The sequence below is a fragment of the Neofelis nebulosa genome, chromosome 7 (genome assembly GCF_028018385.1).
Source record: "Neofelis nebulosa isolate mNeoNeb1 chromosome 7, mNeoNeb1.pri, whole genome shotgun sequence".
Classification (NCBI taxonomy): domain Eukaryota; kingdom Metazoa; phylum Chordata; class Mammalia; order Carnivora; family Felidae; genus Neofelis; species Neofelis nebulosa.
Genome location: NC_080788.1, coordinates 117,258,004 through 117,379,899, shown reverse-complemented (window position 1 = coordinate 117,379,899; position 121,896 = coordinate 117,258,004). Strand labels below are relative to the sequence as shown.

Genomic DNA, 121,896 nt, shown 5'->3' with positions numbered 1-121,896 from the left:
CTCCTGGCCAAATCAAGCTTGTAGTTTTCTTTCCTTAGTTCTTTCTCTTTAAAAATTATTTATTTATTTATTTATTTATTTTTGAGAGAGAGAGTGAATGAGCAGGGAAGGGGCAGAGAGAGAGGGGGACAGAGGATCTAAAGCAGGCTCTGCGCTGACAGCTGAGAGCCTGATGCGGGGCTAGAACTCATGAGCCATGAGGTCATGACCTGAGACTAAGTCAGATGCTTAACCGACTGAGCCACCTAGGTGCCCCCTCTGTCCTTGGTTCTAAGTCTACCGTGTAATTGAGTCACTTGGAGGAGTTAAAATACATACATACGTACATACCAGGTAACTTACTTTGTTTACATTATACTTAAGAGTTGGACGTGTTCAGATCGTGCTGTTTGGATTCTATATCCTTAGTGACATAATTTGCATAATTTATAGGTCTCACATAGTAGTGGAGGCGAACACTTCAGGGTTTCTGTATCCAGATTCTTTGTCAATTATTTATTACCCAAAGAAATATTTATATAGAGAGATTAAGAAAATACTTATTCTTAAAGAAAAGGAATTGTACCATGGAAGGAGGCATCAAGTAGTGAAAAGGATCTGTACCACTCTGTAAGACCTGAGTTCTTTCTTAGATCTGCTGTTGGTTAGCACCATGTTATTGGAGCATGCCATTTACTTTCCCTGTTTCTGAGTTTCCCAGTCTGTAAAATAAAGGAGTTGGGTTAATGGTCAATTAGGGATTCTATGAGTCTTACTTTGGAAGACAACTTTTGTGAGATAAGGAATGCATTTTCATGAGGGATCTATGTTGACTAACGAGAATACAGAATGTCCAATAAGAACATTTACGACAGGGCACCTGGCTTGCTCAGTGGAAAGAGCATGCGACTCTTGATCTGGGGGTCGTGAATTCAAGCCTCACATTGGGTGTGGAGATTATTAACTAAATAAACAAACTAAAAAAAAAAAAAAAGAACATTTATGACAAAAAACACAGGCCTGTTTCTTCAAGCATCACTGGTAACCTGCTCTGGAATCTGGGTCCTGATCCTTATTCTTTGCTTTGGAAATGAGCACTAGGAGGCTTGGCAGAATGGAAAACAGGTGTGGAAGGAGCTAACAGGGGTTTTGGAGAAATGACAGACTTGCTTTCCTGAAATAAGCTTGAGCCTTCAGCCAAATGACATGTGTAGATTTCCATAAATAAAAAAAAAACCTCATGGTAAATATAGATTCATTAAACAGTCTTAAAAATAGGATCTAGGCTTGGGCTGTAGCCTTGGGTATGGGATACAATGCAACGTTCCTCTCTCACCTTCCCTTTCCTTGTCTTTTTTTCACTCATCCATGAGCTTTTATCTTAAAAGGAAATGTGCCAAGACTCTGGTTATAAATAACTGATTGGCTAATTTAGTTCAAAAGATATGTTCTGAGTGAAGGATACTGGAGTGGCTAGAGCTTTAAAGGAACACACTGAACAACTGAGTTCAGGGAGTGAGCTTCCTGAGCCCAGCAAGGTACCTGGGGATCTGTCCTATGGAATACCATTGTGAATGACCCTCTGGATTTGTCCCAGCTCAAAATTCAGATTTCCCGGGAAGGGATTCTGATTGCCCAGCTTTGGTCCTATGTCTACCCTATGATCAAGGGATGGGTCCTGTGATTAACAACTGTGTGGTAGGAGTGGGGTCTAGTGGATGCTACCAGAAGGGGGAGGGGAGGGGCAGACAAATATCATAGTGTCCAAGGCTCCAAAACTCAGGGATATCTGCAAGTGACAGCAAGTTCAGGCAACACTACATGTTCCCAGGGCACAACTGGATAATTTCAGGAGCTCTGAGGGCTGGCTGACACCCAGTGGTAGTTTATATCATAGAGGATACAGACAACTCTTTCTTCTTCCTCCTCTTCTCCTCCTCCTCCCCCTCCCCCTTCCTTCTCCTTCGTTAAAGTTTATTTATTTTGAGAGAAAAAGAGAGAGAGAGAGAGAGACAGAGAGCAGGGGAGGGGCAGAGAGGGAACGAAAGAGAATCCAAAGCAGGCTCCACATTGTCAGCACAGAGCCTGATGTGGGGCTTGAACTCAACAAACTGTGAGATCATGACTTGAGAAGAAATCAGAAGTCAGACATTTAACCAGCTGAGCCACCCAGGTGCCCCTCTTTCTTCTCATTATGAGGCTTGTTATAGTTGACATTCAATCATATTCATTAACTGACTGAATAAATGAATGATACAACTCTTACACAGGCTAAGGGGGGACTTCTATTCAACATTAGCTGAGTTGAATTCATTTAGAAACTGCTTAATTATGTATCTTTCCATTGCAAGTGACTAAAGCCCATCAGAGTTATCTTCAGCAAAAGATGGTCCTTGCTGGGGTATCATTTCGGGTAGGCAGGGTCAGAGATGAACCTAGGTCCTGAATATCAGGAAGCCCCCAGCCCTGTCTTCGCCCCTCTCTAAGCCTCTGCTCCCCTCTTCCAGAAGTTTGGCATTCTTTAATTTTCAGTCTACCTTGCCAGTAAATAGCTCTCCATGCCTCCAGGATTTGTATCTTTTCCTCTCAAAGCCCAGGGTGACAGAAACGTGACTTTCATTTCCATTCCAAACCCAGAGCAGGGACTGACTCTACGTGGCCCAGATTGGGCCAGGGGTCTGCCCCTGACTCAACCAAGATGGCCAATGATTCTTGGTGGAGGTGGGGTGGGGGGAGGGAGTACCATTACATGATGAATTTGGCTATGAGAGCAGTTCTTGGAAAGGAAGGGGGATGTGAGCAGACAACCCAACTGGTGTCTCATACAGAAGCCGAATAGTGTAATATTTGCTTATTATTTCTAGAGCGCTTTAAGAATACTTGAAGAATACTTAATTCTTGGCCTAACTGTATGAGGTAGGCATAATCAGGTAAGAGTATTTCTTTCATATCTACTTTTTTTGACTCTGCCATGGTATCTGTTTTTCAATTCTTGCCTTTCCCACTTGACTTTATATTTATTGAAGGCAGAGACCATATTCTCTTTATCTTTGCATCTATATCTGTAATGCCTAGCTCTGGGCTCCGTACATGGTGGCATCTAATTGATGCTCAACCAGTTGAATGTCTATTTTTACAGATAAGAAAATTGAGGTGCAGAGTATTATAATGCAGATGAGCCCTCAAGAGTCCCCAGTTATGCTGTGGCTTACACTAGGTTGCCAACTGGGCAAGAGGGTCATGTAGCAGCTTAGAAAGATCATACCTTAAGGCAAAGGGCCAAGACTCTGACGTTAGAGGCCTCCAGAACAGCCTCAGCTCTCCAGAAAGGGTCTTTGTCAGAGGAGGTAGACAAACAAGAAAAGAAGGAAGGTTATTAAAACTATCATTTCCTTGGGACTTGACTCGGCTATTTTATTTTATTTTTAAAGTTTATTTCTTTATTTTGAAAGAGAGAGAAAGAACACGAGAGGGGCAGAGAGGGGGGTGGGGAGAGAGAGAGAATCCCAAGCAGGCTCCGCACTGTCTGCGCAGAGCCCAGTGTGGGGCTTGATCTCATGAACTATGAGATCATGATTTGAGTGGAAACCAAGAGTCGGTCGCTTACCTGACTGAGCCACCCAGGTGCCCCTTGACTCAGCTATTTTAGCTGTCTGACATTTGAACTTGAACTTGATGGGAGAAAAAGGAGAAAGAAGCTGAGGAGGACAGTACCATGTTGGGAAGCTTTCTACTACATGACAGGAAGCAGTAAGGGATACCTACGAGGGTTTTATGGTCTCCGAACTGGGTTGGATCTTCCTGTTATGCCAATTATCCAACTGACCTGGGCAAGTCACTTCACCCCTTTGTGCCCGTCGTCCCACCTCTTTATAGATGGGAGATAGTTATATAAGCACTATTATCTCTCTCCCTTCAAGGAAGACATATAAAGAACTGTGCCCACAAAGATGAAGAGGCCAAGTCCTTTCTCTCAAAGACCTGATGGTCCAGGATGGGGAGCGGATGGCAGTGCAAAGTGCTGGGGGCTCTGAGTGTGGGTCAGTCCTACGGGTCAGTCCTTCCCAGAGAGGAAGCCACCTGTGTGTCTTTAGGATAGTCAGGAAAGGGTTCCCAGTGTGCAGAGCTTTGGAGCTAGGTCTTAAAGGAATTCTCTAGGCAGGGGAAGCGATGTCTACAGGAAGCAGTGGAATTATAACAGGTTAATTATGAGGTGATTGAATTACAAAAGGGCCTGAGGATGATATTAGTATTGTCAGATACTGTCAGGGCCTCATATTCATGCTGCACAGGCCACACTTGGCAGTCTGGTTTCAGGGGCACCAACCACAAAGGCTCTTGGAAATCACAGGCTCTGGATTCCTTTTCCCCAGCTTGCTGGTAGCAGCCATTCCTCTGTTAAGCTCTGTTTCTCCCGAGCTGGAAGAGATCTTGAGAAACAATCTGGTGTCGTCCTCTGCACCAAGGTAGGTATGGATTGGCATCCCCGTTTTATGGAAGGGGAAGCTGTGGGCAAGAGAGGGCCAGTTGGTAACTAAGGAGATAGAACCCAGGACAGTTTCTCCTAGAGTTCTTTTTTATTTTTATTTTTTATTTTTAGGGAGAGAGGGCAAGTGCAAAGGGCAGAGGGAGAAAGAGAGGGGATCTTAAGCAAGCTCCATGCGCAGCGCAGAGCCTGACGCAAGGCTCGATCCCACAACCCGGGGATCATGACCTGAGCTGAAATCAAGAGCTGGACACTCAACTGACTGAGCCACCCAGGTGCCCCTCTCCTAGAGTTCTTGTTTTCCTCCATCAAGATGCTTCTTTTGGTTCCTCTTAAGTTTCAAATCCCCATTTCAGGTAATACTTGTGGAACTATTTATTTATACCTCAAGTTTCAAGTTCTTTTTTGGCAACAGGTTATAAAAAGGAGAGAAGCCGACAGGAGGGAGCAAACAGAATGGGGGCGCTGGAGACTTCACAGACAAAAAGAGAAACTTCCGTGGCTTTTAGTGGATTCAGCACCTGTGGCAATCCTACCCAGTGGAAAGGCTCCTTATCCAAACCACAGACCTTGGGAACTCTGAGAACCAGGACCACTGTTGTCCCAGCTAATGATGGGAAGGAGCCCAGGGGTATAAGTTTAAGGGTTTCAAGATTTATTGGAATAAATCGATATTATTTTATTTTCCTCTTTCCTTCTCACCTACCCCTATTAGTGACTTAGTGTCATGGCTCCGAAGAGAGAAAGGGAGATATACTGAACGGCCGGCCACACGGCAGGCCCAGCTACAGCTCACGAGGTACCCGGATGGCTCAGCCGGTGCATGTTGAGCTGTGGGGCAGGGGGGAGGCAGGGAAGACAGGGGGGTCACGGTTGCAGTAATTGGAGTAACAGGAGACAAGTGTGCTGACTGTGGGTTATTAATAGGCACTAAGACCTATATTTACAACCAGTGGCTTAAATTAGGAGCAGACCAGTCACACCTAGCCAAATCCACGCCCTAAACCAAAGACACCTGAAGTGTGCAAAGTGCTCTTTGGGAACCTCGCTCGCCCAGTTTAGCAAGGAGGCTGCTTCAGGTAGGAGTAGCAAGATCTTCAGTGCTTGCTCAAGCGGTCTGTTGCAATTCTGCCCCTGGCGCACCTGCAGCCCAGCACGGAGAGCACCATTCTCTTTAAAGGGAGGAAGGGAGGGAGCCGGGGAAGAGGGAAGGAAGAGGGGACGGAGGGGAGACAGGGAGGAATGTAAGTAGGTTGGAAGAAAGGGAGGATGGAGAAAGGGAGGGGACAAAAAGACACCAGGCTCCTCACATCAAAACCAAAGCTCAGGCCAAGCCCTCAGAGGTTGTCTTTTTTTTTTTTTTTTTTTTAATTTTTTTTTCAACGTTTTTTATTTATTTTTGGATAGAGAGAGACAGAGCATGAACGGGGGAGGGGCAGAGAGAGAGGGAGACACAGAATCGGAAACAGGCTCCAGGCTCCGAGCCATCAGCCCAGAGCCTGACGCGGGGCTCGAACTCACGGACCGCGAGATCGTGACCTGGCTGAAGTCGGACGCTTAACCGACTGCGCCACCCAGGCGCCCCCTCAGAGGTTGTCTTTTGAGAAAGTGCAAGCGGAGGAGGGGCACACAGAGGGGGACAGAGGCTCTGAAGCTGGCTTTGTGCTGACAGCAGAGAGCCCGATGCGGGGCTCAAACTCACCAACCGTGAGATCAAGTGGGACACCGACTGAACCACCCTGGTGTCCTCTTCAGAGGTTTTCTGTTCTTCCACATCCAGCCTGCATATGAATGGGGAAATGGTTCCATTTCAGCATGAGAGAAAACTTCTACTCATAACATGCCAGAGGCCCAGAAGTGGAGCATGGGAACTTCCGTGTCAAGAGGCAAGAGGTAACTGCAGACGCCTAACCCTTAGGCAGGTGGCTGGGGGGGCTGGAGAGAGGGCTGCAAGTGCCCCGTCAGAAATGGTAACAGGGCATGGGATTAAGTCCACACTGGGTCAGAACTGGGAATTCTCTGAGGGAGAGGCAACGTTGCCTCTGAGGTGGAGGGGGGAGGTGGTCAACCTGGCCCCAGCCCTCTGTGTTTGGGAGGAAGAAAGAGAAGCAGCGATGAAGGCTGAGTGGGCTGCCCCAGGGGTCAACGTTGGGCACGTCCCATCTGCCTCCCCACCCCAGTCCCTTCTGAGTCCTAAAAGGGAGTCTCTCCAGTGCAGTGAATTTTGCACGGAGATAAACTCCTGATGGAAGGCTTCCTGTGGGTAAACCTGGGCAGATCTTGGGTTCTGCTCCAACTGCTACCGCTCCTGTCACTTAATGGCTGTGGGGCCCACTTTTTATACAAAGGGGTTATTGAAAGTACGCAGGGTATGGTTTTTTGGTGAAGATGAAGCGGAAAATGCCCAAGAAGTGCTTGGCACAGGCCTGACAGGCTGATGGGCCTGAGAAGGTGAGTTCATTTTGCCATCACCCCCCTGCAACCCCCGTGTGTCCTTTCACAAGGACAAAGCCGGTGGACACCAGGAGATGTGGTGGGAAAGTTTGGTTTGTGTAACCCAGAACCAACACTCTTGGAGGAATCGATTCCGAGTGGGGAAAAAGCCTGGGAATCGAAGGGGGTCCAGTGCTGCTCCTTACTACCGCATTATCACATTGAATAGCCTCTTGAGCCTTGGCTAAAAAGACTTTCCAACTGACAGGAAGTTTTTGAGGGCCCAAAGAGGTAATCATTTCCACCTTAATTGAGGGATCATTATGTTCCAGGCATTGTTTTTAGTGCTACCCGTGTATCACCTCACTTAATCCTTGAAACCACTTTAGGCCTCGGATGTTTGCATGTATCTGAAATCATAAAACTGTACACATTGAGGGGCACCTGGGTGGCTCAGTCGGTGGAGCATCCGACTTCGGCTCAGGTCATGATCTCACGGTTTGTGAGTTCGAGCCCCCCGTCGGGCTCTGTGCTCTCAGTTCAGAGCCTGGAGCCTGCTTTGGATTCTGTGTCTCCCTCTGTCTCTGTTCCTCCCCCACTCATGCTCTGTCTCTCTCTGCCTCTCAAAAAATGAATAAACATTTAAAAAAATTTTTTTAAACTGTACACATTGAATGTGTGTAGTACTTTTTGTATTGATTATACCTCAGCGAAGCTCTTAAGAAAACACTTTAAGGGGGCACCTGGGTGGCTCAGTTGGTTAAGCATCCGACCCTATATCTTGGCTCAGGTTATGATCTCACAGTTTGTGGAATCGAGCCCCACGTCAGGCTCTGTGCTCACAGTGCAAAGCCTGCTTCAGATTCTTTCTCTCCCTCTCTCTGTCCCTCCTCCCCTCAAAATAAATAAACTTAAAAAAAAAAACACTTTAAGAAATAGGTATGATTTTTTTAATCCCCATTTTGCAGTTGAAGAAAGAGGCTTAACAGAGAATTTAAGTAAATTGTCCCAGACCACACAGCGAGTCATAGCAGAAGTGGGATTCAGACAGAGCACAAGTGGGGGAAGGGCAGAGAGAGAGAGAGACAAAATCCGAAGCAGGCTCCAGGCTCTGAGCTGTCAGCACAGAGCCTGACGCGGGGCTCGAACTCACGAACCATGAGCTCATGACTGATGCTCACCGACTGAGCCACCCAGGCGCCTCCATAGAAGTGTCTTTGGAACTGCAAACCACTGTTTGAAGGTCAGTTGTTATCACAATCAGTGGCACATCTGGTCTTTGTATACTCAGTGAGGGCATGTGGATCAGCTCCTAAACTACTGCCTGGTACTCAAGAAGCGCTCAGTCACTCTGCCACCCTTGCCCTTGTCTCCAAGAGAGGAGACGATGCAAAATAAGGAATGTCAGTCCTCCCATGTACAGAGCTATCGTGGGCGTGTCAAGGGCAGGTAATACAATAGCAAAGAAACAGACCACACAGCTGCAAGCAACCGCACCTGACCGGTGCACAACGAAATCCAAGGAAGCAAAGGAAGGGATCTGGGATCCCTCTACCTTTAGTAAAACAGGAAGCACAGGATAGCTTTCCTCATGTTTCACAGGCCTGGCGGGGCCACCCTCTGGGGCTCCTGCTGACCTCACGCAGGCTTCATCCCTTAACCCAGGAAACACACAACCATCCTCCTAAAGGCCTAACAGGTGTCAGGAGACTCATGTCTCATGTCTGTGAGCAAAACGTTAACAGCTGTCAACTACGCAAAGCAGAGCCATTTTAAGAAGTTTCTTTGGGTAGAGATCTGGAAAGCCCAATGCTAAAATAGGAAGTATTGTATAACTTGGGCCTGGAGGTTTTCTAGTCATTATGGTACCCTTATTTTGTTTTGTTTTATTTATTCTATTCTATTCTATTCTATTCAGAGAGCATGCAAGGGAGAGAGGCAGAAAGACAGGGAGAGAGAATCTCAAGCAGGCTGCATTCTCAGTGCAGAGCCCTGACATAGGGCTCGATCCCAAGACCCTGAGATCATAACATGAGTCAAAATCAAGAGTTAGACATTTAACCGACTGAGCCACCCAGGCGCCCCGTTTTTTGTTTTTTTTTTCCCTAGTCACCTTATGGAAGTGATGTTTTTATTGAGTGACTGTTACCATTTAATGATCCTTGGTTGAATTCCAGACATATGTAATGGACTGCCCACCTGACCTATCCCCTGGGGTATGGAGGAGTGACCTCACACTCGGTAGGTCTAACAGCACACTGCTGAGGTGCTGCTCCCAATCTCCAGTAATGACAATGCTATGCTCCTATCTGCTCAGGCCAAAGACCCCTTGGTGTCATCCTTGATTCCTCTTTCATACCCGTTCTGACCCATCAGCAAAGCTAGATTGATTTTAAAATTGGGGCCACCTTCTTTTTTTTTTTCCTTTGAGTTTTTTTTTTTAATTTTTCCACGTTTATTCATTTTTGAGAGACAGAGACAGAGAATGAGCTGGGGCAGGGCAGAGAGAGGGAGAGACACAGAATCGAAAGCAGGCTCCAGGCTCTGTCCGAGCTGTCAGCACAGAGCCTGACATGGGGCTTGAATGCACAAACTGCGAGATCATGACCTGAGCTGAAGTTGGACACTTAATCGACTGAGCCACCCAGGCACCCCTCCTTTGAGCTTTTTAATAAAATAATCTCATATGGCAGGAAAAGGAGAGGGTCAGGGGTTGGGGACGCTGCCTCTTTGGTTAGTGTGGGGCCACCTTTTACCATACCACTGTCACCTCCCTTGTCCCAACCTGCCGTAATCACTTGCCAGGATCACTGAAGAGCCTCCTTGTCTGTCTCTGCCCTTGTTTTCTGCAGCCCACTGTGAGCCTGGAAGCCCTGGTGCTTCTGTCCTGAGTCAGACCACACCACTCCTCTGCTGAAAACCCCCAAGTGGCTCCCATGTCACTCCAAGTAAAAGCCCAGGTCCTTCTTTGACCTGAAAGTCCCACATGATCTGGCTCCCCCATGACCTCTATCTCCTACCTCCTCCTAGCCTGAAATTCTCCCTCCTGCTAGGTTGTTTCCTCTGCCTGAATGTTCTCCTCCCATATCAGTATGGCTGATTTTCTCAGTTCCTTCAGATCTTTATTTCAAAAGGCACCTTGTGAAAGCGACCTAGTCTGGTCACTCTGAAATGTGACCCCTCTCCCCCCACTCCCCACCCCACCTTTTCTTCTTCTTAGCATTGATTCCTCTTTAATACTATATATTAAGTATTTTGCTTGTTTATCTTGTTTGTCTGTTTCCCCCGTTAGAAGATAAGATGTATGAAGGGATTTTTGTCTATTTTGCTCACTATCGTATCTCCAGTGCCTTGAACAGCACCTGACACATAGTAGGCACATGTCTAAATATTTGGTGAGTAAATGAGTGAATGGAATAATAAACAAGGGACACAACATTAGCTGTGGATCCTTTAGCAAGTCATTTAGCCTCTCTAGGCTTCGGTTTCCTTGGATGTAAGACTGAGTCGGCACTAGATGGCTCTGAACTTCCCCGAAGTTGACATGAAGACATCCTTGGGTGAACATCTAGAGCTGGAAGTAGCTGTTTGGCAACAAAGGGTCTGAAGATTTGGGTTCAAGCCTTCAAGCCCAGGTGGAGAACACTTGTCTGGGTCTTAGTTTCCACAACAAATAGAGAGAGCTCCACCCAGTGGCCAGTAAGGTTACTTTCCGCACTTAAAGTGTAAAAGTATTAAAGTCATTAAAAAAAAGAAAAAGAAAAAATTTGCCTCCATACCCCTCAATACCACACGGTGGCACAGTTGTCTACCACCGTCTCTAAGAGGGTGTTGCTGTGCCAAGCCTGTGACTAAATAGCCCGCCTGTCGTAAAATACATTTTTCATGGACAATTGTGAGAGCTGCTCATTCATCACGTCTCTCTGGTTTGTTTCAATAACAAATAACAGAAATCATTAAATGGATTTTTTTTTTTTTAGATAAGACGGCATAAATCTCAAAAGCAAAACGAAGAGTGGAAATTTCAGCCAAATCTTTGTCACCAGTGTGATTTAAAGAACAAGCTGAAAAGCTGTAAAACAAAAGAAGTCTTTGCCAGTGTTAGGTGAGGCCATAGCTATCCTAAATTAGTTCTAAAAGTAAGTAGCCACGTACCTGTCTGCACATAACCAAGAATGTTCCCTCCAGGAGGTAGGAAGGCTAGGGAAGTACTGGACTGTTTATATTCTAGGACCTTTTTGTTTGCTTGAAACAGCCGTTAAAGACTCTGACAAATAAAACAGATTGTGAACAGTGCATGGCGCACAGTCAGCCCTAAATTCATAGTAGCCATTGTCACTGTTGCTATTAACATCATTATTACAGTCATCCTTGGGTTCTAGTTTTTCCCCTCCTCTACCCTCTCTCCAACTAACAATAGTGCTTTTGGCTTGAAATTTACTTCAGATTACAAAAAAAAAAAAAAAAGATTTTGTGGGTCTTTATTCTAATTACAAAAGTGTTACATGGTTATTTTGGCTGCCTGGAAAATAAAGAAAAGCAAAGTGAAGGCAATACAAGTTACCCACATCCCACCACGCAGCTCAGAAATAACTAAGAAGATGTTGATACTATGCAAATGCACGCGCGCACACACATTTGTGATCCCGTTGTATTGTTAAAAAACAAAATTCAACCCGAGTAGGTTTTACAGATCTTATTGGCTTTATCCAACGATTCACGAATTGGGTAGCATCCCACCTCGCAGACAGAAAGGAGCTCTCGGGAGCTGTGCAAAACGGAAGACTTTTACAGGTGGAAGAAGCAGAAACAAGGAAGTTAATTGGACAACAAGTGGATTGGTTATAGCAAAATCACTTTCCTTTAGGGCATGGCCAGTGTCTATCAGGCAGAAGACCTCACGAGTGCTGACTGGGTGATTCGCATTGACCAGATTAAGACTCCATTTCTGGGAGAGGCCAAAACTGTAAATAAGTCTCAACTTGGTGACACAGGGCTTAGCATAAGTGACTCCATTTGGGGTCTGCTGTCATGTTTTTAACAGTATAAAGGGTTTTTTTTTTTCACTCATTTTTCATTTATCATTATATTAAGCACATTTCCACATCATTAAATGTTTTCATAATCATTTATAATAACATACTTCTTTGATCAGCAAATAAGTACATCTTATATTTTTTAATTTTTTTTTTTTTTTTTTTTTTTTTGAGAGAGAAGAGAGTGCGGGTGGAGGGGCAGAAAGAGAGAGGAAGAGAGAGAATCCCAAGCAGGCTCTGCGCTGTCACCACAGACAGCACAGATTGTGGGGCTCAGTCCCACAAACTGTGAAATCATGACCTGAGCTGAAATCAAGAGTCAGACGCTCAATGTATAGAGCCACCCAGGTACCCCGAGAGAAGTATTATCATCCCCACTTTCCTAAAGAGGGATCTGCGACACTGGGAGATTAACTTGCCTAATGGCAAACAGTGAGTATGGATTCTGATTCTGTCAGAGTCCAAGGCCCCAGACTTAACCATCAGTCTGCTTTTTTTCCCCTTCTGTTTACTCCCTACCTCCATCCCTCCTCCCTTCCTTCTTTTCTCCCATCCTTCCTCCCTTCTCTCTTCTCCTTCCTTTTGCCTCCCTTCTCTTTTTTAGACGGAAAAACCATAGTTGAACTCCCAGTCAGGAAGCCTCTGCAGTTTCCTTGGGTGTGATGAAAGGCTGTTTCTGAGGGTGATGAGTGGAGCAAAGAAGGAAGTCAACGTGCTGAATATTTAGTGGGCGCTAAGCAGCATGCTGAGAGCTTTTGTATGACTGGTCTCATTTAATCCTATAAGCTTCTAGAAAAAGGAGTTTCTATTGTTATACCTATTTAACAATGAGGAAACTGAGGCTCAGACAGGCACCTTGCCCAAAGTCGCACAGTTTTTAATGAACAGAGCCAGGATAAATCATGATCTGACAGAAGTCTGGTGCCAACTTGCATCGCTGATCGCTATTATTCTCTCCCCGCTTTATGCTATACTTTTCAGTATGGTGGAGAAAATGGTCCTTTTCTGGGTGATATTTGTCAACCTCTCCTCAAGAACTTAACAATGGTAAAATCTTGGTAATTCCACCCGGCTTTCAAAGTCTTTTGCCATCTGCCCGTTTTTTAGTTGGTCAATTTCACTTCCCACAGCCCCTTTCTGCACTCTCTCCTCTTTGCAGGCTGGTATTTTGTGCCACTGCTGTCTGTTACATTGATTTCCTCGTCCACGCTTTCTAGTCTCCGTTATCAAGCTGCATACATCCTTCAGTGCCCACCTTAAGCGCCTCCTTACGCATTCCTCATCTCTTGGTCCTAGGTGACAGAGACATTTCATCACCTCACAGCTCTGTGCAAAAGCTTTCAGTGATAGCCTTTTAATTGCTAAACAGAAGCCAGCCTTCTTAGCTTGGTATTCAAGGTAGCCATTCAGTCACAAATAGGTACTGAGAGCCAGTTATGTGCTAGGCACTCTTGAGGTGCTGGGCGAACTGTAGAGAACCAGACAGACGGGTTTCTATCCTGATGGTGAACAAACTGGACATTAAATAATTACAAATAATCAACTAAATAATTATTAGTATGATTCAAGCAATTACAAGGTTCTCTAGAATCTGCTCTCAACCTATTTTCAGTTCCTTCTCATCCTTTATTCCATTCAGACGAGCCTACTCATTCCATTCCCGCCTCTGTGGCTGTGCCCTTACTCTCCTGTTTTTCCTAGGTGTGAGTTCTTCCCTGCTCCACCCTCTACCCCTCCAGGACTGGCTTTAGTTCCACGTCTTCCATGAAACCCTGCTCCGCAACTTTAACCCAAAGGATCTTCCCTCATTTGAATTTCTAGCACTTATCCATTGGACAAATATTTACTGAATGACTTCTTGAAATGTTTGATGAATGACTCTTCATGAAGTCCTAAACACATGCTACGTATTAAAGATTTAAATTATATAAGGAGTTAGACTCTTCCTACTGAGAGGGATCAAGGATCTTTTTTTTTTCCTCTTCTCTGGGTGGGGGTGGGGGAGAAGAGTGGAGATCAAAAAAGCTACAGTAAAACATATAAAATTACCAATCAACAAAATGACAATAAAAATTGCCCAATCACTCATAATGATGTAGGAAACAGGCAAATGAAAAATTAAATTCCCTTACGGCCTACAGCCCATTGACAAGTCCTTGAGACAGGCAGAGTGATCTCCCTCTAGGAGCTCAGCTGCCTCGATGATGACACTTTGCTAAAGGCAAAAGGGAATCTTAGCTTAACGTGATCCTGATCCCCCAGAATCCTGTAAGTCTACTTTGACATATAAAAATTCCTTTGGAAACTTCCTTTATCTTTACTGCCGCCCTCAAGATATATGTTGGCAATCATCCTCCAAGCATATGCCTCACTGATATATATCTTAAGGGTCTCATGACTAAAGTTTTATTAGACAATAATAAATAACATTTTCCTAACAACAGCTAGCCCCCTCAAAGTCCTGGAAACCTTGCATCCAAAATTCCTTAGACTTTCAATATCCCCAACCCCCTCCCAGCCTGAAGGTATATAATCAGTCACCCATCAAAACCCCAGTGCAGCTCTTTCTGCCCACGGGTCCTGTCCCTGTGCTTTAATAAAATCACCTTTTTGCACCAAAGATGTCTCAAGAATTCTTTCTTGGCCGTCAGCTCCGGATGCCCACGACTCTAAAACCACGTCAAAAATCCTACTGCTTGAAAGAGATCTACCACTGACAGCTTTCTATCTTCCTAGTTGTTTCTGTTTCTATTTCTCTGTGTGTGTGTCTAGGAAAAATTTATTTTCCCTCCAAGATTATCAAGAAAAATCTTTTTTCTTATGGTCTTTTTTTTAAAAAACCGAATACATCTACCCCCCCCCCCCGCCCCCACTTTCCTGCTCTTCTGCTTGAAGGTGGAATAGTTTGTTCGAGGTTGAACAAAACCCAGCAAATTTACTCAAGGACTCATCCATATCTTTTCCAGTCCGATGTTCAGATAAGAATCTGAACATTGTTTTATGGTGTTTCCTCAGAAGTCCTTCCTCAAGACCTACCCTGGATGCTCTTCAGAAGTTCCAAGACTTCCAATGTGTGGGATGCCTAGGTATACTGTGTAGCCATACTTTTATGAAAACCACAGAATGTGGGGCCTACAAGAACACAGATCTTCCAGTTGGTCCCCCTCACTTAAAGGATGAGCAGGCTGAACTACAGTGTTAAGTACTTGCCCACGATCATGCAGCTAGTTGGGACAGGGCTGAAGATGCCGGCCCTGATTACCTTTACAGATTGTCCCACTGTCTCCAGCTCGTCTAACAATCAACCTCCAGCTAAAACTAAACGGAAAATACGCAGTGAAGCACCAACTCTTGCCAAGCAAATTGTATTTACTCGTGCCACTGATCAGGGAAAAGGGTACATGGTTTGGTAGAGATTGAGCTGGACCTTTTAGCGCTGACTTGTTTTGAAATGTCAGAAAACTTTCTCCTTGGAAATCTACATTACTATGATAGGATTACAACAAAGAGGAAGTATTCGGGGCCACTTACCTCACTCTTTCCTAATGTTTGAGAAATGGAGGATAAGAAAAAGATGTAGGAAAAGGTTGGTCCTTGATCATGAACTGTAGCATTGGCCCGTGTGTATATTCTACTTTGGTTCTTAATCTGATTTCTAGAGATCAGCATGATCTGAGGTGCAATTCATTCGAGCAAAAGTAGAAAAACCGAGTCTCTTCAGAGAGGCCAAGCCCTCTCTTCACGGATAGTTTTCAAACTGAGCTTTCCGGCCTCAGTTTGAAGCCCCAGTAAGGTGGTCTCTCATTCATTCTCTCTGAATTCTAAAAAGTGCCAATTCTAAAAAAGATTGGAATCTCTTACAAAGGCGGGAACTGTAGTTTTAAGAGTGCTTCTAAAGAACGTTCCAATGGGCCTAAAGGCCTTATAGAGATTAAAGGTTTCCTGGGTGGGAGTGGGGCTGGGAGCGGAAGCTGATCCACCTGGTTGGACAGGGGCAGACGCACATCCAAGAGCGGGGAGAACCCAACTGCAGGAGGGAGCTAGAGAAGAAAGGGCTCTGGGCGGGGAGGTACAACCCAGCTCTCTTCCTCTGCTCCCTCTCAAAAGCTCACTTTAGGATCAAGAGCACAGGTGCTGGCCAACGGGGCCCCTGCCCTACGCCAGCAAACAAAGGGCGCAGCCTCCTACAGCCTTTTTGGTCTGAACGGAGGCTCGGCCTTACCTTTCTGGGTCCACCCATCCCTCCGCATGCACCCAATGAGGCCGCAGCCTCCTCCAGCCAGGAGGTGTTGAACTCTCGCAAGAAATGGACAGGTAGCGCGGACCAATGGTTGGAGCCGCCGCGGGCCAATGGGAGAGGGAAATGGGTCGACCTGGGGTTGAGAATGAGAGCCCGCAAAAGGGGGCGGGGCCTCGGGGGAGGGACACGTAGGCGCCGGGGGTGGAGAGGGGCGGGCGGGTGGCAGGCGGGAGGAACCTGCGGACGGTCGGCCGCGGCCAATGGGAGGGCGGGCTGGCGTGGGGGGGGTGGGCCCGGTGCCGGGCGGCCCCGCCCCTTCGGGTCCGCAGGGCTGGGGCGGAGCCAGGTCCGCGTCAGGTGGTCCCGGGCGTGCGGGCGGCGCTGGGGGCGGGGCGCGGCGCGGAAAGGGGAGCGGCGGCCAGCGGGCGGCGGCGGGCACCGGCTGCGCGAGCAGGTACCCGCGGCGGAGGTGGCCAGGCCGCCCCGGGGGGGCGAGCGCGAAGGCGGGGGCTCGGGCCCGCCGCGCCCCCATGCCGCGGTGAGCACTCGCGCTCGGCGCACTTGTCGCCGCTCCGCGCCAGCCCCAGCGAGCCGGCTCTCCCAGCCCCGCCAGCCCGGGCCCTACCTGCGGCCGCCGTCGGGGGAGGGGGGTCCCCCCAGCTCTGCGGAGCCGCATGAACAATAGGCGGCGGCGGTTCCTGCGGGCGGCGGCAGCCCCGCACCCTATGGATCGGCCGCTCCATGGAGCCCTCCAGAGCGCTTCTCGGCTGCCTGGCGAGCGCCGCCGCTGCCGCCCCGCCGGGGGAGGATGGAGCGGGGGCCGCGGCCGAGGAGGAGGAGGAAGAGGAGGAGGAGGCGGCGGCGGCCCCCGGGGAGCTGGGTCCCGAAGCACCGCTGCCCTACTGGACGGCGGTGTTCGAGTACGAGGCTGCAGGCGAGGACGAGCTGACCCTGCGGCTGGGCGACGTGGTGGAGGTGCTGTCCAAGGACTCGCAGGTGTCCGGCGACGAGGGCTGGTGGACCGGGCAGCTGAACCAGCGGGTGGGCATCTTCCCCAGCAACTACGTGACCCCGCGCAGCGCCTTCTCCAGTCGTTGCCAGCACGGCGGCGAGGACCCCAGTTGCTACCCGCCCATTCAGTGTAAGGCGAAGGCGGGGCCGCGGGGCCGAGCGGGGAGGGGGGGCTGGAGGCCTAGGGGTGGTCTCGTAACGGGTGGGGAATGATTGACCCGCGGGTGGGTGTGTGCGCGCGCGCTCGCGCTGTAGGGGCTTTGGTGGGTGCGATGGGTAAGGTAGAGATGCCGCAGGCCTTGCCTGGAACCTCAGGCGCTCGGGCTCCTTAACCTTCATCTGACCACCTCAGCGGCAGCGTCTGCTTTCCACATCCTGAAGCCCCAGCGTGAGAATCTCCCCATTTCCCACTCCCCGGTCCCCCCAACTGTGGGAGGATTTCAGGCCAGCTGGTAGTTTCTGTCCTAACCTTAGTCCCTAAATCAGGGACCTTCCTGACCTCTTCTGCCGCCTGTCCCCGCCCCTTCAAGGCATTTGCTAGGGAGCAGATGGGGGTGTCTCCGGCAGGGCTGGCTGGGCCGGCTCTCAAGTCCCGGAAGCCTGTGTGAACTCGGGTCGGAAGTGTCTTTGAAACGTCTTGCCTATTTCTTGGATCGCAATCATGTATCTCAGAAGTTGTACCTTTAGGAGTCTCACTGAGAAGGGTCTAGTGTGTGGAGAAGCAGGTGATGGGGTGAGAAATGATTAGAGAGGGAAAAAGATCTTCCCCCGTGAGAGTGGCTAAATCCCAGTCTCTTGACACCCAGGCTGTTCACATAATACGTTTCTCCTTTCTTCTCATCCTAGATCCTTGCCTATATTTGGTATTTGCCAAATCTCAAGCGGACCATGCCCACGGGTCCCTCCCAGGGCCTTTCTTCCAGTGTCCTGGTTTTCATCAGTTTCCCAGGAGCCCCCTGTTCCACACCCTGCAATAAAATTCCCTTTTTTGTTTTGTTTTGTTTTGTTTTGTTTTGTTTTGTTTTAAAGGAGTTAAATTGCCATTAGAATCCCTTAATCAGTTCTGCTAGGTGGTTTTAGAAGAAAGATGTAAATATCTTCTGTGCAGTTTACACTGTTTTATATTTGAGGGTTCTCATAATTTCTTTCTTGCTAATACAGGTTTTGTTAACACATATTTATTATTGTTTATTCCAGATTTTGTATACTTTGCATTTTAGTCAATTAAAAAAATCATTCCAAGGGCCAACTTCAGGCATCGAATTTTTAAATTTCATTCGTAACATTTATCTTTCTGGTGCTATAACTTATTTTCACCTGAAGAATTGTGTTACTTTATTTAAGATGTTTATAAAATAACATCACTTAATATGAAAGTCACAACCTCTTTCCTTATTTTTCTGTTCTCCTTTTTTATTGGTGTTTTGACTATCATATTGATGTTCAAATCCTTAGTTCCCTTTGTTTTTATCTCCCTCTCATTCAATTTAAAACTTCGTGTTTCTACAATTTGATCTATATAAAGCCTGGAGGGGACAAATGACTTTAAATTGTTTCTAACTGTTAAATCTTTTTGCCTGTAGTACTGGGAAGGTGTAGGCTAAGGGTCCTAGCATACGGGTCTGAAATAGTGTTGAAGGTGAACATGGTCACATATTGGAAGAGATATTGGAAGAATGGCCTGGCATATTAGACACAGTGTAGTTTTAAACAGAAGTCAAATTGTGGGTTTCTTTGTGGGTGACTTCTTGTGATTTTTTTTTTTTTTTTTTTACAGCTAATGTCAGAGTAGGAGAGCTATGTGAGGCTCCTGAGCAGAGACTCAGTTTCTTTAACGTCTGTACTTCCAGCTGTCGAGCAGTCAAGAGTGAATATGACTTGGGCTGGAAGAACTCATCTGCAGAACACCAGATGTGTCCACAGTGTGCTACATTAGCAGCTCCTCCATTAGGTGCCCAGGACTTAATCTTAAAAAAAATTTTTTTTATCCTTTCTTCATTTTTTGATAGAGACAGAGCGTGAGTGGGGGAGGGGCAGAGAGAGAGAGAGAGAGAGAGAGAGACAGAATCCTAAGCAAGCTCCAGGCTCTGAACTGACAGCACAGAGCCAGGACTTAATCTTTAATGTAACAAAAGTTACCTTGGGTAGACTAGATTCCTGTATGTAGAATTCAGATGATGAGAAAGTAGGGAGTACTTTGTGCTTCTTAAAAGAACTGACTTGAAGAACATGATTTTTGAAGGTCCTGGTAACTTATTTAGTCTCACCACGAGTTCTGAACTTGAATGGGATTAATTCTTGATAATTCAGAAAGTTTAATTTCATCCAAAAACCAATTAGAGTGCCTTGTGAAAGATGGATACTGTGTTAAATACCAAGAGATAAAGAAATAATAAGATAAGGAGGTGCTTGTAAGTCATGCCTGAGGGAGATTGGTGATGTAAATACATCATTTCAGTGCAGTGCTTTGGTAAAGTGAACATGGGAAGTTGCTAACAGGTGCTCTGATGGGTCTCCTGCGTCCACCAGTTCAGTTAGTGTCACTCAGAAAATAAAGGTGATTGGCAACCTTGTCTCCAAAGACTTGGAATAAAATTGAGCCACTGAGAGCTTTTCCCCAGTTACCCTTTTGAATTTCTCCTTTGAGGCATGAATTGTGACATTAGATTAAGAACAGCAGACACTCAGTTAAGTCATAATGTTCAGTTTTAATTTCAAATATTGCTTTTCAAACTGAAAATTTTGTTTCAAACTTCATTCAAAACAAAAGAGGGGAAATTACCAAACCTTGTGACAAATTTTAAAAAAATAGTGATAGTAGAAATCATCTAATATTTACATAGTGCAGTTATCCCCACCAATGTAGATATAAAAGTTTAGCTTTCCATGGAGCTGACAAATACAAATAACCTAAGAACTCATTCATCTTTTTTTTTTTTTTTTTTAGCGAAAGAGGAAAAATGTACAGTTCCAAATTTATCATCATGAGAGATAAATAGCCCTAGGTTATTTAAAAAAAAAAAAAACAAAACAGTTTCTTTATAGGAGGATTGTGTCTGTTTTCAAGCAGGGTATAAATTAAGGTTATTACTAATTTATATTTTTTTCTTACATCTACTAGAAACATAAGAACGTATTTTCAGGCATACTTGGGATTTTTAAATGAGTCACGTGTGTACCATTCACTCGCCCAAACTCACCAGAATGTGCCTATACATTTAGTTTCCAAGAATACAATTGAGAGAGAATAACATCTTGACTGCAAAAACGAAAGAAATAAGGTTTTGTTCTTGATATTCCTGAAAATATCCATCCACAGAAACTGAAAAATGTACTGAATGTGACTTGACCTGATTTTTACTTAAAACCAGGTCTTGACTGGAGGGGGAAAGGAGAGCCCCACATTCTCTCAGCTGCAGTGAAGGTCTAGTTCCTACCCAAAGGAATCTTCACAGGGAGGAGAAAAGAAAGTACCCTCCCCCCAGTCCTCACTGTTCTGTCTTCTATCTGCTTGCAAGCTATGTTCTATACTTTTCTTGAAGGCTGGTCATACTATTTCCTTAGCTAGTTAGCAAGAACCTGAGAGTTTATGTTCTACCAGAGAGAGATTATCACTTTCCCTTCCCCACAGAGGTTTTCCGTCTTCTGTGAAATGCCATTTGAGGAGCTGTCCTTTCAGCACCCTGATTCAGAATCCCTTCTTTTAAATCCTTGTACGTTTAAATAAGTACTTAACACGTCCTGTGTGTTTACAACTATGCCTCAGAACAGAGGAAAGAAGGGAGGGTATAAAACAAAATACTGAACAGTTTATTCCCTTAAGGAAAATTCAGATATTCAGTTGAGGAAATAAGATGTGTAAATGCCAACTTGTTGCAGAGACATATCTTTTCATCAGTGTAGAAGCTGTTAGAAAAAGTGAATGTTTGAGGCACCTGGCTGGCTCATTAGAGCCTGCGACTCAATCTCAGGGTCATGAATTCAAGCCCCACATTGGGTGTAGAGATTACTTAAGAATAAAATCTTAAAAAAAAAAAAAAAAAAAAGAAAAGTGAATGTTCCTTCCCTCCATGACCAAGGAGAGTCCTGACATAACTTACATATTTCTCCAAGAGGGTTTCCTTTTTCTTTTTTCTTTTTTTCTTTTATTTGAGATGGAGAGAGAAAGAGAGTGTGTGTATGAGTGAGAACACAAGTCAGGGAGAGGTGCACGGGGGTGGGGTGGGGAAAGAATCTTAAGCAGGCTCCACGCTCAGCATAGAACTCTGTGCAGAGCTCAATCCCATGACCCTAGGATCGTGACCTGAGCCGAAATCAAGAGTCGGACACTCAACCCACAGAGCCACCCAGGCACTCCTTTCCAAGAGTTTCTAACAACCCCTTAATATACCCATGTTTTTCTCATTCATATAAATGAGATAAGACAAGAATTAGTAATCAGGATTCATTTTAGGACCCAGAAACATTTAAGCTATTTTAAGCAGAAAGTGAGTTAGCACAGGAAAATGAGTGCTTACAGAAATGTTGGAAGGGCAGGGAGAAGGGGCTCTTAGCTGGATCTGTGGGAACAACTCTCAGAACATTGCAGACCTGGCCCACCCGGCAAGCCACCACTTCTCTAATTAGAAACGTACAGAATCAGGGGGTGACATTGAAGCTGTCAATCTTAGGAACACCCTCTTGTAGTTACTGTCCAGAGATTAGGCAACCACTTGGCCTTACGACATTCCTGTCTCCATCTGCCCAGAGCTAATGGCTGACATGCAGGAAAATCCTACTTCTCCACAGCCATGCTTGCCAGGAGAAAAGCAGGAATATGGTGTCCATCTCACTTCTACCTTCCCTATCTTGTGCATCTAATTGGCAGAAGCAGAACAGTAGCGGTAAGGGAGTCTGGGAAATGTAGTTCTTAGCTTTCGGGCCTCTGAAAGATCATGTAGAGAATTGTAGATGTTGATTGTTTGTCTGCAGGACCAGCCACACCATTGATTCTTCAAGAAGAGTGCCAGATTGAGATGAAAAGCTCGAACAGCTGAAACTTTTGGGTCAAGATGGGCTATACCTTCTGTATAACTTTTTGTATTCCTTTGTGCAGACTGCCAGTTGCATTGTAAACTACAAATGAATGTTAGCCCTAGATAGGCTAGGAATACTCTAATTCAGGGAGAATAGAGGTTTGAGGACTGCCAACATCTGAGTGGAAGATGGAGGCATCCTGGAGCTGGCTGAGGAAGGAAGAGAACAGCAGTGGGCATTTCCTCTTCTGATCTTGCCAAAAGTTCATCGCTTCTCGGCCTTTTGGCTAAGATCAAGTGTGATCTTGCCAAAAGTTCAGAAATGTATCTTTGTTTTCTTCTTTTTTTTTTTTGTTTTTTTTTTTTTTAAATTTTTTTTCTCAACGTTTTTTATTTATTTTTGGGACAGAGAGAGACAGAGCATGAACGGCGGAGGGGCAGAGAGAGAGGGAGACACAGAATCGGAAACAGGCTCCAGACTCCGAGCCATCAGCCCAGAGCCTGACGCGGGGCTCGAACTCACGGACCGCGAGATCGTGACCTGGCTGAAGTCGGACGCTTAACCGACTGCGCCACCCAGGCGCCCCTTTGTTTTGTTTTTTAGCAACCTTATTTTCTCTATCTGTTTCAGGAGGTCCAATGCTTTTTTTTTTTTTTTTTTTTTTAACTTTTCAGGTCTGTCTGAGTTTGGTTTAGTCCCTACTGAGTTAGATTTTTGCCCCCATTTTACTTGACTATCACTTACCTGCTGAGTGTTCAGCAGGATGAGTACAGTGGTGAGTAAAGCAGACAGAATCTGCCCTTGTGAATCTCACAATCTAGCAGGACAGCAGGCACTGAACAAGTAATTAAACCTTGCTGAGTCTTGCCAAACAGAGACTGTTATGGATATGTTTGATGGGGGCCTGACCTCATTGAGGCAAGGGTTAGGAAAAGTTCCCTTAGGAGATTTTGTTTAAGCTGAGACCTGAGGGTTGAATAGGAGTCAGCCAGGTAAAGACAAACTGAGAAGACACAGCACAGGGTTTTCATGAGAGAAACATAAAATAGCACTTTACTCGTATAGCAACACCTTATCTAGCTCAAGATTTATAATCACTGATAGCTATTATTATCTATCCATGGAAGCCTTTCCAAACAGAGCAGAAGATATAATCAGGTACCCTAGATTCAAACTCTGCATTGGAAAGAAGATGAGTGGTTGGGTGTGGTACTGGGAGAATCAGGGTAGAGCTGTGGAGCAGGTGACTTCTGGAGTAAGATGTCTCCTGGGAGGCTCCTTTCCCACATATCCTAGTCACCAGGTCCTGGTAGAACCGCGTTTTGAAAATATCCTCCCGGTTTACTGCACACTCTCTGTCTTCACTGTTGCTGCTATTCAGACCTTGGTGTTTGCATGCCTGGGTTACTCAGTGGCCTCCTTAGTGGTACCTTTTGCAGTAGGCTCCCCATCCGCCAGGTTATAGTCCCCATGGCTGCCAGAGTCGATGTCCTTTCTAAGTCCCAGTCTAAAAGCACTCCTCTACTTGAAAATGCACTAGTCCTATCATTCACAGTGTGAAGTTCAAGCCTCTCAGAATGACTTTTAAAACATTTCACAGCCTAGGTGACCCCAACAACACTTTGAGCCTCATTTTGTATCCTAATGCATCTAATGCAGCCATACTGGACTCCCTACAGTTCTTAATATGCCATATACTCTCATGCCCCATGTTCTTGCTCGTGACCTTCCCTTTGCTTGGATTGTCCTTCTCCCACCCCTCATCTTCACTGCCTGATGGGATCCCTCCCACTCATTTTTCTAAGATTTTATTTTTAAGTGATCTCTACACCCAGTATGGGGCTCAAACTCATAACCCCGAGGTCAAGGGTTGCATGTTCTACTGACCGAGCCAGCCAGGTGCTCCCCGCTAGCAGACTCATTCTTTAGGGTGCATTCCCAATGTTGCTTTCCCTGGGAATCCTTTCCCACTCACCCTCTTAATCCTTGTCCTGCAGTGGGAGTTGGTGTTTTTCCTGATCTGATTATACTGCTCTAAAGGTTCTTTTCACACCGTGGTTTGGTTGTTGTGTGGCTGCCTTGTCACTGGGTTGTACGCTTCTCCTCATCTAGTACACAGTAAAACGATCTCCTTGTGTGTTCCCTTTAGTTAAAATGGCTTGTCTTGGTATGGCATTCTGTGTGATGTCCCAAATAGAAATTATTACATGAATATTTGTTGAATGCCTGCTATGTGCTAGTCATTAAGAATAATGCAAGAGGTTAACATTTCCTGCCCTTTTGGAGTTTTCCTTACAGTGGGGAGACAAAAAAGCCAAGTGAACAGACAACTTGCTGTTAACCCTCCAGGTAAATGGGTGATTCAAGGGTGTTTTCAGAATGTTTTTGACTTCTTTTTTTCTTTTCTTTCTCAGTGTTAGAGATTGATTTTGCGGAGCTAACCCTGGAAGAGATTATTGGCATCGGGGGCTTTGGGAAGGTCTATCGTGCTTTCTGGATAGGGGATGAGGTTGCCGTGAAAGCAGCTCGCCACGACCCCGATGAGGACATCAGCCAAACCATAGAGAATGTTCGCCAGGAGGCCAAGCTCTTTGCCATGCTGAAGCACCCCAACATCATTGCCCTTCGGGGTGTGTGTCTGAAGGAACCCAACCTCTGCTTGGTCATGGAGTTTGCACGTGGAGGGCCTTTGAATAGAGTGTTATCTGGGAAAAGGATTCCCCCGGACATCCTGGTGAACTGGGCTGTGCAGATTGCCAGAGGGATGAACTACTTACATGATGAGGCAATTGTCCCCATCATCCACCGCGACCTTAAGTCCAGTAACAGTGAGTATGAAGAGGTGGGGCTGGAGGGCTCAAGAACACTTTTTATACTCAGTCCATGGCTTGGTGGGAGTGGATTCCTAATGGAATCTCAGTGGGCAGTGAAATTCCTTGCTTAAAACCATCCCATCCTTGAGTTGAGATGTAGGGGTACAATGAGTGCCAGGAAAAATTGGTATAGGAAAAGAAGAATGAGGCAGCTCAAGGGTATGGGATAATTTTGAGCTCATACTAGCAGGCAAGGTTGGCAGTGTATAATTCTGATATGCTGTGCAAAAATCCACATATGTACATAGATTTATTTTTCCACTTGAGGGAAGTGTGTCTGTAATTACAAAAGGGGTTTTCCCCTTTGGAGGAACAGCAGATAATGCAAATATATATTGCCTGCATGTATTCTGCCTGAGCACCCCAATTTGAGGTACCCCCTAGGGAAGGGGCCATAAGGAAAAAGAAGCATGTTCTTTGAGCTGCGAGGCCGATCCAGATGATAATGTCAACCGGGAGAGCATGACCAGCTGGTAGTATTATGGACTCCTGATAGCCTACGGGTATTATTAATTAATTGTTGTAACTACCTAGTGTTTAATAGCAGGGAACTGAGTAGTAACTGTTTATTAAACATCCAGAATCCATAAACTGGATTGTAAAGCAAGTGTTAGACATAATTACATGGTAAGTTGGTAGAAACCAGTCTCCTTGGCAGAATCAACAGGTGCTGGGACTATGCTGCTTTTGTGTGGTGATTCGTGCTCTCTCTTGCCTGAACTGTGTGGTATAGAGGATAAAATTTGTTAAATGGTATATAAATCACTTTGAGCATCCTGTCCAGAGAGGAGGGAGTTAGGGTTTCGGAGACTGGTGTGGGTCCCCGGAACTTCGCTCTCTGTCTTCTTCAGCATTGAGCCCAGAAATCCTTCAGACTTTGTTCCGAGCTGTTCCAGATGTGGTTTATTTTTCTGTTAATACTACTGTGAATCTGTTTACTTTAAAAAATACTTTTTAAATTTTTTAAAATAATAAGTAAAATTATATAAGTAGCGCATGTTTTTGTTGTACAAAAGTTAGTAAGTGTAGATAAAAAAGAAAGAGAGAGAGAGAGAAAGGTAACCCATAATGTTTTCCTTCAGGAAGCATAAGTATTAAATTTGACATATCCTTCTAAATGTTTTTAAAGTAAATACACACACACACAAATATATATTTTCCAATTTACTTTAAAATAGACTTTCTTACCCTTAAAGTAAATACACACACACACACACACACACACACACACACGCACCCCAATATATATTTTCTAATTTACTTTAAGATAGCCTTTCTTACCCTTATCTCTTCTACCTGAGCCTTCTTCACCCTTAACAATAGAAAAATTCATCCTTGCAAAAGCATGGAACATTAGATATAATGCATGTAAGGGATTTAAGTTCCATAAAATAAAATACGATTATTTTCATCCCTCCTCTCAAATTCTGTTCTGCAAATGTTTAAATAAGCTAAAACTTTTGGTGACCCTTTTCACATTTCTGCCTAGACTTTGCTTTGGATGATGGGGTAAGAATAAGCAGATGAGTTGGTAGAAAATGTAATGTAGAAAGTGAACTTTATTTTTTCTTATCATGCTGGGAGAAGTAGGCAAAGTGCTCTAATCTTAAAAACTTGGGCTAGGATGATGGAACTGTAAAAGTCAATCATTTCCTCCAAGAAGTTTCAAACTTGGGTATAATTTAAGCTAAACACAAGGATTTACCTTTTGTGAGATTATGTATGGAAGTCTAGGTTCTTGTGAAGGAAAAGTTTACTTGTTGCAGGAGATGGCAAGAGACCTCAATGCCATTCTGTCATCTGAGAGACAAAACCCTGGTCTTTCTTTGTCTTTAGGGGGCTTTAGGATTGCCAAGGTGGAGCCCTCAGGTGTACTATGTCGTGACGAGAGTTGGACTTACATGGGGCAGTATGACCCTTGACCTCCTCACGGTAACAGATGCCCAGAAACGTGCATAGTCCATTGGGCTGTGTGGTTGGTGCTGATATTGATGTCTGCTGTGTATCTCTCATGGGAGCTGGGGTAGCTTCTTGAAATTTGTCTGTGGTGGCTGTTTGCCGGGACTGTCTGAATCCAATATGAGCCTTGATGGCGTTGTTGTTTTTACTCCATTGCTCTGTGGGCGTAACTTGAAAATCATTGTAATCATTTAAAATAATGTTGTGCTAGTTTTTACCCGCCAGTTGGAGAGTCAGAACTTAGTGTTTTTGCAGACCTGGGTACACTGGCCTGCTTTTTTCTTGGTTCCAGAGAGCTGGATTTTGGTCGCTGTCATGTGAGGGCAGAATGCTATGAATCCTACGTGTTAGTTGACTTAGAACCACTAGAGAAAAGAGAATGTATATATTGGGGCTGTCTTTGTGGAAAAAAGAAAGTAGTTGGTGATAAACATATGTTACAAAAGATTCAGTAAAAAGGTGATTTATTAAAATGCTTTATTATCCTAGTCACCTACTTTTAAAAGTCACGTGCTGTTAACTGGCAATGGAACATGTGTAGCATCCTATATTGGTCCATAATCCTCAATAAGTTTAGGGTTGGCTGCGCATCACCTAAAAACCAAAATATCAGTGGCTAAAATAAAGTATACATTCATTTGTCTTTGAAAAGAGGTCTGCAGGGTTAAGAACACCACAGTGTCATCAGGGACCCAGGCTCCTATTTTTCACGGCAGCCCAGTACATGGGTTGCATCCTTAGGCTTGCCTTATGGTCTAAGATGGCTGCTGAAATGCCAGTTATTTGGTCCAAGTAACAGGCCTGAAGGGGGACAAAAAGCAGAAGCACAGAAAAAGGTGCTCCTGACACTGAGTTGGCTCCCATGAACCTCCCAGAAGTCCAGCAAGACACATCTGCTTGCATTAATTGGCCAGAATGTAATCATATAGCCATGGCTGGCGCAGAGGAGGCTGGGAGAGGCAGGGCTTTAATCTGGGTGGCAGCGAGCCCAGCTAGTAATCAGGGTCTGCTGCCAGGGGAGGCCGGTGGTGGAAGCAGCTGGCGGTCTTACCATGGCATCTTCATGTGGGGCATGCATTGGGAAGAACTATTACTTCAGATGTTAAGCATCATATAGCCAAACAAGGTTAGCCAGGCCTTGGGACGTGTGGCTCAGACCCCCGATTTAACTAATGGTTTATACTACTTTACCGTTGCATCATTAACTTAAACATCCCTTCTTAAACTACTTGCAGAGAACCTTGGCTGTATAATTGGATTTGTGTCTCTGCTCCATCCACTGGGGAAAACCAGAGACTTGATGGTTAGCAAAGGTGTCAGTGAAAGATGGTCTTTTAGTGGAAAGATTGCCCTTTTGGGGGTAAGGAGATGGATTTCTGGATTTTGGCTTACAGGCGTTTGGCAGAATAGCAGTTTAATAGCGGTCATTCAAGCTTACATCAGTGTAAAAATGAGATCATAGGAAAAAGCTTTGGACATTGAAAAGCCTTGCCCAAAGTGAAGGTTGTGTTATTACTTTTGTTATTAAATCACTTCTTTCCTCCTCTTAGAAAACACAGAAAAACATAGAGGTAAAGCAGTTTTTCCAGTTTTTGCATTTATGTGTGTTTTTTACCCAGAATCATATACAGGAAATCCTAATAACCGTGTAGCATGCTTTCATGCTGCCCTCCTTGTCAGCGGGTCATGACTTGTTACGTAAATAAATATTCTTCCACCACAAGGTATTTAAAGGTTGCACAGTCTTCTGCTACTTAGATATGCTGTATTAACTAAACCAAACCCTTAATAATAACAGTAACAATAATAATATAACTGATGCGATTGGGGCACCTGGGTGGCTCAGTTGGTTAAGTGTCTGACTCTTGATTTGGGTTCAGGTCATGATCTCATGGTTTTGTGAGTTTGAGCCCCTTGCCGGGTTCTGCACAGACAGCATGGAGCGTGCTTGGGATTCTGTCTCTCTGTGTCCCTCCCCCACAAGTGCATGCTCTCTCTCTCAAAAAAAAAAAAAAATATATATATATATATATATATATTATATATAAAATGAGTGCTCTCTTTAGGTCAGGCACTGTCTGAGCATTTCATGTAGATTCTGCTTTAATTCTTACAGCAACCCTGCAGAGTAAAGACTATGAATGTCTTTATTTTACAGATGAGGAAACTGAGGCTCCAAGGGGTCATCCATTTCTCTAGGATCTCACCTCCAGTCCTAAGAGCAGACTTAGCACCCAGGCCTGACCCCTCAGCTTGTGTTCCCAGTCACCACGCTGTTGCTGGCACACTGCTTTTGGGCGGCTGGGGCGTCTCGCTGAATTGTTTCACGTGGCCCTATAGTGCTTTGGTTTTATAGAATTAGGAATGCTATTGCTGTCCTACTCATAGAGCCATAGCAGCCACATTTCATTAAGAGCTGATCAATTTACTCTTAGCTTCATAGCTGAAAACCAGAGGTGAGTGGTGGACTGCATTTGGTTGGGACTAACCACACCCGCCTTCTTTGGTTTGGATGTCACCCGAAACTTCTCATGAGGTCTTTGCTGCCTTTATCTCTCTCTTCCTCTACAGGCACTTTCCCCTTAAGCCAAGCTGGTTTCCTCTTTCCCCTGGAATACACTCTGTGCTTCCGGGCCACTGAGGCCTCATTACACCCTTGCCATGGGAATAACCTTGCTTCCCGGGGTGGCCTTGCCTCGTGTCTCTGCCTGTCCAAACCTTACCCATTTTCCTGTGCTCAGCGCAAACCTGGCCGCTTCCTCCCGACAGTCCATCACTGTGGTCATTGCTAAGTAGTCGCCTCGTGCTGAACACACGCTACCTGAGAGCACGTAGAGGATATTAGCGTGGCAAGCTCAGATGTCTTCCAGGGTCAGTACGTCTGTGAAGCCGCTGGTGTGAAGCTGTAGGGCTTGGGGGGAATGATGAAGGGAGTGCGTGCTCCATCCAGCGCGGGCCGTTGAAAAATAGAACAAAGCACTGCTGGCCTGTAGCCGGCTGCCAGCCTGCATCCCCTGGCCTCTTTATGTTGGCGATGATTTCAGGAGCATCCGCTCTGCCTCCAAACGGATTTTGTGTCTTTAGCTTCCCAGGTACATGAATGAGTGAATAAATGAGCGAGCGCAGTATCACTTGAACTGGCCTGCTTACAGGATCTCAAAATGTAAAGCTTCTGCTTCTCTTGTCAAAGGACATCCCTCCTGCCTCCCTGGTACAGATGTCGCTTTTCATCCTCCGTGTGATCTCCAGGCCCTCACCCCCTTCCTAATGTCCGAGTTCACCATCGTTTCCCGTGCCGAGGGTGGTATTCTCGCCGTGTATTTGTTGCCGTCCTCCAGTGCCTCTGCCCTCTTCTTTCCCTGCACCCTTCCTGGATGCCAGCCCTGAATAATCCACTGGCCAGTGTCTCCACTGCAGCTAGTTGTGGGCTGCTGGATACTGCTGGAGCAGGCCGCCCCCCCTCCCCCCGCCCCTGTGCTGCCTGCATCCACTGCCAGTCCGTTCCATCCAACCTCAGTGATCCTTGTGTTCCCAACGTGTGAATCCCCTTTTGTGCTCCTTACAGTCTCAGTTCTAGTTTTGTTGAGTTTGATTGGCTGCTCCTCTTGCGACTCAAGGCCTGAGTAGCACCTCTCCCTCTGGTGTCTCTGCTCAGTTGCACTTGGTGCCCTTCTTCAGCCTTCTCTCCGGAGTTGACAAGATAAGGAAGCTGAAGACTTGCTTTCTTTGGAAGAGTCAGGGGGACAGAGCTTCCGTCTTGCCCTTGACCTCAGGCAGGCTGTAACATCTAAGCCCTGGTTTACACCTGGACTGGACACTGGCCACAGCCCCGACTGTGTTTCCTGGGGAGGATTTCTCCAGACTGACAGCATGCCAGCTGCAAGGCTTGTGGAACGGTCTGACCCACTGGATTCCACTCTCTGGTGCCCTTCCTCCTGTACACTGAGATAGAGCGCGTTCCTATGTGCAAGAAAGAAGGAATGGAAGAAGCAAGTAGGGCACAGGGATCCTGGCCAAGAGCAATGTGGCAGGAAGGACTTGCCTAGAAAAGGATGAAGAGTGGCCATAACAGCAGTTTTTCCTATAAGAGCATAAAATAAACTATAAAACATCCCCAGGATGGGTCTGGGAGGCAGCAAAGTATGGGCTAGAGAGCCCAGTTCCTAGTCCTTTATAAGAGGTGCATAAATGCCTTTTTTTATGCCTCAGGAATGCATCCCCAGTGAGATACTTCCAACAGTACCTGGCTCGGGTGCTGCTGGCTCTCTCTCCATTTTTCTTCCCATTTCTGTTCTTTGTGGTTCTTTCCTCAAGCTCCTTCTTTTGGAATTGGAGGGTGATGGACATGTTTTGAGGATTTTTTTCCTGGCAAAAGCATATCAGTGCTTAATAAATTGGGTCATTTTGGTTGTAGGAGGCAATAGCTAAGGTTAGCTAGCAGCCACCAGGCATGTACCAGGGTATTCTGTTCAGCTGATGGGTAGCATTTTGGATGAACACAGAGACATGTTCTGTGAGTCAAAATGAAGACATACGTGGATGAGGCTGAGACGAAGCAACCAACCAGCCAGGTGAACACGACTCAGCAGAAGAAGCGGGTGAGGCCAGAAGGTCTGGGTTGCAGACCTCAGTTCTTTAACTTTGCCTGGGAACCTTGCTTGTCCATTTTCCCCTGGGCGTGGCCATCTTCGCACAAAGATGCTTCTTCTTTGTGTGTCAACTGGAGCGCTTGGTGTTGAGAATATAACAGTAAACGAAAACAGACACCTGCCCTGCCCTCACAGAGCTCCCCGGGGGGGCATGGGGGAAAGACCTCAAATGTAAAGTCATGACTCTGCGCATACTGTTCAGGGCAGATGTTGGTACCATGAGAATGATAATAAAGGGACATGCCTGAGAATCTCCCGAGGGAGTAGGGAGGAGTTCATGAGACAAAGCAGTGAGGGTAGGTAAGGCCAGGACGGTCCAGGCAAGGAGACCAGCAGGCACAAATGTCCAGTGAGAGCATGCCCCACCCCCCCACAAGAGGCAAGTGCCCTTGACATCCCCTGGGTCCTTTCCTGTGGATGGTAGGGCTGAGGGGCTGCTGAGAAGGATCAGGAGGGAAACTGGTCTCTTTGCCACCCTTTCCCCAAGCTTGCTCTGGAGTGCCTTCCTTCACCTTTGGTGGCTCTGGGACTTCTCTGCGGCTTACTCAGTGGTGTAGGAGGTAGTGTGGGGCCCTGGGCAATATTTAGGCACCTCTAAAGCCTGCGTTGCTGTCGGAGCAGAAGATGGTGTTGTGCGAAGGATCTTGGTAGGTATCCTGGACCCTGAGTTGTTATCTTGGGGAAACAGCCTCACTGAGGGTGCAGTTGCAGGACAAGCAAGGCTTCTAGTCGTGTGCGGGCTCTGATTTCCAGATTCCTTAGTGTTTTCCCTTTTATCTCTGTTTCCTCTGATTTGAGCTGCTGTTGCCTTGAAAGCCAAATTACTGTGTCTTCTCTTCCCTACACCTTTCCCCAGGCAAGCCTGGTAACAGCTAAGTAGTGACCTGAACCTTTTGGAGCTGGTCTGTGGCACTGTCACCACTCAGGGTAAAGATTTGTGCTTCAGGGGCTCTAAGGAGACCAGAGCCTTCCTGGCTCTACCTTCCTCCACGCCTCTTGGAAGAATTTCCATTCCTGACCCGGTGTTTTACCTCATTTCTGTGAGGTAGCTCAGGGTTACTTATGGATAGGGAAAGTGAGACTCGAGGTGTGATGTGCGTGGTGTTGTTGAGTCGAGAGACAAATGTAGCTTCTTCCCCGGGCCACCCATCTCTTTACCTTAGAATCCCCTTCAGTCCCCCATCAGCTTCTTGTAGAGCCATATTTGTTGCTCTTATTAGGGACAGGTTGTTAACACAGCTCTCTCTCCATTTTTCTTCCCATTTCTGTTCTTTGTGGTTCTTTCCTCAAGCTCCTTCTTTTGGAATTGGAGGGTGATGGACATGTTTTGAGGATTTTTTTCCTGGCAAAAGCATATCAGTGCTTTGATCCCTTGAATCCCTTGGAATCTACGCAGAATGTGTATAGGTTCATTTGGGGTGTACTATTTTGACTAATCCAAGACTCTGAGAAGGTTATGAATCAACACTGTTAGAGAGGATATCTTATTCTTTTTTTTTTTTAACGTTTATTTTTGAGGGGGGGTCAGTGCAGAGAGAGAAAGAGACAGAGAATCCAAAGTAGACTCCAGGCTCCAAGCTGTCAGCACAGAGCCCGACGCGGGGCTCGAACTCACAAACCGTGAGATCATGACCTGAGCCGAAGTCGAACACTTAACCGACTGAGCCACCCATGTGCCCCTGTTACAGCGAACTTCTTAAACTGGGCCTGTGAGTAAGGGAAGAATGAATGGGTACAGTGGAAGGAGCATAGACCCATGTGCCACCCTCGGCACTGATTGGCTGGGTTGCCTTTGGGCACATCTTGTGCTCTCTTGAGCCTCAGGTTCCACGAGTGTGAAATGAAAGGTTTGGACGAGATGGTCCCTGAGGTCCCTTCCAGGACTGACATCGTGTGACTTAAAGTGTGAATGGGTGTTTGGGAGAAGGTGGTGATTACGTGGTCTGCCACAGGCCCGGGTTCCCTGCTTTCTGGCTTTTTGTTGCAGGGGCCAGAGCTCCTGATGGGGAATATTCTCCAAGTGGTTTAGCGAGAACACAGTTGACTGGAGCTCACAGGAACTCCCTGCCCCTTTGCTGCCCAGGGCATGACAGATGGCCTTGCCGAGAGAAGATGCTCCGGTCACATGAATCATGATGGGGATTCACAATAAACCAAGGGCAGCCTTCATCCTGGAGGCAGGACGCAGTTCGTCAAACGCCATTTCTGTCCTTGGGACTGAATGAGGGGCATCCTGGTGTCTCAGAACTTTGCTATCAGCTTCCCATCCCCACTTCTCTGAATTGATGTTAGGCTTTTACAGATGGGGCTCAAGACCACTCAGGTGTTTGTGTGCCTCCGTCCCCCTCCCAACAGAGTTGCAGGAAGATTGTGCTCATGCAGATGCTGGAGTATGACAGAGAGGTCTAGAAATGAGACATATTAAAGCTGAGGATTGCTCGTCCCCGGGATTTTTGCTCTCTGTAGGAAACTCGGAGGTTTTGATCTGAGAAGAAAGCATTTCCCCCTATGCTTGGTTTTGGGAATCCCACTGGTCCTTCCACACATGGAAGGAACGCTGGCTTGGGAGTCAGAGAGACTTGGATTAAAGCTACTTCTTGAGCCCTGACATGGGACATGTGGGTAGCTTCTTGGAGCTCCAGGATCCTTATCTGCAAAATGTAGGCATTACAGAAAAGAGCAGTGTTGTTTTAAGATGGTATGAAACAGGGGCGCCTGGGTGGCTCAGTCGGTTAAGCATCCGACTTTGGCTCAGGTCATGATTGTGCGGTTCATGGATTTGAGCCCCGCATAGGCTCTGCACTGTCAGATTCTGTCTCTCTCTCCATCGCTCTCTACCCCTCCCCTCCCCTCCTCTCACTTTCTCTCTCTCTCTCTCAAAATAAACTTAAAAAAAAAAAAAAAGAGGTGGTATGAAACAGTGTGTGCCATGTGCCCCATAGGGACCACGTTCAGTAACGAAGCTGTGCTCTTTTCCTCTTTCCAAGGAGTAGGAGAAACTTCTTTCTATTCCTTGTTATTTTAGATGTACACAGGATAGAGTTCACTTTCTGTTTTTGAAGTACCATGAGGATGGGTGCCTGGGGGGTTCAGTTGGTTAAGCATCCACATCTTGATCTCAACTCAGGTCTTGATCTCAGGGTTGTGAGTTCAAGCCCTGCCCTGGGCTCCACGTTGAGCATGGAGCCTACTTGAAACAAAACAAAAAAGTAGCCTGAGGATTTTGGGCAGCCCTGAGCTGACTTTTCCCAAGTCGGTCAGGGGTAGTTTTACTGTAAAAGGCAGATTTATTTCAGCTGAAGCCGCAGAAGGGGACCGGTACCCACCCCCCCACCCCCCCCACCCCAGCCGCTTCCAGCCATGTCTGGGCTTCTTGTAGAGAAGGCGGTATCTCTCTCACTGTCTCCAGACCTATCTTAACTCACAGTGCTTACCCCCCTGAGAAATGCTGCCTTGTCTTGTTACAGCCTTTGGCCTGAATGAATGGGACAGCTGGCCGGTTTTATGGTTCTGCTGGCCTCTCAGTTGATAATTAAAATGATTTTGCCCCAGGAGGAAGGCAGTATATCTCTCTCTCCTCTGCTGCACCAGTCCACGGCCAAGGTCAAAGGGAAGGCCGTTTTCACACCTCTTCCTGGCTCCTTCCCCAAGTCAACTTGGCGTGATTGTTGCACGGCCTTTTTTAAGACTGGAATATTCAGGGCGGGCTGAAGAGATTTTCTTTTGAATGCTGCGGTCTTCTTTGGGTAGGAGGATGGCACGTCACTGCCCCTTTGCCCATCTCTGTGCAGCAGCTTTATTGCCTATGGCTATTGCACATCTGGCTGGGCCCAGCACTTAGTAGGTCCTCAGGAAATGTTTGTGGGTTTGGTCATCACAGATTCCAGCACTGCGCCTGTTCGCATGCATTAACGTCTCCCTCCAGCCCAGGATATTATCTCAACAATGCCCCCACTCTCCTTTAGAGTCCGCGTTTAGGATGTGAACCCCCTCTTTCATTGGAGATGAGCCCACGTGAGCTCTGGGTGAAGTGTGGTTGGTGCCTTGGCTCTATTACTTGATGGCTGGGACCTTGCACAAATGATAAACTCTTTGTGCTTTAGTTTTTGTTAATGTTAAATGGGAATAATGATAATTGCACCCATCTCATTTCATAGGGTAGAGGTGAGGATTCAGTGAAATAATCTAGATGAAGCGCTTAGCCCCGTCTGGCACACGGTAAGTGCTCCACATATCGATCATTATTATTGTAATTCCAGAGGCTACATTTATTTCCTCAGTCTTTAGAGCCGTAATTTGTGATCTTCTACTTTTAAGTATAAATTGTCTTGTACTTGCCTGTTAAGTGTTTTAGTCCTGTTCTCCAATTGCAGTGTAGATATTTATAGTTATAGACACAGTGATACGTACAGAAGGTAAGAATAGTTCAGAACTGAAGTACAAAGAAAAGTCCATCTTATTCCTACCCGAAACGCTAAGTTTACTTCTTAGAAGCAAATGTAATTAATGTGCGGGGTTTGTTGTTGCTGTTGTCTCCTTCGATAATTTTTTTCTGTGAAAACACAGGAATCCCAGTAGAATTATTGATGGCAGAGGTAATGTTTTTCTTTCTTCCATTTTATCCTGCTCCCTACCTCCCCTTTCCCACAAATCACCCCCAGTATAGGACTTTGCATATAGCCTTGCCTTTTCTACCCCTAGTTCCTTTCTGGATGGACTCAAACTCCTCTACTGAACAAACTGCATTTGCGGTCATCAAGCTTTGCTTTTGTATGTCCATTTCTGTTTCATAAACTTTTCAGGAGCTTAGGACTCTAGAAGAGGGTGTTTCTTGGAGCTTAGAAAGCTTAGAATGTTTGTCTCTGGAATTGCCCAGCCGTGGAGGCTCTGACTCTCTACCCATCTGTCTACCTTGGGGGTTGAGCCTTCACAGTGGATCGTGGGGCCCTGGCAGCAACTGATCTAGTAACTCAGACCTTTCTCTGCAGATCCTTGTGCCTGCTTGCAACTTGATATGCCCGATAAGGCAAGGTAACAGGAAAAGGTATTCTTGAAAAAAGAAAAAGAGGTATCCCAGATTGCACAGTGCAGATGCGACTGTGTTTTCTTTCTGTGTGATTTGCCTATTCCTGTCTGTGTACCTCATCTCCTGCCACTTCCCTCCGTGGAGTGCATGCCATCTGGATACATTTTATTTTTGTTTGTTTCTGCATTCTGTTAACCTTCAGAATCCAAGAGGAAGGTGAAAGCTGTAGTTGGGGGAAACAGTGATAGTCTCCAGTTTCCAGTCATTCATAACTCCCTTTTGTGTTTATGGATTAGACTAGAGCTTAATGGAATCTTAGAGCTGTGACCACAAGACGTTGAGTAATTTGCCTAAAGTCAGGCTTTTGGGTTGCCTGGGTCCAGTGACAGGTCTTTTATTCCAGGCACTCCCAGCCCCTGACAGTGGGGCCTGTCACTCTGCCATGTTTCCCAGCTAGGTCCCAAGTATCGTGGGCGACAGCATCTGAGGCATCTGCACCATCCAAGGGATCAGGGATGCCTTGCTTATAGCCCCAGAGGTCAAAGCTGAGCAGGGGCGCCTGGGTGGCTCAGTCGGTTGAGCGGCCGACTTCGGCTCAGGTCACGATCTCGCGGTCCATGAGTTCGAGCCCCGCGTCGGGCTCTGTGCTGACAGCTCAGAGCCTGGAGCCTGTTTCGGATTCTGTGTCTCCCTCTCTCTCTGACCCTCCCCCATTCATCCTCTGTCTCTCTCTGTCTCAAAAATAAATAAACGTTAAAAAAAAATTTTTTTTAAAGCTGAGCAGCAAAGTCTGCATCTTTCCTGCCCACTAGCAATCATGTCTTCACTGGGTTATATAAAAGAGACCACTGTTCAAGCTCTGCCATGTATTTTAGTGTTCAGGAAGTAAAAACAGTAGACTCCTCCTCTCCCCCCCCACCCCCACCCCTGCCAGCTGTATTGAGATGTAATTGACAGGTAACATTGCGTAAGTTTAAGGTGTACAATGTGATGTTTTGATATGCATATATATTGCGAAATGGTTACCGCAGCAGGCTTAGTTACCACATCTGTCACCTCACATAATTATTTTTTGGTGTGGTGACAACATTTAAGATTTACTCTTCTTAGCAATTTTCAAATATATAATAGGTTTTGCGTTTTTCTTTAAGAGATTTTATTTTTAAGTAATCTCTACACTCAACGCGGGGCTTGAGCGCACAACCCTGAGACAAAGAGTAGCATGGTCTACCGACTGAGCCAGCCAGGCGCCCCAATACGGTATTGTTAGCTATAGTCACCATGCTGTATGTTAGACCCCCAGAACTTACTCATCCTCTAACAGGAAGTTTGCGCTCTCTGGCCGGCGTGTCTCCATTTCCTCTACCCTTCAACCCCTAGCAAACACCATTCTGCTTTGTTTCTGAGTTTGCCTCTTTTTTAGAGTCAGTACGTATCTTTCTCTGTCTGACTTATTTCACTTTGCATAATGCCCTCATGGTCCATCCGCGTTGTCACAAATGGCAGAATTTTCTTTTTTTATGGACCAAATAATACTTGATCGTATATGTATGTACAGCACGTCGTCTTTATCCATTCGTCCGTGGATAGACACTTGATTCTTACTATACCGTGGCTATAATGCTGCAGTGAGCATGGGGGTGCAGATATCTCTTGGAGATAATGATTTCATTTCCTTTGGATATATACCCAGAAGTAGAATTGCTGGATCATATGGTGGTTCTACTTTTAAATTTTTTGAGGAGTATCCATATTGTTTCCCACCGTGCCTGCAGCAATTTACATTTCTACCAGCAGTGCACAGAGATTCCCTTTTTTTTTTTAATTTTTTTTTTTAACGTTTATTTATTTTTGAGACAGAGAGAGACAGAGCATGAACGGAGGAGGGTCAGAGAGAGGGAGACACAGAATCTGAAACAGGCTCCAGGCTCTGAGCTGTCAGCACAGAGCCCGACTCGGGGCTCGAACTCACGGACCGTGAAATCATGACCTGAGCCGAAGTCGGCCGTTTAACCGACTAAGCCACCCAGGCGCCCTGATTCCCTTTTTTTTTTTTTTTAAACACCCTCCCCAACACTTGTTATCTCTTGCTTTTTGGTAATAGGCATCCTAGCATATGTGACATGATATCTCATTGTGGTTTGGATTTGCATCTTCCTGATGATTAGTGATGTTGAGCATCTTTTCATGTATCTGTTGGGCATTTGTTTGTCTTCTTTGGAAAAGAGGGGCCTCCGCCCATGTTCTGATCAGATTGAAAAACATTTTTAAGTAGTCAGCTCCTAGCTATCTGTGTTTAGGGATAGGAATCCCATGGTGGGTCATTAACAATCTCTCTGTAATTGCCAGTTCTCCCCCTCCCTCAAAATCATAAAATTCATCATAAATTAGCTTGTCCTTTCCAAGTGCATGGCAGCTGGTGACAAGGAAGGGTGGCCCATCCAGTCCCATGGATGGTAATAGAAAAGCAACTTAAATTTTTCCCACATAAGCCTCTCATAAGCCTTTCCCACATAAGCCCGATGATTTAAGATTATTAGTGACATTATCTGATTTCTTTCCTTAGCTTATTATTCATGGTGACAGAGATAAATGCCCTCCATTTCGCCCCCCAGTATTCCTAGAGATGAGATGAAGAATAATCATATTTTGTATTTGGTGCTATAGAATTTAATTTGGAGCAGTATCTGTCTCAGATGCTCAAGGCGGAGGTGGTGGTAACCCCATTTTGCAGTAGAGGAAACTGAGGCTCAGAGAGGTTTAATGCGTTGCCCAAGAACACATAGCTAGAGAATGGTGGGGCCTGAACTCGAGTCCAGGGCCCTCCAGCACTCGTGTGGTGGTCTTTCTTCTCTGTCCTCTGGGAGCAGATTGCAGTGGGAGACCCCATACTAGCAGCTTGTTCTGTAGGATTGACCCTGTGACTCACCAGACTCTGGGTGCGCTGGGGCTAGCCGTGGCTTTAAACCTGGTCTTGGGGTCCTTGTGGGGCAGATCATCCCCACATCTGGAATTGCAGGGAGGGGATCCTTCACTGTTCTAACCCAGGGACCTGACAGCCCTAGACCTGGTGGTCCTAAAATGCATAGGAGCGGAGGGCTACTTTCTCCTTTGCCCTTTCCCCAGGGCCCCTCCAGGAGCACAGTATGAATCTTAGCCATCATTCTGTAGCCTCAGCTTTGCTTCTTGTTAGGGTTCAGGGTGAATCAAAGTTATGCTTATATAAAGCTATCCAAAAGTTGGACCATAACAGAAGCTTCCACGTCATTTGACTCTTGCGAATATCAAGCAGGCTCCCTGCTGTCAGCACAGAGCCTCATGCAGGGCTTGAACCCATGAGCTGTGAGATATGATCTGAGCTGAAGTCGGATGCTCAACTGACTGAGCCACCCAAGCGCCCTGCAAACTGAGTTTGTAACCAGATGGATCGCGTTGGGCCCATGTGGCAGTTCCATTCCCTATGGAGGACGGGTGGGCAGGCTTTGTAGTGCTGACTTACATTCATAGATTAATATCATGAAAGAGAAATTGGGCTTTCCAGCCTTCATTCCTTAATGCTCCGAGTTGACTTGACTGCTGGTGAAATAACACCCAACCACTATGAGTAAAGCCTCCCAGCTCTTCCCTTCTCCTGCCTCACCAAGAGAATTTTGAGTTTGTTGCCACCGGTATTTTTAAGCTATGGTGATGGAAGGCAAGCAGAGGGGACAAGGACTGGAATCCAGCAAATTCACCCTGACAGAAACACTTTTTTTTTTTAAGTTTATTTATTTTGGAGTGGGGGAGGGGCAGAGAGAGGGGGGGAGAGACAGAATCCCAAGCAGGCTGTGCACTGTCAGTGCAGAGAGCCCGATGCGGGGCTCGAACCCATGAACCATGAGATCATGACGTAAGCCAAAATCGGACACTTAACCAACGAACCCACCCAGGCTGCCCCATGTTAGAAACACTTTTTAAAAAGGAATTTTAAGCAGGAAATTCATGAGTTTCTTTACGTGAGGACAACAAATAGGAGAAAAAAGGGGGATCTGCAGAAGTGCTTCTGTGGAGCACATGAATCCTCCAATGCCTGGCAAAATAAGTAGAAAGTCTATGTAATTTTGATTTACTTTTGGATGTTGCCACCACCACCCCACCCGCCCCTGCCATTGGACACCTTTCCACCCGTGATCATTGCATGTAAGGCTGGCTTTAATTTTTCTTTAAATGTTTGTTTATTTTTGAGAGAGAGGCACAGAGACAGAGACAGACAGAGCTCCAGTGGGGGAGGGACAGAGAGAGAGAGACACACACAGAGACAGAGATAGACAGAGCCCCAGTGGGGGAGGGACAGAGAGAGAGGGAGACACAGAACTCAAAGCAGGCTCTAGGCTCTGAGCTGTCAGCACAGAGCCTGACGCGGGGCTCAAACTCACGAACCACGAGATCATGACCTGAGCTGAAGTCGGATGCTTAACCAACTGAGCCACCCAGATGCCCCATAAGGCTGGCTTTGTGTGCATCCTTCTAGGTCATATGGACCATGAATCCAGCCAATTTTAGGCTCCTCATAAGTTTTTTGGTGTTTGATTTGAAGGAGAGGCTGGGAATGAGAAGGTCACTGATAATGACCTTATAGGAAGAGTAAGAATGTCCCTGCTCAGGAAAAGGGACATATTCTAAGACCTTTCCTCACTAGGAGGTTCCCTGAGGGCAGGAAAGAAGACATTTGAACATTTTCCTGGCAGTTTCAGGGTATGCCCATTATGGCCACCTTTCTAGGTATCAGGGAAGGAACCAACAGACTGGTCTCCCTCTGGAAACAGAGATATACCACCTTGAAAACCTGTGTGGTTGTGATTTTACCTAACCATAGTAAGATCCTCAACTCTATCGCTTGGATTTCAAGAGTCATCTTTGGAGATAAGCCAGGAAGGTACAGGTACAAACCTCATCTCACCCATCCCAGTGGGCATGGAGGTGGAAGGTGGGTACTCAGAAAGGCATCCATAGCATAGACAGGAAGACAGTGAGTCAGAACAAAGCTAGTCTTAGCCTGAGGTGTTACTTGAGGTTGGCCTCTCCCTACTCTTAGATGAGAAGTTGGGAAATGACTCATAGGAAATTTTACTGTGTTTTCTTAGCTTTCCAGGACTATTAAGGATTTGTGGTTCAAAATGGCGACTCCCATTGTTTTGAGCCTTTGCGGTCGGGCTTCCTTGGCTACAAGGTGATGGTGATGGTGATGGGCAGCTGTGGTGTGTCGTGCTGTTTCTTCCTCCACAATAAAATCTTTTCTCCTCTGTGATGCCTTGGGTGATGCCTGGGGTGTTTGCATTTTGCATGGGTTATGATTCTCAACCAGCAGGTCCTCGTGAGAAACTGACGTGCCTGTGATTGCATAGGTGCTGTAGGAAATACGACACATCCCTTTATTATGTATGCGATGTAGACGTCACTTCGACCACATTCTTTCCGTCCTCAGGAGCCATATGGCATAAACACACCCGGACAACCAGAACAGTATGATGCGGGATGGAATAGTGTGCCAAGGGTACATGAGATGGTGTCTACAGAAGGGAGAACTCTTTGGCAGGCACTGATGGAGGAGTTAGGTCTTAAAGCAGTTCGGGGGGTGGAGAGGGTGTTGATAAAAGGATGGTGGGCCACAGCAGTGACTTTCCAGAGGAGGGGGCTGCCCCAGTTCAGCCATGGCCAAGTGTTGGTCAATGTTGTGCCTCTGTCACTAGATTCTTTAGTAAATTCCCACACCTGGAGTACTGAACAGGAAAGCCATGTCCCCAAGTACTTAAGTCTCCCATATAGAAACCACTCCTGTCTCAAAGCAGCTGGGGAGCAGAGTATGATATAGTGTTCTAGGCTCTGAGTCAGGCAGATCGGGCTTGGGCAAGGTCCTCAACCTCTGAGTCCATTTCCTCTTCTGTAAAATGAGGATAATCCTAGTATTTACTCATAGCATTGTAATGCTACATGAAATTATGCACACAAGCCCTTAGAATAATGCTTGGCACAAAGTAAATGCTCAATAAAAGGGAGCTTTTCATTCTTTTTTAAGAACACCGTCTCCGAGAGCAGCTGCTTCTCTGGTAGCAGCCAATATGATAATAGACTCACAAGCGTGTCACCAACTGTTTCCATTACTGTTGCTTCAGAACAAACCGCCCCAAACAAGAATCATTTCATTATCTGATGAAAACCAGGCTGGGAATTTAGAAAGGGCTCAGGAGGAATGGCTTGTTCCTGCTTCTCCATGTCTGGAACCTCAACTGGAACAATTTGGAGGGTCTGGTTGAGGCCGCAGCTGGAGGTGGAACTCTTCAGAAAGGCTTGTTCACACATGTCTGGTGCCTGGGCTGAGAGGACTCGAAGGCTGGGGCTGCTGGTGATGGTGCCCACGTGTGAGCCCTCCGAGTGTGGCTGGCTCGGGGCCGGTGGCCTTCTGACACGGTGGCTCAAGGCTTCAAGCACGAGTGTTGCAGTGAACAAGGCAGAAGCTGTGTCGTCTTTCCTGATCTGGCTCAGAAGTCATGCAGTGTCACTTACACTGCGTTCTGGTGGTTAACGGGAGTCTCAGGCCCGCTGCGATTCAGAGGGTACAGAGACCCGCCTGTCTGCGGGAGGAGTGTCCAGATCACATCGGAGAAAAGCATAGAAGGTGGGAGATGTTGTGCCATTTTGAAAATGCCACCTGCCCTGCCTGCCAAGGGGACTCTGGTGGCAGGGCCTGGGGACACAGGTTCGTGGGGAGCCTGGGAGCAACGCCCCATGTCCACATGCCAAGGAAGAAGAATGGCTTTTTGTTGACAGAATCATCAAAGGTTTGATGTGCTGCCTCTTTCTTGATCATTTTTATCCAGTTTGTAGCTGAGGCATGACTGAGACCTGGCAGCTCTTCACGGTCAGGGTGAGACGGCGTGGTGGGAATGGTCAGAGCTGGCAGGTGTTTGTGGAGATGTTCTTTAATAAGGAAAGTGGCGCATAAAAGCTCTGCCTCTGCCTTTCCGTTTCCTGCTGGTGACATCTGTGTCTGGACGAGCTCAGGGCTAGAGTCCCAGCTGTGTTATCTGAGCTTAATTTGCACAAGGTGGCAATGGCTGTAGGTGCCCGAGTTGAAATAGTCCTATTTTAGGATGTGGCAGGGGCCAAGGTGTCCTGCAAACACACGCTGGGAAGTTTGGCCAGCAAGGTGGCGGCGGCCATTTGTGTTTTAATCACAAGAAGCTTGGCTGTGAGAGAACCTTCACTCGGCAGCGTGAGAGACGTGAGAAGGGGCCACTGCGTCGAGAGAAGTGATAAAAGTGAAGTTCCCATGGAAAGCTGGGGCTGGTTAAAGGGGTCATTGAAAAATAGCTTGAAAAAGGCTGATGAATTGTGCTGTGTCTCTTGAGACCAGCCATTGTTAGTCTATAAATATATGAGTTCTCTCTCATGTCCCCTCTATCCTCCAGCCCTACAAAGCAGCAGAAATCCACCCCTCATGCTGTTGAATCATGTAGCAGGCACAGATGTGGGCACGTCAGGAAGGCTGGTGCTTGGAGTTGTCTCTCAAGTGCTGGCTTACACGTATACATCTTTTCCCTTGTCCCCCTTGCACATATTCGCGAGAAAACCAGCCAGAGTTGGGAGTGGCCTGGAGCCCTGGACGCCCTCCAGGTTTGAACCGAGGCCCCAGTATCACAGTCCTGTTAACTAGCCTGTCTGAACACTGTGCTTACGGCCCAGGTGCCGGAGGACTGGCTCTCAACAGGCAGCCCCCGGAAGCCCATCTATCAATTCTGGCCTCATTCTCAGCCTGTGCCATTCTCCGAGCTCTCTGCTGCCTGCCCTTGGCTGACATCGTGAAGCACAGAGCACTGGTATCTGGGGCTTGCCCGTTGTCCCAGATGAACGTGGGACTGAGCTGCGTTGGCAAATAGTGTCTGGTCCCAGCATGTCAGGGCCGTGGAACTGCATGTGGTCCAGACCGTGGCAGTTCGTAATGTGTGAGTTTGTGACTGTGCCTGGAAGTGAAGGAACCGTGTTCCCTGGTGATTATGGAGAGCTGGGAGGGGATGGGAAGCTTCAGTCTCTATCGGAAGCCGTGAGATGGTGGGCGTGTGTTGGCACAGAGGTCGGGGCAGTGAAACCTCCCAAAGCCCCCGTCCTCGCTGAATGCGCATACCTTCCGAAAGATTGATGACCTACAGGTACCCAGCCGGAGCACGTGGGTGCTGTGAAGCCAGAAAGATTTCCCAGGACTCACTGGCCGCTCCTTCTCCCTGTTCGTGTGATTAATCGCTGCATCTCGCTGGCCCGTCATCTCCATCCCCAGTACCGTGGTTCCTTCTTCGCCACCTCCCCTGGGTAACTGTAAAGGTCACTGTTGTGTCCTCTCTGCCTGTCTCTTGCTCTTTCAGTTCTGTTTGTCTTGCTGCAATCACACCACTTCCCTGCTCACAAACTGCCTGTCACTCTGGACAGATTCCCAGCGTGTCTGCGTGGCCTGCAGTCTTCCGGTCCGGCCCCAGCCCTTCGCTGCCGCTACGTCCTGCTCCAGCTACCGGGGACTATTTCCTCTTCCCTACATGTGTCAGGGTTTCTTCCCTTTGGCCTGAAACCACACTATTCCCCTTGCTGAGAGTGGCCTCCTGCCTCTTTCCCTTGGATGAAGCCCTGTCCTTTCTTCACAGCTCAGCAGCTGTGTATTCTTAAAAAATTTTTTTAAGTTTATTTTATTTTTGAGAGAGAGACAGAGAGAGAGAGAGCGTGAGCAGGGGAGGAGCAGAGGGAGGGGGCAGAGGATCTGAAGCGGGCTCTGCGCCGACAGCAGCAAGCCTGATACGGAGCTCGAACTCATGAACTGTGAGATCATGACCTGAGCCGAAGTCAGACATTTAACCTACTGGGCCACCCAGGAGCCCCGGCGGCTGTGTGTTCTGTGACCTCCTTCCGAGGACTTTCTTTCCGTCTCTCGTCTCTTGTGTCTATGTTTCTCCACAGTAGATGCTTAAAGCAAGATGGGCGTGTGGGCTACACTAAGGTCATCATCAAGAGCGTGGGAGTGGTAGCCAATCGTCCCAGATTTACCACGTCCTGGCTGTGTAACTGACGAATGTGCTCACTTCGCTCGGCCGCAGCGTCTTCACCTGTAAACAGAAATGAAACAGTACCCGTTTCCTGAGGTGATTGATGGAGGTAGTGCATGTAGGCTGCTTAGCACGGTGACTGGTATGTAGTTAGCGCTCCATAAATACTCCCAGCACTGATGGCTGTGCTTATAAGGGTCGACTTATGGCCAGAACAAATGGGAGGGGGGATGGGAGGGGGAAGGAGGTTCCATTCCTGTTTTCCTTTGTAGGACCAACTCTTCCTCGTTCCTCTCTCCCCCTCTCCCCTGTGTAGGGGACTGCCGGCCTAAGCAGCACAGCTAGTATCTTTAACCAAAGTCCACAGATTCTTAGGCAGGAGGGTTACCAGGGAGGAGTTTTGCTCTCTTGAGTAACATCCTGGCTTCTCTGATCCTGGATGTTGGTTGTATTGTAGAGGCTTTAGTTAACCCCGAATCCCTTTTCACCCATGGTGTGGTGCCTTCTTCCCAGAGAGGAGGGTGGGTGCTGCACTTAGGCAGGGTGGGGCCTCATGGTCTGTGGGCCACATCCAGCACCCTAAGAGTTGACCTGCTGGGGCCTGGGCCCCTCCAGTGAAGGGCTGACCCTTGTGCTTCCAAACTCCGCCCCGTACCTTGCCCACTTATAATAACACCAGGCTAGTCTTACAGGGGAGACTTTCTGGTCCCTGGACTGTGATGGAGCAAGGAGAATCTTCCTCTCTAAAATAACCTTTCTCCATTTGGGGATGTAGAGAATGGTCGTTCGTTCCTGGGGTGAATGAGCAGTGAGCAATGAATGTTTCTCCCATGGTGGATTGTGGCTGTTGGTGAACAGGGGAGCTGAGGTACAGAGCTTTTGGAGTTGACCCATATTCTTTGCACTTCTGATATATAACCTCAACCTCTTTTCCCCCTCTCTGGAGGCCCTTTATGCTAGCCTGGTAGGACACACATTTTAGAAAAAGGGAAAAGAGGGGCATGGGTGGGGACAGGAACAGAAGGTCCCACTGTGAAAGGGATAGTGACCTAGGCACTGGACCAACTAACAGGACCCTGGTGATGGATGGGAAATTGGAGGCTCGTCAGTCTAGGGTGTTTCATAGCTCTTACGGCCTAGTGTCTGCAGGGTCAGTGGGAGAGGATTCTGTAAGTCAAAGCAGAGATCCTGGGTTAAGAACATCCTGTGTTGGGGGGGGACCTGGGTGGCTCAGTTGAGTGTCCAACTTCAGCTCAGGTCATGATCTCATGGTTTGTGAGTTCGAGGCCCACATTGGGCTCTGTGCTGACAGCTAGGAGCCTGCTTGGGATCCTCTCTCTCTCCCTCTCTCTCCCCTGCCCCTCAAAAATAAATAAATAAAGCATTAAAAACAACAACAACATTCTGTGTTGGGTGTCGCTGAACAGCTGTATTGGACCTTCCTACCACTGCTCACCAAATACATATTTGGTGAGCATATGAGCATATACATACTCACACCAAATACATATCTATTTTGAGAGTGAAGTTCCAGTGGAGAGAATAGGACTTAAGGCCCCAGGATTCCCCTGCTTTGTTAGTTCCTATCCTCATACGTTTGAACATTTAATGTGAAGTCAGCCCTCCCACTGGCTTCACTGAGTTACCATCTGGGGGGGTGCGACTGGAAGGTGACCAGTGCTACTGAGTTTGCAGGGTCCAGCCTGCACCACTCACTGCAAGACTCACGACTTCTAAAACAGTTTCAGACCTGGTGTAGGACAGTTACTTGTCTTGCCCCCATCAACACCTTTCCCCGTGCCCCCAAGCTTAATGTACTGTCTCAGCCATGGTGCTTTTAGCACACATTTGCCCTAAATAATGCCTGGTGAGATGTTGCCCACCAGCAGGCTTTTGCCACCACTCCTTGCCAAAGCTGTCCTGGTGTGGGTGTCTGTGAGCTTCCTGGAAATATAGTCTTTATTTCTAATATACTCTTATTTAAACATAAAAAGCTGGTTCCCTTCCCTACAAAGATACAGAGCACTACTCAGGTGGTTTGGCTTTAGTCTGAGACCCCGGAGTTCTGGTGAAAAGGGCAGTGTGCACACAGGTAGAATTAGGTTTGACTCCTACTTTGGTGGCTTCTCTGCCAGTTCTCTCCTGTTCTAAATGCAGGTTTTCCCCCTTGTCCCTCCCTACCACTAAGACATAGCCGTCAACTTGACAGTGTTATGGGAAAACCACTCTTTTTTTTTTTTGTAATTAAAAAAAAAAATGGCTTTTAATGTTTATTTTTGAGAGAGAGAGAGAGAGAGCCAGTGCAAGCAAGAGAGGGGTGGAGAGAGAGGGGGACACAGAATCTGAAGCAGGCTCCAGGCTCCGAGCTGTCAGCACAGAGCCCAACATGGGGCTTGTACCCATGACCTGATCATGACCTGAGTTGAAATCAAGAGTTGGACGCTTAACCAACTGAGCTACCCAGGCACCCCTAACGACTTAATTTGTAAAATATTAACAAAGAACACCGTTTAATGTAGACAATTTTTTATAATAAAGATGAATATAAGAGGGGCGCCTGGGTGGTGAGGTCAGTTGAGCGTCCGACTTTGGCTCAGGTCATGATCTCGCGGTTTGTGAGTTTGAGCCCCGCGTCGGGCTCTGTGCTGACAGCTCAGAGCCTGGAGCCTGCTTTGGATTCTGTATCTCCCTCTCTCTCTGCCCCTCCCCTGCTCATGCTCTGTCTCTGTCTCAAAAATAAATAAAACATTAAAAAAATTTTTAGATGAATATAAGAAAAACTTATTGCCCCAAAACCCGGTACCCAGAGGTAACTATGGTTAACATTTAGGTATATATCCTTCAGGTGTTTTTCTGTCTGGTAAACAGACAGCATATTCTTTTTTTTTAATTTTTTTTTTAACATTTATTTATTTTTGAGACAGAGAGAGACAGAGCATGAACAGGGGAGAGTCAGAGAGAGAGGGAAACACAGAATCTGAAACAGGCTCCAGGCTCTGAGCTGTCAGCACAGAGCCCGATGCGGGGCTTGAACTCACGGACTGCGAGATCATGACCTGAGCCGAAGTCGGACGCTTAACCGACTGAGCCACCCAGGCGCCCCCAGACAGCATGTTCTTAACAAAAAGAAATCTGATCAAACCATGTATTTTTGTATACTAATGTTTTATGAAAGTATAGTCATATATATTATTGCTTGCTACATCTTTTTTGTGTATGTATTTAAAATTTTTTTTAATGTTTATTTTTGAGAGAAAGAGAGAGCACGAGCTGGGGAGGGGCAGAGAGAGAGAGGGAGACACAGAATCCAAAGCAGGCTCCAGGCTCCGAGCTGTCAGCACAGAGCCCGAGGCGGGGCTCAAACCCATGAGCCATGAGATCGTGACCTGAGCTGAAGTCAGACACTTAACCCACTGAGCCACCAGAGCGCCCCTTTGTATATGTATTTTAAAGTGCATATACAGTATCTATTAAAAAGCTAAATTGTATCACAGGGTTAATAATAAGAAACAAAGATCTCCTGCTCTAGCCTTTCTTACTCCCTGAATCTTCCCCCTGGCTAGTGATCTTGAGAGGAAGTACTAGTTTAATTTATAGTTGAACACATTGTACTTAGCACAGTACATATGGGCTCTCCCTACAGGGGGCTCTTTAAAAAAAAAATTTAAGTCAACACTTATTATAGAATATGACATACTACTTAAAAAACATGCAGCTGAAACGTGTCAAGTGGATTCATTTTATAGAAGCTTGGAGAGGTTTTCCAAATCTTTGGCTGTATTGTACAGAGATTTTACTGACTGGAATTGTTGCTTTGGGTTTAGATTTTCGATTTTAATGTGTCTATTTGCTAAAAGAGATTTTGTAGCAGTGGAATTGAACTTCGTACCTGTCAGATTAGGTTAGCTGATGCGAGACAGACACCCAAAGTAACAGTGGCTGAACTAAGAAATCTTTTTGTCTTAAATGTAAAAGTCTGGCAGGAGACGGCCCGCGGTTAGCATGACATGTCTGTTCCACAAGCGCTAGACTCCTTCCATTTCACAGTTCTGCCAACTTTCAGGCAGAATCTTATCCTCAGAGTCCAAGGTAGCAGCTAGATCTCCAGGTATCACGTCTGTGTTCCAGGCAGCACGATGTGGGAAGGGATGAAGAACAGCCAAAGGCCTTGAGCTGATGACCTTTAAGACCAGTTACAGAAGGCAGCCACATGATACTTCCGAGTCACCTGGCTATGCTTTCGAACTGGGAGACTGGGAAACATAATTAATGTTATATGTGGCCGGGTGCCCATCATGCACTTGAGGGTTCTGTTACTATGGGATGAGGGGAGAATAACCATTGAAGGGCGACTAGCAGTCTGGGTCACAGCTTTCAGGCTCTGTTCCTATCATTAATCCCTCGTTAGTCCTTCCATGATAAGTTGCCAGGATTGCTAATGTAGCAATTCTTTTCTGCTGTGTTTTCAGTTTGTTTTCTGTTTCTCATGGAACGCTGCTGACTCTGTCCTTCTGTTTTAACCCTTCCTTGGAGATTTCTCTCCCATCGCCTCCTCTGGAGTCAGAGGCCTTGAGACACCTGCTTGGATATGAGTTGGTGGCTGGCAGGTAGATCTTTTCCTCAAGGGCAGTAGCCTTCTGTTTTGTGCGTGGTGGGCTTCCAGTGACATCATTGAGAGCAGTGGTTCCCAGTGATGGGCTGTAGCCCTCTGGGGAGGGGGCTACTGCAAGGCCTTTTTGAATCTAAGTGTGTTTGCAGAGAGTGTCAACATTCATGTCTGTTTTTCAAATGTGTGTAGGTGCTGTTGTGTTGATAGAATGCAAATTCGATTAAAAGTGTTTTTCTCAATGAATATTTTAATATGGCAGGGTGGTCGGGGCACTGAATGTGATTTCATTCAAACCTGGGTTAGGTCCGGGCTCTTCCTCTTATCGCCTGTGGACTAGCCTCTCTGGATTTCAGTCTCCACATCTGAAAGTGCCTTCCTGAATTACTGGGAGAACGAAGTAAGATTATGGATGTAAGTCACTTAGCCCAGTGCACGGCACACTGAAGCTCCCATGAACATTAGCTCTGAGTCGTATTTTCTTCTTAATCAACATTAAAGGTACATCTGTCATCATAGTAGCATTTTTTCTAAGGGTGAAAGGACATATTTCAAGAGGTTGGGAGCCATTGCTGTAGCTTCTTTGGTGATTCCGACGTAGCCAGCCCTCAAACAAGTTTGGGGACCACCATGTAAACTGATTCAGTCGGAAACCTTTTGGGATGATTTGCATGTATGTATTTATATATTTATTTAAGTTTTTAAAATGTATTTATTTATTTGGGGAGGGGCAGAGAGAGAGGGAGAGAGAGAGAATCCCAAGCAGGCTCTGCACAGTCAGCATGCAGAGCGGACGTGGGGCTCAAACTCAGAGAACCGGGAGGTCGTGACCTGAGCTTAAATCAAGAGTCGGATGGTTAACCGACTGAGCCACCCAGGTGCGCCTGTATCCATTTATTGATTCAACCAAGAAAAGTCCTTATTGAGCACCTATTATGCCTCCTCAGGCTGCAGGCATAGAAAGGGAGCCATCGTGGTTCAGCTTTGCTCTAGCTCTGGGACAGGCAAAGGTCACTGTCCACGGGCTTCCTCTTCTGTTTCCTTCGGTTGCCTCTTCTGTACCAAGAGAGGGCGGATCCTAAGTTCTCGAGGACCCGGTTCTCTCACCTCTCTGCACTTCTGATGGGGCCTTCGGCTGCCCGCGCTGAGTGTTGCCGGGAAGCACAGCTTTGCCGGTCGTGCCAGTGGAACCCAGCGGAGCTCTGCTGACCTTGCTGAACTGGCTGGGGCCTCCGAGGCTGTGTCTCCTGGCCGTCTCCAGGCAGCGCCGCACCTGCCGAGGCGGAGAGTCGGGGAGTCTAGGTGGTGAATCATTTGCCTCAGTAAGCGAGTTTGGCCTCTCTTGGCCCTGCCTGGAGGGACAGAGTGGGCTGAGGGTCAGCAGGGGCCGGGAGAGGCCAGGGGATGCATGCACAGTAGTGGTCCGTGAGGCAAGCTTTTCCGCGTGGTTCTTGCTGAGTTAGCCTGGCAGGAAGGCGGCCCCATGTTAGCCACGGACCTGTTGGCACTCTGGGCTGCTGGGTGGGGCTAGAGCCCGAGTTCTTCCTTCCTCCGCTGGAGACAACGGGCCGCAGGAAGCAAATGTCTCGCACACTGACTCAGGTGCCCTAAGGCCTGGCTGCGTCTAGTGAATGGGACTTTTCTCTGGGGTAGAGTCATCTTGCCTGACTCCTCTTTGCCCTTTGGTTTAGCTGTTATTCCACTCGGATGGGTGGTGGGGCCTGGCTGGCCCCAGGAGAGACCGACACTGCTTTCAGGGAGTTACAGACTCGGAATGTCAGAAGCAGGGGGAACGGGGGCCTGGTGCCAGTCGGCAGTGGTGGAGCCAGAACCCAGACGTTCTGGCTCTTCAACTGTTCCTTTTTTTCTTTCTGCCTTTTTGCAGCTCAGAGGTTGTTTTTGCTAAGGTGGGAGAGAGGGGAAGCTGTGACGTAGGTCTGGGCTTTGGCGGGAAGATGCAGGAGAACCTCCATAACTGGAGAGGTGGAAGAACTAAGCCAAGCGAAGGGGAAGCCCCTGCAGGTACCTTTGGGTACAGACTCTACCAGCTCCTTCTCCCTACACCAAGAAAACAAGCAAAACTGAAGGCAGGATCCCGGGCTGGGATGGCAGATTGAACACGTACACGTACTGCCTCTCCTGGTGCTCACTCTTAAAACCCAGCTAAAACTGCAGGAACTCACGAGGCCGGCAGGAGAGGAGGCCGCAACAACCAAGTTTTGGAAGCTGGAAAACAGGGGGGTGAATGGTAACTAGGTGACGTAGGACATTTGAAAAAGATCGTTTTAAACTGACAGAAAAGCAAAGAACCAATCAGTTTATATCACAGACTCCTAAAAAGTCTAGCAACTGGCAGCCCCAGGGCACCTCTGGAGCTCGGGCCAAGTGAGATCCTAAAGTGAGCAAGATTGGGTAGCAGTGCTGTGCAATGCATTTGAGTCCCATGGATCTTTCTCCTCCACTCCTCCACCGACCGCCTTTCCATTTGGAAGAGGTTAACAGTTTCTAGACAGGGGGACTAAGCACAGTGGAGGGTATGGGTGTTTTATTTAAAAAAAGGAGGGATGGGGCAGCTGGGTGGCTCAGTCGGTTAAGCGTCCGACTTCGGCTCAGGTCGTGAACTTGCAGTCCATGAGTTTGAGCCCCGTGTCAGGCTCTGTGCTGACAGCTCAGAGCCTGGAGCCTGCTTCGGATTCTGTGCTTCCCTCTCTCTCTGCCCCTCCTCTGCTCATGCTCTGTCTCTTTCTCTCTCTCTCTCTCTCAAAAATAAATAAACATTAAAAAAAAAAGGAGGGAGGAAGTAAGTGTTTACAGACTGCAGTGTGCATTCTGAGACCCCCTTGGCCCTCACGACTGGCTTCCCAGCACATTTGGTAGCCAGGCCTTTTCATTCCCAGCCATTTGGAAGAGAACTGCTCCCTGAGAGCTGACCAGCTCAAGAGGAGTGACCTCTGATATTCCTTTCTAGGCTTATCTGGATTTCCCCACAGTGAAGCTCAAAGTTGACAGATTCCTCCTATGTGCTTAGAGGTTCTAGTCAGCTTATGGTTCCTCACACCTTTTCCTGCCTACTTATTATGGAAAACTTACAAGTAAGGGAGATTGCATAACGAACACCCATGTACTCACCAGTTTCAACACTGGCCAGCTCGAAGGTAATCTTCCTTTGTTACCCCGCTCATTCCCCAGCCTTGATTATTTTGAAGGAAATCTGTAGCATCATTTCATATTTTCAATAACTATTTCAGTACTTCCTTCAAAATATGAGCACTTTTTACTTTTATTTATTTTTAAAGATTTTATTGTTAAGTAATCTTTACACCCATCGTGGGGCTGGAACTCGCAACCCCAAGATCCAGAGTCGCACGCTCCACCAACTGAGCTAGCTAGGTGCCCCAGGATTAAAACGTAAGCACAGACGCCTGGGTGGCTCAGTCGGTTAAGCATCTGACCTTGCCCCAGGTCACGATCTCACAGTTTGTGAGTTCAAGCCCCACATCGGGCTCTGGGCTGACAGCTCAGAGCCTGGAGCCTGCTTCGGATGCTGTGTCTCCTTCTGTCTCTGCCCCTCCCCTGCTCGCACTCTGTCTCTCTCTCTCTCTCTCAAAAATAAACATTAAAAAAAAATTTGTTTTAAACCTAAGCACCGTTTGGTTCTTAACCGCAAACAGACAACCAAGGGTTGCTATAACTCGGAGTGAAAGTGCATTAGAGGCCAAAACACAGATAGGAAAAGCAGCTGAGGCAAAGTGCACTGGAGAAAACAAAGAAGTAAAAAAAAGAACCATTGGTGATATATGGGGGTAGAATAAAAGATATTGTGCCCATATTAAAAAAAAAAAAACAGCTACCTGATGCCAAGCACCAAAAAAAAAAAAAAAAAAAAAAAAAAAAAAAAAAAAAATCAGAGGAGGAAAAAGAGCTCCTTTAGCAATTAAAACCATGATAGGGAAATGAAAAACCCAATAGAAGAGTTCGAAGGTAAAGTGATGACATTTCCTAAAGAAGAGCAAAAAGAAAAAACAGATGGGGAAAATAGAGGAGAAAAGAAAACTAGAGGACCAGTCTAGAAAGCCCGATATCTGAATAATAGAGGTTCTAGAGTGGGAAAACAGAAATACAGGCAAGGAAATTAACAGTAAAACACTTCAAGAAAATTCTCTGTAACTGAAAGACATGAGTGCTCAGATTTCAAAGTACTAAGTTCCCGCCTCAAGCCACATCCCTCTAAGATTTCAGACCACAGGGGACGAAGAAGAGAGGAGAAATTTCCCAAAGGAAAAAGACATCACTTACAGGCATCACGAGGCTCAATGGCCTGAGGCTTCTTAACAGTCTTGGAAGCAAGAAAATGGTGCATAATGCCTTCAAAATTGTGAACGGAAATCTCCAATTTTATACCAAGTATGGGGATGGAATATAGACATTTTCAAACAACAACAACAAAGTACCTTCCGTGCATTCTTTCTAAGGAGCTACTGGAGAATGCACACCACTCAAGCCAGAGAAGAAACCAGCAGAGAGAGAGAGTGTCCTGTCCCTGCAGGACCCAGGGATTAACACAGCAGGAAAAACCCCGCAGACTGTGAAGAAAGAGCCCAGGAGAACGGCTGTGCCCCAGACCTAGAGGTTGGGCAGTTGACATCCTGCAGTGTGAGTCGGGACTGTCATCGCCAACTCGGCTGCTGCTGGTGTTACATTGATTTAGTATATGTGCTGCCGAAGCGAGCACGGTGTTACATTGATTTAACCTGAGGCCTGCCTGCCTGCGGGAAGCCTGGTCCAGAGTCTTATCTACACTCAGCTGTCTTGCTCATGTGTCGATGAAGCTCCTGGGCGCTCCTCCTTGCCCTGCTTACCGGATAGACAAGTGTTTTCTTTGCCCAACCGGAGAAGCAGAGGTAGGTCAAAGTGAATTTAGAAATAGAAAATCCAGAGGAGTTCACACCTGTGTCTGTGACCTTATTTGGAAGTGGAGTCTTTGCGGATGTGATCAAGTTAAGATGAGGCCACACGGATGAAGTCTGGCTCTAATCCAGCGACCGGTGTCTTTGTAAGAAGAGGGAAACTTGGATACAGACACGCAGAGACGAGAAGGCCGTGGGAAGACACAGACACACGCACAGGGCACACAGCCAGATGAAGACACTGGAGTTACCGCTGCCCAAAGCCACGGAGCACCTACAATTGCTAGCAGTCACCAGAAGCTCGACGAGGCAGGGAGACGCTCTTCCTTCCCTGGAGTCTTCAGAGGGAGCATAGCCCTGCTGACACCTTGGTTTTAGACTTGAATTCTGGCCTCCAGAATTCAGAAAAAATTCCTACTGTTTTAAGCCACCAAATTTGTCATGGCCGTTTTACAGCAGCCCTGGGAAACTAGTGCACACAGCTGCATTTGTGCCGGCCACTCGCCTTTGCAAAACATCTCCTGCAGGGATGTATACACAGGCGGTAACGTTATAAAAAGTAGGGGAATGAGGGCCGCCTGGGTGGCTCCGTCGGTTAAGCGGCCCAACTCCTGATTTCGGCTCAGGTCATGATCTCGTGGTTTGTGAGTTCGAGCCCCGCGTCGAGCTCTGTGCTGACAGCTCGGAGCCTGGAGCCTGCTTCCAGTTCTGTGTCTCCCCTCTCTCGCTGTCCCTTCCCCGCTCACGCTCTTTTTCTCTCTCTCTCAAAAATAAATAAACATTTTTTTAAAAAATTAGGGGTTCCTGGATGGCTCACTTGGTTAAACGTCAACTTCAGCTCAGGTCATAATCTCACGGCTGGTGAGTTCAAGCCCCTCATCAGGCTCTGCGCTGACAGCTCAGAGCCTGGAGCCTGCTTCAGATTCTGTGTCTCCTCTCTCTGCTCCTCCCCTGCTCGTGCTTTGTCTCTCTCTCTCTCAAAAATGAACAAACTTTAAAAAAAAAAAACAAGTAAAGTTTAAAAAAGGAAAAGAATTCTTTAAAATTAAAAAAATAATCTTAAAAAAATAAAAGTAAGAGAATGAATGACAGAAGCTAGGAAAGGGATGTGATTAGGAGGGACACACAGAGCTTCTAGGAGATTAGATGGGGATATAGGAGTTGTCCTGTCATTTTCTTTAAACTACATACGTGTTCTGTACACTCTCCTATGTGTCTACACATTTGACAATAAATTGAGAAAAAAAAAAAGACTAGACCAAGCAAAACACAACAATACTCAGAACAGAGTTAGACCAGCTGCTTAATCTGGTGCTGAATCATTCGTAGCGAATGAAGGCCTGGGGACGGAGCCTTGGCGCCAAGGTGAACATTTAGCAAGTCAGAGCCCCTTGTGCTAATGGCGATGAATAATAAATAAGAAATCTCAAAATGATAAATCATCCACCAAAGCTAAATTTGCCATTACGACATATGGGAGTGTCTCCTCAGTTGTGCCAAGTTTTGAGAGCCTGGCTTCCAGCTAAAGGATATTAGGTCAGACTCCGAGCCCTCTGTGGCCTCCCCTGCCTGACTCATTTCTCCCTCTGATAACCTGACCGGAGCTAGCCTTTTAGGTGGTCAGTTTGAAATACCACTGAGCTCCATAGAAAGTCACTCAAGGTCTTTATATTCATGGAGGATTAAGATTCACTTTGGCAATAGTTACCTTTCTTGATTCCTCTCCAACACCTTTTGTTTGTTTGTTTGTTTGTTTGTTTGTTTGTTTTTAATTTTAGAGAAAAAGAGAGAGTGTACACACAAGCAGGGGAGGAACGGGGTTGGGGCGTGGGGGTGGGGGGAGAGCGAGAGAGAGAGAGAGAGAGAGAGAGAGAGAGAGAATCCCAAGCAGTCTCCTTGCACAGCATGGAGCCCAGTGTAGGGCTTGATCCCATGACTCAGGGTTCATGACCTGAGCCAAAATCAAGAGTCGGACACCCAAATGACTGAGCCACCCGGGCACCCCACTCTCCAACACCTCTAATCACTTCTTTCTAATGGAGATAGAAGGCCTTAAAAAAGGAGTTTGACCTGTAACAGGGTCTACTGAAACTTAATAACAGTGATTTTTGTTTTCATTTGTTTTATTTGTACAGGTTAACTGCTATGAGGAGAATATTTTTGTTTTTCATTTATAACAATATAAAATTTCTTTTAGTAATTTTTAAAAAGTCACTGTAAAGAAAACTATTAAGTTAATGGTATATAAGTGGTATCCTGATCTAGAAATAATCAAGAATAATGTCCATGGGTTACTCAGGTTCAGAAGACTGCTTCTCCTGCTTATCCTTGTAGCAAAATGTAGGCCCTTATTATTGATGTTCCCTTTGTCTTGACCTGATAGTCAATTTTGTCTTGTATCTTTCCTTTTGTTGTTGTTGTTGTTTGTTTATTTATTTTTAGAGAGTACGCACACATGCATGTGAGAAAGCCTAGGAGGAGCACAGAGAGAGGGAGAGAGAGAATCCCAAGCAGGCTCTGTGCTGTCAGTGCAGAGCTCGATGCGGGGCTTGATCCCACAAACCATGAGATCATGACCTGAGCCGAAATCAAGAGTTGGATGCTTAACCGACGGAACCACCCAGGTGCCCCTGTCTTGTGTCTTTCCATTCAGTACGTAGAAGGCCCTTAAGGGCAGAGTCTCTAGCTTCTCTTTCCTTGTAAACCCCCACCCGACCTGGAAGCAGCCAGATGTGGATGCGTTATTCATCAGTAAACCTTGGCTGCAGCATTCCTCTTTCTTCAGTCTCGTTATCTTGCCTCGTCCTTATCGGCTCCCCTTTGTGCCTCAGGACGGATGACACTGGAGGGTGTCACCCCCGGTGCCCATAGGGTGGGGAAGTGGCCTGCCTGAGAAGATGTACAAGATACTTCTTCAGTGAAATAAGTGAAGGGTCAGTTCTTTCAGAGTCTGGCTCTGTTCTGGTTCCTGGAGACGGAATGGTGTGGATTCCAGAAGAAAGAGAATGGGGTTTTTGTCCTCGAGGACTCCTATCCATCACATTCCAGGGATGATGAGACACACCTACGTGCAGCAGTTGGGAAGGATTTAAAAGAAGTATATAAAGTTCAATCGTGATACTGATTTTGGGTGCCGAAGGAATAATTCAGGAAAAGGGAGAGCAGTGAAGACTAGTTAACCAGTGACAGTTTAGGGATCAGGCAGAACTTGAGATAAGCCTTAAAGACACATAGGATTCCTTACTGTCCTCTGGATGGCACAGCACATGAAGAGAGATGTGGCTTTGGTCCCATCTCCATCCCTCACTTAGCCTTGCTGTATCTGTTTTAGTATGGGTAGAATTGGGAGAATGTTTGCACCTACCTCACAGGGTTGATTTAAGAATTAACTAAGGTGATTTATGTAAAGCTCTTCACATACGTTATGTAAAGAGCATCATGCCTCTACATAGCAAGTGATCAATAATGGGTAGCTATCATTATTAATTTATCAACCATTCCATTTATTTATACAGCGAAAACTTATTGCATGGCTATCATCTGTCAGGGACTCCCAGGGTCCCCACCAGTGTCCTCAGTACTTTTTTTTTTTTTTTTAATTTTTTAATGTTTTTATTTATTTTTGAGACAGAGAGACAGAGCATGAACAGGGGAGGGGCAGAGAGAGAGGAAGACACAGAATCGGAAGCAGGCTCCAGGCTCTGAGCCATCAGCCCAGAGCCCGACACGGGGCTCGAACTCACGGAACGTGAGATCGTGACCTGAGCCGAAGTCGGACGCTTAACCGACCAAGCCACCCAGGCGCCCGTCCTCAGTACCTTTAACGCCGAGTCCCATGGCTTCCACTTATGCGTGAGACACTTAATCATGATAGTAATCATGATAGCTATAGTGTCCTGAGTGGCTGTGTATGTGTCAGACCCTCTGCCACGTGATTTGTTACTACATCACCTTTAATCTTTATCCCCATTTTACAGAAATGAGAATAGAAATGCAGACTTTATGAAATTTGTGCAGGGTCCTATGTGGAGTGTCGAGCCTGGGATTTAAATTGTCTGCTTTTTGGGTGTTGGTTTGTTAGTTTGTTTGATCCACCCTGACTCTTGTTACTGTCACCGTATACCCATGATGTTTCCCAAACTGTACTTGGCTTCCTCAAAGGGCTGTGCCTCTCAACTTCAGTCCGCGACACCTCTATTCTACTTGTCCCACATGTCTGAAAGACAGGAACCCCCCCCTTCTCCATCAAGCCTCTGTATCTGGTTAGTCAGTAGGTTTTTGGTTCAGATGCACCTTTTCCCCCTGTTCCCCTTACCCTGGCCGGCACCTCCACTGACTTAGGCCTGGACTTATTGATTTCAGGATTTGTTCCACTGCCCTACTCATGAGAGGTGAGGGCCACACAACACGCTTGGATGGACTTCATTAGATTTTGATAAACCATTCTTAAGTTTTTTAAGAAGTAAAGCATAATCATTCGTTAGTTCTGTGGCTGTTTGTCAGTGGTAGAAACTCAGAATGGTCTAACTGCAGCGGTACAGATAAGTGAGTTGCTGTGATTAAACCTTTTTCTCCCTGGGGAAAGTGTGTTGGGAGACAGCTACTCTGTTCTGTTTTTAAAAGTAAAGCCATTTTCTTTAACAAACGGGACAGTTGGGTATCCACATGCAAACAAATGAAGTTGGACACCCTTATATGAGATACAAAAATGAACTGAGAATGGATCAATGACTTAAATACAAGAGCTGAACTTGTAAAACTCTTAAAACATACAAGTAAATCTTTATAAACTTCGATTTGGCCATGGAATTCATCTTACACCAGAAGCATGACCAACAAAATAAACAGATAAAGTGGACTTCATCTAAAGTAAAAGCTTTTGTGCATCCATGGACATTGTCAAGGAAGGAAAAAGACAGCCTACAGAAAGGGGGAAAATGTTTGCAAATCATATATTTGGTAAGGGTTTAGTATCCAGAATATAGCAAGAAGTCTTATAACTCAAAACAAAAAGACATTACTTTTAAAAAATATATTTATTTTAAATAAGAGTGAGTGAAAGAGAGTGAGCACATGAGCAGGGAGGGGCAGAGAGAGAGGGAGAGAGAAAATCCCAAGCAGACTCTGCACAGTCAGCACACATCCCAACACGGGGCTCGAGCTCACGAACCATGAGATCATGGCCTGAGCTGAAATCAAGAGTTGGACACTTAACCAGCTGAGCCACTCAGGTGCCCCCAAAAGACATTTCTTGAAAGAAGATATACAGACAGCAAACAAGCACGTGAATAGATGCTCAGCATCATTAGTCGTTAGAGAAATGCAAGTCAAAACCACAATGAGCTGCCACTTTACATCCACTAGGATGGCTATCTAAAAAAATTAAGGGAAAATAAGTGCGTTGAGGATGTGGAGACATTGGAACCCTCATACACTGCTGGTGGGGGTGTAAAATGGCACAACTAAAACATTTTTTTGGAAAGGGCCACCTGGGTGGCCCAGTTGTTTGAGTATCTGACTCTTGATTTAGGCCCAGGTCACGATCTCAGGGTCATGGGATTGAGCCTCGCACCAGGCCCCACGCTGAGCATGGATCCTGCCCCAGATTCTCTTTCTTTATCCCTCTGCCACTCTCCCCTGCTCATGCACGCTCTCTCTCCCCAAAATTAAAAATAAAAAATTTAAGAGAAATAAAATGGCACAGCTGGTGTGGGAAACAGCAAACATAGAATTACCATTATAGCCATTATTCCACTGAAAACGAGTCCTCAAATGAATATATTTATGTACATATGTGTGTATAGCAGCACTAAATCACAATAATCAAAAGGTTGAAACGGCTGAAATGTCTGTTGTGGGGAGATAAACAAATGGTGGTATCTATACCATGGAATATTATCCAACCATAAAAAGGAATACAGTGCAGATACAAGGTATAATATGGATGGACTTTGAGGACATTATGCTAAGTGTGTCATATATCGCATGGTTCCACTTATGTAACATATCCACAATAGGTAAATGCATAGAGAGAGAGCAGGTTGGTGGCTGCTAGGAGTTGGGTGGAGGGGAGAATGGGGAATGATTGCTTGATGAATATGGATTTCCTTTTGGAGGTGATGAAAAATATTTTGGATCTAGGCAGAGATAGATGTAGCCAGGATCACTAGCTGGCTTCTGGTGACAGTCTCTTCTTTGCTGAGGTCAGGACCCCATGGCCGGCGATTTCTAACTCTGATGCCTTCACGGGTCCAATCTATGGGGATCTGTGTCTGAGGCCAGCCGGATAGAAGTCAGCAGGGAGTGGTGGGGATTAGGTGGAACTAAGCTGGACCTGCACTGTCTAAAGGCATTCGTATTCAGGGAGACCTTCCCTGGGTGGATTCTTGCCCCATCTCCATCATTCTGCCATCCCTCTCCAGCCATCTGGCAGGCTAATGTATTTAAACATCTTTGCCGTACCATTCATTCTCTCTAAACCCATGTCCTGTAACAGAACCTAAACTTCTTTGTTCCCCCTTCCAGCCTAGGATCTGCGGAAGGTCAGCTGGTTCTAGATGCATCATCAAACTGTTACCCTCCTCCCACTCACCCTGTCCCAGCACCTGGAGTTTGGGTGATAAGACTAAATCCCATTGGCTATGTAAGGGGATGGGCTCACTCTGAATCTTTGGTTTAAGGGTGGCTTAGATAGAGAGGGTCAGCAGCTGGTGGCTGCCTCTAATCGGGGAATGGTAGGTTTCTTTAGTGCCACTGGCCCAGCAATTTGAGGGCATATTTGTTATATCTGCCAGCAGAGAAGGGGAAAGGGGCACAGAAGAATCTGGAAAGATGTTTGTTATTCGAGGAGATGGAGAAAGTTTTTTTAAAATCTGTCCAAGCATTTAGAGACTTGGATCCATTCAGCTCAGAGTGGGGAGGGGTGTGTCAGGGGAGTCCGGGAGAGGGTGTGGAGGAAGGAGACCTAGTCCATTAGATCTAGGGAGGGGCCAGCACTGTTTTCTTTTGTGCTTCCAGCTCTATAGCTGCTTGTAATCCCCTCTTCACTGCTGACTTTCTGAGAAGCACTTAGGACAGAAAGATCTTTGTCCTTCCAATAGGTAGCAATAGGTAACCATCCTTCCAATAGGTAACAATCCAGTGGGCATTTGCAGGCTGGGGGCAGGATGAGAAAAGTATAGCTGTGTGACTTGAAGGAACTGCCTAAGGCTCTTGTGCCCTAAAAAGCACCCCTAAACCCCTCCATGGTACCCAGAGTACCACCATCACACATCGCTTTATTGAAGGAGTTTGCCTCTCAGAGGTAAAGGTAAAGCCTTCTGAAGAAGCCCTCAGCGGGGGTCACTGGAAAGTCAACCCTGGGAGGGTGTGACCCAGCACAGTAGGGCTCAGAACTGATTTTTTTCATTGTTTACCTAGACAGAGTGGTTGGAGGAACCGAGTCAACTTTTTTGTTACTCTGTCTTCAGTGGATTCCTTTCCCTCCCCTTCCCATTTGGACTTGGAGAGCAGGGATGGGGAGAGACTCTTCCTACCTTCTCTGAAGTCCTGAGTATAAAGCTCTGAATCCCAGGTGTTCAGCGTCCGGCTGAACCTCCCGGCCCGGGAGAGGTTGTGCTTTCATGAGGCCTTCAGAACCTTCCTGCTTGTGGAAATGGAGGCCTGGCTCGCACGTACCCTCTGCCCGCTCAGAGCTTCTCGGCTTGGCATACAGCACTTCAGTCACTTAGCGTGTTTGCTCTTTTTTTGTTTTTTAATTTATTTTTGAGAGACAGAGAGAGAAATTGCAAGTGAGGGAGGGGCAGAGAGAGAGAGACACACAGAATTGGAACCAGGCTCCAGGTTCCCAGCTGTCAGCACAGAGCCCGATGGGGAGCTCGAACTCACGAACCGCGAGATCGTGACCTGAGCCCCTTACCCACCTGAGCCACCCAGGTGCCCCTTAGCGTGTTTGCCCTTTTTAGGAAGATTGACTCCTGCAAGGGGATGCAGACAGCTGCAGCTGTCATGTAGGTGAGGTAGCCGCCTCGGCTACTGTCCTAGGAGAGCCCAGATGGCTCCACACTGTGGTGCTTTGGTGTTAGAACTTGGGAGACAGGCCCAGAGTATTACTGATTCAGTGAACTAGTTCTTTCCTCCTGGGTCATACACACAGAGATTCATGGTTGTGAACATACATGTATCTTCTGACTTCTTCAATTTGTCAGGCAGTTCTCAGTGGCTGGGGGTGGGGGAGGGAATTCCTGGATCAAAGGAAAATCTCTGTGCCCGAGAGACAGCTTTCTTACAAACTTAACTTGGGAGAGGTTCATGGAAACTGTGCAGGCACTGTCTGGAACCTTGAAAATCCATTCCTTGCACCTCCAAAATGCACCCCATTCCTTGTGGTCTGAGAGTGGTTATGGCCCAGGGGTGCCTGGCCAGATAGGAAGCCCAAGGAGCCTCTCAGAAGGGTCAGCTGTGACATCACGGGTCCCTCCATAGGGCGTGAATGGGCTGTGTGCTCTGAAGGTTAAGAGGGAAGGCTTTTGAGTCAGGCTGCCTGTGTCAGTCCTGGCTTATTAGTTGATTTTTTATGTCAGTTTCCTCATCTTGTAAAAAGGATATGGCAATGGTACCTACCTCATAAGGTTGTTGTGAGTTAATGATAATGCCTATAAAGGACTTGCCACGAAAATGGATGCATCGTAGGTGCATCTTACCAAAAATGATGGCTCCTACCATCAGTCCATGGTAGCTGCACAGTGGAGCCTAGAGGAGAGGGTAAGAATCTGGCAGGAGGGCTCTGTAGTTGGTGGTTTCCCTGTGATTAACGCAGACTTTCTGGTTTCTTCTATGTTCCTTTTCTTCCCAGTATTGATCCTCCAGAAGGTGGAGAATGGAGACCTGAGCAACAAGATTCTGAAGATCACTGATTTTGGCCTGGCTCGAGAATGGCACCGAACCACAAAGATGAGCGCAGCAGGGACATACGCTTGGATGGCACCCGAAGTCATCCGTGCCTCCATGTTTTCCAAAGGCAGTGATGTGTGGAGGTAAGGTCCAAAGGGTCAGGGGCAGTGCCGCCCTGGTCTATTTTGGCTGCACACGTGTTTCAGGACTTGGAGAACTGAGGATGCATAGACTCCCAGACACCCCAAGTAGGTCTAAGTGACCCCTTCACAGCAATCTGTAGTAACTCCCAGGTTGCCATGGGACAGTTTCTAACGCCTTCATCTATCCAAAATTCCTTTAGTGCTGTGGCAGGTACCGCCTCTATGTGTTAGTGATTGCTCCGTAGGAAAGACCAGTAGATCCCAGGGGCAGTGTGTACTCCCATCTCTGACTGTAGGGTGGTGAGGGCACCCAGGCATTCCTGGGGACTGACCTTCCACGGGGTCCCCCTGGCTTCCTTAGCAACTGCGGCTGTTATTGCTGGACTTGTTCTCACTCTAAGCTCTTCCGCTGATGAGTATTCTTTGTGCTATCTCTGTTGTTTTGGTGGGTTGGAAATTATGCTTTCTAGTTATATGGTTAACCTTTTAGTCAGGGCACTGTCTGTTGAACATTGATACAGAAATGGGAAAAGATGGGTCTCAAGCCTGTACTGAGAACTGCGGAGTCACAGATTAGACTAGCCGTTCCCCTAGTAAATGTCAGCCTAAGAGGTCATAGGGACATGGATCTAAAAATCTAATCCCCGCTGATGGGAGGAAGAGCTTGTGCAGAGGGTGCATCCTCCTGGCTGTGAGAAGTAGCATCACCTTGGTACACCAAAAGAAAGGGCCATGGTTATCATCGGACTTCAGTCTATGAAGTTGTTTCTTCCTGGTGAGTTGTAAAGTGAGCTTGTGTGTGTATATGACGAATGTGTGTATTAAAAAAAAAAAAAAAACAGCTTTATTGAGATATACACGTATTACGAAGTTCACCCTTCAAAATGTAGAAGTCGATGGTTTATGGTAAATTTACCAACTTTGTACCAATCGGCATTGTTACCAGCTTGCTAAGGCTGCTGTAACAAACTACCGCAGGCCTGGTGGCTTTAAACAATAGACCTTTGTAGTGTGGAGGCCAGAAGTCTGAAATCAGTACTAACAGGGCTATGCCCCCTCTGAGACTTTGGGGGAGATTCTGTTCCACATAAGGGTTTTGGATATTAGGACATGGATGTATCTTTTTAGGGCTACCATTCAAACCACTACGACTGCTATCTATTTCCAGAATTATTTTTCTCATCCCAAAAAGAAACCCAATACCTGTTGGTAGTCATTCCCTAATCCTGCCTCCCCCTGTCCCCAGCAACTACTAATTTACTTTCTGTCTCTATGGATTTGCCTATTCCAGGCATTTCTTATATATGGAATCAATACAACATGTGCTCTTTTTGACTGGCTGCTTTCATTTATCATGTTTTCAAGGTTCATCCATGTAGCATGCATGAGTCAGAACTTCATTCCTCTTTATACCTGAATAATATTCCATCCTATGGAAATTTATTTATCCATTTATAAGTTGATGAACATTTGAGTTGTTTCCACTTTTTGGCAGTTGTGAATAATACTGTTGTGGACATTTTTGTGCAAGCTTTTGTGTGAACATAGATTAACATAGATTTTCAGTTCTCCTAAGTATATACCTGGAAGTGGATTTGCTAAGTTATATGGTTATTCTGTGTTTAATTTTTTGAGGAACGACTGAACTATTTTTTTTTTTTTACCATAGCTGCACCATTTTCCATTTCCATTAGCAATGTAGGAGGGTTCCAATTTCTCTACATTGTCTCAATACTTGTTATTATATGTCTTCTTAATTATTGCTATCCAGTTAGATATGAAGTGGTATCTCATTGTAATTTGGATTTTATTCTCTAATGACTCCTGATGTTGAGCATCTTTTCATGTGTTTATTGGCCATTTGTATATCTTTTCTGGATAAATGCCTATTCAAATCCTTTACTAGTTTTGAAACTGGGTTGGTTATCTGTCTTATTTTTAAGTTGAAAGAGTTCTTTATATATTTTTAATATAAATCCTTTATCAGGTACATGATTTGCAAATATTTTCTCCCATTCTATGGGTTTCTTCTTTCTTGTTTTTTTTCTTTTTCTTTTTTCTTTTTCTTTTTTTTTTTTGAGTGAGGGGCAAAGAGAGAGAGAGAATCTTAGTTGGGGCAGAAGTAGAGGTAGAGAGAGAGAGAGGCAACGCTCACCCAAAGCAGGGCTCGTGCTCACCAGAAGCGGGACTTGAGCTCACCCAATGTGGGATTCGAACTGACAAACCATGGGATCATGACCTGAGTTGAAGTCAGATGCTTAATGACTGAGCTACCCAGCTGCCCTCTTTTTACTTTCTTGATGGTATTCTTTGAAACAGAAACATTTTTAATTTTGATGAGGTCCAATTTATCTATTTTTTTATTTGATTGCTTGTGCTTTGAGTGCTTATGCTTAGGCTTTTGGTGTCATAGTTAAGAAACCATCCCCAAGTTTTATGAATATCTATGCCCATGTTCTAAGAGTTATAAAACTCTTAGCTTTTACATTTAGGTCTGTGTTCCATTTTGACTTAATTTTTGTATGTGGTGTGGGGTAAGGGGTTTAACTTCATTCTTTTGCCTGTGACTACAGTAGTCCCTCCTTATCAGTGGTTTCGCTTTTTTATGGTTTCATTTACCCATGGTCAACAATAGTCTGGAAGGTCAGACCTATCATCAGAAGGTCAGTATTACCTAACGCTGGGTCACAATGCCTACATCATTCATCTCACTTCATCTCATCACGTAGGCTTTTTATCATCTTACATCATCACAAGGGTGAGTATAGAATGATAAGATTTTGAAAGAAAGAGCATATTTGTATAACTTTTATTATAATCTATTATAATTATTCCATTTTATTCATCTCTTACTATGCTTAATTTATAAATTAAACTTTATCATATTTATGTGTGTATAGGAAAAAACATCTATAGGGTTCTGTACCACCTGCAATTTCAGGCATCCACTGGGGGTCTTGGAACATATCTCCCATGGATAAAGGGGGGACTACTGTATCTAGCCCCATTTGTTGAAAAGGCTGTTCTTTCCTAATTGTCACCCTTGTCAAAAAGTAATTTATCACAGATGGAAGGGTTTATTTCTAGACTGTCAATTATACTTCATTGGTCTATGTGTGTATCCTTATGCCAGTACGACTCTTTTGTTTTAATCAGTCTTTCTTCCTTTCTTTCTCTCTTTCTTTCTCTCTTTCTTTCTTTCTTTCTTTCTTTCTTTCTTTCTTTCTTTCTTTCTTTCTTTCTTTCTTTCTTTCAACATAAGCAGGGACGAGCAGAGGGAGGCAGGGGAGGAGACAGAATCCAAGGCAGGCTCTGAGCTGTCAGCACAGAGCCTGACAAATGAAGGGCTTGAACTTACAAACCATAATTTCATGACCTGAGCCAAAGTTGGATGCTTAACCAACTGAGCCACCCAAGCACCCCAGTTCCATTCTGTTTTAATTACTGTAGCTTTGTACTAAGTTTTGAAATTAGGACATGTGAGTCCTCCAGCTTTGCTGTTCTTCAAGATTATTTTGGCCATTCTGTGTGCCTTGCATTTCCAAATGAATTTTAGGAGCACTTTGTCAATTTCTCCAAAATAGGTAGCTGAGATTTTGATGGGAATTGTGTTAAACCTGTAGGTCACTTTGGGAACTGTTGTCAGCTTAACAACATGAAGTCTTCCAATCCATGAACATGAGATATATTCCTATTTACGTAGACCTTTTCTAATTTCTTTTAGTGATGTTTTGTAGCTTCTGTATATTGCATCGTATATCCCCAAGCATTAATTATAGGGTGAAGTGACTATCATGCAGAAAAGAGTTTTCTTCCCTTAAAATATCTGGCCAGATTTCATCAGTGTGAACTGTGTAGTGATATTCCAATATTTTTGACCTACAAAAACAGCAATTTCATAGGCTTCAATCTAACGCTTTCATTACTTGACTATAGGCTAAATGAGAATAGCTAATATATTAATTAGGCTAAGCTACTATTACAAAGAGACCTATAGATGCAGTGGCTTAAATAAAGTAGTACTCAAAGAGTAGTCCAGCCAGTCCAGGCTGTGGGGTAGCTGCGCCCCGTGAGATCCTTCAGAAACCCAGGTTCTTTCCGGGTCCCTCAGTGCATTGTTCATATCTAAATGGTTACATCTAAGTGACTGTTGCTTCCACGTTGTATTTTGCAGAAACAGAGAAAGAGAGCTTATCAACAAGCAGGTTGTCTTTAATTTGGAGACAACCCAGAAGTTGTGTACATCTCCTGCTCTTTTGTTATATGTGCGCACCCGGCTCCAAAAGTGGGAGACAGATGTAGGCTCTAGCTGGGTAACTGTGTGTCCAGCTAAAACTCTTATGATGGAAGAAGGGGAGGGTGGATTTGGGGGACAATCAGCTACTTGCCACACTCAACTTGATCTTACCTTTCTTCCTAGGAAACCATGACTTCTCAGTAACATTACTGTTTTCTACTTCCTGTATTCCTGCTAGGCTTCTTCTCCAGCCTGGCCCTGAAATTGTACAGATTTTATTGCCACAGACGCCAAAAGTTTCTGTCGCTATACTGATTTGGACAGAGTTGCTGCAGGTATGCAGGCACATTCTTAGTGGGAAGCGAAAGCCCCAATATCTGATGTAAGGTCTTTTCATGGTGACAGAAGTGGCCAGCAAGGAAGAGCAAGGCCATTGTAGGAGTTTGTCCATCATGGAAGGAACAGGGCAGGACCATTCATCTTTTACCCAAAGTGTCCTTGTTCTAAGGCTAACCTCCAGGTCTTGCCTTTCAACCACAGATCCTGAAAGCAGGCTTGAGGAGCCTTTGGTGAATCATCTGATGAAGTTATTCTGCTCTCTGAAGGGAATGGCTTGGAGGTAAACTCCAAATCAGTAGCACTTTGGATGAGGTGGCTTGGAAATGGTCATGTGGTCTGCTCTGCCACTAGGTCTTCAGTTTAGAGTTGTTCCCAGGACTTCAGCTTCCTGACTCATCTCGGTCGAGGAATGTGGTTTGAAGACATAATTCACTGTGCTCCCTCCAGCTATCTTAGCTTCCGCGCTGCAGTATTCCCTGCAAGGAACAATGTATTGGAACCCCTTAGATGGGCCTTTACTCCTTGAGGCTACTTACCTAAGTGGCTCCAAATGATCTCAAACCTTTGTCCGAGGAAAACCTGTGCCCATTGCTGTATGTACAATATGCATACACTGGTGACAGTATTTGCTACCCACACAAATGCTTATGAGCTAGGCTCTATGCTAAATACTGTACCCCATTAAAAAAAACTTTGAATGTTTTATTCTTTCTTTGAGAGAAAGACAGAGTGCAAGTAGGGGAGGGGCAGAGGGAAGGGGAGACACAGAATCTGAAGCAGGCTCCAGGCTCTGAGCTGTCAGCGCGGAGCCGGACATGGGGCTTGAACTCACGAACCATGAGATCATGACCTGAACCAAAGTTGGACGTTCAACCTACTGAGCCACCCAGGCACCCCACTATACCTCTATTTTATCTCGTTTATTCCTCACAAGAATCCCCAAAAGTAGAGGATATTATTTCCATTTGACAGATAAGGTAACCGAGGCTTAGATGGTTTAAGTCATTTGTCTAAGTTCATCCAGGTGGTAGAGACAAAGCTGTGGTTAGAATCAGAGCAGTGCCTGGGTGACTCAGTTAAGTGTCCCAACTCTTGATCTCAAGGTTGTGAGTTCAAGCCCCATGCTGGGCTCTGCACTGGGTGTGAAGCCTAGTTTAAAAAAAAAAAAAGGAACTAAATATGTGTCTCTTAAAACTTTGTGGTTTAGCCATATTGCCATCTGTATACCCCTGTGCCTGCATTTCGGGCAGCTTCTTCCGGGATGATTGGCCCACTAGGCCTGGGGCTCAGCAGGATGTCCCAGAGAGGGCCCACACATGCCCAGGAGCTTGGACAACGTTTGTTCACAAATCGACTTGTAACTCATTTACTCATTCAGGAAATGTTTGTGGAATATTTACTGTGTGCCAGGTACTGCGCAGAGCCTGTGTCCGTCCTCCACCCCTCGTGGAACTCCTCAAGGTCTGGGGCCTCTGGGCCTCTTCTATTGCTGTGTGCCGAGGGCCAGCTGAGTTTGTCTTACTGCTTTTCGAGTGTAGGTCTCTGGGTCTGTTCCACATGCTGTGATGGAGGGTATGATGATCACGGCCCAGATCCTCGACTTCATGTGTTTCCTGATGTGCTTGGATTAGACCGCCTCAGGAGGAGTAATTGACAAAACCTTTCCCTTTGGTTGTGTGTGTACAGAGTGCAGTGGTTAGTGGTCTCCTATAATGACTTCTTGCCTCGTGTGGGGGGGATGGAGTGGAGGCATTTTAAGTTTTCAGAATTATAAAACTTGGAAAGCCTGGGTGGCTCAGTGGGTTAAGCGTCTGATGCTTGGTTTCAGCTCAGGTGACGATCTCATCGTGTGTGGTTTCGAGCCCTGCGTCGGGCTCTGTGCTGACAGCATGGAGCCTGCTTGGGATTCTCTGTCTCCCTCTCTCTCTGCCCCTACCTGGCTCTCTCTCAAAATAAATAAATAAATAAACATTAAAATAAAATTATAGAAGTAAAATGTGTTCACCGTAGGAAAAATAATTAGAAAATATGGGTAAACAAAAAGAAAAAAAAGGGAAAAAGAAATCACCCATTACTCACTTCTAAAGATAACTTCTGTTAATATTTTGGTGCATTTATTTCTGTTCCTGTGCTCATCTACTCGTCCCTTAAAATGAGATCATTCTGTTTTGTAAGCTGCTTTTGAATATAATACAGGGGCACCTCTATTGGGTGTCTGACTTCCGCTCGGGTCATGGTCTTACAGTTTGTGGGTTCAAGTTCTGCATCGGGCTCTGTGCTGACAGCTCAGCTTCAGATTCTGTGTCTCCTTCTCTCTCTTTGCCCCTCTCCTGCTTGTCTGTCTCTCTCTCTCTTAAAAAAAATAATAATAATAATGTAATATAGCATGCGCATATTACCATATCAGTAAATATTTACCATGTCAATGTATTCATGTATATATTACATATATAGTAACAAATAGATCATCGTTTTGAATGAGGTCTGGTTAACAACAACAACAAGAACAGTTTTGTGTTACTTCACAATTTACAGAGTGCTTTCATATGTGGTAGTTCAACTATCTTCACCAACAATTATTAAATAGCATGGTTTCTGGAATGTGGGGTCACAGCCAATTACCAAGTGCAGAAGCCCATTCAAGGGACACCCTCTCCTTTCAGGATGTGTGTCTTAGAGACAACATAGGTTAATAAGAAAAATAGTCCTGGTCCAGCTCAGGTGTGGATTTGCTGTGCCTTTGGTTGGGTTGCTATCTACTCTGATGCTTTTCCTCACTTTGAGAACACAGAGCGCCCCTCCCTGACCTGTGACCCCACCAAATGGTGGAAGGCATTACCATGCCTCTGGAGGTGGTTAATCATTGACACAGGGTGCATTCCCCAAGGTTTGCAAGGACGCCTGGGAAATCACTGACAGCACTGTGGGAACGGGCAGCTCCCCGTTGGGGGAGGGAGTGAGGCAGAGTTTTAGCTGAGCTGGTACCTCCAGGCCACTTGTACAAGGTCTTGAAAGGGCCTGTTGACCTTCTCTCAACCTTGGGAGGGCATCAGAGTAGGTCAAACCTGAGGTAAACCATGTGGGCTTCTCCTGCCCACCTCTCCCGGGGGCTCAGACACATCTAATGTGTCATTCTTTAGTTCCTTTCTTGGACTCTATTCCTGCCAAAGGAATGCCAAGTCTTCATTTACATCACCACCTTCTGTTACAGAAATAAAGAGGAACATTGGCAGAGGAGAACTAACTGGTTCAGTCGTCCCCAGGAATGCTTCTTCCCTGATTGCTGTCGTCCCTCAGCAAGGCTCTCGGCCGACACTGCAGTCTCTCCCTAAATCCCACCAGAGGCTTTCTTGTTTCAGGACCTTCCCAAGGGGAAGCACACAGTGTTTACTAGCTGCAGAGGGTAGCTTCCGGAGAAGCAGTAGTTACTGTTATTTATTCTTTGCAGTTACTCTGTGCGGTGGGAATTGGCTGTCTTTGTTGCACAAGTGAGGAAACTGAGGTTTGGACAGGTAAGCTTCCTTTCCCACGGCCCCACCACTGTAAGTGGTGAAGCAGACACATTTGACTCAAGTCTGTCTGAATCTTCCTTGGGCAGCATTCGACCCGTTTCTCCTAGTTGTGGGGCATTTCACATGGAACAAAATGGCGGTGGAACAAAGAAACAAGCCAGGTGAGAGCAGGGCTGCCCCTCGTTGAAACTGAGAGAGACGGAGTCCCTGGCTCCACCCTCTTCGAGGTGGCCCGAGGCATCTCCATGGGTCACCTAGGACTCAGCACTAAAAGCGTCACAGAGTAGATGTGAGGACACAAATAGGACCCATGTTTAGATCTTTGAAATCCTCTACTGTCTTTCCAGGTAGTTAGGGCTCAGACACCAGGAGAGGGGTTCTTTGGGACCTTGGGTTTTTGTTCCCCAGAGTGGAGGTTGGCAGTGATGCCAGGAGCAGACAACTGAAGCTGAGGGTCACCGTAGCCTAGGAGTCTAGTCCGCAGTGCGGACAGTTCTTAGAGGTCACTTGGTAGCAGCTGCCCAGCACGACTGCTGTCTGGATGAGTCACAGTAAAGATTTGGCAGGAAGAATAACAGTGCTATTCTGGGAATTCAGGGCTTACTCCAGGGCGCCCAGTGCAGCCTGCGGGACTGTCTATCCATACAGTGCTTCCCACCAGCTCACTCACTAGACGAGGCCTACTGTGTACGAGGCCCTGAGAAAGCAAAGGTTAAACGACCATCCCTGCTCTTGCAGGGCCCATTGGCTGGCAGACAAACAACCACAGTCCACGGCAGCCCACACAAGGGTGAAGTAACACTGGCAGCATCAGGGAAGGCTTCCTAAAGTGTCCATTGTTGCCATCAACCTCAGACTAAAAGCCAAGTCCCTGTCAAGACAAGACCTGTAACTGTCTACCAGGCTTTTTGTGGTTGTTGAGATACATAAAGAAAGTGATGTATTTGGAGGGCGCACTGGGGGAACGCCGTTGTCCAAGGAGACTGGCCAGGCCACTCTGGAGGACCGTCTGCGGGGATCTTCTGGGATGCCCTGGTGCATTGGTTGGCACATTGCTCTCCTTTGGAGCCATGCCAGGTCACCTGGGATTCTTTGAGGGCAAGCCTTGGCTCTGTATATGCTGATCCCTGTGTTCTTTTACCTAGCAGTCCGGGCTTAGCTGTCTCCTGGCCCCATTCTGGTCTGGTTTAGGTGGCCAGGGGCCCATCATTGTCTCTTTGTGCACTCATAATATGTCTGTTGTGACCCACTCTGTGTGCTAATTGACATCTTTTCTGTTCCTGTCGGTAGTCTCTTTGTAGATAAGATCTGTGTCTTGTATCCCATTGGCCTGCAGTGAGCTTGATGCACAATAAATCTTTAGTAGATGTTTAAAACGAATGAATAAAGGGTGGAGCATTTGAATTTGAAAGATGATTATAGTTCACCAAGCAGAGAAATGGTACAAGGAGATTCTAGAGAGAAGAAATTAAGAGTTGGTCCAGGGCCCACCATGACTTATTCCACATATGCCCTTAATATATGCTGCTAAACTTACCGGAACCTCGCTTTCCTCATCTGCAAAATGGGGATAATATTTACCTTGCAGGTTCATGGTAAGGATTTAAGATGATGTTTATAAAGGTCTTAGCATCCTGTGCATACAAAGTACCATGATGAAATATTAGGCTGTTTTCCAATTAATCTCTATGCCCAGCGTGGGGCTCGAACTCACGACTCCGAGATCAAGAGTCACACACTTTCCCACCTGAGCTATGTTTTGTTTGAAAATAACATGACTTTGTTGGTTATAAACTACCGATGAGTATTTTTTAAAAATTTGAGGCTTGTGTTAAAAATAAGAGGAGAGGCACTCTTTACTGTTCGTGGCCTTATGGTGCTTGTCCTGAAAGGATTGTTATTCCTGGAAGGATTGAACCCTACATGATTTTGCCTCTTTCTGACTGTGAATTCATAGAATAATTATACCGCTAAATTCTGTGCTCCCCATTCTCTGACTCACAGGACATGTGAAAAGAAATTCTTCATGTGGCTTTGAAAGGTGGAGAGGAAACTGAAGTCCTCACAGCTGACACACTGCTCTGTTGTCCCCATGTCGGCCACGCTTGTGCAACTTTCCCCTTGGAATTAGACAGAGTCTCTGTTAAGTGATCAGCGGCAGGAATCCATCCAACCTAATGGGCATTTAAAGAAATCTGTTACAGGAGCAAAATCTGTTCTAGGTGGTCAGGTCTCTGCTTTTCTAAAGCCAAAGAAATATATCTGTGGCTAACGCTGAAGTTTTCTTAAAACAGACAAAAAATGTATTCTTGGGAGGCTGCCTCTTCTTCCAGAGTGTTACGTTATAGATAACAGCAGAATAGCTGTGGCTGGCCGGCACGGATTTAAACCCTTAGAGTGGCTCAGTGAATCTCACGGCAGCCTTGTGAGACTGGCCGTGTTGTTTACACTTTACAGATGAGGAATCTGAGGAACAAGCCTTCGAAATCAAGTGTGCCTGACTCCAGAGCTCTTGCTTTTAGTGGGTCGGCCTCGTGGTCTCCCGGTCTGTATTCCATTGGTGCATCTGCTTTGTTGGTGTCCCTCCGTCCCAGAAAGAGTGTGGGCAGCTCAGAAAGGTCTCATGAGCCCTGTCGGTGAGACTGCCTTGTGGCTTCTGTCTTCTTCCCCTGCTCAGCTACGGGGTGCTGCTTTGGGAGCTCCTGACTGGCGAGGTGCCCTTCCGAGGAATCGATGGCTTAGCCGTAGCTTATGGAGTGGCCATGAACAAGCTCGCTCTTCCCATTCCTTCTACGTGCCCAGAACCTTTTGCCAAACTCATGGAAGGTAAGTGACCCCTGGCTGGAACAAAACTGGAGAAAGTTTACCTTTCGGCAGCCCTTGGGTACGTTGCGGACAATCCTGCTGGGTCGGCTACTGAAAGAGGAGGTGAAGCATTGGTCACTCACGGAGGAATCCTGTGGGTGGTTGGAAGACCTGCTTGAAGATATGTCAACACCCTGCCTCGCTGATGTCACAGATGTCCCTTCTGTCCATCTACAGTGACTGTAGAGCTTGGCTCAGTAACTAAAGCCTGCTATCCAGGGCTTTAGCATTTTATTACTTAATAAAAAATGAGCGTATTACACATACAGAAGCAAAGAACATCGGAGAAGAAAGGAACTCTAGAAGTCATCTGGTCCCTAAGTGAGAAACCCAAAGCTGAGAGAGGCGAGGTGCACTCCATTAGCTAGTGTCTGAGCTGAGAGTAGGTAGAGTTCACTTTTCCTGCTGCCCAGCCTGGTGCCTTTTATCCTTGCCTTATCATCATCCCATAGAGGTGGGCAAGGCTGGCTCATTTATTTGTGGGAGATTGAGGCCCCGAGTCTCGTTACCCACTGTCAAGACTGGAATCGTGTAGGAACATGAGAAGTCATGGCTGTTGAACTTCACGCAGGCAGAGTCTCTGGACTTGCTTTTCTTACGCTAACTCAACAGAGTCAGATGGGGGCGGCCGCATTATATTTCCCCATTCAGTTTTTATAATATTGAGGGTGGGCAGCTTGTTTTATTTCCCCAGCCCTATTTGTGGTTACCTACCCAGTGTTTCAGTTTCTGGAGGGAAAACTATTTCTGGTAAGTGAGGTCCCATAATATTCTAAGTCTTAACGCTTGTCTCTGTCCATTCATGCTTTCTGTCCGCTCACGTGTTCCGTGCAGACTGCTGGAATCCCGACCCTCACTCACGACCATCTTTCACAAATATCCTGGACCAGCTAACTACCATAGAGGAGTCTGGTTTCTTTGAAATGCCCAAGGACTCCTTCCACTGCCTGCAGGATGACTGGAAACATGAGATTCAGGAGATGTTTGACCAACTCAGGGCCAAAGAAAAGGTAAATAAAACAAGAAAAAGCCATGCATTGAATCAGTGGACCCTCCCCACTGGGGCCTCTGGACAAATTCCGACACAACCACCTTCCTGCTTGGTCTGTGGTAACAGAGCAGCTTTTTTCTTCCCGGCTTTACATGGAGAGAGTTCTCCAGGCCTTAGGTATGCCCTGAAATAGTATAGACATTTTCTTTCTTTCCGGGATATGGCAGGAACAAGTAGGGGAGTCATGATCCAAAGCTCTTCTTACAGAGTATCTATTTCATTGTCCAAACCAGAGGAAGAGCACCGCTGGGTAAGTACCAGCAGAAAGTATGAGAAAGTTCTAGAAATGTTTCTTGGTTCTGTAGTGGACTTCTGGGGGTGGGGGGTTAACTTGTTACAGGGATACTTCAACACTGAGCACAGGTATCAGAATCAGAAATAGCGATGGGCTAAAAATACTATGGTTCTGAAACTATTTGGTATTCTGCGTGTTTTTATGAAAAGGGCTCAAGCCCAAACTGACTGAGGAGTTCAGATATTCTTAGCTTACTAAAGATCTACCCTATGTGGCTCCTCTCTTTGCCCTTCATGCCTGGTTAGCAGCCAGTATCCACAGAGGTGAAGCTACACACCAGCACCTATGTTGCTTCTACGACAGGGGCCAGGCTGGACCTAAGGGCTATAGCTGCGGGCATAAGCGGCGTCCATGTGTCTCTTGGTTAATTTCTGTTTTCCCTTCTCATTCCCCATTATGGGCATTTGGGAAGCAATTTAATATAATGACAGTAGCTAAAATTGTGTATGTCTTTCAAGTTCTTTCACTTGAAATGTCTGATGATAAAAGAACCTTGTATCATTTTTATCTTGGGGGGGGGGTTATGGCCCTTGCCCCCAGCATGTAGGGCAGGTATTATCTTTTTCATCTCAAGGCTGAGGGTCAGTGACTTGTCTAAAGTCACACAGCCAGGATAGTGAGAGGCAGAATCTTGAACCTGGATCTTCTGATTCCAAAACCTTTTTCTCTCCAATATCATTGTTGTTTCCCTAAACAAATGACTTAAAAATCTTTTCTGGAGCTGATGTGAAGAAATGAAACTCTCTTTTTTTTTTTTTAATGCCATATAGCAGTCCTAAACCTGGTAGTATTTGGCAAGTCAGTGAGCATTCTGCAGGGGAATGGAGTGAGTCTATGACATCTTTTGTGACCTGGGGGGTGGGGGGAATCCGACACTGACCTTGGAGCAGAGTAATTAATCGAGTTTGTTCCTGTTACTAATGCTATTCCAACTAGAAGAAACCTAGAGTTGCTGGTTCTTTTTAGACTGTTGAATCATTTGACTCTTGGTTTTCTTTCTTTTGACTGATGAAATTATAAGGGTACTAGCCACTAAGAAGAATGAAACTTGGATTTTGTCAGTAAATAGTTGCTAGGAAAAGCCAAACCCATTCTCATAACAGCTAACATTCGTAGAGCATGTTCCCTGTGCCATGCTCTAAGTAATTAATATGAATTCTTATGTAATCTTACACAATAAGATAATAATTGTCTTACGTACCATGTGCTGTCAGTGCTGTTAATTCCATATTGCATATGATGCCCATGGTAATTCACTCCAGGCCACTATTCAGCCAGTTTGTTCCAGAGCCCTTGCTCTTTTTTTTTTCTTTTTTAAGTTTATTTTGAGAGAGAGAGAGAGCATGTCCACAAGTGGGGAAGGGGCAAAGAGAGAGGGGGAGAGAGAATCCCAAGTAGGCTCCGCACTGTCAGTGCAGAGCCCGACGCGGGGCTCCAACTTAAGAACCGTGAGAACATGACCGGAGCCCAAGTCAAGAGTCAGACGCTTAACCGACTGAGCCACTCAGGTGCCCCCAGAGCCCTTGCTATGATGCCTGTCCATTATAAGGCTTGTAGTTGGGCAAGTGAGGGCGAGATGGATAATGAGCTTTCTCTCTGGAGAGATTCCTACTAAATCATTGTATGCAGATAATGTGATTTCCATACTAGGAGACTGATCCCCAAATAGGCGTTTCACAAGCAGGAGACTCACATGTTTGAGTCTTCCAGATATATGGTGCCATTGGCAAGTACTCCACAAATGTCCTGGTTTCCTATATGATTCAGCTCATTCTCAGCGTGTCTCAACTTGACAGCTTCCACATATAGTGACAATGGATTTGTCTCCGGACTGGGGTCTGACTTCCCACAAAAGAGGGGGCTACAACACAAACCATCCCCTAGACAAGAGGGCACAGGAGAAGATGACTTAGGAAAGCTGAAATCAGCTTGAACTTTTTAACTTTCCCATCTAGCAGCAAAATCAACCAACCAGGAATGATTTTTCTCAATCTTCCGTGTGTGTGTGTTCTCCTGATGGTGAAAACAAAGTACTGGGATAAGGAGAGCCAAGGTTTTGGGGGGAGCATACAACAGTTGCTTATTTCATTAGAGAAGAAGTCCAAAAGTTCAGGCTCATCTCTCAGACACTTTGGATGAATCTGGGTTCCCGTAAAGGCGTGTATTTATAAAATTGAATTCTGTCTCCCCCTCCTTTCTCATTCATGCGTTGACACTGAGCACCTATCATGTACAAGACAGTTTTCAAGGTGCTAATCCTTTTCTCACTTCTGCCTTTTCTATAATATTTATTATCAATTTTGATACTCTCTTGAGAGTAGAGGGCAAGTTGAGTGAAAGTTCCTAAATGTCAGAATATTTTATTCCCCTCAGGTCTCTGTTCTCTCTTTGTTCTCTACCCACTGCTCAGCTTTGCCAATATGTGTTCACAAACCTTTTTCCTAGCTCTAGGCTCCCTTTCTACAGTCCAGAATGACTTCTTATCGTGGAGCATTCCATGGAGAAATTGTAGCTTTCGACCACAGAAGTGTTGCCCTGCCTACTTTATTGAAGAAATGCCCTTTTTTTTTTTAGGTTTGACTACATCATGCCCCCTCACTTCAGTCTTATGCCCTGGGTAACCAGTGCTAACAGTTTAGATGCCAGATTTGACAATTGTATGTACATGTTCTGTTCTCATTCCTGTTTCCTCTCCTAATACCACCTCCCCTCCCCCCCCCCCCCATCTCAGGAACTTCATAAATTCATGCAGAAGGAAAAAGGGGAAGCAGGCAAGAGGGCTTGCCCATCTACTAGGGCAGTGGTACTAGAGCAAGCGCCTGGCAAAGACTTTGGGAAATGTTTTCTCTTCTCTTTGCCGTGCTGTCGTGGTCCTTCCAGAGCAAGTGGTTGTCCTTTGAGATAAGAGGAGAGTTCAAACCACATGCCTCAGTAGAGTCACTCACCAACTGAACAGAGGTTTAGAAGACTCCCTTTTTTGAACAATCACTCTGGAAATACATTTTTATTTGAGTGTTAGGTGATGCCTGGAGGGTGATTCATTTCTAGGGGGGGCACATTTTAAGCTAGATCACATTTAGTTGGCTCTGGTTTAAGAAACGTCCCTTATATAATGGGGAAAAAAATTAAAATAGAACCAAGTCTGTGAATTTTTTTTTAATGTTTTTATTTATTTTTGAGACAGAGAGAGAGCATGAGCAGGGGAGGGAGGGGCAGAGAGAGAGGGAGACACAGAATCTGAAGCAGGCTCCAAGCTGTCAGCACAGAGCTTGACGCGGGGCTCGAACTCACCGACTGTGAGATCATGACCTGAGCCGAGGTCGGACGCTTAACCGACGGAGCCACCCAGGTGCTCCCCAAGTCTGTAAAATTTAAGGACAGGATTATATTTTCTACCCAACCCACCCCCCATTTTTTTCCAATCACAGGCAATTTTTATCAGTAATCAGGGAGCACCTGGGAACTACCAGCCCCTGTCTCCAGGGCTGCGGTAGCCGTGTCCTCAGTGTGGCCGTGCCCAGCCTGCCTGTCCCCAGCGTCCAGCGTGGTCAGGTGTCCGTTTACCAGCTACCTGTGAGGCCTGCATCTCCTCCTGAGACCGGGGGTATGGGCATCACAGGAGCGCTGTCCAGGTTTCCGGGAAGCACTGGCCCTCGGGGGCCCTCGGCCTCCACCCCTGCACTGAACGCCCCGTCTTCTCCCCGCTGCGTCTGCCGCTGCAGGAGCTCCGCACCTGGGAGGAGGAGCTGACGCGGGCCGCGCTCCAGCAGAAGACGCAGGAGGAGCTGCTGCGGCGCCGCGAGCAGGAGCTGGCCGAGCGGGAGATCGACATCCTAGAGCGGGAGCTCAACATCATCATCCACCAGCTGTGCCAGGAGAAGCCCCGGGTGAAGAAACGCAAGGGCAAGTTCAGGAAGAGCCGGCTGAAGCTCAAGGATGGGAACCGCATCAGCCTTCCTTCCGGTCAGCGGCCAGGCTGGGGGCGGCTGGGGGGGGTAGGGAGCAGGGCAGCCTGCTGCAGGGGACCCTGGGGGGGCGGCCAGAGACGGGGCTCTGGGGCTTAGAATGGAGCAGGTTGGACGTGGCCCGTTCCGCTCACCAGAAAGACTGGCCTGCGGAAAAGCTACCCGGCTCCAGGGGAGTTTTTGAGGGTGACTGATCACAGGGTGTGAAGGAAGACCGACTGGTGGCTGGTGGACCTGACAGGCGGGCACGGTCCAGACTGACAGTCGCGTGGTGGCTCACATAGACACGTCTCACATGAGGCAAGCCCGGTGAGGAGGCCCAGAGCTGCAGGGGCAGATGCCGGGGCATGCGTATGCCAGAGACGAGAGAACGCCGTGCTCTGCAGAATAACTTATCTCTGGCTTTCTTTAAATAATTAGTTGTGTGCGAGCAGTGGAGATCAGGATTAATGTGTAAGAATTTGATTTATGCACAACCTTTCAGAAGCACATTGGGTGAATAAAGGCACATCTGGAGTACGTCCAGGCTTGGGGAAATGCAAAGTAAAAGGAATCTGTGAATTAGAATCTTTGTGGGGTGTAGTGTGCCCGTGGAGGGAGGTGAGTGTGTGTTTATGTAGATGAAAAAAACTTCGTTGTAGTCTAAGTTTATCAGGTCTGGGAAGCAAACTTACAGAAGTGTAAGGAACCAAGGGAAAAGGGTGGAATAGGAACAATAGCCAATGATTGTAAGCACTGGTGGCTTCAGTACAGACAAGGGAATCCATTCAGTGAAATTCCGTGACTTTGTTTGTGGGACATGTTTACTGGTGTCCATGTTGCACATTTTTTCTGGCCAGGCAACAGGGAGTCTTTGAGTTCCTTTCGAACGTGTTGCGTGTGGTGCCACGCTGCTGCCGTGTGCTGGGGAAGGCTCATAGGAAAACAGTAGCTCCCACCTTCCGGGACACTGCATCTAGTGGGGAGACCTAAGTGTGAACACTCAGCTGTTCACACTTCTCGATACATGAGGACACTGGAACTTAGAAATCCAGAGCTGCGAGTTTTACGTTCTTCATGCTCTGCCATAACTGCCTCTGGAAGACGTCACAGTCTGGACCATTAGCCCCATTGCCCCACTTTCCTAGGTTCCCACCAAGGATTAGTCCTAATTACTCTGCCCTGCCTGCACTTAATGAGAAACATCAGTCTCCCTGCTTTGGTCCCTAAGAAAAGGGGGCATGTACTAATAGATTGTAAGAAGCAGAATTGTTTTTATTTATTTTGAGAGAGAATTTTGAGAGAATTGTTTTTATTAATTTGGAGCCTGAAATCAAGAGTGGGACACTTAATCGACTGAGCCACCCGGGCACCCCAAGAAAAAGAATTTTAAGTTAGATTTCCTAGAATACGCAACAAGTCTCATGTCTTAAACAACTATTGTAAATCTGTATATATAAGATTTGCTTAGACAGTGAATTTTCCTTCTCCTCATGTGTTGGTCCTGCTGCCCTGCCTTCTTTGGGGAGAAAGAGAACATTTCCTAGGTGAACAAGTTGCTTCTTGGGAGACTGGGGCCTGTCCCTCAAGCCCAGGACATGTCACTTTTCTCATAGGAACTAGATTATGGGAAAATGCATCTAGCGGGGATGCATTCACTTTCTCATAGGAACTAGAGTATGGGAAAATGCTAATGCACACACATGCCTGTGTTTCCCCAAGCAGATTTCCAGCACAAGTTCACGGTTCAGGCCTCCCCCACCATGGATAAAAGGAAGAGTCTCACCAACAGCCGCTCCAGTCCTCCTGCGAGCCCCACCATCATTCCTCGCCTTCGAGCCATCCAGTGTGAGACTGTTTCCCAAATTAGCTGGGGCCAGAACACACCGGGGGCACCCGTCCCCTGCTCTGTCCAGCCACCGACTGGCCCAGGCTTGCTCCATCCATAACTTCTGCCACCTCTCCTCGACAATGTGTATATACATGCACATATGTACGCAAACCCGTAGCCCTCCTTCTTGTCTCTCTCCATTAGCTTTACTACCGCCTCCTTTACCTTTTACTCTTAGATCCCAGCAAAGGGGGTTGTGGGTATCGACAGGATCCTTAGTGAACTACAAAGCAATTTGGAAACTGGTGTGTGATATAGATACCCTGGTACCTGGCCTGGGTTGGTTGGTACCCTGGCCTAGGGACCTTGTGCACTCTCCGCCATGTTTGGGGCGTCACTGTTTTTCTTTTGTTCATGCTTCCCAGGGAAGGGTGTTTTCAAAGTGTAGTTCCTAAGAAAACTCACCAAAGACTTTGTGATAGGCCAAATTGGGACTGATTTTATTTTCACCACCGTGTTTACTGAAAAGAATTTACACATAAACGTGTGTGTGTGTGTGTGTGTGTGTGTGTGTGTGTGTACATGAACAAAGTAGTTCCCCTAACTTACAGATAGAGATTTCATTTTTTTAAAAGCCCTAGATTTCTGGCTATCCTTGAAAATCGATTTGTATCAGTGGATTCCCTTTTTCACGTGGCCACAGTTGGCTAGAACCAATGGCAGTGTCCGTATGCACTGTATTTTGCCTCAGTCCCCTCAGCTCCCTATTTTTTGGTGTCTGGAATCATTCACTCATTTATGATGTAAGCCTCTGGAGCATTTGGGTTTCAGCCCTTGTTATAAGGTAGCAATGTCAGAAGAATGTTCCTCCTCTCTTATCTAGTATATTTCTCTAGGCCTGTTCCTTCCCCTTCTCCTACTCCTGACTTCCTTCTCCATAGTCTTGAGTTCCTCATTATCTTTCTTACCTACGATTCCTTTCTGCACTTCCAAGTCTTCCTTACCCCCTTATATTTTTTCTCTCCTTCCTAACTCCTCACCCACTGCCCCTCCCCGTCCAGTTCCACCCAACAAAACCAAGTTCTTTAAGTCAGATCTGTTTGGAACTCTGCCGTCTGGCTGGCCTGAGCTCCAGCTTTGCATTGGACTTACGAGAATCTGGGCAGTTTTTCCATGTTTGGTACTTTGCGAGTGCTCAGTGATTGGTGGCTGAGGACTTGAAGGCTCCACTTGGGCACAGAGTTTTTGAGGAGGTGTGACTTCTTCCCTGTAACTCCATGCGTGTGTGTCCACGTGCGCATGTGTCTGTGTCTGTCTGGTGAGGTAGAGGCTAGTTTGGGGGGGAAGGGGGGCTGTCTATCTTTCTTTCCAGATCCCATCCAACTTTTGTCCTTCACAGTGACACCAGGTGAAAGCAGCAAAACCTGGGGCCGGAACTCAGTCGTCCCCAAAGAAGAAGGGGAGGAGGAGGAGAAGAGGGCCCCCAAGAAGAAAGGACGGACGTGGGGGCCAAGTACACTTGGTCAGAAGGAGCTTGCCTCGGGAGACGAAGGGTAAGAGCCAGAATGTAAGAGATTCTTTCCACTTAAAGATGGGTATACCCTTTTAAAACTATGATATGAAATACCTTCTTCTCTGTTGTGTTTCATTGCTTTCTGAGAAATTACAAGCTTCAGTTTTCCAATGTTCTCATTTCCTGAACCTCCTAGGACAGGGCTCAGCATACGTTTTCTGTAAAGGGTCAGATAATAAATATTTTAGGCTTTTGTGGGTCACATCCTCTCTTTTGCAATTACTCACCTCCTGTGTTGTAGTGCAAAGGCAGCCATAGACCATGGGCATTATGTAAATGAATGAGCGTGGCTATGTTGATTCAGTAAAACTTTACGAAGGTGGGTGGTGGACAGGATTTAGCCCCCTCGTTGTAGTTTGCCAACACCTGAAGTCCCGGTTCTTCGTAGGCCAGTCGCTACATGTAGCGGTGTAGTGGTGGCGAGCATAACCCCTGACCCCAGGCTGCCTGGGCGTGAATCCTGGCTCCGCCATGCCTCACCGTGTGGCCTCGTGTTTCCTCATCTGTAAATCGGAGGTTATACCAGTACCCATCTCCCGGGGTTGATGTGAGGATTAAATAACTCCATTTTGGGAAGCGCATACAAGATTAGCTGGCTCATAGGAAGCATTTGTAATACCTGCTGTGATGGTTCTTCCCTGCTCCTGGTGCATTTTCTATTTCCTACCTTATTCTTGGTGTTAGAGGCTAGAATCCTGTTTTTTGACTTTTCTGAGTGTGAGAATAGGCAGTAATCCCCTTTGCCCTTTTCAGAGACTTTCCTGAACTTGTGTCCGAACCTGTAAGTGGCCTTGGTATTCCTTCGAATACTAAGAAGATTTCATGTCCAAAATCTGTTCTCTCATGTCAGATCCGGGCTGAGAACGAAAATAGCAATTTGATTCAAAAAGGATTGACTCCGAAGCCAGGCTTTAGAAATCACAAATACCTTGGAATAGAAAATTTAGGTACATAGAGTGAACTGCCTGAGCTCTGTGAGGGCTCGATGATGGTCCTCTAGGAATGGTGAATTGCTCTGCTGTGCTAGGTCCTGTAGAGGCAGGATCTTCCTCAGTTTGGATTCCTTCGAGCCCTGGGGTAGAGTAGGGTTAGGATGGGTCTGAAAGTCAGTCACGCTGAATCCCTGGATGTTTCTGACATTTCAGTAGCTTCTCTGGTTCTGCTTCATTTATAGATGTTTTTCATCTTGTTTAGTAAATTAACTTTGGTTCATGTTTCAAAATATTAACTTTGAATTTTCTTCCTCCTTGCGTAGATTTGTCCTCAAAACTATTGAAGCAGTTCATAGAGGTGGGGGAGGGGAGGGGCAGAGAGAAGGAGAGACAGAATCCCAAGCAGGCTCTGCACTGTCAGCATAGAGCCCAGTGTGGGACTCGAACTCAAAAACTGTGAGATCATGACCTGAGCCAAAATCAAGAGTCGGACGCTTAACTGACTGAGCCACCCAGGCGCCCCAAAATATGACTTGAATTTTTTATGATTCTCAATTCCTGTTGAAGAAATAAAGTATATTCTGTTCATTCTTGAGTAAAGGCTTCTTTAACGTCAGAAATTTTGGGAGCCTCTGTGTGATAATATTTCTAATTTTAGCCCCTATCAACGGAAGAAAATAATCCCTAACAACAAAAAGCTATATTGAATTCAGTAATGTTAAGTGAATATACATCCTTTAAAAAACGAGTACATATCTGTAGGAAACGTATGCACTTGCTTGTAGATAGCTTGGGTATCTGTGGGTTCACACGGCCTCTGCAGTTATGCTGTGGCTGCTCAAGGACCTTTGTCCCACAGATTGGGAGGTCCTGGGTCTCCTTGTTAGGATTATTCCTTCATCACGTGGGCTTTGCTTACCGGGCCAGAGGAGGGCAGCTACCAATGTAGCTAGAGTCAAGCCTTGAGGGCTCCCATGTGGGAGATACTGAATTGGATGTACCCACTGTCGCCTACTACTGATTTTCTTTATTCATTGAAGATCCCCTCAGAGACGTGAGAAAGCTAATGGTTTAAGTACCCCATCAGAGTCTCCACATTTCCACCTGGGGTGAGTCTAATCTTCACCCTTTCATCAAATGTGTTTGTAATAGTCCCCTTCCATTTCCTTGTCCTCACAGCACATCCGGTAGAATCAAACCTCATTATTGCCAAGGCTATGCTGATTTTTTTCCTTTAAAGCAGTACCATCGTGCACCCTGGGAAATTCCTGTGTTGGTCTGACTTTCCCTCTCCTCACTTCTCTGACCACTCCCGTTGTGGGGATTCTCCTGGCACCCTTAGTTTTAGGGGGCAGTACATGACTATTTATGCTTTGAACTTTAGCACTGGCTTTGACTTTGCTAATCTGGATTCCCCTTGAACTCAGAGCTGGAGGTGATGTTATAAGATCATCAGCTAAAAGTCCCAGGCTGTGGGTTTTGTTAGCATGCTTATCCCTGGCTGTGTATTTTGGTTGAAACCAATGGTGGCCGGAATATACTTGAATTCACTGGTGTTTCTGACAGCACTTGAAATAGAGATCTGAAGTGAGGGGAAAAGTTGGTCCCTCTCTCTCCCTCGAGATGGACTGGGAAGAGTGGGCTTTAGCTGAACAGCTTTTCCTGGCCCTAAAATGAGAGCCACCTCTGGTTATAATCCTGGTATGTCCAAGGCAGCCATAACCCACGGAGTCCTCAGCCTTCTCTCTTCGTTGTCCATTAGAGAAAAGACCAGTGCTTCTGGGCCTCTGATTCCCCCATCGTAAAGGGGGTCGATGGGGTGCCCAGTCAGGATCCTCAGAGTTACTGGCTGGCAGGTGTGAGCTCATCACAGGAACTTGAAAGCAAGCTCCTGCCCTTTTCCTCTTCATTCCCAGACAAACCAGGGGCTCGAGTGCAGCATTATGTACTACCCACATAGGTCTGTCCCAAAGTGCACTGCTTTGGTGCAGCTTTGTTGGCTGATTTTTGTTTTTGAAAAGTGGATGGCTTGGAAAGTTGCCTAAGCATGCCGTGAGCTTGGAAGGAGAAGTTGAGAAATGGCCCATCCCTGCTAGCTCATCTGCCCAGGGCTCGCCTGGGATCACAAGGCTTCGAATTGCAGTGTCTCTGATGTCAGCAGTGTGCTGGACACAGTGTCCTGGAGTGATCGTCTCTGCCTTAAGGTGGGCTCAGGCAAGACCCTGGCCAGTGCTGGGCAGTCCTCATTCTTCCTGTCTTCTTGCCGGCCTGCCTGCTAGATCTTTCCACAGCTCCGTAGCAGCATGTGAAGGGGTGGGTTCATGGCCCTGCTTTTCTTTTCCTGGAGCATGTGCACTTCTGTTTGTGACACGAGGGGACCCAGTAATGTTCGTTACCCCGAGGCTCTTGGGCTTTGGTGGAATTAAGCACACAGAAAGAGACGTTTCCATGGGCCCCTGGAGGTGAGGGTGGAGTAAGGGAAGTCACCAGTTCTAACAGTTCCCCCATTTCCTCCTATTTAGCCTCAAGTCCCTGGTAGATGGATATAAACAGTGGTCGTCCAGTGCCCCCAACCTGGGGAAGGGCCCGAGGAGTAGCCCAGCCCTGCCAGGGTTCACCAGCCTTATGGAGATGGGTAAGCATGGCCCTTGTCCTGACTGTCCCTGTTCCCTCAGGGAACTTCTGGCCAAGCTTCTGGGAGTGTTTGAGGACTCCTAGTACCACCTCATGGGGATTGTCTCCTCTTTGACCCAACTCCTGGGCCCTCACCCCATTCCCTCTTCATTGGCTCTACTCCCATTGCATCAAACCTTCCCAAATCACAGTTTGTTCCCACTGCTGCCATGGAGCCTGCCCTTGGCCTCCTATCCCAGGGCGCCGGTTGTAGTCTCCTTAGGGCAGTGCAGAGGGTGAGGACTTGAATCAGGTGCTTCCATCTGCTTGGGTGTCTTTGTATTTTAACGTGGGGAGTCTGCAAGACAGGAGATGGTGGTGGAAGACACTGTGGTCTTTCTCTAAGGAAGCTTTCCAGTTGCCTATGATTGCTGAATGGGTAAGGTCTTCTCCAGGCTCCCTCTCTCTCTCAGATAGGATGTCCTCTTCTCTCTGAAGATTTCCAAGTCTTAGTAGGTCAGTCTACAGCGTAGATGGGCCTTCACCCATGTAGAGGATTCCAGTCTGTTGCGGGACACTGGTCTTGAGACCGGCCTCTAGGCCATTGTTGTAGAAATTCAAGGTCCCTTCCAGTTTTAAGGTGCAAAAACATTAGGGATGTTTCTGTTCTACCCACTATTCTAGGAAACTCACACACTGTACCTCTTGTGTTGAGGATCCCAATGCAAAAAGTAGGAAATGAGCAGATTTGTCTGCACACAGGAAAATAGGCTCTGGAATGGAGAGTGATTGCCTCATATTGGCCACGGTTGAGTGTGGAGGGGTAAAGCCCTGTGGGTTCAATGCCCAGTCCTTATCCTGCCTGTGAGACTGTTTGACCCTTGCACTCCTGAAAATCCAGGAGGCCCAGGAGGCCCAGGGTTGGGGAGAAGGATGAGATTCTTACTCTTGCTGCCTCATTCCCGTTTCCTGTCCCCCACACCCTGCCATTTTTGTCATCTCCAGAGGATGAGGACAGCGAAGGCCCCAGGAGTGGGGAGAGTCGTCTACAGCATTCACCCAACCAGTCCTACCTCTGTATCCCGTTCCCTCGAGGAGAGGATGGGGAGGGCCCCTCCAGTGATGGAGTCCACGAGGAGCCCACCCCAGTCAATTCAGCCACCAGTACCCCTCAGCTGACGCCAACTAACAGCCTCAAGCGGGGTGGCACCCACCACCGCCGTTGTGAGGTGGCTCTGCTTGGCTGTGGGGCTGTTCTCGCGGCCACAGGCCTGGGCTTTGACCTGCTTGAAGCTGGCAAGTGCCAGCTGCTTCCCCCAGAGGAGCCTGAGCCACCAGCCCGCGAGGAGAAGAAGAGGCGTGAGGGTCTTTTCCAGAGGGCCAGCCGTCCTCGTCGGAGCACCAGCCCCCCATCCCGGAAGCTCTTCAAGAAGGAGGAGCCCATGCTGTTGCTAGGAGACCCCTCTGCCTCCCTCACGCTGCTTTCTCTCTCCTCCATCTCCGAGTGCAACTCTACCCGCTCCCTGCTGCGTTCCGACAGTGACGAGATCGTGGTGTACGAGATGCCCATCAGTCCGGTTGAAGCCCCACCCCTGACCCCTTGCACCCACAACCCCCTGGTCAACGTCCGAGTGGAACGCTTCAAGCGAGACCCTAACCAATCCCTGACTCCTACCCATGTCACCCTTACGGCCCCCACGCAGCCCAGTGGTCACCGGCGGACTCCTTCTGACGGGGCCCTCAAGCCAGCGGCTCTCCTAGCCAGCAGGAGCCCCTCCAGCAATGGGTTGAGCCCCAGCCCAGGAACAGGTGAGTCCTGTCCTCCTTTTCTCTTTCCTGCTCTTGGGCCTCCCGGGTGTGGCAAGATTGGAGTGAATGGCAAAATTAGAATGACAGTTCCTCCTCTGATTCGGCCCACCAGGACGTGCTGCCCTGGGGTTGGAGAGATGGCCAGGCCGACTGATTTCTCTCTGTCCTGTGCCTCGGCAGGGGGCTTCCCTGAGGAGTGAAGGCAGACCGCAGGTTCTGGGAAGAATCGGACCCAGGGCTCCTGTAGGATGTTCAGGTCCTGGGTCTTGGAGGGCACAGTGCAGTGCCTTCAGGGCATCGGAGGGGCAGGAGCCGAGCTGTGCTCGTTCCCTGAAGTGGAGACAAAAGTTACCAGAAGGAATGCTACCCTCATACAGGAGGGGTATTTGTGCCACGTAGCTGGGCTCTTGCCTGTGATTACAGCTTAGTACAGACCTACTCGTGGGCAAGCTTCCTCCCAGGCATCCTGCCTGTATCGCTCATCCCTTGTTTGTGCCTGACTCCGAATCCAGGTACATTCCTGTGCCTGTGCATGAGCTCGCCTTCCCTGTCTGACGCTGAGCCACCTGGGTGTCCACATCCCTGTCTTTTCCTGCCACTGTCACTTGCTCCCTAGAAGACCGAAACCTGACTTTGCAACCCCTCTCACCCAGTAGGAGAGGAGATGGCGACTGGGATTTCAGGGAGATTTTGAGTGTAAATGACAATTGTGTTTTCCCTTTCGGCTTTAGATTTTTTGTTGTACTCAGGTATGTGTCCTCTTTGGGAAGAGACCTTATGACTCATCTTCAGATTTTTGAGACCTAGATTTGTTCTGGCCTCGCATGTTTATTAAATGGATGAACTGGAAATAAACAGACACTTCCTTACGTCAGGGGTCAGCAAACTTTCTCGGTAAAGGGCCAGATAATAAATATTTTAAGCTTTTGGGGTCGTACGGTCTCCGTTGTAATTACTCAACACTGCTGCTGTCGTGGGAGAACAAGCCGTAGGTGTGGCTGTGTTACAATAAAACTTGTTTTGCAGACCACAGGGTGGCCCATGGATCGTAGGTTTTTCATTACAGATGTGACCCCCGTATGTCCTCTTCTTATTTTATTATCGGAGACAGTGATCATGGCCTTCTAGTTCACTGTTGTATCCCAGTGCCCCCCAGCACACTCCGCTGCACATAGTAGGTGCTGCTTAAACATTTGTTGCTCGTGTTATTCCAGGTGAATAGGGATGTGGCAGGTATGGGGAGGGAGCAGTGTCTATCTGGTCTAGAAATGTGTGCCATCACCTGATGCCTCTCCCTCTGTCTCTTTGCCCAGGAATGTTGAAAACCCCCAGCCCCAGCCGAGACCCAGGTGAATTCCCCCGTCTCCCTGACCCCAATGTGGTCTTTCCCCCGACCCCAAGGCGCTGGAACACACAGCAGGATTCTACCCTGGAGAGACCCAAGACCCTGGAGTTTCTGCCTCGGCCACGTCCTTCTGCCAACCGGCAACGGCTGGACCCTTGGTGGTTTGTGTCCCCCAGCCATGCCCGTAGCGCCTCCCCAGCCAACAGCTCCAGCACGGAGACACCCAGCAACCTGGACTCCTGCTTCGCTAGCAGCAGCAGCACTGTGGATGAGCGGCCCGGACTCCCGGCCCTGCTCCCGTTCCAAGCGGGGCCGCTGCCCCCTGCTGAGCGGACACTTCTGGACCTGGACGCAGAGGGCCAGAGTCAGGACAGCACCGTGCCGCTGTGCAGAGCCGAACTGAACACACACAGGCCCGCCCCTTATGAGATTCAGCAAGAGTTCTGGTCTTAACACGAAAAGGGTTGGGGGCGGGCAAGGGGGAAGCAGGAGGAGATGGGGGGAGCTGGCTGGCACAGCCCTTTCTCGGAGTTGGACCCCCTGAAATCCAGCCCTCCTTCTTGCACTGATAATGCACTTTGAAGGTGGAAGGGATGGAAGCAGGGCCACTTCAGAGGGTCCCCTGCCCTGTAGGGCCTTTCTACCCATGTCCACTGGAAGGGGCTGTGGCCATCAGCTCTGGCTGTGTAGGGGAGGGAGGGGTGCGTGCATGTCCCCCACCCTCCACAGTCTTCCTCGCCTTTACGGTGACTCTGCAGGGTCACTCAGCCAAATCTGTCTGCTGCCCCCTCTCCTCAGCCCCCTGGGTAAGCCTGGAGCCTGTCCCAGAGTCCTCTTGTTAGCCCTGAGTTCAGCCTTCCCAAACACCAGTATTGGATGATCTGTGATTGATTTTGCTCCTCTTCCACATTATTCCCCAGCACCCATGAATCAGAGTCTCATCTGGTGTGAGATAGCACGCTTTTCTGTGCCCTAAGCCCTTACGTGCCCGCTGGAGGACTGAAGGCAAGGTGCCCCAGTGTGGGACGTAGGAGTTGAGGGACCTGGTACTTACCCACCTGCCCTTCCAGGTGCCCCGCTTATTTATTTGAGCCCCACAGGGGTAAGGGGACCTGGGGGGAGGAGAGGGAATTAGGAAAAACAGAGTCGAGTGGCAGCAAAGAGGGTAACAGAGTCTGCCCTTGTTCCTTTCGGAAACACACAAATAAAGGCAGAAACCAGCACCTGTTGATGGCATCCATCTCCTACCCGGGGTCTGGACGTGGCCAGACCAGTTTCCGATACAAACATGCTCATCCCAGGGATAGTTTCTTGGGAGACTCACTCACTGGTGCCAGTTCTGAAGCCAGAGACAAAGTTCCTGTGTTGGTCCGTTATGTTGTTCTGGTCGTTATGTGTTATGCCCTTCCCTGGATCTTTCCTCCAATCCCTGGAGCCAGTGGATTATGTGTTTGGCTGGTAGATATCTCTGCACTGCACCAAAATAGCATATTGGTGGGGGGGGGGGGGGGGTGGTGGGAGGGTCCCGGACACTGGGAGCTGGAACTGTGGGGATTTCTTCTCAGCCACGCCATCCATTACGGGATGCCCTTGAAGTAAAACGGAGCCATTAGTGGTACCTTCCACACACGGATATGGTGAGGCGATGATGTTCGTGGGGTGCTTAGTGAGCCACTGATACACAGGAACCTTTGAGCCCCAGGCACTGCAGACTGACCGAGGGCTCATGCCTCTGGGCACAGGTGGCCCCTGATGCTGGGCTCTGGACCCTGAGCTGGGTAGGAAGGAGAGCAGAGGCCAACCCTGACTTTTCTGGAATCTGTTTCCTTAACTGGAATGTTAAGCTGCTTGTGGAGCTTCCTCCTGTGTGCCTGCACCATTTCCACTTCCCCTGGGGCCTCCCGTGTCAAGTGTGAACGGTTGCCTTTGTGCAGGACACACACGTAAACTTGATTGGGAGCAGAGCCTTGGGTCATGCTCCTCTCCCCTCCAGACTCTCCAAATGTGGCTTCCCTGTCTCTTATCATGGAATATTTCCTTGGAGATGTTGGCGGACCGCCTGCAGGTTCCCTGCATTTGCTGCCCGCCTGCCAGAAGGAGGAAAGCAGTGAAGCTGGCACAGATGATGTTTGGTCACCGCTCTGTCTCTCTGTCACTATGATCAAGTCCCAACCCGGGAATGAGGAAAGGGGTGACCTTGGTTTTCGAATGGCTCCCTGTTTTATGAGCTCACTGGCACTTTGGTTCAAGGGCCCCCCCCCCCATCTTGGGTGGGAGGCACTCAGTTTTGTTGCCCATGTTGTCTCATCTGTCTCCTCTTTTTGCAGTGAAGACTGTAGAGTTTTTTTTTTCTTTTTTGCCTCCGTCCCCTCACCCCTTGGCTGGGGTGGGGGGGAGGGGTTGTGGAATGTGAATCCTATTAACAGTTCCAGCCAACCGAGGGACTCCTCTTCATTCTTGATTGGGGAGGGGGCCACAGATGGTGTGTTCTGGGCCCTTCCCTGGACTCTCCATAGCCCCAGTTCCTAAGTCTCTAATGTGTCTATAAGCCCTTGGCTCCACTAAATGGCCCTTTGGCGGGGCGCAGCACACAGCATAATCCAAACCTTGCTGGCTCTGGACAGTGCTCTGTGCTGTGAGGCAATTGACCGTTTTCTACTTTTTGTTGTTTTGTTAGGTTGCCGCCATCTTTTGGGGAAGTGGTAGTATAACTGATGTAATGGGCATGGAGTGGTGGCCACTTGCCATTGAGTAAGAGGCTGAACCCCTTTCTTACTCCTCCAGCCAGAGGAAAGACAAAGACTGGGTCTGCTATTGGTAGAATTGCACCTGTCGGAGGCAGAAGCAGGATTAGTCTGAGGCTGCTTCGTGAGCTGGCGCAAAGACGGAGGCGTTCTCTCAGCTCCTCCATATCCCGTCTCTGATGGGCCCCTGCCTGCCACATTCTCTCTCTGTAGGGTGAGGCGTGGTGGGATAAGGATCCTATAGAATTTGAGTTGTCCACTTAGGCTCCCTTGTCTCTATGGTCATGGTCAGGAGCAGGCCTTGAAGCTGGGATTAAGCCCCTGCGTTGGCAGTAGCCAGAATCCCTTTTCCTCTTTCCGTTTCTTTCCTCAGAGACACTCTCCCTCTGTTCTTGGCAGGTGTTCATTACCCAAAAGTGATTGGATGATTGGAATCCAGTGGCCCCCAGCATCAGGGGCCACCAGTAATGGTGATTGGAAACAGATACTGCTCTCTGCCCTTTCTCCTCAGATCCCTCATCTCCTTCCACTGATTCTAAACAGGATTATCCTCTGTTTACCCCCCGCCTTGGGGATCCAGGTCCCTGCCAGGGGCTGAGTGGATGTCTCCATTATCCTCATATTATTTCTAAGAGGCTTGGTGGTTACTCTCTCTTCACTTCACATCCTTTAGTATCCCAGGGGTCTGGTAGTAATGATGAAGGTGATGATGATGATGTCTTCTATTTGTCAATTCAGAATAGTGCTAACCTTTCCTCCTGGCCTTTACAAAATTGCATCATTTTCCTTCTGATACACTTGCTGGTAGAGAAGAGAAAATGCTTAAAGAGGAAGAAATTCAAGGGAAGGGAAATTTGAAAGCTGCCTGGACTGGTCGCTGAGTCGGGCACCAAGCTCTAGGACTTGAACAAGGTGTCTGTCTTCCACCATCTGTTTTGCTGTCTGGCTCCCCTTTTAGCCACTCTCGCATTTCCTTCCTGTAAAAGCAACCATTACCTGTTTCCTGGTCAAGGGCAATGAGAACATGTTTCAGAGCAGGGCGGCGAAGCATGCAGCTCCCAGCCGGCCATTAGGACAAATTGCTGACCTTAACAGTGTGGTCCTCACCACTTTTGCCTCTAAGGGACTTGCCTAGTGTTTCTTACTTTGGTTTCTGGAAGAGTAGTGGTTTGGAGCTGGCTTAGAATGACTAACAGGGGCCATGGTCAGGCACATCTTCTGCGTTTATGCAGCACCTGGTGTTTACAGACCTCCTTTCTGATCCCCCCACTTAACTTGTCAGGCTGGTCTTTCCCAGCATTAGTGTCTTAGGAAGGAGGAAAATAGGAGACCGGGAGGCTGGAGTCAGCATCAGAATGACAGTTTGGGGTCTTGGAGTTTTTAGGAGTCATTCCCAGAGTCTTGTTTTTTCCGAGACTGGAATGAGGCCAATTTAATTCCTGGAAGGATCTTTGCAAGAAGGTCTGCCGGCCCTTGGGATGCATGTCCTGGTGTGAGGTTCTTTACAAGGCCCCTTTCCCCTCAGACCAGGGTTGCTCAGGGACACAGCAGGACACCCCAAGGGCATCTAGGTGTGGCTTGTTGTCAACACTCCTATTCCTCAGTCCCCACATTGGAGGCCCCCTCCTCCCTCTGGCCCCCACAAGGAGGGAGACCCCTCCTGAGCATTGCTAACTCTTCAAGCTTGCTTTTAACAAAAGCACAGAACAGCGGGTTCTGAAAGGCTGGATGGCTGTGAATGGTTACACTTCAGGGAGCCTTGATCTTTTCTTCATGTGTTTAATTAAGCCTGTGCTTTTGACTCAGGTATGTGAGGCCCCCCCCCCCCCCACCTCCACCCGCCTTCAAGCTGGTTGGAAACACTCCATTGCCTCTTGGAGGATTTGGGGGAAGAGGCAGGTGTTGCCCTTGCTGTAGTGCTGGGCCTTTCCTGAAAGCTCTGCCAGAGACTGGCCCTGGGTCAGGGGTGAGAGCAGCCCGCACCGCAGTGTGTTGTGATCATAAATGACCATGGTGGCAAGAACGGCAGGAACACGGTGACCTGAGCTGCCCACATGCCAGTGTGCGAAGTTGCAAGTGTCTCCTCCCCTCTGTGGACCTGTGAGCCCAACAACGAACTGAGGATGATGCTATCTTCCCTACCTGAAGCACGAAGCCCTTTAACTTTAAAATGTATGGTCCTGGAACCCAGGGTCCAGCACTGATAAGCCTCACCTTGCTAGTTTATTTCCCTTTGTGGAGAAAAGTGTGGGGGTTGGGTGGGGTGGCGGGTGGTTGTAGGTCAAAACCAGCCGAATATTGGCAATTTCCTGCGGTTCAGCCTACTAGGCCACTTGCCTCTCTCCTTGGCTTCAGGCCTGAGGATGGCTTCTTGTCAAGCTACATTTAGTCCTAGGAACACATTCCTAAATGCTCTCTTCTTTCAGACAAATCATTGCTTTCTTAGATCAGGAATTCAAATTAGTAAAAATCCACATCAGAAAGGAGAAACCACTGCTGCTTCTGGGAGTTCTCGGTCCCTGGCACCTTCCGGGCCTTGCCACTGGACCCTTGGCATCTCAGGCACTGGTGGTGTTTGAAGGCAGGAGGCAGAAACCGGAGTCCCGGCTAATTGTGGCTAATTAATAGGATTTAGGTGCCTAACCAGCCTGACCCAGCTCTGGGCTTCTGGTTGGCTGTGCAGGTCAGGTGAACCTCTCATCATCTTCTCAGACTGCTGACGATTTCCCATTTGTCCTGATGAGATATTGACAGCCCTCCCGCTTTGTTCATTTCCGGTCTTGGGCACTGGCAGCACCCTGGCCTCCCTAGACAACTCAGGGAGCCCGGTCATTTGTTGTTCTGAAGGTCGGGCTCTTTCCTTAACCTGGAAGCCGGTAGGACTGGTCTTCCTGATTCTTAACTGCCTGTGGTTCCCTGCATCCCCCGCCTGTAGCCTTGCTTTGGGTTGTTAGCTCACGACTGCAGCTAGAAATTGAGAAGAGCCATTGTGTTGAGCTACATGCCCTTGGTACCCAGCTGTAGCAAAGAAGGGAGATGAACTTGTCAACTTTCTCCTCTGATTTTCCTCACTATCCATCCTAAACACACACACGCACACATTCACACACTCACATAGTCACATGCTCACATACAGATTTAGACTATCTTCTAGAGGATTAAGGAAAGAAGTTGGAGATGGGTTTTACTTAGTTCGCAGAAAAGCTTTCTTTGGGATTTTCCTTCCTGTTAGAGCCTTTGAGTCTAGGTAAAGTGAAAGTTCACATATGTGTTCGTTTTGTTTCTCTGTAATTAGCTACTAGTTTTCATCCCTAGGCCTTCCCTGTTTCAGTGTCTTGTTCATATGTCCTAACCCTGTGTCCTTGAATTCCCATTTTGCTTTGGGATTTAAGTTATTGTAATTTGTCAACAATATTTAAAAATAGAAAAGTCCTGAAGGAAACTTACCAGGTTCTTTTCTTTGGCTTTTTTTTTTTTTTCAAGGTACTGTAAATTGTTAACTAGGGATGCCAAGCAGGCTTGGTTCAATGGCTAAACCTCTTATCGTATTACAGTGTAATGCCGATTCAGCCTGGTCCCACCACCAGAGCACACACAGACTTGAATAAAACTGTTACAACAATGACTTCTGGTTTGCCGTGGTGCTTTGTAAGCTTATCCTTTCCCCACTTTTTAATGAAACAAGATATCCAAGTAACTGGCTCTTGTGGGGGGATTTCCATATGTAGGGAAAAATAAAAACCATGGCTATGGCACAGGAAACAGGAAGTGGGGGGAAAGCCTCCCTGAAGCCCCTGGAGCTCCCAGCTGGACCACAGAGGCCCTTCTGGCACATGGTGCTGAGCCGCACCTGCTGAGATGATTCAGTCTCTTCTCACAACTGACTTCTGCACAGGCTATGGGTTTGGGCTTTCAGAGCCCCTGCAAGCATGTGCTGTCTCCCACCCCTATCATCATCCACCCTGATATTCCTGGTGAAGTTGTAAATGGGGCTAAGAGGACAAACAAGTGGAGTTATACACGAGATTTTCTGCCTGTGAGGAAAATCTTGGATTCCTTGTCATCTTGATACTCTCAATGGCACTTGCCAGCTGTGTAACCTCGGGCAAGCCACTTAACCTCTCTGGGCCTCTTCTGGAGCAAGTTGATCACCAGGCAGCCTTTGTGCTTTCACTTTCCATGATTGTATACTGGGTGGGATGAGGGTGAAAACAGACAGGAAGAACCGTATTGGGGGCTATCCTCTGCTGCCTTTGTCCCCTATTTCTTCATTCAGCTGAATGCGGAAGACAGCTTCTGAAACTTCTGTGTTGACACCCTCATGTTTTACTGGTGTGACCTTGTATTTCATGCCATGTAGCTTAGCCTCATCTTCTGCAGCCCAGAAGGGGTGACTGAGATGGGGTTCCACGCTGGTGCTTAGACTGTGAGAAGAAAGATGACCCTTGGTTGAACTTCACGATGAGTTTGACCAGGACCCACGTGATCCTTGTAAGGCACATTGAGCAAAGAGAAAAAATGACCAAACTTCTTACTGGAGAAGATGCCATGGAAGGTGCCATATGCTGTAGGTATGTGTGTGAATTCCTCATGTTTCTGGAAAGCAGTTTGGCCATGTGGCATGAATTCCATAACATGGGCCCAGAAATTCTGTATAGTAATAAACACTAGCTACAATGTGCCAAGCATTGTGTCAAGATTTGATCCACATTATCTCATTTACGACATCTCGACATCCTTGAGTAGACCCCATTTTATCTTATATGTATGTGTGTGTGTGTGTGTGTGTGTGTGTGTTTAAGTAATCTCTACACCCAACATGGGGCTCAAACTTACAACCCTGAGATCAAGAGTCACACGCTCCACTCACTGAGCCAGCCAGGTGCCCTTATCTCCATTGTATATTGAGGCAAATGAGCGTCAGAATCAAGTAACATGCTCAAGGCCACAGGGCTATCAAATAGTGGAGCTGGGATTTTTCCAATTCTGGCATCTGCACTTTGTACCACAAGATGAGTCAGATGAAGACAAAGATTTATTTATAAGTCTCCCAAGATCATTTACAGGAGGGTTCAGATGACAACAAGTGACCCAAACGAGATTTTGAGAGAGGACTTCCACTACCTCCATTTTGATTTCAGTCTGTTCTTTCTAACTGATCACGTTCTTCATTCCAACTTATCTCTTAACTCAGGCAAAAGACCCCATGGGCAAAGCATCCCCTGAAGGGAACAGAAACTACCCCCTCAAACAGTAAGGGCTGCCCTGAGCCGGCAAGACCCTGTGACTGACCCCAAGACAATAATCAACTTGACTTTCACTGCGCAACGGCATGTACCCACCGTCCCACCGAGCTTTGTCCCACATTTCCCTTGCATAAAACTGGAAATATTTTCAGCACTTTGGAGACGGTCTTTGAGACGCTAGTCCTCTGTCTTCCCCATGTTGATCTCACTTCTTGTTTCCCACCACTCGTTTGTCTGCCTTTGGATATTGTCAGTGGCAAGTAGATGAACTTGGTCTATTTGGGACCCCAGCAGCCAGGTGGTCTTGCACCCCTGTGCCCCGGATATAATTTTTTTGGTCTACCTCCACCCTCTTCCTCACGCAACATAGAATGTTGGAGGTGAGAACATGGGGAAGTGAGAAAGTGAAGGCTATCTCTACAAATTAGAAATAGTCTATATATCTGACAATGGGGGGATTGCTTAAACTTTGCTTCTTTAAAAGGCATTTATTATCTTCTATATGCCAGGTACCAGCTGGACACTGGAGCTTCATGGCTTGCTCAGGTAGAGTCCAGCTGGTAAAGATCTTATGGTCTGGTGGGAAAGATTGAAATACGAAGACATCTGTTTAATATAATGGGATCGGTGCTACGATGGTCTTAGGGGAGCACAATGGATTGGTGTTAGCCTGAGCTCAGGCTGGGGCTGCACAGACTTCATGGAGAGGATGAGGCTTGGGTTGAGTCCAAAGGTGGTGGAGGGGTGCAAAGGCACAAAGGCATGGCATGGCTCCCTCTCTTATTAAGCAGCACACTTCTGTCTCTTTCTCTTTTGAAACGGACCCCTCGTGATAACCTCACTCTAGGATCCTATCACTGGCTTTATGATACAACCATATGTGGTATTATGCAGCCATTAAAATTAGATAGTTTAAGAATAAGGAAATAGGGAAATGTTCATAAATGAAAAGGCAGGATACAGAAGACTTTAAAACAATGATCCCAATTATATACAGAAAATATACTTCATTTTCATCCTTTAAAAAAACAGGCACTGGATAGGCATAATATGAAAAAGATAGAAGATCAATAATCACCATTTTTTATGGGTTGGTGTTACAGACGATCTAAAAGTGTTCCTTACTTTTGGAATTTTTAAGACTGTTTCTTACAGTGATTATATGCTACTTTTACAGTCAGCAAAAGAATGGTGACTATAGTAGTTTGGGGTACTTTCCCATGATACCAGCTTCTCCTGCAGATGTTCCAGAAGCCCAGGCCCCTTGCTTCAAGGCTGCCCCCTGCCCTGACCAATACAGCAAGGTGACTCCGGGCCAGAAACAGGACAGGGACGAGCTTCCCGGTCCTAATGCAATCCTTTCTCATTTCTTCCTCCCAACTGAGAGATGGTGCTGAAACGGTGAGTCATCTGCAAAATGCAAGCGGAACATAGTGAGGACACACAGGGAAAGTTCTGGAAGGAAGTACCATGGAGGTCTCCTAGAGGGCATAGCTGGTTAGGAATGTCAGGTCCTGGGCAGGCACACAGCATGCCCTTACGTTTGGAACACACATGCCCACAGCCCTCCGGCCAGGAGCTGGGCTGGGGTTGGGTACAACCACACCCTGCTTACTTGACTGTGGAATGTGCTTCATTCAAGGCTGGGACTGATGTGCTAATCCTCTGATCCCTCCAGTCCCCACCCAATCTAGTCCAACCAGCTTAAGTCGGAGAACGTGTTTTGGCCTAGGTGGTGGGGGGAGGGAGAGTTGTCTGCTGCTCAGCCCTGCTCCTCCTCTCAGACACCGGTCGCACTGCATCCACCCAATCAGGAGGGCCTCTCGCACAGTTTCAACGGCAGGCACTGGGCTCTTCTTTGTGATCAAGGGAAAAGGGGAGGGTTGGGGGAGAAGATCAGCCCTAGGAAACCTGCTCATGGAACACAGGTCTGGTCATGTTACACCCCAGTGTCGGTAGGAAGAGATCCACATTCTTTAGCATGGCCTTGAGGGCCCTTCCTGACCTCTTCCCAGCCTACCTTCGCAAACTCCTACCACAATTTCCCTGCCCCCGGCTCTTCCCCACCCTAAGACTACCCTCCCCTATTTCTGGTAAGATTTCATCTTCCAGGAACTGAGGCCACCTGACTGAGAGAGCATTATCTTCTTTATGACCAGACTCTCCACTACCTACCCAGGTGTCTAAGCTGACTGTAACCTAATCAAGTGCTTGAATCTGGGGTAGGAGGAGGCAAGGGAGAATTAGGCAAGAGAAGGAAGGAAGGAAGGAAGGAGAAGAAAGGAAGAGAGACTGGACCCTGCCTTCTAGAAGGACATAGACTCTCTGGTGAGATGGAAGATGTGGGGGTGCCCTGAAGCAGGTTACCAAGCACAATGGGACTCCTGTGACATAAGGTAGTCCCGGGGGCCATGGTTCGTGAACAGTAGCCAATTAAAAAGACGCTGACTCCCAACCTGAAAAGAGAAGAATCCTTCTAATAAGTACTGATTGAGGGCCTACTCTGGGCTGGGATTCAGTGTGACCAGCAAATTCCAATTCTGTTGGGGCACAGGCAATGAGGGATGCATTCTTAAGACAGCAGGATGTGGAATGGGCGGTGGTGAATGGAGAGGCCTGCCCCATCTGAAGACATCCACTTAAAAAAAGAAAGCATACAGGGGCACCTGGGTGACTCCATCGGTTAAGTGTCTGACTCTTGATTTCAGTTCAGGTCATGATCTCACGATTCGTGAGATCAAGCCCCGAGCCAAGCTCTGCACTGACAGGGTGGAAACTGCTTGGGATTCTCTCTCTCCCACCCCACCTCTCTGCGCCTCTCTCTCTCTCTCTTAAAATAAATAAACATTAAAAAGGAAAAAAAAGGAGTGCATAAACACATCCCCTCTGTGTTTTAAACTTCCTGAGAGTGAACAAGACAAAAAAGCCTCTTAGGAATTTACTGTGTAGTGGGGAAAATCCGGTAAGGCCACAAGGAAGGCACTGGAACATGGGGGGCGGGGGAGAGGTGGAAGGCGATATGTAAGTTGAGGCCTGAAAGATGAGTAAGATTGAAGTAGTCTCTGGATTCCAAGGATTGTTTGAGCCACCCTTAGGGCTTTTTATTTTATTTTATTTTTTAATTTTTTTTTCAACGTTTTTTATTTATTTTTGGGACAGAGAGAGACAGAGCATGAACGGGGGAGGGGCAGAGAGAGAGGGAGACACAGAATCGGAAGCATGCTCCAGGCTCCGAGCCATCAGCCCAGAGCCCGACGCGGGGCTCGAACTCACGGACCTCGAGATCGTGACCTGGCTGAAGTCGGCCGCTTAACCGACTGCGCCACCCAGGCGCCCCCACCCTTAGGGCTTTTTAATCCTCCTGCCAGATAGCTTATCTTATCCACACCTCACAGGGCACTTCATTCCTGTAGCCTTTTCTTTATGTAAGTGTTAGGCTTAGGTGATAACTGGGCGAGAAAAAGAAAAAGATAAATTTTAGCACAGGTGGGAGGAGGTGTGGGTACTTCCAGCTGGGTTCCCCCTGCGCTAGTCTGCCCTGGAGTGAGGGGGAGAGTCTCTAAAGAGTCTCTAAGGAGACTTGCTCCAGAGAATCAAAAAAGGGGCAGGCAACGGAAAATAACATATGGAGTGAAGGGTTTGGGGCACAGGGCATCTTTGTCTTGACCCCCTCTCTCAGCAAATGATATTGATGACAGACTATAACAGCCCCTGGCAGCCCATGTTGGGAGGTAGAGGAAAGACCTTCAAAGTCTGTTCCATAGACCCCTGGAGGTCGTCAAGGTCAACGCTATTTTCCCAATGATATTAAACTATTGTTTACCTTTCCACTGTGTTCGTATCTGCACCAGGGGTGCAAAAGAGTGGTGCGGCAAACTCCTGGCACTTTGGCACATGTCGTGGCAGCGACACCAAACAGGACAGCGTTTGCACCCTTCACCGCCACGCACTCACGGTAACGGAAATGCCAGTCTCGCTGAAGAATGTCCTTGACAAAACAGGTAGCGTTCTTAATGTAATTGCGTCTTGGTTTTGTGAGTACACCTTTTTAACGTTCCATGCGCTGCAAGGCAAAGTTCACACAAAGCCCTCCTGCGGCAAATGGAAATCCAAGGGCTGTTTGGAGGGAAAACACGCGTGTGACTGAGTCGCCAGCTGCACGAGCTGCCGTTTCTTCATCCAACACTGTTGTTACTCGAAAGAATGATTGTCAGGCAGACTGTGGTTATTCGGGCTTGACGACTTGGCAGATATTTTCCCAAAAATGAATGAAGTGAGACTGTTACTTCAGACAGCTGACACTATTTGTTCCCAATGACAAAATTCAAGCTTTCAAGTGAAAATTAGGATTTTGGAAAAACTCAAGTCTGTCATGAGCTTGACGGCTTCCTGACACTTAACGCCTTTTCTGATGAGATTGGCAGCGATGTTTACGACTGTGATTTTTTTCGATGTCATATCATGAAAAGTGCCAACATTTAGAAGTTCTCCATAACTCATAAACTAACATTTTTCATATGACAATGAATGAAGTTACAAAATCATGCATCAGAACTCTATTCAAAGTCCAAGATAGACCAATGGATATGAATACAGCACAGTACACAAAGTCCATGGATATTATTTCAGATTCCACATTCCAACTAAGCTTTAAAAAGCCATAACTTGTTGAGGTTTGGTATAGGGTCAAAAAAGAATGCCCATAATTATCTGGAAAAGTTATCAAAACACTCCTTTTTCCAACTACATGTCTATCTGAGGCCAGATTTTCTTTCTTTTTTTTTTTAAATGTAAGTCTTTTTTTTTTAATTTTTTTTAATGTTTATTTGTTTATTTATTTATTTTTTGAAACAGAGAGAGACAGAGCATGAACAGGGGAGGGTCAGAGAGAGAGGGAGACACAGAATCTGAAGCAGGCTCCAGGCTCTGAGCTGTCAGTACAGAGCCCGACGTGGGGCTCGAACTCACAGACTGCGAGATCATGACCTGAGCCGAAGTCGGACGCTTAACCGACTGAGCCACCCGGGGGTCCCCAGATTTTCTTTATGTGTTTCAGCAAAAACAAGATATTACAACAGGTTGAATGCAGAAGCAGATATAGAATTCGGCCGTCTTTTATTAAGCCAGACATTAAAGAGCGGTGCAAAAAATGTGAAATATTGACATTCTGTTCGTAAAATTTTTGTGTTTTGGAAAATATGGTTATTTTTTCATTAAAACGTTACTTATGTGAAACATTTAATAAGATTATTATTTTTATTTTAAGTTTATTTCTTTTTGAGAGCGAGAGAGCAAGTGAGAGAGGGGCAGGGAGAGAGGGAGAGAGAATCCCAAGCAGGCTCAGCACTGCCAGCCCAGAGCCTCATGCCCGGCTTGAACTCACTCCCGAGAACCATGAGATCATGACCTGAGCCAAAATTAAGAGTCAGACGCTTAACTGAGCTACCCAGGCGCCCCTGATTATTTTCCTTTTAAAATGAATCAACAAATTAAAACTTTTTTCTTGGTTTTTATTTTCGAATAAGATAGATAAATATAGTAGACATAACGCGTATATATACACATACACTCTTTGGGGTCTAAAAGTAGTAGAAGATGTGAATCACCACCAGATGGTGCTAATGAGAATAGAGAAGATTTGAGAGCGTGAGGAAGGGCGGTGGGTGGGGAGGGAGGGAGAGAGTAAAAGCAAGATTTGCAGCAGCGAGTTTCATAGTATGAGATTTCCTAATAGCAATGATATTTGTAGACTCCATAGGAAAAAAAGTGAAAGGCCCAGGACTTAATCAGTGGGTTTTCAAAATTTAAATTAGATAGGTAGATTTATGCCAAATAATATGTTGGACTTTTTTTTTTTTTTTTAAAAACGTCCTGTAACAAAAGCCAAGCCACATTCCTTGGAGCAGCTCCCTGCAGCCCTGGGAAACTAAGCAGATTAAACTGAAAGAGCTCAGTCTTTTCCATTTTGTGTTGCTAATAAGATAACATTAATCTCTGGGGTTTAAGAGTGAAATTTAGGCAGATTCCTTCCAGCAAGGAGTGCATTCTGGAAACCTCACAGCCTGCAGCTCCTTCCCATTGGCTCTTGGAAGCCCTGAGGGGGTAGTTGGGGGGCTCGGGGCGGGGGTGGAGAAAAGGTCACCTCTGAGAGACTTAGCGGGCCTTTGGTGACCAAATAGTATAAATGTCTGGGCTTTGTGTGAGGAACTATAAATGGGCGTTGGGGAAACTTGAAGCCAAATTTATTTTCCCTCCAAGGGCAGTGTGAAACAGCTGACAGAGGGTAGAGGTCTCATCCAGAGGTGACGTTTTTCGTGGCAATGCTCTTTTAAGGGTCACCAGCAAAAGGAGCTAGAGCCTAAATTGGGGGCTGGCTCTCTGACTGGGTTCATCAGCTGCTAGAGAAGTGGGTGAAACGGGGTATCAGCTCCCCTTCGCCTCTGGGCTGGCGATTTACATGTGTCCTCTGTTGGCCGTTCATGCGTTCATTCATTGACTCACGTATGCGTTGTTTAAAGTTTTTTTTTTTTTTTTTAACGCTTATTTATTTTTGAGACCGAGAGAGACAGAGCATGAACTGGGGAGGGTCAGAGAGAGGGAGAAACAGAATCCGAAACAGGCTTCAGGCTCTGAGCGGTCAGCACAGAGCCCGACGCGGGGCACGAACCCACGGACCGCGAGATCATGACCTGAGCCGAAGTCGGACGCTTAACCGACCGAGCCACCCAGGCACCCCGTGTATGCATTGTTTAATCTGCTCTCTGGGTCCTAAGCAGTATGCAAGGAGCTGGGTCTACAATAAAGACTGAATTAGACACAGTTCCTACCCTCAGGTGGACGTGTTGGGAAAAAAAAGTCAATATCGAAGGATATCTTGACAGCTTGGTGCCACCATCGGCCACAGACTTTTTAGAACGTTTCAAAGTCCCCTCGGCTTATTCTCTAGTAACACTATCAGTGCAGGCAGCTAAGCTGAACGGCAGGTTTTCTACATAAAGGTGGAGGTGGGCATTATACTTCTCAGAAAAATAAAGAGTTATATTTAACCTTGATTGCCCCTTCCCCTTCCCATCTTCCTTTCCTTCCTGCCCTTCATGCCACAAATATTTATTGAGCACCTACTATATGGTGGGCACCGAGGCCACCAAGCTAAACAAGACATACTTGGTCTCCAGCCTGCTGGAGCACACAACAAGTGTGTAAACAACAAGAACACACTGACAGATTGTTGTTAGTGATGTGAAAGGCAAGGGGAATGGGAGCCATTTTATTTATTTTTTAATGTATTTATTTATTTTCGAGAGAGAGAGAGAGACAAAGCATGAGCAGGAGAGGGGCAGAGAGACAGGGGCCAGAGGATCCGAAGCAGGGTCTGTGCCTTCATACAGAGCCCAATGTGGGCCTCGAACCCCTGAGCCGTGAGATCAGGACCTAAATAGAAGTCACATGCTTCACCAACTGAGCCACCCAGGAGCTCCGGGAACCACTTTAGATACAGGTAGTCATAGAAGGTCTCTCTGCAGAAGGAAACTTGAGCCAAGATTTCTCATCCTCGGCACTACTGACGTTTTGGGCCAGACAGTTCCTTGTTGTGGTAACTACCCTGTGTGTTGCAGAATGTTTAGCAGCGCGCCTGGCTCTGCCTCCTGGATGCTAGCAGCACCCTCCTTCCCATTTGTGGCAACCAGGAATGTCTCTAGATATTGTCAGAAGTCCCTCGGGGGCCAAAATTGCTCCTTGTTGAGAACCATTGATTTAAGCTGAGACCCAAAAGATGCGGAGCCTGTCGAGAGAGGACTGCACTGGAGGACTTTCAGACCATAGTGAAGAGTTTGGATTTTATTCTAAGTTGAAAGAAGTCAACGTTTTCAATCATGGGTGACATAATCTACTTTGAACTTTGAAGAGATCGTTCGGGCTGCGGAGTGGAGAATGGATTGACAGGAGGAATGAAAAGGTCACAACTGTCAAAGGAAGCTGGAGCACTTGTCCGCCTGACGCCCAGGAAGTGATAGTAGCCTGGACAGGGGTGGTGACACTTGGAAGTGGAGAAAGGGAGACAAATATTCACCATCTTTAAAGTAGAACCCCCAGGGCTTGCTGATGTGGTAGCATTTGCGGGGGGGGGGGGAGGCAGGAGGGGAGGGAGGAACATTCAAGCCAGACCACACAGCTGCTCACATCTCTCATAAGAGTGTGTAGTTGGGGTAACGTTTGGTTGAGATGATGTACAAAAGTGAACGCACTGGGTTCAGGGTTCCCTGTCCCCTGTGATTCTGGCTGGTCGTGTCTCTTAGGCACCAAGTTTTGCTCAGAAACCCGGAAAGGCAGAAAAAGCAGAGCTGATTCATAAATGAAAAGGAATCGAGGCTGGAATCTGAAATCTCACTTTCGAAGCCAATGATGGTGCAAAATCCACTCAGCGTCCCCACTCAGTCCAGGAATCTTGTGTTTCTCAGTTGGGAAAAAATGGAAGCACAGTGACCTGGAAGGTCAGATTGGGAGTGAGCAAAACTGTTGATGTGAGTGGCACCCAACAGTGGGCCTCTTGGCTGACATTGGAGAGTCATGGACAGGCACTGGGAACAGGGGACTGTAAGTGAGGAACATTAGTATTACCAGGGAAGGGGGGAGAAAGGCAGGGACAAATTCTAACAAAATATTAGGGACCTGTTTTGTTCGTTTGTAATTGCATAGAACGTGGTTGCCCGGATTGTAAATTGCAGTGCCCTAGGCGTGTAATTAAGTGAGAGGGCTTAGCTGGCACCAACTGGGGGGCCAAGTTGTTGATGCAGCTTCTGAGAGCAATCTTGTGATACTAAAATTCAGGGGCTGTGTGTGTATGTGTTTGTCCTTAGCTCTATTTGCATGTTTTTCCTTGGGGCCTCCAAGCTCCAAGCAAAAAGGACGAGCCCCTTTAATGTTTTTGTTTTTTGGTTTTGGTTTTGCTCGTCCTAAGAACATTCCCATCGGAGGGCTCGGTCTGGCCTGTGGCAATGACGTTCAGCTGGAGGGATTTCTGGATCTGAAACAGGTGGATCATCTCAGTGCGATCATGAGCCATCCCACTCATTACAAATGCTCCCGTGCAATCTCTTATTCGGCTTAAAATCACAGAATTTTAGAGCCCAACGTGAACTTAGCCCTTATCTTCTCGTTTTACATACGAGAAATCTGAGGGCCAGAGTGGAAAGCTGATTTGCTCAAGGTTGCTCAGCTGGTGGGTGCTATCAGAGAATAACCAGGATGGGAACCAGCACAGGATCCTCTCCGGAGTAGCCCTACGGCCTCCTCCTGTAACCACAGAGCAATCTTGTCTCCTGCCACGTGAATTCCCACCCTCTCCAACATACTTCCTGTTTTCTCAGTCTACGCGGAGGTGTGGTGACTGCTTCAGAGGTCTGACGGAGAAAGAAGAGGAATGTACCAGTCAGATAACTGAAACGTTTTGTGAGTGGAAGATAGTTCACTCTTCCAGTCACGGGGAACCATCTCACCTTGACCAAGGCAACCTACCCAGTGGACCGTGATGGCCCAGAAGAGTTCCTGCCCCTCCCCAAGGTGAGCAATTTCCTCTATCCAGCTCTGCCAGCGCAGGCCCATGGCAAAGTAAAGACACAGTATGCTTACCTGGCAATTACTCAGAATGGGAGGCAGCCCTTTCAAGAGGTTCTCTTTGATCTTTCTTAGCAATTCCCTGGGGGCGGGGGAGGGGTGTGGGTGGAGGTCTTCTTCCTATGGAAGGATGATGAAGGTAGTCCTGGGAGTGCCTGGGAGTCAGGACCCGGTCTCCAGGCCTCCCCGCTGCCCTCCTGCATTCTGCCTGTCCATTTGGACCTTGCTGCTGCTATAGCACATGGAGGCATTTAAGGAGTCCCAGGTCTCCTTTCCCAGGGCCAATGAAGGGCGCGCTCTCTAGCGCTCCTGCCTGGAGGGGGCTAAAGCTAAAGCAGCTGAGGATCTTTGGGATTGAAGAGCATTTGTGTTTGTTTAAGGTGACCACATTCTGGATGTCTTGGGTGCCCTGATTTCAAATATTCTGTTTTTGGAGTGAAGGGGGTTTGGAGCTGAGAGCCAAGAAAGAATTCTTGAAGATGTCTTTGGTGCAAAAGGGGTGATTTCGTCAAAACGCAGGAGGGGACCCAAAGGCAGAAAGAGCTGCCGCTGGGATTGTGAAGGGTGCCCCGGTTACATACTATGGAGTTGGGGGAGGCAAAGGCAAAAGGGAGGTTTCCAGAAGGACTTTGATGTGCTAAAGGAGACTCCTAAGATGCCAGGGGCAGTGCTATTGTGAAGCTAAGGTTGCTTTCTCTCTAGTAGAGCATTAACATTAAGACTGTAGGGGGTTCCCATACTCAATATTTACTTCAAGTATTTGTCAATGGGCTGCTGGTTATAAAGAAATTTAATTTTACTTGCCATTTCCTTCTTGCCTTTGTTCCCCACATCACTATGGAGGGGAGGGTGATGTTGGGGCTCCAGGAAACTGAGACTATAGGTGTCTGGAGATTAGGCTATTGCTAAGATTGCCTTTTTCTTGTAATTTACTGAGGTATTTGTAAACTGATGGAGACTCGTGTCCTGTAAGATTGTGATCTCTATCAGTTGACCATTTGTTTTCTTTCCTTTCCTTTGTTCTTGGGCACCCAGGAGTGCCTGGGGATTGTCACACATATCCTACCTGGGTTGGGGGATGGGGGGTGTTAGTCTGTGCTTTGCTCTCAGCTTGCCTTATGCTCCCTCATCACGACCTTCTTTATAAGTTCATGTACGGACTGAAACTTAGATTCTGATTTTTGGTTCTGAATATAGAAATAATACACTTACTTGGAATTCTTCATTACACTTAATGGAATTCTTCACCCCTCTTCCTGGTGTCTGACTTTGAACCACACAAAGCCCTCTCTGGAAAGACCAGAATCAACCCCCCGCTACTTGCCTAACCATACCGGCCCATCATCTAGGGAGCCTATGATGCGGCTGAGCAAGGCAGGGTGTGTGTGTGAGCATGGGTTTGGAAATCAGTTCTGGGTTCAAAATCCCAGCTTCCAGCACCATGATTTACAACGTTTTCTAACTTCATCTCCTACTGCTCCTCCCCACACCCCTGTTTCTGAGCACTACCCCGTGTGGGCCCTCTAATACTTGGTGCCTGCCTCGGGGCCTTTGCATGTGTGCTTCCCTTGCTCTGGAATTCTTCCACCAGAGATCCACATGCCTATACCCTTGCCTTCTTCAAGCCTTTGGTCAATGTCATCAAGTGAAGGCCTTCCACGACCAGTCTCTAAAATTGCAATCCTCCGTGCCCTCACCCCATCTCCTTCCTTGCTTTTTTTCTCCAGGGCACTTATAACACCCCACCCCCCACCCCCAGCATAGCATACAGTTCACTTAGACTTTAGTTTATTGTCTGTCTTCCCCAGCTACAATGGAAGCCCCATGAGGACAGGGATTTTCATCTGCTTTGTTCACTGCAATATGTCCAGTGTCTGGAACAGTGTCTGGTTCTTGACAGGAGCTTAACACATTTGCAAGAATACATGAATCTGAGCAAGTAACCTACCTCTCTGAGCCTATGTCCTCCCTCTCTTAAAAATAAGTTGGAGGATTAAAGAAGACAATTGCTGTAGATAAAAATAACAGCCAACAGGGGCGCCTGGGTGGCTCAGTCAGTTAAACATCCAACTTCAGCTTAGGTCATGATCTCATGGTTCCTGAGTTCAAGCCCCTCATCGGGCTCTCTGCTGTCAGCACAGAGCCCACTTTGGATCCTTTGTACCTCTTTCTCTCTGCCTCTCGCCATCTCGTTCTCTCTTTCTCTCTCTCAAAATAAATAAATAAACTTTAAAAAAGTATTGTGTCTTATTCAGTGCCAGTTTTCAAATGTTCCAAGTGCTTATTACTGTACATGGATTATTTTATTTAATCTTCACCCCAAGCCTGTGAGGCATTCTGTTTATCTTCATTTTACAGAAGAGGAACCTGAGGCTTGGAGGAGCTGTGTCCTATCCAGGGTCACATAAAACTCTGGTCCATATTTGTCTGAGCCCCAAGCCAGGACTCTTAACCTTGCCAATATAGTGCACAGGGCCCGGTATGTAGCCATGGCTCAACCAGTGTTAATTCTCTTCTCCAAATCATTCAGTGGGAGACACTAGTAGTCTGTCTGTCCCGTGTGTGTGTGTGTGTGTGTGTGTGTGTGTGTGTGTGTGTGTGTGTGTGAATCTACCCCTCCCACTAAAGCCTAACATCTTGGAAGAACCCCCCTGTTCTCAGAAGGTAAGAAGTGGCACTGCCATTTAACACAGTACTGGAAGTCCTAGCCTCAGCAATCAGACAATAAGAAGGAATAAAAGGTATCCAAACCAGCAAGGAGGAAGTCAAACTTTCACTATTCACAGATGACATGATACTCTATGTAGAAAACCTGAAAGACCCCCCCCCCCAGAATTGCTAGAACTGATGCATGAATTAAGTAGTCACAGGATACAAAATTGACATACAGAAATCTGTGGTATTTCTATACACCAATAATGAAGCAGCAGAAAGAAATCAAGGAATCAATCCCATTTACAATTGCACCAAAAACCGTAAGATACCTACAAATAAACCTAACTAAGGAGGTAAAAGATCTGCATTCTGAAAGCTATAGAACACTTATGAAAGAAATTGAAGATGAGACAGAGAAATGGAAAAACATTCCATGTTCATGGATTGGAAAAACAAATATTGTTAAAACATCTATATTACCCAAAGTAATCTATGCACTTAATGCAATTCCTATCAAAATACCACCAGTGCTTTTCGCAGAGCTAGAACAAATGATCCTAAATTTGTATGGAACCACAAAAGACCCTGAATAGCCAAAGCAATCTTGAAAAAGAAAAACAACCCTGGAAGCATCAAAATTCCAAACTTCAAGATAATCAGAGCTGTAGTGATCAAGACAGTATGGTGCTGTCTTGATCAAAAAACAGACATAGATCAATGGAACAAAATAGAAAACCCAGAAATGGACCCACAACCATATTGCCAACTAAACTTTGGCAAAGTAGGAAAGAAGATTCAATGGGAAAAAATGGTGTTGGGAAAACTGAACAGCAACATGCAGAAGAATGAAACTGGACCACTTTTTTTACACCATACACAAAATTAAATTCAAAATGGATGAAAGATCTAAATGTGAGATAGGAAATCATCAAAATCCTAGAGAAGAACACAGGCAGTAACCTCTTTGACATCGGCCATGCAATTTTCTTACTAGATACATCTCCTGAGTCAAGGGAAACAAAAGCAAAAATGAGCTCATCAAGATAAAAAGCCTCTGCACAGCGAAGGAAACACTCAACAAAACTAAAAGGCAGCCTTTGGAATGGGAGAAGATATTTGAAAATGACATATCTGATAATGGGTTAGTATCCAAAATATATAAAGAAGATATTTGAAAATGACATATCTGGTAATGGGTTAGTATCCAAAATATATAAAGAACTTACTAAACTCAACACCCAAAATACAAACAATCCAGTTTAAAAATGGGCAAAAGACATGAATAGATATTTTCCAAAGAAGACATCCAAATGGCTAACAGCCACATGAAAAATGCTCAACATCACTCATCACCAGGGAAATACAAATCAAAACCACATTGAGATACCACCTCATACCTGTCAGAATGGCTAAAATTAACAACACAGGAAACAGATGTTGGCAAGGATACGGAGAAAGAGGAGCCTTCTTACACTGTTGGTGAGAATGCAAACTGGTACAGCCACTCTGGAAAACTGTATGGAGGTGCCTCAAAAAGTTAAAAATAGAACTACTCTATGACCCAGCAATTGCACAACAAGGTATTTACCCAAAGGATACAAAAATACTGATTTGAAAGGATAGCAGCATTATCAACAATAGCCAAATTATGGAAAGAGCCCAAATGTCCATTGACTGATGAATGGATAAAGATGGTGTGTGTGTGTGTGTGTGTGTGTGTGTGTGTGTGTGTGTGTGTTTGTGTGTATAATGGAATATTACTCAGCCATAAAAAAGAATGAAATCTTTCCATTTGCAATGATGTTGATGGAGCTAGAGAGTATAATACTAAGTGAAATAAGTCAATCAGAGAAAGACAAAGACCATATGATTTCACTCATATGTGGAATTTAAGAAACAAAACAAATGAACGTGCGGGAGGGGAATGAGAGGCAAACCATACTATAGAGAACATACTGAGGGTTGCTGGAAGAAAGGTGGGCAGGGGATGGGTTGAATAGGGATAGATATTAAGGAGGGCATTTGTGATGAGCGCTGGGTGTTACATATAAGTGATGAATCACTAAATTCTATATCTGAACTAATATTACACTGTATGTTTACCTGGAAGTTAAATAAAAACGTGAAACAAAAAAAAAGAACAAAAAAAAGGCAATGTGGTGTATTTACAATGAGACAGTAGGTTTGCTCACTAGGGGACATACATTCTGGCACCTCGTTTGCATTAACTTACTGTGTCATCTTGGTGACCAAGATCTCCTTCTTCCTGGTGACCAGTTTCTTTTTTTTATTTATTTATTTATTTATTTTTTAATGTTTATTTTATTATTTTTGAGACAGAGAGAGACAGAGCATGAACGGGGGAGGGGCAAAGAGAGAGGGAGACACAGAATCGGAAGCAGGCTCCAGGCTCTGAGCCAACAGCCCAGAGCCCAACGCGGGGCTTGAACTCACGGACCGCGAGATCGTGACCTGAGCCGAAGTCGGACGCCTAACCGACTGAGCCACCCAGGCGCCCCTGGTGACCAGTTTCTACTGTTGTGGTGACACTGAGGTCTCTCTCAGCTGTAGCAGCCCTGGACGGTGGGAAGACCCCACAGGGTTGTGTGGTACATGAATCATCTCAGGATCCTGCTGCCAGGCTGTGGCCTTGACCTCATTCTGCTCAATAATGCAGTCTACCTAGCTTTGATAATTGTGGGCCTTGCCCCTCCTACACCTCTTGAGCTTGAGTTTCAGGCTGCTGGATTTGGGTGTGAGGATGGAAGACGCAGCATTTCCAATTATTTTTCTAAGTACTTCTCTAGGGTCAAGACCAAGAGGAAGAAAAGAAAGATTTGAGAGATTTCCCATCCAACCAGGGACAGAGTCACTGTAGTAAATGGACTTCCCTTGTGGGGATGATCACAGGGGGCATCTGGTCGGTTCTCTGGAAGCTCTGCAGAAGGGCTTGGGGACTGCTTATGTAAGAGGGCATCTGCCCAACAGCCCCTTCCAATTCCCCATCACATGTCCTGTCAAAGGAATCCCCACAATCCCCTTATTTGCCAACCCTGACACTGCCTCCCTTCACTTCTGACTTCTGAACTAGGGATTTTCCCCTTTCTTGTGAAATGGAGGTGAAATGGAGTAAGCTGAACTAGCCCATGTCTTAGGTCATTTTCCTCGTTTCATTCAACATTTAGGTGCTAGACTCTTTGCCAGGGATTCAAAGAGTAAATTAGTCAGGTTGTGGCACACTTAAATTGGGTAATTGGTAATTTGAGGAGAGCTTAGTGAAGAGACTGTTTTCAACAGTGAGGACAGAGTACAGGAAAACGAGGGATAGTGTGGTACCCTGGAGCTGGTAACATCAGAAAGAGATGATCAGACCTAGGCTGCAAGGATAAGAGAGAAAATTCCCAGAATGCAGGAGAGAGCATGTGGATAGGGCCATTTGGCAGGAGCCAAAGGTCACACAGACCTTTGGTTGAGGAACTCATCTAGCTTGTGAATGAACACCTTGACCTTCCTCTTTTCTTCCTATTGAACTCCACTGATGTAGTTGGGATGGCCCAGCCTCTTGGGGGCTCATAGTAGGGCAGAGGACAAACAGATTTCTAGCACAGAAATCAGACACAGCCTGAGTCCTCAAGGAGCTTCCATACTAGCGGGGGTAGGGTGGGGGGTGGATAGGAGTGCAAAAGTAGGTTACAGCATGATAAACGCTTTAGTAAAGATATGAACAAAGTGCAAGAGGAGTTCAGGGTTTAGGAAATAGGGAATGATCTCTGCCAGAGAAAGTGTTAATGTGTTTGTAGGTTGGGGGAGGAAATTGGTTCCTGGGAAGGAAGTGCAGGGGAATTGTATCTCAAACGCAGATCAGGCTTCTCAGAGGAAGTAATGTCTAAAATGAGACTTGAAATGTGAATAAGAATTAGCCAGGAGAAGAGGAGGAAGTAAAGGAGTCTAGGCAGAGTGAAACACAGGCATGAAAGCCAAAGACTGAAAGAGAGTGTAGGACTCCTTGGGAAACTGTAAGTAACATGATAGAATAAAGCAATGTAACATAATAGTGTATAGGAGGACAGGTGGCGGGTGAAGCTGAATACAGCAGAGCACAGAGTATGAAGAATCCTTTTGCTAGATGAAGGAATTTGGGATTTTGTCTAAGGCCTTAAAAGGTTTTAATCAGGGGGGTGACGTCATTGTGTCTGTCTTAGAAAATCACTTTGGTTGAAGAGATGAGAGTGCATTAAAGGTAGGGGGATTAGAAAGAAAGTTGTTTTTGTAGTTTACATGAGAGGTTATAGTGCCTCAAAGCCAACTGGTAGAAGGGCAGAAGGAAAGAAGTATTAAGAAGGGAAATCCTGGCATGTGAGGGTGATCTGGCTGCAACATCAGTCACCCCATTGATCGCCAGGGTTGATTCGGCTGATCTGGCTGGCTAGGCGGGTGTCCCCTTCTTCCCTCACCACTCCATGTGCATCCCAAAGGACGACCTTCCCTGATAGAGGAGGACCATTCTTCAGTCAAGGGTATACCAGTAGCTGTGCTCCCCTGCTAGAACCTCCAAACAAGCTCTCAAGAAGGGAAATCCTGGTGGGATTTAGGGGTTGGATAGAGGAGAGAGACTTTAGTCCTGGAGATATAGTGACATAGTTCACTGAGATAAAGATCTTTAGAGAAGGAAGAATGTGTGTATGTGTGTGTGTGTGTGTGTGTGTGTGTGTGTGTGTGTAGGGGAGGAAAGTGTACCATGATGAAAAAGATGGAGGGGATTGATAGTCTAGTTGGGGCACATTGAGGTGATGGCCCAGTAGGATGTCCAAATAGAATTTTTGGTGCTTTGAATAAATTGTCCAGAAGAGGTCTTGGTGGAAGCTACAGATTTGAGAACCACCAGAATGCAATTGATGATGGCTGCAATGGAGTACATGAGATAACCATGGGAAGAGCTTGGAGCGAGGAGAAAAGAATGCTGACAAACACAGACTTTTTTTTCTTTAATGAAGAAGATTAAGCATTATAGTTTACTAATTAATTCTGAAGCAGATTATTATTTTTAAAAAATTTATTGTCCAGTTAGCTAACATGCAGTGTAGTCTTGGCTTCAGGAGTAGATTCCCGTGCTTCATCACTTACATACATCATCCAGTGCTCATCCCAACAAGTGCCCTCCTCAATGCCCATCACCCATATTCCCCAGCGCCATCAACCCTCAGTTTGTTCTCTGTATTTAAGAGTCTCTTATGGTTTGCCTCCCAGTCTGTTTGTATTTTATGTTTCTGTCCCTTTTCCTACGGTCATCTGTTAAGTTTCTCAAATTCCACATATAAGTGAAATCATGATATCTGTCTTTCTCTGACTGATTTCGCTTAGCATTATAACCCTCCAGTTCCATCCATGTTGTTGCAAATGGCAAGATTTCATTCTTTTTCATCGCTAAATAGTATTCTGTTGTGTATATATACCGCATCTTCTTTATCCATTCATCTGTTGACGGATATTTGGGTTCCTTCCATATTTTGGCTATTGTTGATAGTGCTGCTATAAACATTGGAGTGTATGTGCCCCTTTGGGTCAGCACTCCTGTCTCCTCTGGATAAATTTCTAGTAGTGCTGGGTCATAAGGTAATTCTATTTTTAATTGTTTTTAGTTTTTTTAACGTTTTTATTCATTTTTTGGGAGACAGAGAGAGACTGTGAGCGGGAGAGGGGCAGAGAGAGAGGGAAACGGAGAATCTGAAGCAGGCTCCAGGCTCTGAGCAGTCAGCACAGAGCCTGATGCGGGACTTAAACTCACAAACTGTGAGATCATGACCTGAGCTGAAGTCTGCCACTTACCTGACTGAGCCACCCAGGCACCCTATTTTTAATTTGTTGAGGAACTTCCATGCTCTTTTCCAGAGTGGCTGCACCAATTTGCATTCCCACCAACAGTGCAAGAGGGTTCCCCCTTTTCCACATCCTCACCAACATCTGTTATTTCCTGAGTTAATTTTAGCCACTCTGACTGTTGTGAAGTGGTATCTCAGTGTGGTTTTGATTTGTGTTTCCCTGATGATGAGTGATGTTGAGCATCTTTTCACATGGCTCTTAGCCATCTGGATGTCTTCTTTGGAGAAACGTCTATTCATGTCTTTTGCCCATTTTGTCACTGGATTATTTGTTTTTTGGGAAACACAGACTTTTTGAAGGGTAGTGGAGGTAGAGGAACTCAATAAGGAGTGGAGAAGGAGCAGCCTGAAAGGGAGGAGAACTGATTGAGTGCAGTCATAGAAGCCAAAGAGAATACAGAAGTTCCCCCTTATGTGTGATAGATATGCTCCCAGACCCCCAGTGGATGCCTGAAACCATGGATAGTTCTGAACCCTATATATAAATTTTTTTTAAGTTTATGTATTCACTTTGAGAGAGACAGAGGGCAAGCTTGAGTGGGGGAGAGGCAGAGAGAAGGGAATAGGGAGAATCCCAAGCAGGCTCTGTGCCATCAGCACAAAGCCCAACTCGGGGCTTACACCCACAAACTGTGAGATCACGACCTGAGTCAAAATCAAGAGTCAGCCACCTAACCCACCGAGCCACCCAGGTGCCCCTACTATGTTTTCTATGTACACACATCTATGATCAAATGTAATTTATAAATTGGGCACAGTAAGAGATTAACAACAATAACACTATAGAACAATTATAATAATATACTGTAATAAAAGTTATGTAAATGTGATCTACCAAAATATCTTTTTGTGCTATACTCATTCTTCTTCTTGTGATGATGGGAGATGATAAAAAGCCTATGTGATATGGGGCACCTGGGTGGCTCCCTAAGTTGAGTGTCCTACTTTGGCTCAGGTCATGATCTCATGGTTCATGGGTTCAAGCCCCGCATCAGGTTCTGTGCTAACAGCCTGGAGCCTGGAACCTGCTTCTGTGTCTCCCTCTCTCTCTGCCCCTCCCCTGCCAGTGCTCTGTATCTCAAAAAATGAATGAACATTAACAAAAATTAAAAAGAAGCCTATGTGATGAGATGAAGTGAGGTGAATGGCAGTAGGCATTGTGACACAGTGTTAGGCTACTACTGACCTTCTGATGACAGGTCAGAAGGAGGATCATCGCGTCTGGACCGCAGTTGATCTCAGATAACTGAAACCCTAGAAAGTGAAACCACGGATAAGAGGAGAAAACTGTATTGACTTCTAAGAGGGACACGAGGAAAAGCAATCATCAAACACTGCAGAAAGGTCCTAGGCACAGGAGTTAACTTCCTGAGCATCTACAGTGTGGTTGCTGTGGGCTGAATCGTGTCCCCCCAAAAGACACGTTACAGTCCTAACCCCTAGTACCTCAGAATGTGACTGTATTTGGAGATGGGGCATTTAAAGGGGTAATTAAATTCAAATGAGATCATAAGTATAGGCTCTAATCCAATATAACTGGTGCCCTTATAAGAAGAGGAGATTGAGGGGCGCCTGGCTGGCTCAGTCGGTTAAGCGTCTGACTCTTGGTTTCGGCTCAGGTGATGATCTCACCATTCGTGTGTTCGAGCCCACATTGGGGTGCATGCTGACAGTGTGGAGACTGCTTAGCGCTCTCTCTCTCTCTCCCTCTCTCTTTGCCCCTCCCCCATCTATTCTCTGTCTCAGAAATAAATAAACATTAAAAAAAAAAGGAAGAGGAGATTGAGACACACAGAGAGCAGTCTATATGGAGACATGGGGGGAAGACAGCCATCTACAAACCAAGGAGAGAGGCCTCCAGAGGAATCCACCCTGCTGACACCTTCTTGGCAGACTTCCAGCCTCCAGAATTATAGGAAAATAGATTTCTTGTGTGTAAGCCACCCACTCTGTGGTTCTTCTTTATGGCATCCCTAGCAACTAACGTAGGGCTACATTATCTTTTAGGTAGGCATTTGAAAAAGCAAACAACATGGGCTAGTGCCCTCAAGGAAGTTAGCAATTTTTTTTAGGAAAAAAAAAGAAGCACGTAGATTAGTGACTGGCCATTCTAGCCTGTATAACCCTCCGGGTTGGGCAATTCGATTGTTAATAAATACTGTATGAGGTTGAAGAAGCAAGCACGTTGCTCTGGGCTGGAGGCAATCAGGAAAGGTCTTGAGGAGGAGGTGGGATTGAGCTCAGCTTTGAATGCTTAAAGATTGGGATTGGCAGGGTGACTTGAGTGGAATTATGGAAGATGGAGAGGCATGCAAAGACCAGCACTCCTGTATGTCCTGATGTCTGTTCTCTCATCCAGGGGAATAACAGGTTCAGCTGACCATTTGGCCACCTGCCCAAAGATGTTTCCTTCGCTCTCCAGGTGTGGTCGTGTGGGTAGGTTCTGGCCAGTAGAATGTGAGTGGAAGTGACGTGGATGACTTTCAGTTGTTCCCATGTAAGGAAAAAGGCATGTCTCCCCTGTCACCCTTCTTTCCTTCTCTCCTGGACATCGACAACACATGGCCACTGCCTCAACACTGGGCCGCTTTTATTTGGCCTGTTATTTGGGAGATGTTCCCATCTTGTTTAACCCACTGTTATTTTATCCCTTATACTGACAAACAGATAATCTAACTAATGCAAACAAGATAGTGCTAAATGGTGGTGGCACCTCCGGTTTGTACTATATGTAATGATAATTACCAAAGTCCTTTGGATGCAAAAATAGAGATTAGGGAAAGGAGCAAATATTTGCTGAGTGCTTTTCGTGCACTAGGTATTGTGTTAAGTATACGTTCTGTGTTAGAATTATTTTCTGATTCTTATAATGGCTCTTTAAGGTAGTATTATTGGCCTTCTCTTACATTTTTTTATCATTTATTTATTTTTTGAGAGACAGAGTGTGAGTGGGGAAGGGTGTAGAGAGAAGGAGACACAGAATCCAAAGCAGGCTCCAGGCTCTGAACCGATAGCACAGAGCCCGACGCGGGGCTCAAGCCCACAAACTGTGAGATCATGACCTGAGCCAAGGTCAGACGTTTAACCGACCGAGCCACCCAGGGCCCCTATTAGCCCTCTCTTAAATGTCAAGGAAATTAAGTTTCAGAGAAGCTACATCACTGACCCAAGGGAACACAGTAAGTGACAGAGTCAGGATTTGAATCTGGGTCAGTGGTTCTTAACCAGAGTGTCCCTCAGGAGACATTTGGCTGCAGAAATGTTTGATTGTCACAAGTGGTGGAGGAGGGCGGGTAGGGATGTGATACTGGGTAGCAGGAATGCTGCTAAATATCCAACAACGCACAGGACAGGTCCCCCCCCCCCTCCAAATAAAGAATTATCTGCCTCAAATGTTGATAGTGCTAAGGTTGAGAACCCCGGAGGTCTATTCTACAAAGGCTCACATTCCTTCCATTACACCAAACTGGGGAGGCAGGGAGGGGAGGGGAGGTTGAAGAGGGGTTTATGAAGCATGTCATGAAAACATTGTTTTGGAGATGTAAACCTAGAGTGGTAGAAGAGTTGGAAAAACTGAGAACACCTGAGATGGGAGAAACTGAAGCTAAGAGACTAATGGACACCACTGACATGGTCCAGATGAGACGGAGGGCTTGAGGGGCTGGGATGGGGGGGGGGGGGTGGCCAACAAAGGGAAGAGAATTGAAGTGTCAGGGCAAGAACTTGTTGACCGGGAGTATCTAGAGAATGGAAGAGTCAGGGAGAAGTGAAGACTAGTCAACGGATGATTCCATTTCTCCCCATCTCTTTCCCTCTCCCCACACCCTCCCCTCCCCGTCTCCTGCTTCCTTACCCATCTCACCCTCTTCCTCTCTTTTCCCTGCAGTCTCCTCCCCTGTCTGCCTCTGCTTCCTCCACCTTCCTTCCTACTAACCCCTTTCTCTACGGGTGTACTCTGTTTTCCTCTGAAGCCCAGTTCTAAGCCGTGGGTCTAAGCTCCCCCTATCCAGTGCAATGCGGAAAGATCTGTGTTTCCTCAGCTTCTCCCCTTGACAAGAACCGGCAAGCTCCTGCAGTGACAGCAACAGATTCTGACGTGTCTTTTCAGTCTTGCTTCCTTCACCATTTCCTGTTTGCAGGGAGGATTAAAAAATTTGACCAGTGTCTAGGATTGTTGTAAGGACAGACACATGGCTCCTGAAAGATGCCCTGAGGGAATTTCTGACATGCCAGAGGAGGAAGGAAATCCTTTGTCTCATTTTTGCTGTTTTTTCTGGAGTGGTTTCCAAAAACAACTGGCCTGCTGACAAGATCTTCTGAGGGACCTGGGTGACCTTCCTCCTTTACCTCACCCCTGGCCCGTGCCTGTCATGGCATCGCCTGGCAGGCCCTGAGCCCTGCTGGCAGAAGCTTTAGTGTTTGGCCTCTGGGTCTGCTTCCCTGGCCCTTTCTTCCCCAGCACTTGGGGAGCCCTAGGGAGAGGCCACTGACATCTCATGCCTTTGGAAAAACTTGGTCAATGAGAAGGCTGCCATGACAAACAGAATGCTTTCACACCTTACAACTAAAGTCAGAGGCTGCACGGGCTGGCCCTGAATCAGGCATCGTCCAGAGGGGATAGCACCTAGGGGGATGCCAGTCCTCCAGCCCCCGCTCCCATCATGCTTCTGTGGAACTACCCTTGGTTCAGCCTGCGTGCATCCCTCGCCCTTAGGCCCCCTCTGCTCACTCGCCTTCCGCTTCCTTGGTTTCCTCTCCTTCTTACTCCCACCCCACACAGTACCTTCTGCCAGGAGAACCAGGTCAGAAAACAGGGAGAGGGAAGCCCCTTTCTTCTGTGGCCTTCGGCCCCAGTCACCTCTCCTCCTACCCACCCATCACATCACCGCCTGACCCTCTGAGGAAAGGACTGGGTGTCGGTTGTTTATACCATTGGTGGCCTCATGGCATGACGGTTTTGATCATGCGTCCACCCCACAGTTGGACATGTGGGCTGGAACTCAGGTTCTGTTCCCCACATGCAGGGTATGTGACCAAACCTTTACGTTCCCATTTCTTCCCGTTTCTTCAGTCCAGAAGTCAGGGATAAC

At 46.8% G+C, this 121,896-nt stretch overlaps 1 protein-coding gene and 1 long non-coding RNA gene across 2 annotated transcripts; one reads left to right on the top strand and one right to left on the bottom strand.

The window, feature by feature from the left end:
• Positions 1-4,166: 4,166 nt before the first annotated feature.
• Positions 4,167-16,287, bottom strand: LOC131517441 (uncharacterized). Its single transcript, XR_009264595.1, has 4 exons — positions 16,157-16,287; positions 15,197-15,252; positions 6,168-6,246; positions 4,167-4,485 (listed from the first exon to the last, which is right to left on the bottom strand). It is a non-coding gene; the product is annotated as an uncharacterized LOC131517441 (long non-coding RNA).
• Positions 16,288-16,559: 272 nt separating this feature from the next.
• MAP3K9 (mitogen-activated protein kinase kinase kinase 9) lies at positions 16,560-97,036 on the top strand. The gene is made up of 12 exons (XM_058739507.1): positions 16,560-17,315; positions 24,616-25,029; positions 64,141-64,321; positions 75,087-75,235; positions 76,109-76,284; positions 80,343-80,583; positions 82,290-82,412; positions 83,795-83,948; positions 85,941-86,009; positions 87,423-87,535; positions 88,519-89,322; positions 90,636-97,036. The coding sequence occupies exons 1-12, from the start codon at positions 16,916-16,918 to the stop codon at positions 91,118-91,120; spliced, it is 3,309 nt and encodes a 1,102-aa protein (XP_058595490.1). The 5' UTR covers positions 16,560-16,915; the 3' UTR covers positions 91,121-97,036.
• The last annotated feature ends 24,860 nt before the right edge of the window (positions 97,037-121,896 follow it).

Coding starts and splice junctions, on each gene's coding strand:
- MAP3K9 (XM_058739507.1), top strand. CDS start 16,916: ATGGAGCCCTCCAGAGCGCTTCTCGGCTGCCTGGCGAGCGCCGCCGCT. Junction 80,584..82,289: donor CCGCATCAGCCTTCCTTCCG/GTCAGCGGCCAG, acceptor TTCCCCAAGCAG/ATTTCCAGCACAAGTTCACG. Junction 82,413..83,794: donor TCGCCTTCGAGCCATCCAGT/GTGAGACTGTTT, acceptor TGTCCTTCACAG/TGACACCAGGTGAAAGCAGC.